Source organism: Aplidium turbinatum, chromosome 12 (genome assembly GCF_918807975.1).
Source record: "Aplidium turbinatum chromosome 12, kaAplTurb1.1, whole genome shotgun sequence".
In the NCBI taxonomy this organism is placed as follows: Eukaryota; Metazoa; Chordata; class Ascidiacea; order Aplousobranchia; family Polyclinidae; genus Aplidium; species Aplidium turbinatum.
The window spans coordinates 1,630,744-1,762,734 of record NC_137483.1 but is presented as its reverse complement, the minus strand read 5'-3'; the positions used below and the strand labels follow the sequence as shown (position 1 = coordinate 1,762,734).

The 131,991-nt window shown below is 40.3% G+C and overlaps 4 protein-coding genes across 7 annotated transcripts in view; all 4 read left to right on the top strand.

The window, feature by feature from the left end:
• Positions 1-16,721: 16,721 nt before the first annotated feature.
• LOC145780771 (uncharacterized) lies at positions 16,722-84,539 on the top strand. Its single transcript, XM_082592400.1, is given in 101 exon segments — positions 16,722-16,937; positions 19,191-19,318; positions 21,080-21,224; positions 21,349-21,503; positions 22,290-22,393; positions 22,614-22,805; positions 23,116-23,223; positions 23,556-23,677; positions 23,838-24,000; positions 24,479-24,681; positions 25,228-25,412; positions 25,688-25,874; positions 26,078-26,262; positions 26,581-26,800; positions 26,976-27,137; positions 27,704-27,875; positions 28,146-28,300; positions 30,397-30,549; positions 31,330-31,479; positions 31,654-31,787; positions 32,123-32,242; positions 32,668-32,914; positions 33,119-33,333; positions 33,751-33,907; positions 34,229-34,420; positions 34,830-35,039; positions 35,675-35,807; positions 36,653-36,772; positions 37,048-37,228; positions 37,644-37,857; positions 39,052-39,205; positions 39,467-39,592; positions 40,392-40,560; positions 40,832-41,285; positions 41,856-41,972; positions 42,667-42,783; positions 43,224-43,348; positions 43,641-43,711; positions 44,300-44,430; positions 44,904-45,068; positions 45,473-45,591; positions 45,789-45,967; positions 46,322-46,619; positions 47,356-47,519; positions 47,882-48,098; positions 48,563-48,706; positions 49,410-49,617; positions 50,049-50,219; positions 50,503-50,622; positions 50,945-51,082; positions 51,274-51,514; positions 51,958-52,773; positions 53,093-53,190; positions 53,775-53,914; positions 54,527-54,617; positions 55,431-55,649; positions 56,048-56,205; positions 56,564-56,687; positions 57,150-57,312; positions 57,688-57,907; positions 58,449-58,666; positions 59,073-59,349; positions 60,227-60,410; positions 61,280-61,357; positions 61,778-61,924; positions 62,777-62,965; positions 63,282-63,372; positions 63,479-63,583; positions 63,881-64,101; positions 64,637-64,838; positions 64,990-65,139; positions 65,336-65,607; positions 65,816-66,020; positions 66,238-66,400; positions 67,191-67,293; positions 67,520-67,726; positions 67,834-67,974; positions 68,168-68,366; positions 68,822-68,887; positions 69,510-69,684; positions 69,883-70,195; positions 70,594-70,743; positions 71,455-71,609; positions 72,643-72,771; positions 73,396-73,600; positions 73,677-73,751; positions 74,025-74,202; positions 74,626-74,690; positions 75,184-75,304; positions 75,590-75,745; positions 76,209-76,440; positions 77,652-77,819; positions 78,206-78,335; positions 78,852-79,068; positions 79,927-80,039; positions 80,733-80,988; positions 81,439-81,618; positions 81,734-81,780; positions 82,553-82,642; positions 83,511-83,569; positions 83,775-84,539. Coding segments are annotated over 101 exon segments (17,151 nt in total). The 3' UTR covers positions 83,809-84,539.
• Positions 84,540-86,418: 1,879 nt separating this feature from the next.
• On the top strand, positions 86,419-86,811 carry LOC145781261 (macrophage migration inhibitory factor-like). The gene has a single exon (XM_082593038.1). It carries the CDS (start codon positions 86,419-86,421, stop codon positions 86,809-86,811), a length of 393 nt encoding a protein of 130 aa, XP_082449164.1.
• Positions 86,812-105,252: 18,441 nt separating this feature from the next.
• On the top strand, positions 105,253-107,771 carry LOC145780862 (macrophage migration inhibitory factor homolog). The gene has a single exon (XM_082592511.1). The coding sequence runs from the start codon at positions 106,466-106,468 to the stop codon at positions 106,835-106,837; it is 372 nt and encodes a 123-aa protein (XP_082448637.1). The 5' UTR covers positions 105,253-106,465; the 3' UTR covers positions 106,838-107,771.
• A 9,122-nt stretch (positions 107,772-116,893) lies between these two features.
• LOC145780972 (junctional adhesion molecule C-like) overlaps positions 116,894-131,991 on the top strand; it is a 15,394-nt gene continuing 296 nt past the window's right edge. Inside the window, exons 1-11 of one of the 4 annotated variants that reach the window (XM_082592657.1) lie at positions 116,894-116,970; positions 120,442-120,577; positions 122,091-122,236; positions 122,551-122,622; positions 123,112-123,201; positions 124,072-124,199; positions 124,894-124,984; positions 125,547-125,654; positions 127,924-127,951; positions 128,506-128,599; positions 129,168-131,991. The exon at positions 129,168-131,991 is cut by the window's right edge and continues 296 nt beyond it. In XM_082592657.1, the coding sequence (XP_082448783.1) occupies positions 116,934-116,970; positions 120,442-120,577; positions 122,091-122,236; positions 122,551-122,622; positions 123,112-123,201; positions 124,072-124,199; positions 124,894-124,984; positions 125,547-125,654; positions 127,924-127,951; positions 128,506-128,599; positions 129,168-129,188 (951 nt within the window). In that variant the 5' untranslated portion in view covers positions 116,894-116,933 and the 3' untranslated portion in view covers positions 129,189-131,991. Of the gene's footprint in view, positions 116,971-120,441; positions 120,578-122,090; positions 122,237-122,550; positions 122,623-123,111; positions 123,202-124,071; positions 124,200-124,893; positions 124,985-125,546; positions 125,655-127,923; positions 127,952-128,505; positions 128,600-129,164 lie in introns of all 4 variants that reach the window. The other 3 variants (XM_082592656.1, XM_082592659.1, XM_082592658.1) reach the window with 3 other exon arrangements.

Sequence of the window (131,991 nt, the reverse complement as noted above, 5' to 3'; positions counted from 1 at the left end):
CGACGTTTCATCAACCAAGTGTCGATTAGTTTCGTCAAACCAACCCGGCCATCAAAACATCTTTTGCATCGGTTCGACGTCTACAGACACTTAATGAATGTAAAACGGTTGATTTGATAGATGAAGACACAGCAACATCTCCTCTCCCATGGCAATTCACCGAAGTCCCAGATTGGTCTTGCATAACATGGGTCAGACACCCAGACATGACAAGAGTGATTGTAAATATCCACTTCAATTATTTGTCGACTAAACAATAAATTATTTTGGATAAATTGGCTTTATAACGCTAAAAACATCAAATTTTCGTTAAACTTGACATTTTGTCACAAGCAAACTTCAAAATACCTCCCATACATGCAAAAACGTTTAAAATAAACAAACGAATGAAACAATTACGCCTTAAAATTTAAGAAGAAAAAAACAAAAATAAGATCTGGTGGTTCTATTTTAGATCATTTTGAGTGGGTTAGTATTGGAATGTAGGAGCCAAATCTCCAGATGATACCAGCAGACAATGGCCCTCTTATGTAAAGCCTCTCTGGTTTCCAGCATTAAGTTGTTCTCAGAGAACCAAAGAGTTAAGTAACAAAACGCCAGCGCTACAGGTCCAAAATCGTCAAGCAGGGGGTTAGCTACGGGATGGGGGACGAAGGGTAATTGCTAACAAAATATTTGTTGCCTACCAACTAATAAAATGTAATTGCGCCGACACAATCTTTCTTGGTATATCTCTTACTTGCTGTTGTCCCCTAAAATTGTCCTTGGGTGAGTCACTGAAGAAGAATTTCGTCGATCAAATTAGATTTAATGGAATAGATTAAATATAAATTGATAAACGCACAAGTTTAAAGGAAATAAAAAGTGAACAACGTTTTTTATTATGCAGTCGCTAAAGAGGAGAAAGGGAGTAGGTATAACCTACAGAAGCATTTCTAGAGTTAGTGTGCGTGGGATGTAGACCGGATATACATTTCGCACAAAATACGTCAGATCACGTTTGCACTTGGATTAAGTTTTCTTAGAGGATTAACTTTTCTGTTTAAACAAAGGATCTTCTTCTTACTGGGGCTTTGCTCAAACCACAATTTCTAGTAAAGAGAGAGAAAAGGGTTCGTGCCAAAAACAAGTTTAAAAGGCACTTTAGGCTTCACTACTCTCAAGGCATGCCAACAGTGATGCTTGGCTGCCACTAATTACCTTGGCAACCATCCGCGCCATGAAGACGTGATAAAAAACGAAATAAAAACACAAAAAGAAACCCCCTCTCTTAAATTACCAAAATTACCAGGGGGATACCCGTATCTCATCAAAGGTGTTTTTCATCAAGACAAGGCCGTGTGCTCACAACCGGATTGCAGAGCTGAACATATGGGAAGTAGTGGGATAGCTAGGGCTTCCAAAGTCCAGGAACAAACAAATTCTGCCTACCAAGAAGACAATGTGTGAGCCATTATTGTTACGCCCTGGGCATTGTGATGTAGAATGGAAGTCGATGTGGCGTCCACTGATGCTGCACTCGAGGGACAGTGCTGATTGAAAGCTGCAAAAATGTTACAAATCTTCCACGAGCAATATCGTTATCATGAATGTGCAATGAACCACGCATGGCCCATTGGTGAAACGTTGAAGATAACGTCAAACTTTACGCTAAATATCTTGTGGCATCTCAACCTACAACAGCTACTTTGAGAGTCAGTGAGAACAATTCGTCAGATTGTTACGTCTGCAGTTAGTCTTTTCAAATATTCAGATAGGCCTAGTCTACCATACGTTTATCATTGTTACAAAAGCTAGAATCATTAACCATGATGGAAGAGTCCAGGGTCAGGGTTAGAGCGTTTTTCTCATAGCTGTCCTAATTTTGATCCCAAGGATCTCATTGACACTTGGGCCAAATTATAATCTCAACCGGCCCTGGCTACAATATTGGTAGCTGGTAATATCTTGTGTTTTTAAGATGGAGCTCACACAAATGCAATTAATTAAGGAAATGCACAGGCTCATAATTCAAAAGTTAAAAATGCTGCGTGACCCAGTAGTCTTCTTGCTTATGATGCAACAATTCAGGCGACATCTCTCAACTGCTGCAATTGAATGCCAAGTGGTGAATCTACACGACACCCAAAAGTGTCGTCTGCTAGGAAACATACGGCCAGGGCCGTTGAAAGGATAATTTAGGCCCGGTACCCATGAGATCCTCGGACCCCAAAGCAAGACATTTTTAAGAAAAGGGCATCATAATCAAAGAATACGCGTTTTTTTCAAGTTTCCCGGCCCTGACATTATCCAGGGCCATGGTCCAAAAGTACTCTCTGGACCATCCTGTCAATGCCACTGCATAAGGCTGTGTCTCAGCAGCACTCTCACTCAATAAGGTAGGAGAAGCTCACTCGATTATTGAGTTGCATCATCTCTTGCATTGCATCGCTTGTTACAATGGGCGCAAAATAATTGTTACTATTCCAAGCGAACAAAAAGTTGTCAATGGAAAACTACTGTTAGCTAATTCGCACATTCTGTTCTAACAATATCCTACAAAGGTGTGTTTGTTGTTAATGTTTGAATTTAAACATCATTATTACATCACAGACCATCACAGAGCTCTCTTGTCAGAACAATCAGCCAATAAATGTTGTAACAAAGACACACGCAACAACAATTTCTTCGTACAGTCAAACCTCAAGCGATGCCGCAAAACAGCTCAGCTGCAGCTATTACACGAAGTAACATCTTTGCAAAACAAAAACGAGGCGACTTGAAACAAAAATGTATCTTCTTCAATAATTTCATTTTTACTTCAATGAAAACCACTGAAGACCAATCTATCAGTGCGGCTACCTGGGCGGACCACCAATGAAGCTCGGAGTGGAAGAAAAACTCCTCAAGACTCCAAAGTTTCATCTCCGACACAGGCCCCACCCAACCGGAATGCATTGCCAAGGAAGGCCTGGATGCGGCTCAACCGCCTGCGTACTTGCGTCGGACTATTCCGCTGCGACATGCACAAATGAGGGATGGCTCCATGCGCGATCTGTGAGTGTAGCAAGGAGGAATATACCGCAGACCACACCATCTGTAACTACGCCATCTACCATGCGCCAAATGGTATGCGTGAACAGAATGACGAATCAATTCAATGACTGCTCGACACTTGCCCAAACATCCAGACCGCGTCGCCGCCACTGCCCAAGGGTGGTAAAAGGCAGAGCCCCTCGACCCCTGGAGTGGCGAAGAAGGTTCAAACGAAGAAGAGGAAGATTTTTACTTCGTATCGGACAGTATAGAATTATCCCTAACAGCAAAATCCGTCATTTTTACATTGGTTCAACGTCTACACAAGTTAGTCTACAACGTCTACACAAGTTGAATTAATGTAAAAATGACAAATTTTGCTATTTAGGATAGCTACAAAAAGCGATAAACCAGCATGGCAATGTACAAGAAAAGGTGATGAAACCTTGTACGGTTTAAATTGTGCATGAGCAGCGCTGTTCGGGCAGTGAGATACATATTTGTAGAATGGGAGACCAGAAAACCCTAAAACAAGCAATTGAAATAAATAGGCAACTGCGTAAACAGAATCTGTTTTAATGAGTTTAATTCAACTAAGAATCAATCAATCATTTTATTTTTCGTCATTAACGCGTCCGGGACGAAAAAGATACTAACTACAAAAATCGATATAAACCTACCAGCACGTTAACGAACGGGAAAAGGTGGCAAAACCTTGAAAGGTTTAAAACGTGCCTGAATGAAAAATTATGTAGTAGGCTATATTATACAGTAGTTAGCACGGCCACAAAACCCAAAAAAGCAAATAGCAAAAAATAAAACAAAAACAGAGAGAAGCACACATGTAGTAACTAATGACAGCCTAATGAAAAGTGTTGTGGATTGGATTTGCCAGTTCCAATATTGATGTGGATGAGCAAGAATATCTGCAAAGCTCTGTCCTGAATACAATCGCAAGCTGGTAAACTGAAGCGTGTTAGGACAATGCATCTGCGTTTGCACAGCCAGCATTGGTTGGAGCAGCATGAAACAGCTTAATCAGCAAATTAATATTCTGCAAATATATGAAGCAACAAGGAATACGCAACCATGTCCTAAGGTTGCATCGTAAACTGATTGCTAAATCCAGTCACTACAAAAATATGAAAATTGTTTTTTTTGAAACGATTTCAACCTTCAACTAAGTTAAATTTAGTAAATAATAATGTAAGTCCCTTTCCTGTGTACCTGCAGTTGAAGTGAAAATCTAACTGCTTAAAATACTGCAAGAGAGGTGTGAATGCAAGTTCAGCTTAGACCTTTGTTTTGATTTTCACTGTCTGCCTGTTGCTACGTGGGGACTTTTCACTGAGATCTCATTTGCAAATTTGTTGCGACCAGCTTTATAGGAATTGTACGCGCGGTGCATTCCGTCAGGCTACAAAGCAATGGCGGCGGGTTTGGTTTACATAAGCTGAAAGTTCACAACGAATATCTGCACAGTTGGGAAACCGTTTGTTCTATAAAAAAATTCTGACTGACGTAAATTAACGTTGTTGTAATGTGACTAGAGCCTCCTAGAGAGAGAAAGAGAGCTTTTTTTAAAAAAAAAGAACATAAGCATACAGCCTATGTTTGCACAAAATGACGTTACCCGGGCAATGCAATAAAAACCAGAGAAGTCCTGATAAACCATGTCGGGCTACGCTCGACTGACAGGGTCCAAGCATCACACCACCCTGGCATTATTACAACTTCAAACGCAACAATATCACTTCAATGACTCACAAACGTTCGAACAATTGAATCGAGTTACGTAACAACACGAAAGCGAAAATAGCTTTCAACAATTGGGAAGTTTTCCAGACATGCCAGACATGTACTGGCCATTGAAGGTATTGAACAAGTACTTCTGTGTTCTAATCAGTATTTTAAAGACTTTAACTAAAATAAGTTTTGCTGTTTCTGTTTATAATCTTTATCGACCAGACTCAGATAGAATATATTCTCAGTCACGTTCCTCACCTATCAGTTGCAATAGTTTCTGTTAGGTAAATCATTGAACTTCCTTTGCTAGAAACTGTCTGGAATAGCGCAGCCTATTTCCTTTCCCCAGCCTTGACAAGTTGCACAAAGCTTCGGAAAGAATCAACCACTACCACTTGGAAAGGTTAGTCATCGCAGCAAAGACCAATAGCTGTTCATTGGTCTATGACGACTGACCCTACTAAAGCCTATCACAATCTTGGAGTGGCGAAATTGAATGGAATATCTTAGAGACGCCGTACACAAGAGACAAGAGCTATTTGATATCGAAGCAACGTTATTAAACATGTTTTCATCGCTGAAAGAGCTCGTCAACACAGATTTCTGCAAGCTGCTTACTTTATCGTCCTGACGTTGGCGAACGAAAACAAGTCTGAACGAATAACGCTGGCCACTCAGCTCCGACGTCAATCCTAGTCAGCAAATATCAGTCATTTTTACATTGATTTAACGTTTATAGATGTTGAATCTATGTAAAAATGACGGATTTTGTTGGCTGGAATGCAGTCATGGCGGCTCTTGCAACACTGTTGCAGACCAAGGCAGCAAAATTCGGTCTGCAGACGTTGAATCAATGTAAAAATAAAAATTATGCTGTCTAGGGATTGGTCATCAGCAACTAAGTGATCGGTCCTTCTTTGCGTTGGTTCAACGTCTGCAAATGCTGAATCAATGCGAAAAGAACTGAATTGCAAGCCGAGATTACTCATTTGTGCTTATTAATGGGTTTCTGTATGCCGACAAGCTTGCAGTTTTGGACTCTGCAATGTGCATTTTGATGATTCTGTTATAACCTAGCTGCCAAACCTGTCCTTTTTTGCATCAACTTGGTATCTGCACACGTCGAATCAATATAAATAAGATAGATTTTAGATAGCCACCTTTTCTATTCAGCCCTTAATCAATTCAAAATCAAACCTCATTCTATTATTCTACTTGTAATTCGAAGAGAAACCTTAGCCACCCAGATAGCAAATCAATCTTTTTACTTTGATTCAACGTCCAACCTAAAACGTTGAATCAATGTAAAAACGATTGGTTTTCTGTCTGGAAGGCCTGATCATCTTACTTTGACAACGAGACAAGCAGCAGCCGAAAAAAAAAATCAACAAAAGCGATTTCAAGATCTTAAAAATTGGCATTCCAAATTTGAAAATTTAAAGTTCTCCAAATCGAATATTTTACCTCGGAACAGTTGGAAAGCTTTGCAGGACAATTTCAATCAGCTCCTTTTACTTCCATAACAACTATTGCTGCTTTTGCACGATGCAGCAAAAACCACAATTAATTTTGTTTTTTCAACTTTCATCATTTTACTGCCACATTCAGCAACGACGCAATAATACAAATGCAGAGTTTCGATCAGAACTCTTCTTTCTGTAAATGATAATTCATTTCATTCAACGCAGTAAAAAAAGTTGACAAGAAACTTGCCGGCAAATACCAAAGTTGTCATTGAAGTCATTATGCAAATTGCCTTTCTTTTGGGAGAAATGTGAAAAGTCAATCGTAGTCAATTAATCCGAAAGTATTCTAAACTAAATTTCCGGCTATGAGCAAAGTAGCCCTAAAATCAAGGAACACTGGTTCAACTCTCGACGTAGGTGCTTGAGCAATGCAGTTCAAGAACAGCTTTCCATTCAATGGCAACTGGTGAACAGAATAACATGTAGATAATAATGCTTTGACTCAAAGCCGAAACGTCAAATTAGAGTTTTTGTCGGGGTTCTAAGCCAATGTTTCCTCTAAGCCAGTGGTTCTTAACCTTTACTAACCTGCCGAACCCTTACACCAATCTGCAAGCTTTCGTTGAACCCCAAATCTTCGCTGAGTCACAAAAACAAAAATCTACCATATTTAATAGTCGTAGTAGGTTACATTACTGTATCAATGACACTTCTGTTGTTGTTTTTCTGAGACCAATAGTGAGATTCGAGGCTTTGTCTCGGAAACACCAATTGTCATTTCATTTTCGCATGGAAGCCGGTTTCGTTTTTTGCATTAACATCAACCAGAATACTGTAGAAAACGCATCCTCGCATAAATAAGTGGTTACGAATAGCATGAGAACGACAAGGGCAACTTTTGTAATAAGAGGATAACTTTCCACTTGTTGGCATCAAAACGATTGAAGATTTGTTGTATTGAAGTTTCTTTTTTGCACCTCGTTTTCTTGAAGCTCGATAATGTCATCCAAGTATGGACTGTTTATATTTGCCGTTGAAGTATATTTTCCAAAAATATTCGCTTTTGTACCATTCAGTAGGCCGTGTGTTAATGTTTCAGAGGACGTTTGCGTCAAACCCCTCAAACAGTTTCGTCGAACCCCAGGGGTTCGATCGAACCCTGATTAAGAATCACTGCTCTAAGATGAGAAATTTTATTCTTGCGCACTTGCAGCGTTATAAATTAAAATTGAAAAAATTCATTCGCCACTCTGCAAACGTAACTTTAAAATGACAAAGCTTGGTAGAGAGTTTGCTTTAAACACTTTAGCGGGTTTAACAAACCTTTTTTACACACAAAAAATATAACATAATTAAAATAAACTCAAACGTTTTCGACACGTACTTGTGTTCTCATCAGGAATTAAATTTGCAATATACATAAAATGAAAAATCGTAAGATAAATTGACTTTACACTATACCTGTGACGACACTCTGGGCTGAAAAGCACAAACTGAAACAAATGGTACGAGAATGATTACAAGTAAATTATGTGGTGGGAAACAGATCACGTGAGGTGCAGACTACAGGCATTGGACAAACAATTAGAACACACACAAAAGGAACGATGAGCCACATGCGAATAACTGCCGGTTGTTGAGAGATGGATTGTTACGTTTGATTCTTAAGGCTTCCATGATCTTAGTCTGAAAATCCGATCTGCCTCGAGAGATGATTTTAAATTAGTCGATCGAGACATTGTCAGTGCACATTTCACAAGAGGCGATGTGCTCTTTAATTGCACGTTTAGTTGTTAGGTTTGGGTGTGCTCCCCGGCCCTTGTCAACAAATGTCTGGTTGACACACCAATGTATGTCTAATTTGCGTCACACAAGCAACCAAATTTATACACAACATTCGAAAAAAGAGCAAAGGGGGTAGGCGACTTCAGTTGAAAATATTGGTGCACTTTAAATGTTTTATAGACTATATAGGATGAATGTGACATGAAAATTTCTTTTTAAGTTTAGCTAGGTTTTTTGCAAAGCAATTTTATATTTCAAGACAGAAAAATTAAAACATAAAAGGAAATTGCAAATACGCATCGTACTAGCTTCGTGAACGACTTTTCTAAATATACCATTGCATAAAGTTGCATCAGAACAACGAAACTTTCGTTTGTTGCGTCACAAGCTTCATTATTTCATAATTGCCAATCTACTTCATTCATAAAACGAATTGACATGTGAAACTTTGTCACAGAAACTTTTTCTATAAAAGCGATCTCTTGCTCTAATGAGTCACATTTTCAATTCACGAGATTTGTTATCCAGCCAAAATTAATCAGTAAATGCTTCAGTCCAATACAAGCCGAATTATAATTTATACTTTAGATTCGATCATGGCTATCTAAGCTTGCGACAGAATTTGTCACATTTTGCCGGCAGCTTCTTAAAGTTTGAACGGAATTCTGAAAATCACATAACATCGTCTATGACTGCCTCTTCCTGGTGGTGGCTGTGCAGATTAAAGATAATGATTTTCAAGCGCTGTTTTATGCATATTTTAAACCTCTTGGTTTTGCCATCTTTTCTTTTTGTTGGTGCCAAATTCGTGTGTTCACTTTGAAGTTTTCTAGTTCGCGCCAGCAAAGAAACAATAAATTTAATTGAATTAAATTGTCATTTTCAAAAACATAGCCTATATAACGATGTAATTTCATATCAAATTAAATATTTAAGTAAGATAGTAGCCTATTCAAAATAAAATTTCTAAAATGTTATGTTTATGAGCAATATTTTCCATTAAATGTGTTGTTTATTTATCAAATGCAAAGACAGAGCAACGAATTCTAGAGTTAAGGTCTTAAACTCAAATTGCTCTGAGGACCAAAACATTTGTAAAATAATCCGAGGGCCGCAATGGGCCTTCACAATCAGAAGTCAATTAACAAACAAACACCTGTTTCGTATAGTCCAGTTGTAACTATTTTGTGAGTCGTGCAAGGCCTATGGTGCGTTGCGCTTGAAATGGCTTTGCCCGTGGTAGGATTTCTTTGTGGTTTTCTTTGCCTGCTTTGCTTTTCTTTGCTATGAGCTGAACGCATCAAGACGTGTTCCTTCACAACCATCCGCACTCTTGATAACGCACCATGGCCGATCTTCATACCAAATGCCTATTTATCCAAATCTTAGAAATATCAGCTAAAGCTATATGAGTTAATAAAGCTATCGCCTGAATATGTTTTTTTTTTTTTTAACTTTTGTTTGTAACATTTTCTTTTTTTCTTTCCCTTTCTATCTTAAATTTTTCTGAAGGTGTTGCGACCGTGCCAAATTTCTTTCATCTTGATAACTTACTTCGGTCACAAGCACGTTTTGACGTTCGCGTTTTGTCCCTTCTACCTTTTTCTCGACCTTTGCTAAGTTGACGTGTATTGTTTTTGCTGCGATGGACAGAAATAGAAACAAGTGAATTATTCTGGAGACGCCATAGTGCAAAATTTTTTACCTCTTTTTGGAGGATTTAGTAAATCAACGTTTTGAAGAAAGAAACTAGCTCTTTTTGTTTGTTTTATTATCTTTATCCTGCATTGTGGGAAAGCGGACTTGAGCGCTATGCATCGGTGCACGCTTTCCGACGTACACCTGACCCACGTTGCAGCCGACTGCAATGTCTGTTTCCGGTTGTCTACTCTACTCATGACTTCAATTTGGTACTACCCATTACTCGAAATCGATCACTAGGTAGAGGCAATTATCGTAAAGTTTCTTGCCCAGAGAAACAACAGCAAGTGCGGGTGGCTGGAGTCGAACATGCAGGCTCTCGACTGCGAGCCCAACGCGCTAACCACTCGGCCACTGCTGCCGCTCAAATTATTCCCTCATCATAATCAGTTTTTGTTTCGTTGCCAGACGAAACAAAACAAACAAAGAGGCAATTACATTAGGTATTTCAGAATTGACCGATGTTTTTGATATCACTTGAAGAAAAAATTTTCAATTGTGTCAAGCTGGTCACAGCGGTAAACCATAATTCTTCGTGGGAAAATTGTAACATAAAGTTCCCGGATCCGTTTGTCTGTACGTAATGACCGAAAAATAAACACACCTTCGAAACGTCTATTCAAAGTGTTTGTGATACTCAAAGGCACGCCAGCAGTAGCGCGACGCAACAACATGTCCAAACAGGTTTCAAACTGAAACAGGTCCAAACCGGTCTGACACGAGTCTTACGGACGATGGTGCAATTTTGGCTCATGTTTTAGGAATTTCCATGACGTAATATTCAGTAGACCCGAACGGTTTCTACATGACGTTTGACCAGGCGAACAACCGTCTGTAACACAAGCTGTTTCCGATCTTATTTCCTCTGTAACCCCCACTTTAGAGTTTAGACTTTCTGGTCGTGGTTTAAAGATTTGGAACTGAGAATCATTTTTTTTACCCCAGGGTTATCATTTATTCACCGTATGATACTGAGAGCGGCCAAACTTTGCTTTTATGAACCAAGGCAGTAGAATTTTGTGCTCCATTTGGTGGGCAAAGGATGATACAATTGTCAATGATATGGTTTGTCATCATTCTCATCACCAAATTTGCAGAAAGAGAAAGGTGCCGCCAAGGCCGTTGAGAAGATAAATTGGGTCCGTAGGCTACCAATGAGATCTTCGCCCCATGTCACGACACTTCTAAAGTTCTAAGAAAAAAAAAATAGGTTGAATACTTTGACATATTAACGTCCACCTTGTAGAGTACAAGTCAATTCAAAGAGAAGCAAGAATTTATTAGCTAAACTTCCATGTTTGATCAATTGCGCCATTAATAGTTTTCAAAGTTTTCATGTCCAGCTTGAAATTATCTTTGTTGCAGATCGCGATTTCGGGTAAACTATTTTTTTTCTTAAATTTTCGACGCATGAGTATCTGCTTTACGTGGATCCCTTAACAAACTTTACGTTTATTTAAGGTTAAATGTGTCAAACCCCTTTTTAATTACTTCTAAGAAAAACGCATTCATTTGAAGAAAAAATACGCGATAGTTTCTTCAAGTTCACGGGTTCCTGAAATTATCTCTTGGAGTCCAAAAGTACTCCCTGGACTCTCCCATCAAGATTACTGATTTTAGCTTTTGTAACAATGATAAAGGTAGGCCTATGGTAGACTACTCTGAATATTTATGGTGGTCTGAATATTTGAAAAGTCTAACTGTAGACGTAACAATGTGTCAAATTGTTCTCACTGACTTTCAAAGTAGCTGTTGTGGGCTGAGATGCAAAAAAATATTGAGAGTGAAGCTTAACTTTATCTTTAACGTTTCACCAACTGGGCATGCATGGTTAGAAATAATTGCTCTGGTTTAGCACGCAGCCACATTTTCTTGTTTACTTTGCTGCTGCCTACACTTCAATGCCAAGCAGTCACAATGCTGGTGTGTATCGCTTCTTAGTTTTTCATGACACTATCTGTGATATATATTTGCTGTCATTGTTGTTGAAACAGGTAATAAAATCAAATTAAAAACTTAATAGCCGGGCTATTAAGTTTTTATGATGCTATTATGGTCCACAATCGATTTTACAGATGACACATCTGCAATGAAAGTTGTTGGAACCGCGCGCGCCATCTAGACGCAATAGTTGTTGCTATGAGAAACAGGCGTTCAGTTGACGTGAAGGAACAATTGTAGAAATTGTAGGTCTATTCTTGTTTGTTTTATAAATGAAAAATGCCACAGAATCTCGTGCGGTAAATTGCTGCACCATGGTAAAATCTATAAAATTTGTTGTGCACCCATGAAACACGCTAATATGTTATTAAGATAGTGTTTTATGCAATTAAAGTACTGTTTTCAATATCTTACAGCCGATGGGGCACTTAGATAAAAATCTCAATCTTAGTGTATCAACCTATGCAGTGATAGTTTACTTCAACGGCCTGTTTTCGTTCCTGGTACTTTCACAAAAAAATTAATCCAGCTCATTAAAGCAGAGTGTTTGATTGTTTAGTGCATGAGATATATAACTGCTGTAGAATTAGTCTTCAGTTACTGTAATGCAGTGTTCCAAGGTGTTATTGAATTTTAGGAATCTTTATGCTTGGACTGAGAAAGCTTCTTTAACTTTAATCCTGACAGTGTAGCATCCTTGCAGCAATAATAATCATGTCTTGCATCTTACGACTACACACAGTTTACCGCGGTTGCAGATCCAACACAACAAACTGAAAGCAGCAAAGGGTTATGATGTCATGAGTCAACTGCTCCTATGTTTTGGCATGCCATCAAGTGCTTGTTGATATACACCAACATGCTCTGGAGTGGTGTCAACATAATTTTGAGTGTCGCACAGACTTTTTCACCACTTGACGATGTAGCTGACATAAGATGTTGACAGATTGCAATTTTTGCTGGTTGATGTGTCATTGCTTGTAAATTATTCGATCCACTTGGTGCCACTAAATGATAGGCAGTCCTTAAAATGTATTGCTTAAGCACACATTCTAAGAGCTGAATCATCAGTGTGGCTGGATCATGACATTTGTGAAACTTGTGCTGTATACTGGTGTGCCATGGCACGTAGGTTGACAGCAATAAGTGGATTTGGTCATTTTGTTTGCATTACTGTTAATTTTAAGTTCCTGATTCACATGTTTAAATGGCATTTATAGTTAGACTACTATAGGGACAGTGGAATACCGGGACGACTCACTTTACTGATTTTTCTTGAGAAATGGACAGCTGGAAGGTTACTAAGAAGTTCAACAATTAGAAGAACTGCAAAACGTTTACTTTGCTTTTAGGTAAATTCATTCTCATCAGATGAATTGCTATATTTGGTTAACATTTTGGGTGCTAGAAAATCTGCAAAACCTTGCTGCAGCAGTGTGAGGCTATCTACCATTACTGGTGTTGCGTGAAGTCTACTCCTGCATTATCATGACTTGAATACTATTAAATAAACATGATATCACATATTTCCTACATTTATTTTGGCGGTACACACTTTGTACACACATAAGCAGGTCATATAAACTGCTCCTGAATATGTGACATATGGCCAGTAGACCTCAAGCTGTAGGCTAATTGCATCAAATTTTGTCATAACATTATGACCCTCCAGTTGTCCACCTTACTTTTTAGTGAGCAATCCTCTACTTTTACCATCCCTAGACTACTACAGCATACATATATTTAACTTGTGAAATTGTAATTTGTGTATTTAACTATATTTAACTTATGTGTAAATATTATAACTTGTTGACAAATGACTAATTAGTTCATCAAATTTTTTTAAGGTCTGTTAATTTAGTTTATTTTGGCATAGCTCCATAATGATTTCAATGTACAAATAGCAGAAAATATAACATGAAAGCTACACCATGGAGGCACTGAAAAAACATGTGGTTATCTAAGTCAAGGTGCCTGAAGGGTGACAAAAAAGTGACAATATTGGAGATTATAATTTACTGGGAATGTAGACGTTAGTTAGAGATTTAATGCTGATCATGAGGGAGACTATAAATACACACATTTGCAATTAAACCATGCAATGCTTGGCATACCAATAATCAACGTCATAATTGAGAATCATAATAAAATGTTGTCTTTGTATTGTATAGTAATAACATAAATGAAAACAGAAATCATGATTTTATTCAAGATGTGATGAATATTTTGCAAAAAAGCGAATACTTTAATTCATCTTAACATCATTTTAACCTGGAGAAAAAGTATTAAAATGTTGCAAATGCTTTATTTGAAAATTATAAAGAAAATTGATGAAATATAAGCCGTGTTACTCAATGCAACAAATTTAGTACTTAAATTGATGAAATGATGAGTGTTTGATTTTCTGTGATGAAAACACTCACCTGTTCTCACTTCATAAAAAAAACTTTAAGACCTGCCAATTCTAACACTTGTTTTGACGAAATAGTCTTGCAACAAACGTATAACTTTATTGCAACCTCAACAAAACTGGAATAAAAGCTGTTTCATTGCTTGTAATTCTAAATTTAAAATCTCTACTCATAAAAATTGCATTCATTACATTTAACTTTTAATAATTTTTCCATTCTGCTAGAGATGCTGCAAAATATATTGCAGCAAAGAGTTTGCTGCAACTACAGCCCCCACCGAGTATTCGAGCAGCATTTTCTACAGCGCAAACAATACACGTTGAAACACTATTGAGTAAATAAAATTGTTTGATCAATTTACGATTTTATTTCTGAATGAGTTGAAACTAACTGTTTGTCGACTTTTCAATATTTGGTCTAGTTTAATATAGTCAAGCCAGCATGTTGTTCAAGAATTTGAGCACATCTTGTGATGCAACTCATGCATTGTATTAATGATCAAAGATTTTTATTGATGTAGATTTGAAGTCCAAAGTTACTTAATCTCTTCAACTTCATGACATCTTTACTTACTCTCATAATATTAACATAAAATAAAGATCTCCATTAGTATTGTTCTTTCAAACAGTAGCCTACTTACTGTTATGCTATCAGTACAGTAGGCTAAGTTAGTTCATTATCATCATCACCACCAACCAATTTTGATTATGCAGACCATGACTGAATATTGAATACTCTTGTTGAGGGTGTAACCTGCCTGTCTGTCAAGTCAATTAGTTTTGTTTCAATAACACCACATATAAACAAACAAGCACAGTAAATGAAACGTAAAAACAAAGCATTGTTACTGCTGTTGGTTAGATTATGGCTCAGTCAGGACAGTAGCGAAAGACCATAAGCAATCATCTAGCCACCTATAACAATAAATCTAACTACACATTTATAAATTTGTGTTGGTACTTTTGCTAACCTTGCCAAAGTGGTCATACACAGGTGAGCAGAGGCATGCACAGTTGCACACTACTTCAATTAACAAAAAGGGTTTAGCCACTGACGTATGGACCTCTCTTCAGGTCTGAACCAAACAAATAAATAAAAAAAATAAAAAAAAACAACTATTGAGAGCGAAGTCTTCCTCTCCACACCTCACAATCTTTTAATTTAGTAGTAGTATTATACAGTTTCCATTGAGTATCATCATCATAAGCCATCGTCGGTTTGTTCCCCACTAGTGGGGGTGGCCGATTGTTTCCGCGCAGCAATTGTTTTAATCCCTTTTCTCCATTTCACCCTGTCCCTTGCATCTTCCTCCTTCAGTCCGACTTTTTTAAATTCATCCTTCACTTGTTGTTTCCACGTTCTTCTTGGACGACCGCGTTTCCTCTTCCCATCCACCTTTAGATCTAGTGCCTTTCTAAGAAAACTTCCTTCCTCCCTCCTTATCACATGTCCATACCATCTTACTCCATTTGCCCTTGCCAGTTGGTCTATGATCTCTCTCATCTCTAGCATATCCAACAATTCTTCAGTCCTTTTTTCCCTTCTCGTTTTCACCCCACACATTGCTTTCACCATTGACCTTTCCGTTCTTCTCAGGATTGCCAGTTCACTCTCTCTCAATATCCATGTCTCGCTACCATATAGCATTGCAGGCCGCACACAGCTCCGATATACTTTCCCTTTCATCCTTAGTGAGAATTTTCTGCCATACAGCATTTCCCCACATTCCCTGAACTTTGCCCAGCCCAATCTTGCCCTTGTTGTCACCGCTGCTTCACATCCACCACTTCCATTTATCCGATCACCCAGATAACAGAAGTCTGTCACTGTTTCGATGCCATGGCAGAACTCATCATCATGGCCTTCCACTTCATTCCTTCCTTTACTGCATTTCCCACAAACAAAACACTTCGCCAATCTTGTTGCGGCTCTCTTGACATTAGCACATCTTGCATGTATCCACTTTCCACATTCCTTGCATTGCATTGAATTTCTCATCACTCTCTTGCCACATATTCCACAGGGATCTACTTTGCTCTCAACAACTGTTCCTTCTGCTCCACTCACCATCACTTTTGTTTTTTCGAGATTCACCTTCATACCCTTGGTTTCAAATGCTTCTTTCCATTTCTCAAACTTTCTCTCCAGTCCCTCCATACTATTACTTGTCAAGACCAGGTCGTCTGCATACAAAATTTCACTCAATAAGCCCTCCCTCACTCCTTCAGTTACAACGTCAACCACAATAGCAAATATCAGAGGTGACAAAACTGATCCTTGGTGTACACCAACCTTCACAAAAAACTCGATTGAATAATTTGATCCAACTCTCACTTTTGTTCTTGCATCCTCATACATAGACATCACAGCTCTCACTAATACCTCCGGTATACCTCTTTTCAACGTCTGGAGACGTTGAATCAATGTAAAAACGACGGCTCTTGCTGTATGGGTACATGTTTTCAACAGCCTTATTAAAATTCAATTGAATTTTCTATGCTACAAGAAAAAGTATTTTAGTTGGATTTTACTTCAAATTGACATGCCATGAGGTCTGTTTGTATGATTTTATGTTTATTTTTTCGTATAGGTACGATACCAGTAAGACAAAACTAACCCCTGTAATAAAAATGTTTTTGTGGATAGTTGAACAATAATGGATACAGAAGAAAGACTGAAATGGCTGGAGACAAGGATTTCATCTTCATTGAGGCCACGAGCAGATGAGATCAAATCACTTTTCATAAGGGACGAATCAAGAGCAACTTTACTTGATTTTCTGTCAAACGACGAAGCCCATCGCTTGTTTGTGTTCAATGTATCTGAAGATAGAGGTGGGGGGTTAAAAGTCACACTGAGAGCACCAAAACAGGTATGGGTTTTTATTGTTAACTATAACTTGAATAGACTAGAGAGGTTATTTTTTCAACCATAAACAGACCTAGCTCAGCAACAATACGACACTTAACATTGTAACACAAAAATAAAATTAAGCAATTTACGTTTTCGACTATATTATACATACATTCCTTTTCAAACCTATAAGAAAAATAATGGCTGTGGCTATATTTACACTATATTGTGTAATAATAGCCTTAATTGTGTTGCCAGACAAGGAATTCTGCCCTAATTTGAGAAAAGTTTAAAACTGTCTAAAAAAAAGTTGTATCATATTTTGGAAATTTTTTTAGCCCTGGGCAAAGATTAAAACCCTAATTTTATTCTTAACTCTAACCCTTCCTAACTTTAATCCTAACTCTGGCAACACCTGATTGTAACCATGGCATTAAGTGTTGAAAAATAGCCACTTCCAAAATAGTTATACAATGCATCTGAAAATACTACTAGAGAAACACAGCATAACATCAAAAATATTGTTCAATCTAAGCATTGGAAAACTGCCTATCCTGCTCACATACAAAGTGACTACACAGTACACAACGCAATGGGTCAAGTATCTGACAGAGTAAAATTAAATTCAGAAGAGAAGTATCCATGTAGATTGTGCAAGATGGACTAAAGCACAAAACGAGATAATTGCACAAAAACGAAGCACCAATGAGTGGAATACACACGTGACAATGTAATCAAACACGGTTAAGAAATAGGAGGCTCCGCCGGCAAACAATTGTCTTGTTCTGGATTGAAAGATTTAATAATTAATTAGTGTCTCGTGCATCTTGGTGTCGAACTCGGACAAACAATTTACGGACTATCAGTTTGGGTACTTTTCCTCTGAACTAAATTGATGGTGGATGTTGAAATGTGATCATTCCCAACGGAAAATGTCTTGAGAGATGGGATTCCAGCATTGATCCAGAATATATTTGTTTGCCCCGATACCTCAGTTAGTTTAATAGCTAAGCATAAGCACCGGACTTTCTGCACAAAAGAACCTCAAAATCAAGCGACAATGGTTCGGTTTTTGGGGTGTGCGCTTGAGCAAAGCATTTTAAAGACTGCTCTCCATTTGGATAGAATAGCTCACATACAGTGCAACAACACTTGAACAATCGAGAAGTTATACTCTACCAATCTCGGTAACCAAGCCTGCGTTAGTGGTTTAAAGCCTCTGCAAATATGCGGGGCTACTATATAGGAATTACCTTTCAAAGGCTTTCTCAGTCTGGAAATATAGATTCAAACCAACCACCCAGAACCATTTGATGAAGCCAACCCTGATGCAGACTTTAAGTGAGTATCATACAATGAGTCTAGTCAGTTGCTCACCTCAAGTAAACCTAGAGCGCAGCTATCATCAGATGAGAATGCTAAACTGCAGCTCTAAAACCCCGCAAGGAGCAGTCAGCCGTTGTGTGGCAGATAAGTAGCCGCAAGCGCACAGTTGCTTGTGACGGTGGATTGTTACGCATGATGTTTTGGGCTTCAGGAATATTCGTTTAAAACTCATACCTGCCTGTGGATATGATTTCAAATAGTTCGATTGAAATTCTACGTGGCAAGCCCGAAGCCGAACAAGAGGCAACATGATTAACCCTTTCCTACACCTCTGTATGTTTGGTACATATTGTATTTCGTTGTGAAGGTCAGATATAAAAACAAACTGAACTGATCTTTAAATGCGATTTTACTTGGAAGATTCAAGTTCTAGTGCTCCCAATTGTAGTTCATAAATGCTTGGTTGTCATCGCGGGGCTGTCATAAACTGAATTTTTTATAGACAACACAAGAAAAAGGCGCAAAGGGTGAAGGCGACTTCAGGTGAAAATATTGGCCCACTTTAAGCGTTCTACCACACACAGGATAACTATTGCACTAAAATTTAATTTTCAAGTTTATGTAGGTTGGTTCGTTGGTTGTAGATCTTTACTTCATGATTTGGGGTGGCGCAGCGGACGAGGCGCTGGCTTTCTAATTATGCAAACCTGGTTCGGCACCGGCTCAAACTGGTTGTTGATTTAATTAAACACATTCACTTCTACCCAAAGTGTAATAAATCGGGTTGGCGTAGTTGCTGAAGGAAAGATGACCGAGAAAAAGGAACTGGCCACCCTGCTATCGTTAGTGCCGAAGTCATAGAACAGTGAGAACCTTATCTTCTCCTTTCCCGAAGCTCAGTAACTGAATATGGAAACAGTTTATTAAATCTCGCTTTTTCTTCCAGATCATTGAAAAATGCATTTGTTTTGTGAAGACCGGGTCAGCTTCTCATCTTCACGCGGGGAACTTCGATGATGCCGTCACTTGCTTGGATTGGGCGCAAGTGCTCCCCCATGCGAACTTGTTTGTCAGGTAGGAAGTAAAATTGATGGCCACTAGTTCGCAGTGTCACAGCCTCGATAAAGTGGTGATTTTTTGAATTACATTTTTATAATTATTTCCATCAGATAAATCTGTTCATATACAAAACAACGTAAAAATACGCTGGTTGCAAAATCACAAAGACACCAAAAATCGCTTTTGATATCAGTGTAAGAGCTCAGATATCAGTGTAAAACCAGACAATATAAATTTCTCGGCCATGTAATAAGAAAGCAAAAACTGGAGCATCTCTCTTTAACTGGTAAAATTTTTGGAAAGCGGGCACCTGGCAGACAAAGACAAACACATCTGGAACAATTTAACGACAAGACAGAAACAATCATCCATGCAACATATAATAGGAATATTTGGTCTAATTATTCATCTGAGGCCGTCGATGCCTGGTTCAGGCAAGGCAATTGAAGAAGAAGTAAGAGCTCATCACTGAACATCTGCTGTTGCAAATGCAAAGAGCGTTGGCGGAATTGAAAGTATTTCAGAACGATACAAACAATCGGATGTCAACAGGTCTAATATAAAGCGATTTGAGGAATGAATGCTGCGGTTGATCAATGATCAAGATCAATGAAAATATGTTTTTTCCTAAAAAAGCGTCAAAATTTGTTATATTATACCTTATTTGATTTTACATTTGAAACACTGCTTGAAGTTAATGTTCTGAAATACGTCGTCGTCAAGGGAGAATTTGTCTATATTTATTTTCAATTCCTACTTTTCTTCTTCTGGTAAATGTACGGAAGACCACTACAAAACATATTTAAACAAACCACCAGTTCTTTCTCCGGGTATTAGTTTACACTTACTGTGCCCTGTGCCCTGTGCCCTGTGCGCACCGGTTCGCCCCCCCCCCCGAAATGCACTAGTGGGTCCCTGTTTTTAGTGACAGCGCTTAAAATGTTTTGCGACCGTGCTTCTCAGTCTGTGTGCCTGTACAAAAGTAGGGAACAGAAGCAAGAACCGTACCGTTTTAGTTAACTATTATATAAAAAACAAATATTAGAAGGCTTATTTCTGCTGTACACACATCAGGATCTTCCCGACTCAGCGGCCATGCTTTACACGATGCGTCCACTACAAAATGATAGACGGGTACACTATTGAGTTTTCAATTTCGCCTTTTTAGTCGTCAATGCATTGTACAGACTACAGACTCTGTGTTTTATTTGTTAGTCCGATGAAACGTTGACGTATGAAAGATCATATTTTTTCGAATTATGAACTTCAATGTTAAAAATGAGGAAATGTAGTACACAAATCAGTCTTAAACTAATTTTCTCAATATCTTCAAGATTTTTTGGTAACTTTTAGAAGACGTTCTGCAAGATGTGTTCACGCAACTTCACGAGATTGATTGGTCGGCCATGGTTTAAAAGAAATTTTAAAATCTAAGTCAACAATATCTGTGTCAAAGCGATATCTTGAAGATTTCATCGGCCGGTCTGCTCACTGCAGAAAAATGTTGTTCCTGAAATTCATCCCTCCAAAAACATGAATATAGGCATGCAGTGCTTCCATCTTCATTACAATCATTTTCCTTGTGTGACTAATTTCTATCGCTTTTGTGCTTTTTTGTTAGGACCCAAAAACTTAACCTTCAGAAAAGGATGTATCGTTAGAGATTTCCCTTTACGCTTTACCCCACTTAGTGGGTCGCACCATTTGCACTCTGGCTATTGTTTGCATTAGGGGTACACATGAACTGAGGAAATAAACTTCACTTTTCCTCCTCAGAGACATAATCCTTCCTCTTCTGTGTACGGACACAGACATCATGGACTCTTCTGAAGGGACAGGAATCTCCCCGGATAAGCTCATGGACATATTGCACCGGTTGCTAAGCAACGTCGAGGTGTCCATGGGGGTTTCAGAAGACAAGGTAAGGACCACCTGTTACATCACAAATACGTATCCGGTTACACCTGAAGCCTTATGACGACATTACTATAGATCGTTTGTGACGTCATTCTCATAAAGTCATTAACATTATGAATACCACGCAGGTGACGCTACCCCTTCCGTGCATCGCGGTGCTAGCAGAAGCAGCAGCCTTCCAGCCTCGGCAACCAGCGGTGGTTCATGTACTTGAGTCAGCAGTTGTTGGTTGGATACGTCAGATAAGAAATTTGCTGCGTCATGATTCCCTGGCTGCCACCAAGTAGGTCTTGAAATGCAAATCATGTTTTCATGCGACCTGTGTCTTAAACCTTAGTTCATTGTCATGGGATATTTTCTAAGTCATACAATTGTGTTCACTTTAAATGGTGAGCTGATATCACACACGTTTTAAACCTTTCAAGGTTTGAAACCTCTTCCCGTTCATTAACGTGCTGGTATATTTACCATTGTTGCTGGTACTATCTTTTTCGTGTAGGACACCTTAATATGGAAACATAAAGTTTTGTAATATGATACCAGTGAACATATATTTTGTCCTCCCAATCAGGCTTATGGTTGGTGGTATGAGGTTCTAATTAAAAGGAAAGGAAGGAATTCAGTCTTCCGCGAACTCATCTTGACCTGACACTTACGTAGAGCATGCAGCTGTGTCACTTCATGACACGCTTGAACGGTTGGCTATCTTGCCTTCCCGTCTACTCAACATGATATGAGGGCCGCTTTATGAGCTCACTATGGGCCGTCTGCACTCAGTATTTTCAAAGTGTTTTCTACTGAACGTAATTTGATTACAAATTTCTCTCTTCAAGCTGTCAGCAAAGTTTCAGCACTGACTCTCATGACAAGCGATTATTGTGACGCGGTGTGACGCCGTATTCGTCACACTGAAGCCTTGTTTGGGGGGTGGATGCTTCCACTCTGTTTAGTTGAAAGTATCTTCTGCTTATGGATTTAAATCTTCCCATCACGCACAAGTCTGGACTCCATTAGGATGCAAACGTGTTTCGCTGATGCTTGTTATCCTCAACTGATGTTGACTTTTCAGGAGCATCAGCACGGAGGAAGAGGAACCGATCCGACCTCATCATGAAGTTGCCATGTGGGAGAAGTACATAGAACACACGACATCCCTGTTGGAGCAACTTGATGGTAGGTGGCGCATAGTGTTGGCAGTGTTTATAAACATCAATTTTACTGGCTGTGCTGTGCAAGTAACTATCTTGAATTTTTTAATAAAAGTGAGTTTGGTGCTGTCTGACTATGGAAGATGCTTGTTTCTCAAAACCCCCAAACAATTTTTCTTTGTTCTTTTTAAAAATTTATTTGAATTCGTTTGTTTTTATAATTTTTTGTTTCGTCTTCCTTCTAGCTCCTGTTGCCACCGACATCCTTCTCAACCTGAACCACGCCAACAGCTCCTATGCTCAGTCCTTTGGTGAGGTCAGAACTGAGATTGAACAGGCGCTAGACAGCGCTAAAGCGCGACTCAGATGCTTCGTCACCGTGTTGCCATGGATACAAGACATGTACAGAACGCCATCAGTTGACAGAATGTTGAAAGGTGAAGCTGCAATGAAGTAATTGATTGAAAAGTACCATGAGATGTAATCGGTAGCTTTGTAATGAGATCAAACGCGTTGTGAAAGCTGCTCTGAAACTGTCTGCTTTGTAAATTGTTGGAAGTAGGTTAGCCTAGTGCGCGTTCCTATGAATACAATATAGCGCTGTGCTAGATCGTGCTTGTTATTTTTAGCTAATTTGCTTTTAATGGGAGTCGCTGTTACTTCTACGTGGTCAACAGCCACTGCTGGGGTGTCTACAAAGAAAAGTTTTATTGGATTTTTTTAACTGAAACCAAATTTTCATTTCAGTGTTTCCCCCGCTATTGCAAACTGTATTATTGATTTGGAAACACTCGGATTACTATCACGACCCTAAACCGTTTGCCAGCCTGCTGAAGATGCTGTCCAATGAGGTTGGTGATCCATGTTATGTCTGCTCCTTGAATGCTACTTGAAAGGAGGCCGGTTTGACACCGCTCGAGATCAGGTCTTGAGATTTGTGCCTTGACAAGGCATTGACAAGGCACTTTGCCTTGACAAGGCACTTTGCCTTGACAAGGCACTTTATACCTCGCGAATGTGAAAGGAGATGGCGAGGTGCCCATTGGTTTTAAGTCTTTCGCTGTTTTCAGCTGTTGTGTTGCATCGCACTGTATGTTGTCACAATGTTGCTATTCATGTTTACTTTTTGTCAACTCTAAACAATGTTGCGGCGCCTATCACGCCTCATTGCATTGTGACACAGATAGTCGCCCGAGCGCGTGGCTTGGTGGGTGACAATCCGTTTGAGGACACACAACGATCGTACACGGCGCTGAAAGACGCTTTGAGACTGTGTGCCGCTTTTAGAGGGACCTACTTGGACTTCAAAGTAAGTTCACAGTTTGGTTTTATTTTCTACAAACACACTTTGGTGGTTGGCGTTCCTCGGGACAAAAGACGATCGATTCGAAGATTCTTCGGTCGGGCTTGTTACGTTATCTTATGACGCCATAAGCGATTATAATCACTTGTTGCGTCATGTTCTCCAGGAGATAGCGAACGCCTTCAACGCGGACAAGGTTGAATCCACTGTCATCACGATGGCCCGGTTGAGGCCGAAAGACAAGAACGCTTTGTACCGGGCCCGGGTGTACGGACCGGCCGGGTACCAGAGGTGGCTGACCAAGTCCCAGCAACCCGATGCTGGCAACGGTGAGCAATTGTCTTAAAACCTTCGACTCTATGACGTCACAAGTGTTCTAAGGCAACAGTGCGGAATGGGCATCGCAGAGATTAAAAGGGCTTTTGTGTTTGATCGTCGTACTGTTGGTTGCCACGCACCATGACCAGATTTGCAACCATCGGTCGGCTTTGAGCTAAACACCCACGCATGAAAATCCGCTGCAGCGCTAATTGAATTATATGGTGTTGGTCCTTGCATGGTATCATTTTCCTTAAATCTTCCATCACAGTCGGTTAGATATACTTCGCGCCTATGATGACTGTGCATGACTATTGATTAGTTGTTGGCTGGTTGGTGTCCAGATTAACTTTAGCTTTGACAAACCCACCGAGCAACTCAATTGTATAAACCTTGGTTTGCAAAGTTAGATTGACAATGACACTAATGCCGTGACAATGCTTATTGCTACTGTACAGTGTACAGTGATGACGTTTGTTCTAACAACAGATGACGAGGACCAGTGGGTGGACTCCGCTTGGCCTCCCCGCAACAACAACTGCTTTGCTGGTCTGAGCAGGTTTGTTGAAAGATGCAACGATCTCCTGGATCTGGTGGAGACCACGAGGCATTTCCTCACCCTCCAGGAAGCCGCACAAGTGGGAGGGGCTGGATCGCGCGCCCTCGATGCCCTCATTACCGACATCCACCAGGTGGCGTAGTCGTTGCATAAAGCTTTTTAGAGTTTGTTTCACGGCCGAAGGGGCCAGTGAAGCGACCTTTGGCATAGGACCAGAACTTACCGTGATAGAAACACATGTTGACAAGTTAAAGCAATTTAGAATTTACATCAATTAGAATCAGACACTGATTTGGAGCAGTGCAGAGCTCTCTCTCTTTTTCCTGTTTTCCTTTAAAGAAGCCTAGTCCTCATCCCGTCCAGTTGCAGAACACACGTGTTTAGAGGAAATCTTTCGTGGGTGATTGGGAGAGAATACGCGTTTTTAGGATAGGAAAAAACTTGTGTGAAAGACTGTGCACTTCACGCTCGAAAAAGTGTTCCCTATTTGGTCAAGCAACACTGCCTTGCTGAGGGATCGAAGCAGCATAATGGAGAAGGGAATTGAAATTCTGTGCGAAACTGATTGAATTTTCTCGTCACATTTTTGTTTTTGCTGATTAGCCGCCTGACCGTTTGTCGCATTTTGTGTTTGGTTGCCACCACCACAACTGCACTGACCAGAACAATATTTGCTCAGATTTTCACCAGAACCATCCGGGACTTTACGAGTCACAATCGAGACGTGCTCACCATCGACCAGCGCCAGCACTTCGAGAGCGCTTTCTTCCGTTACAGATCGGTGATCAAGACTCTGGAGCACCGTCTAGCGGGCGTGCTGAGAACGTCATTACGACTTTGTCCTAACGCCATGTCGCATTTGAGGTAACGCACTTTATTCCTAACTCAACTTTAAGTCTTTCAAATGTTCAGATATGACAAGATTGCCATCTACTTTATACTTCATACAATTTCTTGGTTCTGCAACGCTGCATACAAATTATCATTGCCTATAGATTTATTACTCGGGTAGCCGAATCACTGCGTTGAAGTCTGAACTATAATTTCGTTTTTAACAATGAATTCCAAGAGTCCATCACTGTTTTATGACGCAACAATGTTTCGCGCAACTGATTGAAACTCTTCCCTCACCATCCCAGAGTCTTGAAGGTGTTCGAAGGCATCAGTGCACGCGAGCTACTGCAGCGAGAACTCCAAACAGAGAATCACGCCCTCATCCTATCACTGACGTCAGAATTCAAGTCGGTCAAGAAAATGTTTGAGAGTAATTTTCACAACGTTCCAAACCATTGCAATATGCCACCGACTGTGAGCAAGTTGGTCTGGGTGAGTTTGATTGTGGAGCCGAGTTGTCAGAAATGTTTGCTTCCCAGTATGGGTAGTCATTGTCATTGCGTATTGGAAATTTGGTTTATTAAACGCAAGTTTTTTGATTCCATTGCGATTAATTTTTAATTCTGGGCCATTGCTTTGGAAACGCGAAACTCGCTTGATGGGTTCAATTTCCAATTTTGATCCTTTTTGGTTAGGTGAGAGCATTGAAAAAAAGAGTAGGTGTCCCGATGTCAAAGGTCAGGGAGGTTTGTCCCCACGCCCTGGAAAGTGACGTAGGCTGGCAGCTTCGTGACGCATACACTGACGTCATGAATGACCTAGAGAAGTACGAAACGAAGCTTCTGACAGTTTGGTCGAGGAACGTGGACTCCGATCTGAGGTGAGCATCTGTGCCGGCATTGTGACGCAATACAGCACCAAGAGATCGTGACGATTATTATTATAATGTGATGCAATAACCACTTTGTGTGTGACGAAGTACATTTATTGTTTGTAAACACCCCGGTATATTATATCATTTGTTAGGAATATTTTGAGAACGTCTTTGTGTAATAATCTCTTCTCTGTTCGAACCTCGCTGTTAAACATAGTGTTTCCTTGTCATTTATTTATGAAAGATTGTAGAATTGTTACATTACTTTAACATGTAATAACAATGTTAATGCGTAAATCTCGTATCCTCATCCTTCCATCCCAGGGACAGGTTAAAGCAGACAGTCCTTGCCACCGAGCAGTTGGAATCCTCCAGAGAGCAAAGTGATTCTCGATTGTGGCGTCAGAATAGCTCCCGCGCCTCCACCTCGAACGACGGCCAAGAGGACAAAGGTCAACTCGTGTCGGGGTTGAAGGTCAACTTAGACACAAAACTTCTCGAAATGTTGCGCGATGTCCACCACCTGAAACGACCGCCACATGACGTGAGTCATCCTTATGACGTCATATTGCTGCATTGTCTTCCTGGAAACACGGAATTGCAGGCGGCATGTTTGAAATATTTGTAAAAAACATCCTCGGAAGCACTGGGAGCTTGAGGTGGAATTTAAACCTAAGACGACCTTTTACAATCCCCAGATTTAATGCTTTGTGACGCAGGTTCCGGTTCCCGGCCCAGTCCGGGCGTTGCTGCGCTCCACAGACAGCTCGACCCTCCAGTCACAATCCACCAGGATGAGGACCATTGTGACCAAACACAACCACATTGTACAGAAGATGCAGGAGTACGAGCAACTTCTCTTCGAGAACAAAATGACCAAGGTAGGTGGTTCGATCATCTCTCAATCATTGTCAGAAGTTTTCGTTGAGTTCGTGACCAAGTTGTGAGAATGTATCCAGGTTGAAGGGGTCACAGTTCGGCACCGCGCAAGAGCACGCGGATTTGTTTCTTTTCTTCCAATTCCCTTTGATCTTATTCTAAACCTTTAACCACCGTAAATGTGACAAAGGGTAACGAATGAATGCGCAGTCCATGCTCCCAGCAACGTGTCAGCCCACTTGGTGCTGACTTGATCTTGAAACAAGATCGGACTGCCACTGCTGTTGCCATGGTAACTTGTAATAGAATTCTAACTCTGAGGACAGATAAGATTTTGGCACAATATCAACACATATTGTAAAAACATGTCGGTAATAAATTATATAGTTGTTCGTGTTCTCTTCAGATGATTATCTTGTGTGTGACCAGTCTGCGTAACGCGATTCATTCGTCCCGATTGCTTTGCTATTATGACGTCATTACCACCCACAACCTACTTCCTTCTTAATCATGAAAGATTCTAGTTGTTCAAGTAGTCTGTGACTAACAATCCCCCATTGTCTTAAAGATCGATGAGCTGATCTCAGAGGGCACAGAAGTGATGACGTGGGGATCTGCAGATTTAGAGGATTACCTCGAAAAAGCTTCGTCAGTGATCTGTGATGATGTCTATGCTGTGCTTGCTAGAATTCACAACAACTGGGACAAAGTGAAGGAAATGTCCAAATCCTGGTCCGAAGGTGTGTGAAAATAATAGAGCGTCCACTTGTATGAAGCCATGTCCACTTGTCCAGCACATGCAATACATCTTTCAACAAATTGTCTGAAAAAATAAGAAGGTGGCGTCTTGGTGGTACGGAAGTATTTCTAAGCTTCTACAAGTTAAAAATTCAAATGCTAAAAACTTTCAATTCAAGTTTTAAGAAAATTGTTATTTGGTGAAATGCAAAATATTGAATGTTATTCTTGCTGACAAATAAAAATTCATTCAAGCCTTTGTTTCCACGCAGGGGCGCTAGACATATTCACGAGCTACATGCAAGAGAAGAATACAAAGACTTTGAAGGATTTGTTGACCGAACAAAAAGACAAGGACGACCAGTACCAGCGCAAACTGGTTCCAGCCGGATTTCAAATCCATCAGTTGCTTCAGGATTCTTTTGAGGTGCGATTTGTAACTATAAAAGTTATAAAAACGTAGAATCATTTCCACTTACAATAATTCTAAAAAGTGTAAATGTGAGTGCCATCAGTAACGGGCGAAAATTGTGGTTATAAGGAAACCATAAATCCCTTTCAATTAACGCGACAATGAGTAACTTCTGTCATTGGTGCTCGACGTTGGGTCCAACAATTGTGCGTTATCAGGGCTCATAAGAAGGGCCAACATGGGTATTGTGTCGGGCCACAAGACCACTGGATGGGGGAGTGTTGCGTATCTGGTTTCTAAACAACTTTGCAAGTATCAAAGCCCCAAGTAGGTTTCATACCTTGCAAGGCTCCATGTAGAGGCTATGTGCGTCATTTGCATTTGCATCACGTCTGATATTTGATGGCGTTACAATTTATACAGTGCACATAGTTTGTCTCATCTCCAATAGTTGAGAACCTGGGCTTGTCCCCGATAGCAGGGTCTGTCAGTTTATGTAGTTCCTTCGCCATGCGTGTTGTTGGGGTTGATTGTACCCAATTTTTCTTGCACCCAGCTTTAATTAAGGTTATTTCCCACTTTGAGGTAGTCTGTCATGTTCACGCTAAACCAACATATGCCATCTCTCATGGATCCTTGAAGAAAGCAGTTTGAAAAGGAATGCAGCGTCTGAAATGCATCTTGTTAACCCCCATGGCATACCATGCATCATCATATTTTTCAAGGCTTAACTTCATGTTGTTCTATAGCTGGTTCATCTAGGCGGCATCATGGCACGGATTAAGGTTTAAAGGTCCGTAAGTTGCCAGCACACCTAGCCTGTAGTTGAATAGCTTCACAACATTTGCATTAATTTGCACCATTTATAATTAAATGGCGTCGCATCTAATTGTAGTATGTTGTTGGTGATGTGACGTTTGTTGTAATGTGTCTTACGTGATGTTAGATCAAACATATTTTGGGAATGTAAACAAAGAATTTACATTTTTGCAAAGCAAACTGCACAAATGTATTTCTTGAAACTATTGCACAAATGCATTATAATACCTGCGCTCAAAAACAGTTTCCAAATGAAAGTCTTTTTCAACAAGTTTATATATTTTTTTCGTGGAAGACGAAAAAAATTCAAACTAATCGAAACTGACCATAAAGTTAACAGTTCAAGTTGTCACGTGGCTTTGCTAATTGTTGTTACATAACTGCCCAACATTCCTGTAACTTTACGTGATTCTTGAAGGGTTTATGACGATCATGTTGTGGGAGGTGCTGCTTTGCTACGCCTGTGATGAAGAATTAATTCTGTAGATATTTGTTTATGTGCACAGCGCCAAGACAAGTGCATGCGTGTTTATTTTGTAATTCTTGCCTATTTGTCAAAGCACTTTTACACACTCGTACTCTAGCATGACAGCAGCACACTTGTAATCTTGCACAGCTGTGTAAACTGTACTGCACTATTTAGCCGGGCTATGTATAAATAAGATGTCCTTTGATGATGTCACTTAGTTTTTGAATCGAAAATTTATTTGTGTACATTTACAACATCGTATCTTCATTTTTGCGAAAGTATTATTTATAGTAATTGTGACGTTTGTAAACTCAACAATTTGTTCAGGTGCTACGCATAGGCAACTCTCTGTGTCTGCATAGCTCATAAAATATACAATAATCCGCCCCGTTGGCTCAGTGGTTACGCGCCTGACTAACGATCGAGCGGCGCTGGTTCAGCTCTCGGGGTATGCGCTTGAGAAACGCAATCTAAGGACTACTCTCCATTCAGCGGCACCTAGTGGATGGAATTGCTCACAGACAGCAACACTTCAAACAACTATTGAAACTTCACTCTGTCAATCTCCGCAACGTCAGTGCTTCATAGCCTCTACAAGTATGCGAAACTACCAGGAATGGAATAACTTGTCAAAGACTTCGTCAGTCCGAAGATTCAAAACCAACCAACTAACCAAAACGTTAAGTTTTTGTAACTTTAAGCATTTCACTAGCAAGAAATAAACAGACCAATCACGATATAAGCGATTGGTTTGCAATTTACGGTTGATTGCACATATTTGCCTGTTTGTTGAATATGACCAATTGACCATGGTAACTCCCAGGCTGTGGAGATCAGCGCCGCCTCCCCCGCATGGCAGATGTACACCGCCCAGATGGATGCCATGGTCCTTATGTCCCTCAAAGCGAGCATACTGACAAGCTTGGACTCCATGTACACCACGGCCGCTGTGGAGGATAGCGGGCAGGTATGATGCGTCGGTGGTTATGTGGTGGGAGATCCTTAGCTTGATATTGGTGGTTGTGCAGGATTTCATTCTTATTTGCGCTCTACTTGCCTAATTTTCTAGCAATATTTCAACAAGTCACCAAACGTCAACTTTTTGGTTGCGGCATAGAATACGACATTCAATAAACTCAGTTTATATAAAAAAATCTCTTATTATCAAAACTGACCCAAGACAAATAAAATCAAGGAAGACCAGCAGAAACATTCATGCGAAGGGTTGGATCTCTCACAAAGCATAGCTTGGAAAACTGCGACAGTTGGCTGAAAATCTCCAGTAATATAGACTTTTTTATTGACGTTATTTTGCACCAAACTGGTGTGAAATAAATTCTTCTTATTATTATTACTTGCCTATGCTTTTGTACAAACAGTTGAGTCCCTGGCCATAATGCCGGAGAACTGAGAAACTTGACAATTCTGGAAACTTTTTATTAACGTTATTTTATAGAACGGTTAGTAATGAAACAAATCAGTAGTATTCTGACCCACCGCCGTGTCACTTTATCATGTTAGCATTGCAACTTGGTTGATTTGTATTTGAACAACGTTAACAGTTTTTAGTTTTATTTTGTTTTTCAAAAAAACTCTCCGGTTGTAATTCTGTAAATGCTTTATTGAATCACTCACAGCTTTCCCTAGCTGAGGATGCACCCTATTTGGTTGTTACGAAACTTAAGCCAAAGCAGCACGTCTCCACAATAGCTAATTCTATCTAACAGTACGTGGGTTGTGACTTTTGTTTCTTTAGATCTTGGAAGTACGATTGGAGCTTGTGGAACAAACCGTTTCCTTCTCGCCTCCTCTGGATCGATCTGCATCAGTAGATAACGTGGAAGATGCTATCTCCTCTTGGCTTTCATCTTTTTTGAACAGATCCACTCTCATCAAAAGACTTGCTGTGAGATGATCCTTGATAATGTTCCTTTTAAAAATTGTTATATTGATAAAGACTGTGATACTGTTTGTAAAAACGTATAAAACAAACAGAAATGGCGTCTGGTACTAAACATGGAGCATTGTTGTTGTGTATGTGCCTTATGACGTCATAATCACGATCATTCATCTCCTCCAGGATCCCACCAGCAGCTACCAAGACTTCCTGGCGAACGACAGTGACGTGTGGGAGGTGGTAGATGAGATACAGAGTGTTGTCCAGCAGAATGCCATGCAATGTAAAAAGCATCTTTCGATCTTTGATGACTACAAGTAAGGTTGTGATGGCACATTGTGATGATTGTGACAAGATAGTCGTGATGTAGTTGGTGTGCTGGTCAATCACTTGAATATCTCAGTCAACAAACTTTCAGCTTCACAAGGACAGACATGGCAAGATCAAGCAACGCTAGTTCGATTCTCGGGTTGTGCGTTTGAGCAACGCATTTCAAGAACAGATTCCTATTCAACGGCACCTAGTAGATCGAATTGATAACAAACAACAGCTTTTCAACCGCAGGATATACGAAATTTTAACTTTGTCAATCAATCAATTGCTAAGTGAGATTGTTAGTCGCCTGCAAGGTGTGAACATTGTTGTATATTAGGTTTCTGTGGGTCCAAGACGTTCAGCAATCCTTCACCGACTTCCTGAATGGCCGTCCTTCCCCGAACCCCCTTCGCACCCACAAGAAGAGCACGAGTAGGACTGTCACCACCGGGGGCAGGTAGGAGGTTTGGGTGAAAGCTTATTGGTTTAAGGAATCATTAATTGCAAGTTGTACAGTGACCTGCGTCGACGAATTATTCAAACTCATGTCTGCTGTAGACTTTAGAGGTAACTGGAAGACAAGAAGCACTATCTTCGTGCCCACCTTCAGGCATGTTATTAAGTGACTTAACAAGAAATAACCAAATGCTCTAGTTAGGTGTCTACTGTCTAGCCAGTATCCCTTTGCACGTTGAAGAGAGCAGTGCTGGGTTGTTTGTTATATTTATTTGTGGCATAACTTTCCTCCTGACAGCTCAGAAAAGTTGTAAAAGTTCTAACACGATTGACCTGACTCGATTATCTGGCCTGATTGCGTACATGTAGTGCTTGCATGACGTACATTTGATTGATGATGTCAGAGCCAATGACGTATGTTTGTAGATCGCGTATCTCGCTGCGCAGTCCTGACACAATCAACGAGGCAGAAAGAGCCTTTCTGACATCACACAATGACCCTCGGGGCAATCGACCGACCACGCGGTCCACTGATGACGTGGCGGTGGTCCCCGGCCTGGCAGACTTCGATGACGAGATCGGAATCTACAGGTTGGCTCGTGACAACATCAGTGGTCTTCCTGACCTACAACCGGTCGGATGGATCATGTTCAATTTTCAACCAATCAAACAGGTTTGTTTTTTGGGCGTGGCCATGGCTTGACCAATTGGAGCGCTTATATTCAAGGCGGGGGGTTAAGCGCCTTCCCTATATGACATAAAATAGAATATTCTGAAATTGACGTTTGGTAAATCGCGTATTGTAGCTGCTGGTACTGTAGATTTCACCTCTCATGGAAATGAAATCCTTCATGAACATTCATCTTCATCTTCTCAGGTGCTCACCACATACGCCAGTAAGTGGATGTGGACCTTCATTAAGTATCTGAGCGATCAAGTCACTAACTCTCTGGACACTCTTGCTGACTTTCTCGCTCGTACGGAGCCGGAGATTGAAAGCATTACTGGAGAAGAGAGAGACACTGCATCCTTCATGAAGATGATGAGGTTGTTTAATGAGGTCTCCGCTCAACAGCAAGACATGGACGGAAGGTGGTTTGAACATGAAACTAAAAACAAAATAAATAAATTATTGTTTGGACTACTTGCCAAGTATTCAATATTACAGCTTCCTTATGATCAATAGGTTTTGTTGAACTTCAAAAATTGCTTTGTCTAATGCGTTTCAATAATTTTCTGTAGAAACATAACTTTGCAGAGCAGTTACTTAATCTCAGAGAATTATTTTTTTGAGAAGAATGTAAGGAACTGGTTGGCACATTCTTGTCCTATTATAAGAAGTATCGTTATAAGAAGATATAATCATCTCTCAATCTCTTCACCTCTCATCCTTCAATAATAAAACGCTCAATAACATCCTAATCTCTATGAGCTTATCCACCATGCATTCTCTTCATCCTGCATACTTCACGAAACTCATCAAGGATCTAACGTGTCTCTTTCCACCAGGTTCTCAGTGATGCAGAGAACAGTTGATCTTCTGGAGAAGTACGACATGAGACTTCCCAGTGAAACGCAGGAGATGTTCAAGTCTGCTCCTGATCGCTGGAATCATCTCAAGACGAAAGTCTCCCTGGCCAAGCAGAGACTCGGACCTCGCATCCAGGTGAGAATAATAGGATACTGTCAATGGAATGCGGACAATGGAATGTTTATTTCTTGCTGAATCCTGCAAGAATTTTTAGTTTACTTGAAATATTTACACTTTTCATGGGTGATGAGGGCCACAAGGTAGTTTTGTAGCATTTGTTTCACTTGAACACATTAAATGTGTCACATTTTGTTCGATTCGAACTTGAGGAGTAGAAGTTGTTGGGGATTGTTACTATCTGCTTATTCTTCCGGTAAATAATTTAAAGTCATGGTACGTGTTTGCCTGTAAATAATGTACATTTACGTCATCTGGTTCAATTTGACGTCACTGCAGGAAGAGTCTGACCGCATCACGCGAGATTTGTTACGGTTCAGTGAACGCGTGGAGGGACTGGCATCTGAGCTCCGAGGATCCGAGGTCTTCTCCCGGGATTGTCTCATCCACTCTGCCCATGAGGACATTGATGACTTCGTGAGGAGGTTAAGGATGCTCCAGACGGAAGCTCAGGATCTGATCGAGCTTCAGGTTTGTGACGTCATTATGGTGACAAGCAGTGACCTAACAAGATGGTGCTGGGGGGAACAATGGGTTCGCGGAATATATTTTTACCACAAAGGGAATATATTTTGAGTAAAGTTTCTGTAAAAAACGCAATTTTTTATGTTAGTCAGAAGAAGAGATGCAGTCTGCATCCCACCTCCTGTCAGTTACGTCACTGTATGCAAGTTGGGTTCTCCTATCGAGGTGGAGTGAAATAGTTTGTAAAAACTGATTGTGAGTTTATCCACCTTTTGTTGTTGAAACTTTTCTATACATGCGTCTTAGTCCCCAGTTTTCGCTGCCGTGTCACAACTTGATAGTATCAATGATAATTATTTGATTGTGTGTCTATTGTGACAACACAATTGACACAAACGATATAATTCATATCCAGGAGCTACTAGAGACCGCGGTGGTCGACTTCGCAGTGTTGCCCCAGTACCAACGAGATTTGAAGAACCTCAAGCTGGTCTGGCAGCACGTTAAGATGGTACAAGATGAACAGAGAGACTGGAAACGGAAACACTGGCAGAGGATTGACACGCGGCATCTCCACAATGCGCTCGGGAAACAGAAAGATATCATCAAATCGCTCCCTCCAGAGGTGACACATTGCTGACTTTGGGATTGTTTCATTTTTCATTTTCCAAGTTCCATTTCCTCAGCAAAAACCCAAAGCAACATTTTAACAAACTTTTTAGAATCGCTTAGTTTTATTTTTCAAATAGAGAAATCTCTTTTGGCTTGTAGTAAAAATGAAACGTAATTTTGTTCACAATTTTGCGCTTTATTTATTAACGATGTGGTGGTGATGTCGGCTTACATTGTTACCTGCATATTTTATTCAAATCCCATGGCCATCATGAGTTGTGGCTGGTTATAAGCAACAACTCAGAGCAATGTTCCTATCAGAATGCCTCAATGAGCTTTTGACGATGCAGCCTCATAGTGACGCAATAATACACTTTACTCACTCACGCTACGATGCAGTTTTCGAAAAGCTGATAATAACCCACCAGCACGTTCGGCAAAGTTTGATCGAGAAACTGTTGGTTTAGCAATATTTCACTTTTGATACCGATATGTTTTATTATAATTGTCAACAATAACATACGTAGAGAATTTACCAATAACAAATGAGTTCCGTTTAGTATCGGCGGATTGAGCACGATACTTGTGAGACGATTTACTTGGAAAAAACATGACGAGTGACACAATGATGACTCTCCTTTCCTTCAGGTGACGGATTGGGATGTATACATGGGAATGATTGCCTCGGTGAACGTCATCGAACAGTGTCTTCCTCTTGTGGAGGATCTCAACCATCCCTCCATGAGGACTCGGCATTGGAAGCAACTGGTTCGAGTGACAGGTAAACGATAGAGAATCACCACACCACAGACATACGAACAATGCTTAGCTAGATTTAAAACTTGCCAAGTTGCCAGGAGTGACCGAAAGCGACGATTGTGTCAATGAGCTTCTGACAACCATTTTTTTGGAATAGCACGAAGTTTGTTAAGAGAAAATAGTTCCTTTAGAAATTTTAAAGTAAACTTTAAAGTTGTGGGTACCCTTCTCTTATTTTTTGTGTCAGAACACAACATTTGCATCAAAATTGTGGCCAATTAGCTTTCCCCGTGGTGTAAACTTTTAGTCACTTGATGCATGGTGCGGCCGATACTTGGTGCAACCGATGCATGGTGCGGCCGATACTTGGTGCAACCTATGCATGGTGCGGCCGTTACTTGGTGTAACCGATGCATGGTGCGGCCGATACTTGGTGTAACCGATGTATGGTGCGGTCGATACTTGGTGCAACCGATACTTGGTGCAACCGATGCATGGTGCGGCCGATACTTGGTGCAACCGATACTTGGTGCAACCGTTGCATGGTGCCACCGATGCATGGTGCGGCCGATACTTGGTGCAACCGATACTTGGTGCAATCGATGCATGGTGCAACCGATGCATGATGCTGCCGATACTTGGTGCAACCGATACTTGGTGCAACCGATGCATAGTGCGGCCGATGCATGGTGCGGCTGATACTTGGTGTAACCGATGCATGGTGCGGCCGATACTTGGTGCAACCTATGCATGGTGCGGCCGATACTTGGTGCAACCGATGCATAGTGCAACCGATGCATGATGCAAACGATACGTGGTGCGGCTATGGTAGGCTGACCTCTAACTACCGACATCGACCTTTGACAGGAGGGTTGCTGCAGACGGACACAGACAGCTTGAAGAAGATGGTGTTAGGGGATCTCCTGGAGCTTGGACTACAAAAGCATGCTGATGAAGTGAAGGCGATCGTGCAGAGGGCGGTGAAAGGTGAGATGAGACTGGATAGAAAATTAATCTTAATTCAAGCGTTTACCTAAATAGTCCATATGAAAACTTGGTTAAGTTTTTCCAGTAAAAAAGCAGTCATGCTGCCACATTAAACTTGGATCAGCACAACTTGCTGGTGTGATCCAAGTCGCCGAGAGAAGGCGAGTCAATTCCTTGATTGTTTCGTCATAAAGCACACAAGTCCTGACAACAATCACGCATTGTCTCTTGTGCCACTGGGGTTGTATGGACTCTCAACTTATCGTCGGTTGCAGACCTCACCATCGAAAGTTCCCTCAAAACTTGTGAGGAGGTTTGGTTGAGCAAAATATTCGAATTGAGGTCACACACTAGAGGACAGTCCAAGGCCGTGGGACCAGATTTAGAAGCCGGAAGTGAAATAACCGGAAGTGAGATGATGCCTCAAGCCCTGCTGCAAACATACGAGGGAAGCAGGTATGTGGCGTCTAAGGGTTGCAAGTTGTGGTGAGCTTGTTATGTTGTTTATTAAGATATTTTAGATATCATTATAATATTATTTCTTTGAATAGTGAAAAGTTTGTTTGTTCATCAGGATAATCATCGTTGCAACGTTCATCTTATTTTTCATTTCATCTTATCAAATGTTAATGTTTTCATTCACTTACTTGATGATTCATTGTGGAACGTCTTTGTAGTATTGTGATGTCACCATCACTACACTACACTTGAAGAACCTAGTCGTGTATTTTGAGGAAACGTTGAAATAAATGTCTTGGAATAGTTTAGCTTTTTTATGTTTTAAACTTTTTGTTGATGATGATTTTTGTTGATGTTTCTGTTGTTGATGGTGTTTCTATTGATGGTGTTAATGTTATTGCGTTCATTCTAGAACTGGAGGAACACGTACAAAGAGCATGAAGAGTGGGATCCACTCCCGATCTTCCGATAAAACTGGAGCAGGGTCAGTCTCCAGAGGAAGAGGAGGAGGAAGAGCTTCTGTCTTGTCTCTTCCTGTCAGTCTCCTTAACTTGGTGGATGATCCGAGTCCCATCTGTCTTCTGAAGAACGTAGAGAAGATCCTTTCAGATCTTGAGCACCACCAGGTAGCGATTCCCATCCTTAGACCTACATGTGGTGGGTCCTCATCCTCGTAGGTTGTTTAATGATGATTACTCTATTTATTCTATTTGAATAAGCTGAAGATACTGGTACAGCGGTATCAATCCCAACGCAAGCATTATATTGAGGGATTAGAATGCTATGCAATTGCCAGCATTCAGATTTTAGAATTTATGTGATGACTGGTGAATGAAAGATGACATGTTGCTCAACTAATTTTCATTTCAAAGATTTGAAACTCCATTCACGCTTCACTGGCTTGCAAGGATCGTATCCTAGAAATCTGTAAAGAATAACCTTGTTGAACACGGCATGATTTGTATTCTTTACTAGACAAAGACATAGTGCATCAAAGTCATTGCTGCGTTAGGAACTGTTCTCGACTGCACGTCGATCAAAATGAATTTATTGGGCCAGTTTTTATACTTTCGAACCAATACATTCTCATAATACTGTATGTGATTCCATGTCCCGTGATTTCATGATTCCATGTCTCATGATTCCATGTTTCATGATTCCATGATTCATGATTCCATTTCCCATGATTCCATGTCTCATGCTTCCATGTTTCATGATTCCATGCCTCATGATTCCATGTCTCATGGTTCCATGTTTCATGATTCCATGTCTCAAGATTCCATGTCTCATGATTTCATGTCTCATGGTTCCATGTCTCATGATTCCATGTCTCATGATTCCATGTTTCATGATTCCATGTCTCATGATTCCATGTCTCATGATTCCATGTCTCATTATTCCATGTCTCATGGTTCCATGTTTCATGATTTCATGTCAAATGATTCCATGCCTCATGGTTCCATGTCTCATGGTTCCATGTCTCATGATTCCATTTCTCATGATTCCATGTCTCATAATTCCATGTTTCATGATTCCATGTCTCATGATTCCACGTCTCATGATTCCATGTCTCATGGTTCCATGTTTCATGATTTCATGTCAAATGATTCCATGCCTCATGATTTCATGTCTCATGGTTCCATGTCTCATGATTCTATGTCTCATGATTCCATGTCTCATGGTTCCATGTCTCATGATTCCATGTTTCATGATTCCATGCCTCATGATTCCATGTCTCATGATTCCATGTCTCATGATTCCATGTCTCATGATTCCATGTGTCATGATTCCATGTCTCATGATTCCATGACTTGTTCCAGATGGAGCTGAACAGGATGCAGAGCAACAGCGCTATCGGCTCTTTCCTGGATGAAGTGACCAAGTGGCAGAAGAGGCTGCACCTGATAGAAGCGGTGCTCGATGCTTGGGTCACTGTGCAGACAAAATGGGTGCAACTGGATGAGGTCTACTCAGGTATTGCAGACCATGTTTTTATCTTTATGGTGCGTAGCGTTTTGTTTTCTCTAGCAGCTTTCCAGTGTAGTCAGTGTAGTCTGTGAATCTACAGTAGAGCGATAAAACGATAGATCCTCCGCCCCAGAGGTTCATACGACGACGAGGAAGAACCGTTTTGTGACGTCAGTTTGCTAGAAATATTAGGTAACCTGGCGAATTGATTTGGCTTTCTGGATTCGATAATTTATAAAAGAAACTTACTTTGTGGTGTTCGTTCAGGCGCTGATGTGAGGACTGCACTCGCCCATGAAGCAAATATGTTTGCGGTTATGAGCAAAGACTTTCGTCTCTTGATGAGAGCTACGGAGAAGAACACCAATGTTCTGCAGAGTTGCTCCAGGAAAGGTTAGTTAGTTATAGTTATGGTTGAATTATTCCAACTTTGCTTATGAAAGTTAAATGATGCAAGAATACTGTGTGTTGGATATTATGTCACTCAAAATCGTTTCCTGGCCAAATGTTGCTTCATCGTCGTCATCATCATCATCATTAAGTTCCTTCCTCTCGTCGAGGGTTGGAGGCAATGAGGCGCCAAGTTTCGCTGTTGTGAGATTTTTTTTTATCGCAGTTTTGTAAATAAGTCCCAACCAGTCTTCAATATCATTAGTCCAAATTCTTGGTGGTCTGCTCCTATTTCGTTTGCCGTTCATTTTTCCTTCTAGTAGTTGTCTTTGAATAGAATTATTGCGAATCATGTGCCAAAATATTTCAATTTCCTTGATTTAATTGTTTGTAGAACTTCCACGTTAGTTTGTATTCTGGATAGTACATCTTTGTTTGTGATTTTATCCTTCCATGAAATTTTAAGCATTCTTCTATAAATCCACATTTCAAATGCCTCAAGTCGTTTAACCATTTGTGATGATAGCGTCCATGTTTGCTCCAAAAGTTGAAGTTAGGTCTGACTTCCGCTTGTGTGTTGCACTGCACTTGCTACACGTTTGGATGTAAGCTATGATCCTCTCAGTGGCGTCCACTTCTGCTCTGAGTTGGTAAAAGAATCCCGATCGTGGCGACGACGCGCGCTCATTCTGCTGGGCATGTTGTAATCTTTGATGCGGTCACTCGCTCAATTCAAAGCGTCACAATGGGACGTGATGAATATTAGCGGTAATGACGTCATGAACGAATCGTATCGTTTCAGGGTTGCTCCCGATGCTCGAGAAGATGGACACTAAGATGGAACAGTGTCGTCACGCCTTGCTAGGCAACCTTGAGCGGCGCCGACAGCGTTTTCCGCGTTTTTACTTCCTCTCGCCCGATGACGTCATGAACATAGTTTGTTACGGCTACGACCTTGACGCCGTCAACAAGTAAGTCGGGAAGTAGATGTATCGTGTTTTGTTTTCAACGTTTATGTGATCCCATTCACAGTCCGATCATACCATATAGTTCTTGCCATAAAATGTCGAAACCTTGAAGTAGCGCCATAAACCTTGAGTTGGCGCCATTTACTTTGAATTGGCGCCATTAACCTTGAATTGGCGCCATTAACCTTGAATTGGCGCCATGGTTTAAATCGAACTCATGTCAAGAACCACTGCTCTAGATGATGCATTTGCTGATCTAAATTTTTGTTTTCAGGTATCTTTGCAAGGTTCTTCCTCATCTTGGAAGACTCGTCTTTGATGAAGAGCAATGCTGCAATCAGAACCTTTCACCCTCTCGTCACGCCTCCGCAGGAGTAAAGAAGAAATACAAAGTAAGAGGAGTGGCAAGTTCCTCAGGAGAGGTCACTCTTCTCAGCAAACCTCTCTACTATGAAGGTCCCATGTCGTTATGGTTACCGCAACTCTTGGCATCCATCCAATCCACGCTCCAAGAGCAGCTCCACGTTGCCCTGGGAAACGAGCCGCGGGAAGCGCAGGTGGAGCGTTCCTTGAAGAGCGCAGGAGCATCTCGAGTCCGCATTAGTCGCCCATCCAGCGCGGTCTCTCAAAGATCAGGAGGAGCTCACGATGTCCCCAAAGTCAGCATCAGTCCTCCTCAAACGGACACAGAGTCTTTAAGGGGAGCATTAGCTCCTCTTCATGAAAAGGTGTGTTTTTCATTGAATTTGTGTTTAAGCTTTCACCTTCATCATCAGGTTGCCATCATTTTTTGGTTTTGCAGAATCTAAAAATGAGAAATTGATTTGTGGGTACTTTCATGTATTTTTGTTTAGGTGCGAGCAAAATAAATAGTTAGGGAAAAATAGGGCTGTTATCCAATATTACTTTTTACATTTGACTATATTTTAACGATAAATTCCATCGAGTTCTGGTGTTAATAATAAGGTTGGGTTCTTTGTTCAATTATAATTTTTCGTTTTAAATTTTAAAAATTCCAAATTTTCAACTATTAATTTGTTTGGTAACAACTCTGCAATACGTTGCGTTTCTTCTGAGGCTCTCGAAGCTTTGGAAAGTTTCTTCAAAACTGTTTATAAAAAATAAAATAAAATAGGGTTTACGCTCCTTTGAAAACATGAAGATTTTTGCGACTTTCATCTTGTAACAAAATTTTTTCACTTTTTTAATGCCAACTATCCTAGTCTTAACATTTAATGGATCGTGGCTGGCATGCGACATGGGTTATGACGTCATAATGCGTGTCTTTAAACTTTCAGCCTTCAGAGATGACGGATCTCTTGAGCGCCACCTTGAGCACGTCAGTTCCTAAGCAGCAACTGTCATGGACGTTGGAGAATCCCACCCAAGTCATCCTCCTCTCAACCATGGTGCAGGTGAGTTGTCACGCTGGGAAGTTCTCCCATCAACAACCTCAGTTATCCACAATGGTGTCTTCATGGGATGCGTCATCGCGCGTATTCATTAATGCATGGTCATCATTATTGGTTGGTGTTGAATCTTTATCCTCGGACTGACAAAGCCTTGATTGGTTATTCCTGGTAGTTTCGCATACTTGTAGATGCTTTTGACGCAAGGCCGGTCCCCGAGATTGGCAGAGTGAAGTTTTCCGATTTTTGAAGTGTTGTTGCCGAGAAATTATTCCATCCACGCAGTGCCTCTGTATGGAGAGCAGTCCTAGAAATGCGTTGCTCAAGCGCACACCTCGAGAGTCGAACTTGCGCTGTGTGATCTTGAGCCGGGTGCGTAACCACTGAGCTAACAGGGCGGGCGTGACATTATCTAGGTCCACCGCCCAATGCCGTGGGATGTATGGTATGCAAGCTTCCCTACATTACACAATGATCTCATCTTTACAAGGTGGTGTGTGGGAATGTACATTTAATGTAACGTCTTCGAAATTACTTTGTAATTGCGGATTATATCACTTGCGCCACCTTTTGGTAGACCAACTTACTTTTTATATATATTTTTTTATACCAGGTGCCAAGTGAACAGTGGCATTCGTCATCTTGTATTGTTTGTCATAATGTTTATTTGTTCAATTTCCATCTTGGCTCTTATTTTCAGATGAACGTTCGACTTCAAGAAGCTTTGAAGGCGACGTCAAGTGGTGACCAGTCAGCCCTGAACAAAGTTATTGACGCAATTAGTGATAGTCTCCACGCAGCCGTGATCATGTTAAAGGTAAGATCATAGGTCACCATCAGTTACGAAAGCAGGTCGTCATCATCAGTAGCAGGTCGTCATCATCAGTAGCAGGTCGTCATCATCAGTAGCAGGTCGTCACCATCAATTGCAGGTCGTCATCATTAGCACCAAAGTGTTCATGACCTGGCGACCGATGATACGCGAATTCAACGTTGCAACACCGTAACACGATCCCACTAAACTAACACACTTATGAGAGGTAGAAGTGAATTGTGTTTTCTCCAATTAGTGTTTTTCTCTAGCTTCACTTTTTGGAAGTTACACCCACCGAAGTTAATTATTTCAACCACTCAACGGGCGTTGTCAAACAGGAAGTGCATTTAATTATTGATTCACTTGATACATTTGTGCACGCAAAGTATAGAACATACTTGAAATTTTGAGCAACTTTCTATTATCCTTGTGTCGTCACACAGGGCATTGAAGACGAAAGAGCGGTGAGATTAAAGAGTGCTCGAAGAAAAAGAAAGAAGAAAGAAAACAAAGAGGAGAGAGATGAAGATTTTAACCAATCAGAATCGATCGGTGCTCCCTCTACCAGGTTGGTACGCACTTTCTTTATCAAGCAGCTTCAGTTGCTAGCTAGGTTGGATAAACGCTTATGTTGATGATGTTTCGACGGAAGCTGTGTCTGGCTAGTTATTGTTGCTCCACTAACACAAACACTGTTGTCGATCGTTGGACGATTGGTGATTGCTATTGTCTAAAAAGATCACAGCGTGACAGAGTATCGAACCTCCTTCCCCTTGATTGTCTCAACGGGGTTTCGACAATGAGTGCAACGTTTGTGGCGGATTGTTATTGTTTCAATGAGGCAACTTATTCATCCGCAGATCTTCCTTGGATGACGATTTCTACGGCGATGACAACTACAATGATGACGGCGTTGGCGCGGTGGATTCCGGTGAGTCAGTGGAATAAACAATTCTACTCCAGGCAACAAGGAACGACTCCGTGTCTGGAATGCTAAAATTTCTCTTGTTCTTGCGTTTATGATGAAACAGTATGTGGATTTGTTTTGTCGTTGTTGACGGTTCGGATTAAGTGGATGGGTAGCAAGGCAAGGAAGCCAATCTTCTGGTTCACTTTTAGGTATGCTATGAAGGGCCCTGCCAAAGACACAAGGCATGCTCTTGAGCGGTGGCGAACCCGCACCTTGTCGAACGTTGAACCAGGACTTTCAGCGCTCGACTACGCAGCTGACAGTTGGAGTCGTGTCATACCACAGCCGTGTCCACTTTTGCGCATGCCATACGGTGTCTTACCGAGACATGGCCGCATGCTCTTGAGCGGCACCAAACCGGAGTTATTTCGAGCGTCATAGCATTGTTCCCACAACTCGACCATACATTTGAATGGGACATGCAGACAGGGATTTGAAGCTTAGATTTCTAACTTAAACTTCAAAACATTTTTTCACCCTGAAACTGGTAGCAAGCTGGCTGTGGATGACCCACCAAGGATGAGGATGACTAACTTCTCCTCATTTTAGGCAACCCTCCTGTTGAGACGATGCAGAGTCTCCTTTTCACTGACCAGGTGCGCTCTGGGAGCCGAGGAACAAGAGGAGAGCTTGATCAGCTGGAACAGAAGCAGGAAGTGAGTGACCGAGAGGGATTTATTGTTCATTCCTGCCACATCAACATAAATCTTGTTTGTGTTTATGTCAATGCTAACGTTTCGTACATTTTATCAACACATCTTCAGAGAAGGTAAGCGGAGACCATTTCATATCTCATCTTCGTTACATACTGGTCATTACTGTAACTGTTTCTTTAGATACTTGCATTGTAATTAAGACTATGCGCCTTGTTTCAAAAACGAGGTTTTCACTTTGGTTATTTTTAAATATCGCTCCTTCTCAACTGTTTTTGAATATTTCGTTTTTCTTGTTCTCCGAACAATTAGAAACACAACATGCGGGTCTACGATACGGTGCATGACATTTTTTTCATTGTGCGAGATATAAAACCACGACTGTACATGTCTATTGCGACTGCTTGTTATGTTTAAAATCAGTATCTATTCAGAAATGGATATCTGGTTGGTATTTGAACCGGTGACCTTTTGATCACGCATCCAAGTTTGTTTTGCAGGAAAGCGGTGATGCAGGATCATCCAACGACGGCAAACTTCTTCTCTTCCCTCCCCAAATCCAAAAGATCGGCTCCTTGATATCGATTCTGACGCAACAGAGGGACACGTGTCACGTGCTCCGTGACGTCATAGCAAAGGAAGGGGCTCAGTGCAATCCTGATGATGTGAGAATTATCTTCTTGTTTTTATGGTAACTTCAAAAGCGAAGCGAGAGATTAAAAACAAAATGGATGTTTGCTTTTATGGAGGTTACTTTTTTACATTCAGACATCGGTGCTTTGAATTGCTTTGATTTATCAGATTGGTCAGCGTGACATGTTTGTTCGACTATTTATATCGAAAAGCAATCTCGGTAGAAGCTTCGTTTACGTTTGTAAACCCGTTAACCATTCATCGTTGGTAACCCAGATAAGTGGAGTAGCCTGTATTCAAGGCATCCCACAACGTCACCTTGATATGTTTCAAACGTCTCATGTCCTGAGCTATCGCAACGTATCCGCATATAGAAGGCGTGTGATCTTGCACATGCACGCCACCCGTGACAAGCATGTTCCACCTCCCGTTTCAGTTGTTCGAGTGGGATGCGAGGTTGAAACACGTCTACGACCCACAAGAGATGAAGGTGAACGTTCACGCCCTGTCCTGGAGCTTCGACTACGGATACGAGTACCAGGGATCCTGTACCAGGTGATGACGTCATCGTGACGTATATTTATGGTGCTTGCCAACGCGTTATCACGTAAACCGTTGATATTCTACATCAGGTGGGTAAGAAGTATAAGAGCGGCCAGTCCCACGGTAGAGTTGCCATCGTTAATTTGACAAATGATTTCGCGTTGTTGCCTGACCATGAACTATCGGTTTGTGACGTTGCTATGACGCAGGTATGTCGTCAGTCCGTCGTGCGACCGCGTCATGCTGTCCATGTGCCAGGCACTGCAAACCAACGTTGGCGTGGCAACATCAACTTCCAACATCAACATCCTCCAGGAGTTGTCCTACCAACTGGGAAGAGCCATGTACTCCGTTCTCTGCTCCCAGGCTGTGGACCACTACATGCTAGGTACGGTCAGCGATCTCAACATCAACTGATGGAAGTTTCACAATTCTCAGACCTCTGTGAAGATTTTAATTTTTTTTAAACTTTTTGTTGCAATCTTAAGAACAGCAGCAATGAAAAATCACTAAACAGTTGGATCAGCATTTCCCGGTTTCCAACATCGCTCGTAGCGGGGTACGCACAAAGCTTTTCAAGCGATAAAAGTGATGGAAAAAAAAACGTTACATTCCAAAATTATCCGCGAGATAGCGAGCGGGAACACCTGGTTTAAGTGCGCTGGAAAGCTCCGTGGCACTCATAACAATGTACTATTGCTACGTAACAATGCGGCGATGAAACGTAGCTGTGTTGTTTCAGGCGACCTCTTCAAGGGCATAGCTGAGACCGGGTGCTGGGTTTGTCTCAGCAACGTGGACAACTTGAAACCTTCCGTCCTGTCCGTGGCTGGACAACTAGCTGCAGAGGTCCACCGGGCCCTGATGGGTGGACGGCCCTCTATCACCTTGATGAGCGAGGAGGTCACCCTCTCGAGCCACGCCGCCTGCTTTGTGACGTTTGATCAATCCCGGGGGAGTCTAGAGCGCGGGAGATTTCTAAACACCACTCCCCCGTCGACCGCCTACAAGATGCCTGAACAGTTCAGTGAAAACTTTAGGTAAGTTTTCTACCAGATGTCTGCACCTGGTCACTTTAGTTGCGATATGTTGCAGTTGGGTTTAGTGGTGAGGTAATGGCTGTGAAGAGATTGGATTCAACGTGATCGAACAGTAGCTTACCTGAAGAAAATAAGACTTTGTTTCTTAAGCGCCTTTTTCAATGATTTTAAGAGATTGGTATTTTTCTAAAAGAAAATACGTTTTTTTTTCACCAATTCTGGGTTATTTGCCTTCAACAATGTTGACGAAATACAAATCCTGGTGAAAGTTCAAACTTGCTTCCCACTCTCAAAGACATGTGAACATTGATTGAATTGTGCAGGCATTTGTAAACCTTTGAAAGTTACAACGTAGAGGGTAATGGCACCCCTAACAGTGTGTCTAATGGGTAAAAGTAAGAAAAATTAGGATTAGATACGTCTAGTCATACCATCGCTAACTAATCAATTTTACTAGTAGCAAATTGACGCTATGACACGTTATTGTGGTTTCGCGAGCACCGCGCTATCTATTGTTTGTGGTGTTCAGCTCACTCGTTGGGAGTTGATCCATGGTCGCCTCGTTTGCCAGTTTCCTCGTTTATTGACTAATCTCCCGGGTGGGACATGCTCTCTCCATTGTTCGTCTGCATGAGATAAATCACCTCCTCCTTAGAAAACACATCATGACACAGAATTGTTTATCCCGGTATGCCATCATCATGAGCTCTTCCTTCAGAACTCTTGTTTTCAACAGAATCATACGTCACGTGGCTCCAGACCGGCGGGCCACTCTGGAGATAGCTTTGCTTGCTCAGGGTTTCACAGTCGCGGAAGAAATTTCAAAGAAACTTTGTATTTTCGCGGATCTCTGTGGACCTATTCTGTCAACTCTACCTTTGTCAGGTATGGCGTCCAAAGGTTGCAACGATAAAAAGAAAAGCAAAGCTTTCATTGTTTTAACAGAATAATAACGTAAATTTCCCATTGCAATTGCCGCCAATAACTCTGCTTAAAAACTTAATTCAATGTTTCCATTTCATGAACTCAAAAATTAAAAAATAAACTACTGTTTTTCTTTACTATTCTCCTATCGAAAACTTGCCACATCTCCTTTATGACGTATGCTGGGTGTGATAATAGGTTTGTGTTTGTTTGTTACAATTGTATTTATGCAATGGGTTTGCTTACAGAAAAAACAAAACTGACCTGGCCAAGATTTCGACACTTATCTTGTTAAACTCTGTGATGACGCGTTGTTGAAATTAAACATATTGTTGTAGATAAGCTACATATGGGAGGGGCGACCGCTAGAGGCGTCATGCCCAACGTTGCTTATGGTGAGAACTTGACGATGTCACTTCCGCTTATTGATCACGTGATCAGCGGTGCGGGAGTTGTGTTGGACTCACTGATGCGTGACCAGCTTGAGCTGAAGCATGAGTACAGAGAGATGACTGCTGCCAAGACACAAAAGTTCGCAAATATCTGGATGCACCGGTAAGCGAAGGTGAACAAATGCAACTAAGTTCCCTGAATCTAAGCACAATCAGCTTAATGGTCTTCGACGCTTTAATCGGGTCAATTTGGCGAGACTGGTTGTGAGAACCAGAATGAAATGTTCATATTCGAAGCCCGATGTTTATCGCTGGTTTTTTCATTGGAAAATCTTGCAGATGTTTGATTGACCGTGGGGTTATATTAACTTGTGGGTTTCGTGTAAGTAACAACATATTCTGTTTGAATAAGCATTATTTGTCGGCTACATAGCTGATTCGACACCGCTCAAAAGCATGCGGCTCTGTCTTGGACAGGACACTTAAGGACATGCCTGAAGGTGGACACGAAGATTCGCTTTCTTGCCTTCCTAATAATTTAGTGGAAAATGTGAAGAAAATTATTTTATGTAGAAAGTTTTGTAATCACCAAACAACTTTCATCTTTCACAATTATTGTTCCTTCAGGTCAAGCATGATGTCAAGTTCTGGAGGGCTTAGCAACTCTCTCAATGATGACAGTGACAACGTGTTGGGAGGTGCTATGTCCGATCCCTCCGTGGCGCCATCTATCGACCCGGCCACACAAGAAGCCATACAAGTCAACAAGGAGTAAGTTGCTTTTCAGGTCGTTTCCTACGCCACCGTCGTGGGGTCTGTTTTCTATAATTTATATTTTAATAATAAAAATGTATTGTAATGGCATGAGTGATAATTATATAGCTAATAGCAATCTTCATGTGATTACATATCATGTGATTTGTTCCCCCCCTTATAATTTATTCGTAATCATTCTTGAATCACTTGTTCAGTTTGTGCTTTTCAGTCCAGAGTGTCGTTACAGTTATAGTTATAGCGCAAAGTCAAACTTATCTTACAATTTTTCATTTTATGTATATTGTGGATTTAATACCTGATTAGGACACACGTACGTGTCGAAAACGTTTGAGTTATTATGTTATATATTTTGTTTTGTGTGTGATACATTATGCTAAATCCGTTAAAGTTACTTTGTTTTGTCTGTCTAATGTCTATGGTTCAACAAAGCGAACTCTCTACAAAGCTTTATAATAACAATAACAAGCTAATAACAAAAACAACGATTTACTTTGGATTTTTGCAACATACAGTCCAGTGTAGTTGTACGTGGGTTCCAATCTCATCCTTTACATCCTCATCTGTTGCATTCTCATCTGTTGCATCCTCATCTGTTGCATCCTAATTTTTTGCATCCTCATCTGTTGCATCCTCATTTCTTGCATCCTCATCTTTTGCATCCTCATTTCTTGCATCCTCATCTTTTGCATCTTCACAGCCGGGAGGCGATCGAGTCCGACGTGGAGATGATGCGCAAGATGGAGGACGTTGCCATAGCGACCGCCCTCCGTAACGTCGTCTCACCGCGGCTCCCCCAAATGGAGGATCGTCGTGTGGTGGCCACGTTCGTGGATGACCTCTGGCCGACTGCTGAGGTGGATTTTGGTCTGGATGAAGAGGAAGAGCAAGATGACATGAACACAGAGGTGATTGTTTGACAACAATATGAAGACAAACATTATCACTCCCCATCAACTTTGCTTCCTCATAATGAGCGCCATGTTGGCATGAACGATCAGTTTTATAGTTTATCCGGTTATGGGCTATGGAGAAATTTGAAGCAGCGAAGTGAGATATAGTCTTCAAGTCAGCTGCTCCCCTTAGTTTAGCGTGCCATTAAGTGTCTTCGCCGAGACACAGCCGCATGCTCTGGAGCGGTGTCGAACCCACGTCCTTCCGAACGTTGCGCAGACGTTCTCATCACTCGGCTACGCAGCCGGCTGCATATCCTTCAAAGAGTGGCGTTTTCATAAATGCATGATCGGTAAAAGCGTGAAAATGTTGTCGGTCACTCCTCTAACTTATCGGATCTAATCCTTGCTGTCATGGGCGATGTTGAAGTTGTTGATATGTCCAGGTGGTCATCCCTGCTCGTCCTTACGACTCCGATTCCACCCCTTTTCAATCGACCAAACCGCCCGAGCCAGAAGCTATCAATGACGTGGAAGCCGCCGTTGCCATAGCTACCAAAGAGTGCCTTCTATCGCCCTCCAATGGATTCCAATCTCGTGTTGCTCAGTGCACTGAGGTTTGATTGATTGATGACGTTGCAATGCGGTTATACTTTTGTTGAGTGTTTGCGTCATAGAACAATCAAAATTCTATTGTAAAGCACAAAGAGTCACAATATTTTTGAAACGTTGATTGATATTTTTCAGGCCTTTTCAATTATTTTCATTCAGTGAAATATTTGTTTTTGTTTGAATAAACATGTAAAATATTTGCTGATGCTGTTTCATTTTAAAATCTTCACCAAAAAGCTTTTGCTAAACTTAACAAGTCACCCAACCAATCACCGTTGACCTTCACAGTTATTGGAAGCCATGCGTTCTGTGATCGTTTACGGCGACGCAGGATGCGGGAAGTCACGTTGCGTCGACGTGTACGCGCAGACGCAACGTCAACTCGGTTATAACGTCACAATGAAACGGGTAAGACACAACAAGAAACCAAATATTATCGCTTTGTTTGTTTTAAAGTTGGTTTCATTATTTAAACATCACGGATGAAGCTTGTATGGAAGTCGTCGGCCTTCTCATAAAAGCGAGCTCCACAGAAGACAGTTGTCATCGTGGCGACGATTGACACGAACAACTGGTGCTATGATTATGAAGTATTCTCGAAATAAACACTCGCTCAATACAGGAAGTGACTGAAAACTTTCATTAATGACTGACGTTTCATCATCATCGCATTGTTTTGATAATAATAATGATTGTTATGCATGAATGAAATCATTGTTTGCGGTTCAAGGTGTACGTGAACGCTATCGACTCCAGATGTAAGTTGTTTGGCTCTTTCGATTTGGAGTCCAGAGAGTGGAAGGATGGCCTCATCCAAGGACTCCTGAGACCTCACTGTCTTGGTCAGGACGTCGCAATCTCTTCTGAAGTAAGAAAAATCAAGATGTGTTCTCTAACCGTAAACACTTAATTGAACAGAATGTTTATTGCAGAGGAAAATCACTTCTCTACCAAAGTTAGGCCTATATCAGTTATCATTAGTAATATTAAAGAAAGAACCGCGTAATAAATCAAATTAATATCCATTTGCAAAAGTCAACTCGTCATCACTTTCTTTAGCATTCCCACCGACCCGAGATCTTTCTTCTCCACGTGGATGGAGTGATGCAAGGCAATGATGCGGACATCTTCCTCCAGCTTCTTCAAACAAAATCGTCAGTGCCTTCATGGCTCTCTCTTGCCAACAACGAGAGACTTTGCATTCCTCTTGATCTCAGAGTCGTCTGGGAGCTGGAAGACTTATCTTCTCTTACTCCAGCAGTTGTATCCCGTCTGGCATTGCTTGGATTCAACGGAACAGGTGAGGAATGAGGAGGGCTGCTTGTGAACCATGAGTTTTAAACCGAAATGAAGGGCATTTGTAACTGAGTGTTCAACCAAAAAGGTCATGATCGCGTCTCCCAACCTGTCCACGATCTTTGATGAACTAGTGTACACACCGATTTTACATATCTCGCCAGTGTTCCCAGTGTCTCAAGAGTGTTCTTGATGCTTCAAATTGCATCCATTTCTCCGCAGTCGATTGTAGCAAGAATTGACAGCAATAGGCAGGTGTTTCGTTAACTAAATTGGGCTCATCAGTATCGCACCACTCATTCATGCCATAGACTCTTTACCGCTGCTATATGTACCAAATACAGGAATACACCCATCAGTGGCAATTTCACCTTCCATTTCATGGATAAGCTCCTTGCTACTCTTACGATTTGCGGCTTTAAATTAACAACAATTTTCTTTTCGCAGAAGTATCGTGGAAGCTTCTTCTTGATCACTGGATGAATCATCTTCCTGATGTCCCACGCTCTTCCACACGTTCCATCACCATGAAGTATCTTCCTCCTCTTCTTCAATACTTCGACTCCCAGACCACTCCGCTGCATCTCGTCACGGGCGATAACGTCAGCGGGAGACTGCGTCAGATGACGCGCATCAGCCTGGAAACAATGACGTCGACCTTTTGCAAGTTAATGGACTGCCTCCTTCCTCAACAGGAAGTCATGTCATCGGAGCTGGAGCGTTACGTCGGCTACTCTGCGTTCTGGGCATTCGGAGGGACACTGGACGCCGATTCCAGGGAACATTTCTCCACTTGGTGGTGCGAAACGTGGCCCAGCTTTTTCCCCGAGGCCTCGGGCGACCCTTGGCGCCAGTTTGTAGACTCCGAAAGCAGGGGTCTGGTGCGTTGGGACGACCATCTGCCCCAGTTTTCTGGGTCAAGTGGGGCTGGGGGCGCGTTCGTTCACACTTCGGACGCCTGCCAGTTGACCCACTTGATAGGGGCACTCATGGATGCCGGCCACCCAGTCATGTTGGTCGGCCCTTCTGGTTGCGGGAAGAGTGCCATCTTGCGAGAGCGTGTAAACAATGTGAGCAGCGGCGAGGTGGCGGAAGTGCTGAGCCTGTTCGTCCATTGCAATCGGTTGACCGAAGCAGGCACGCTGTGGACCCGTTTGTCCGAACACTTAGAGTGGAAGCATGGCGTTACATTCACACCGCGTGGCAACAAAAAGCTTCTCTGCATGATTGACGACCTCAATCTAGCCAGACCTTTAGGAACCGGTACGTGTGAATTAAAATATTAGAGGTTTTGTAGACAGTTTAACTTGCTGTCGCACAAGTCTATAAGACTAAGTGGCAACACAGCAGAATTTAATATTGTTTTTGTTTAAGCACAAAAATATTTAAAGAAAGCCTGGTTGTTTTAACTTGTTTTTGTTTGAATGAAAATCAACTGAATCGTCAAAAACACAGTTTCATTATTTAAAACTTTGTGATTGTATTGAAAGAACTTTTAGCATCAAATAGTTAATTTCTCTGCCACACACAATCTTCATGCATTTCACAAAGTTGTCGTCAACGCGCTTCTATTGTGACGCAGGCGATGACGAATCTAATCTGCAATCGGCATGCGAGCTGATCCGTCAGCACTTGGACGTGGGTGGGGTCAGGAACCCCCGCACTTACAAATGGCAGCAGGTAGGTGACCGGGGTACGTGACGTAATCATTGTTTTCCAAAGACACAACTTGGTGTTTAACGAGCGGCATCGCTGCAGTTTAAACAGAGCAACCAAAGGGTTATGGCCAATAGCATTGGAAAGGGTTAGACTTGGGTCCAGGATTACTTCAGTGACCCAGAATATTCCCATGGGCTGAGAACGAATTAAGCGCCGCGTATTCTTTGAAGCCCTATTGTTGGTACCGGGCCTCTCATTAGTACCGGGAACAGATTATCTCCTCAACAGCTCTGGGAATGGTTGAAATTACATTGATACGATTTGTTGGGTTTATTATTACACTTTTGTTATCTCCACGTTGTGTAAATATTGCATTTGTGGTTGAATTGAATTTTGCCCAATTATTAAGTTATTGACAGAGCAACATAGGCCTTCTTGCAACAGCTATAGGATTTATAAACAGAACAATTACGCCGGGAAGTTGGTTTGTGGATGGTACCTTTGAGGTTATGACCTCATTCAACTAAAGCTGTACGAAAATTGAATCAACACCTTTGTATGCTCTCAAATTCGAATCAGTTATGGCATCATAATTATTTTGATAGGTCAGCAACACAACATACGTCACGACGGTGAATCCTTGTTCCACGAGCTTGTCATGCGCGATGACTCAGCGCATGACTCGGCACTTTTCAGTGTTCGCCTGTCCGTACCCACCCGTCTGTACTCAGCATGCCATATTCAGGTACGCAATGAACAGGAAGCCTTGTTTAATGTTTACGTTTGGAGCTTTTTAGTCAGTCTCAAGGTCGGTAGCGCCAATGGGCACTCGTGCCGTAATCGCATTTGCAGGTCACGCTTTTAGACACGACTGAGAGTGGTAAGTGTCGAACCAGCGAGCACCCACCACGACCAAGGCTGGTCAACATATACCACATATGTGCCTACAATAATATAATAATATACCACATATGTGCCTACAATAATATAATAATATACCACATATGTGCCTACAATAATATAATAATATACCACATATGTGCCGATAACCCTAACCCACAACCAAGACAATCAACATACATACAACAGTTACAACATATGTGAGGGTGGCAACCGACAGAAACAAGTATGTTGATGAAGTGGTCACACCGAAGGTACGCAGGGAGGATATCTTCTTTGGCTTTCAAACGGAAACTTTGATAAATTTATGTTTTTGGACAAATGTCAATTAAATCTGAAAGACTGACATTTCACTCTAGAATTATCTTGTCCGAGTCTGTGGTTTTTATTTGGCTGATGACGTGTGAGGTTATATTCACAAGTAATGACGTCATCTAACCATGTCACAATTAAACAGCGTGCTCCTGCAGAACCACTTCCTCCCCAACTTTGGATCAACATCCGGGACATCTAATGCTCCCGAGATTGAAAAGGAAAAGAAAATGGAGGTGAGGCCGCCCCGGGCTGGGATCGAACCAGTCCCACGTTAGTTTATTGGTTTGTGTGGGTTGACGCACAATATCCAACCAGCAGATGTTGCCATTATTACATTGTTCCAACATCAGCAAATGTAAAAAATACATGTAAATTTGGCAACTTTGCTGGCTGGTTGTGTACAAGGTTGCCAGGTGGCTTAAAATTAAGACACTAAACGATAAATCGGCCTAATTTTATAGGCAGAGTCATGGCCACCTGGAGATGCGGCCTGATTTGTCACATTTTGCAGATTTTGATTACAGTTACTGCTAGTGCTTGACTGACATTTTTTGAGATGTTTTTACTTTTTGCGGTTTCCTAATGACATAGAACTTTTTTGTTGCCTTGGAGAAGCAGTAGCAAATGAGAAAAAGTAAGTTGAAAAACGCAAAATCAGACTGTTATTGAAAATTAACAGTCTGACTAAAATCTTCGAAATCAAATTTTCTTTGTTTTTCAACATATGAGAATGTTAAAACCTATTGTGTCATCTGGGGAAAAGAATAAAAAAAGCGTAAAAATCTAATTTTTAGAAAAATTTGTTAAAACGTTCGCCTAAAGTTTGAAAAACCTGGAAATTTCTGCAAAATGTGACAAATCAGGCCGTATCTTTAGGTGGCCATGGCAGAGTCTACATTTACAAATTGAAAATAGCCTTCTTCTTTTTTCATAATATAATGTGAAATTGTTTTGTCAGTGACGTCATTTAGACCAAACTGATGAATGCAAATAACCAAACTTATTGTCGATTTCGTTTGCTCAATTTCTTTTTCTCCTTGTTTCAGCTTTTGCTCTCTCGGCTCACCATGGTCACGGTTGAGTTGCAAGATAGGTTACGTCACATGTACCTGGTCACACCTGAGCGGGCACATTACAGCTTCGCGCTTGGCGACCTCGAGCGGATCTTTCGAAACCTCATGCTGTCTTTAACCGCTGAGTGTCACCAGAGCGACCTGCTGTTGCTATGGCGACACGAGTGTGATTGGACATACGGACAACGAATGGTGAGTTCGCATTGAACATGACCCTTATGTTGTGTTGGCAGAATTTTGAATTATTTATTTAAGTTTGTAAGGAATGGAAGCCTCAAAGGCCACAAGACCAACTGGATAGGGTCGGGTTTCAGCATCCAGTCTGATCTATTTGAGTATTGAACACTAAACCTTCGATCCATACCAGGGCATCACCACCAACCCATGCATGTGGTCACGTTAAACTTTACTTCTAGTGATGATTTTATGCTTGTTCTCGCTCATGAAGACATTGCAGTGGAGGAAAATTAGGATTCGCAAATATAAACAAGTCTCTACAAAACCCACTTTCTTCCTCACACTCCATGTTGTCCGCAGCGCATTATTTCCTCAACACATTTCTGTTATGACGTCACAGTGATTGCTTTCAGGTGTCCACAGTGGACAGGGAGCGTTACCAACAAGCCTTGGATACCTTTGTCAGGAAATACCTGACGGAAAACAAATACTTGAACGTCATCCTAGCCTCGAAGCAGCCTCTCTTCAGCAACGTGCGAGAACTCGACAGTGGACTCGTCACCGCTGGAAGGTAACACTGGTTTGTCTGTTGTAAGGTGGTTCATAGGGGAAGCCTACAAGTCATTGATGATAATAAGTTGCAGAACTTCATTTTTTTTCCAACGGAGATGTTGTAGGCCGGAGCTTCTCAATTAGCAGTAAAATCATCTTCCGAGGGTTAATTGCATCTATCAATGAGACAAATTGCTTAAACCGGGAAACATGTAAAGATGTAAAACTTCTGTACAATAAGTTCATCCTTCAAGAAGAAGGTTTGCCACAGATTGGGCCATGTCTTGGGTACTCTAAGGTGTGAATAGCGTTAATGATGGTGTCGTGTTGCGCTGTGGAGGCTCGTTTGGTGAAATTCTTTGTCCTGTATTCAATAGACATGTCGGAAGAAACACATCAAGTACCACTAGGTCAGAGGTCAATACCGCTTACGTCACCGACTACTACAAGCCAGTAGCCAATCAGAGTGCGCTTCGAGATCTTCTGTTGGAAGCACTGAAGGTATTGTGATGAAATAATCATATTGGCAGTTTCAAAGTCAATAGAATCAAAAAGACGAATTCAAACTGTTTCGAAATTGATTATTTGTTTTACCTCATTGACGTTACTCCGCAAATATACATATCGTGACCGCTGGAGTTTGATGTAGTGAGGTTAGGTAAAAGAACCACATTTTTTTAAAATTATGTTTTATTTTGCGCCCATTGCCACAACATTGTCTGCTACGGTCATAGATACAAGAAGCAGCGAAGTGACGTATGGCCATCGAGTCGGCTGCTTCAATTGTTTAGCATTCCATTGAGTGTCTTTACCGAGACACACTCGCGTGCTCTGGAGCGGTGTCGAACCCACGTCCTTTCGAACATCGCGCAGACCTCTCACCACTCGGCCACACGGCCGGCAACGCTTTTGTACTGCGCAGTCTAAACTCGTGACAATGCATCAAGTGTTTTGTTTGACCAGGAATACAACAAGGTGAACGCCCAGATGCGCTTGAGCCTGTACGAGGAAACCATCTCGGTTACGTGTAGGTTGGCACGGACCTTACAGAGTCCCCACCACACTGCGCACACTCTCTTGTTTGGAGAGGGCTGCCCGGTGCTCGGTACTTTGATGGTCAGCTTGGGTAAGTTTGGTGCTGTACCACTAGAGGGAGCTTTTGTTCGAAACTAAATTGCTTTGCATTGTTACGTCGCAAACTTATTTCAAAATATGTTTTAAAAGAGAGAATATCGTCTTACTTCGTGTTATCTTGAATTCAAAGAATAAAGTTTGGCTTCCTTTTGACTGAAACAAATAGAGTCACTGAAAGAGAGCAAGTCATGTATTGATGTTTTGATAAGATTGATAAAAATAGTAAAAATACAAAGAAAAAATCACAAGTACCTTACTTGGCTGGTGTGTAGAGTAAAAAAAGCGAACAAAATGCTTTTTTGTTTTGCTTCTCTTTTGTTACTTGTTGCCTGTTGAACTTTTCTGCATATTTAATTTTCATTTCCAGCCGGCCACTTGGGAGGGTACAAGGTCTTCACCCTGCCCCCCATAATATCCTCCCCAGCAACCTCTGGGAGTGCCCACTCTTCCTCACCGGAGGGTGTTCCATCCTCCCTCTCCGAGAGCGAGAGAACAAAGTTGTCACACTTCAAAAAATACATCGTGGAGTTGTACAACCTAGCCGGAGTCAGAGGAGAGAAGATCATCTTCCTCCTCCACGACGACAAGTACATTGTTTCATCATTATTTAACTTTAACGTGTTAAACGTCACAATAGTCTATTATTGCGATGAAGATGGTTGTACTGATGATGTCCTTGCTTCCCCCAGCACCAAGCCGAGTGCTCACTATACCAGCGAGGTAACGATGTGATGCTATGTGCTTACGCTGGAAGTTATCAGTATGTCTTCACCTGCAACATGTTACGCTCCTTCACGTCTTTTTGGTGATGATTTGAGAGACTCGTATTCCTTCAAAGATTCCCAGGAGAACGCCACTTGGTGGCGCTAACAAACCGATATCTTTTCAATTGCTGCCAACCCTTTTTAGAGCAGGAATGACGTCATAAATTTGTTATCCCGACATGTTGTGTTATTGTCAACCGTCTCATTTTAGGCAACTTTGTGGAGGAGATGATGCAAGAGCTTTATGACCGCATCATGAGAAGTCTGTTGCGTCATCCACGCTCCGTGCAACGCGATCCCTCAGGCGAATTATAATAAAATCCATGTAAAAGTAGTGCGCGGAAACGTTTATTTGTATTTTCAGTAACTTAAGCGATGGATGTTTGACTGTGGTTGAGGAGATGGTGAGACATGGGGCAATCTCACACCTATTCACGCCCGATGAACAGACAACCATAGCCAACTCTGTACGAAGCGATGTCACTGCAGCGGGGCTGACTTACTCAAAGGAAGTAGCATGGAATTTCTTCCTATCTACAATCACCAAGAATCTCAGAGTCGTTCTCGTCTTCTCGCAGACTGGTGAGTTGTGTGGATTGTAATTTTAACAAGTAGTTTTACAAAATAAGACTCAAATTGAACCAAAACCGTAAGGTAGTTTTTTTTTCATACCGCGCAATCTTCTTACCACGTCGAGGAGTCTCTATCCCATATCATTTTTCTTACTTTAACTACCTGCTAGCAGAGTTTAGTCTTATTAATTATCGATTGTCTGTCTGCTGCACACTCCATTGTAACCAATACTTTGCTTTATTAGACAACAATGCAACATTCATGTGCAGACAAACAGTGCACGATGCGTGCCAGTGCTTCCCATTGAAATCATTTGTCATCATCCGGGACACTACAAAACCTTTTTTAGTCTTTCCGCATTCGCTAATCTCATTACTGACGTCACAATGCAAGTCTATTTTTTATTTTCGTCCAGGGCAACCCTTCATGGCGAAGAGTTTGGAATTTCCTTCCCTGTTTGGAAGGCTGAACAACATAAGCCTTTCCCATTGGAATCACGAGCAGCTTGTGTCCAACGCGCTCTACCAGTTCAGCCGCAACGCTGACGTCATCAACGATGACGTGTACTCGGCTGGCGCGAAAAGTGGGCGTGGTCGTTGGTTGATGGACAGGCGACGTCAGGAGAATGTCGCTCACTTATTGGCTAACCTCCACACGTCAATCAAAGCTAAAGATGACGAAAAGTTCTACAAGTTCGTGTCGTCATTCATTGTTTGTTACGGTTGAATAAGTTTCTAATAATTTTTAACTTAGATAAATCTTTCACTTTGACAGAAGCGGTACGTATTAGGAATGTATGTATACGGTTGCACGGCACACTTAAAATGAAAAATCGTTTTTAAAACTTATCTGGTGTACCGTGTATTGGTTGTGAAAGCTTCACATTTTCAATGTGATATTCAATTCTAAGAAAACTTATCATTAAGCGATTGAGTAAAGTGAAGGATGGGTCTGGTTGGTTGAGAGCTTCTGATGAAGCCCCTGGCAGCAGGCGCGGATTTATGGGGGGGGCCCAGGGGGCCCAGGGGGCCCCCCCCCCGAAATTTTGTGAAAAATTGTATGTTTCCGCATCAAATGGTTTGATATGCTTCTAAACAGCTGATATTAGTCCCTCGGCATCACATTTGATGAAAATGGTTGTTTTAATGTCTATTTTCTAGCATATCGTATATGTCGTAGTATCATTGTTCATATCTGTTTAGCTTTTTCTTTCTTTTTAATTGATTTTCAAATTTTCTGGCCCCCCCCGAAAAAAACTCTTAGATTCGCGCCTGCCTGACAGTCACTGCTTATCATCGAGGCTGATTGTGTTGTCTCCACTTGTAATGTAAGTGGACTGTTACAAACACGAGGCGCCTCTCTATAAATTCGCTTTGCCCGACTCAAGACTGGAACCACTGTCTCTTGCTTCCGCTCCTTCACAATAATTCTACACCAGAGCGAATGATAAACCTTCCTATGCTAGAAATCTTGCTGCACAGTCCGATAAACCCCATTCATTTTCCCCTGAATTGCCACTATTTTTTTTACGTTTTCACTGTACATCATTCTTTGTTCCTACTTTTCTAGAATACCAGGCCACATTTGCAACTACGCGTATGAGAAACTTGTCGAAAGGTTTCTCCATGTGTATCATGAGCGCCGCCAAGCGGTCAAAAAGAACAACGAAGACACCAGAGGAGCTCTACAAAACATTGACCGTGAGAATGCAATTGCGGAAGCTCTGCAGAAAGATTTGGACCGTGAGAAACAAGTAAATACGGAAGCGCTGAATAGAATTCGTTCTAAACTACTTTATTCATTACCACCATGAACCATTTATGCCGCTGCTGACAGATGGCCTCCACATCATTCTGTCTGTCGCTGTTTTGACACAAAACCTGCGATGGTCATTCAATCAGAAAGGACATAATCCGATATTAAATCACCAAAAGCTTTATTCTATCGCTGTAGCGACTTTCGACTGCGTCATCATCACATGATTGCTCAACAATAACAAGCTTTGTGACGTTTATTATTGCATCGAGATATGGAATGGCAGTGTTTGCATGTTATTGCTCTTCAACTGCTGTTTGAGCAACTGCAGCTTATGCGCTCGACCTTTGCGTCACGTTGATCACGTGACCACATTTTAGCCAGCCTGATCTTCACTAACGAGAAAGGAAGAACTTAGTGCCGTTTTTAAGTTTTTCTTGTGACCCGACATGGAATCGAGCCCAACTCCACTCGCTTCAGACTTTCAATTGAATGGAGTCTTTAGAAACTTATAATGAATCGATGGATGTGAATGGCTGGGCTCAAAAATGTTTGAACCAGGTGTCTGAGCCGAAATTCCATAGAGCCCAAGACAATCCCAGGGCATCCTTTTGTTAATGTATGACGTTGCTTGTGGCTTGTGACGTCGTTTGTGGCGAGGTGCATCAGGCGGGTATTGAACCTCGGATCTAACGGTTGTTCCCAGTTCGTTATCTTCTAACACCATCAACCAACAGCTTGTTTTCACAACGATTCACAACTTTAAATTGGCCTTGTTTGTCTAAGATTAATAAACCGTTATGAACATAAGCAAACTTGAAGACTAACTTATGAAACGAGCGATTTAAAGATATTTTTTCCTCCCAGGTCCTTGCCGAGCATAAAGCTGGCACACTGCAACTCTTGGCCCAGATCGGGCAGGACATGGTGATTACAGAGCAACAGGTGCGTTCAGTTTGATATCACAGTAATAACAAAGCAGCCGGCAAAGCGTGCGAAGGCTTAGCCGAGTCCATTGTTATCCTCAGTCCATTCCATTGCTGAGTACCAAGCAGAAATAAGATAGATCCAGTGCCACTTTTAAAAAGTCTTTAGTATGATCTAACAGGGCATCGAACCCATGTCTACCGATTCAGATGCGGACTTTTCATTGCTTTCAATGCGACATCGGTGTCTTAACAACCTTGCACGAAATAAATAACAATGTTCATGATTTTTTTATTTTTGCCTTCACACAAATCGATTGTTGAATGTTTGACATATCCGGCCTGGAATCAAACCCAGGTCCTTGAAGAGATAAAGGGTCCAATAATTATAACTGAATGCGTCGGTGAGCACTTAGCTCATCATTTTGCATTGACTCAGGTATCAGCTGTGCGCAGACAAGTCAAGAAGATCAAGCATTTGAAGAAGAGCCTTCCAGAGTACCAGCTAGCCCACGAGAAGGCTGTCTTCAAAGCCGCCGCTATTGTTGCAGACACGAAGAAAGTCGTCAAAGAAATCGACATCCACGTGAGTGGGACTTCGATGTTCTGGCGCTAACAATGTTGATTGTCTGAAGAGAAGACGTTCTACCAAATTTGTATAATAATTCACTCCGGCTCCGGACATGCCAAAATCCTTCCTCCACGGCTCTGACTCCATAGCTTTGTGATTATCTCAATTGAAGAGTCTTAACTAAACTTACAATGATCTATAACAAAAAGTTTTTTCATCTTGGAAATCACTGCGGCGAGTACTCGACGACTGTTTGACTTGCAAATACTGCCAAGTCAGAGCATAGCCAAGCCAATATTCTGTACCAAGGTTCCTATCATGGTTTCAATACTTCATGACAAGATGATTTGTTTTTCCCTCAAGCCATTGTCTGTGGTAGCGAGACTCAACTTAATAATGAAATCATGTTTTGTACAATTCACCCTGGCTGAGTGCTAGCGAGATGAGATTTGATCTTACCAACTACTACTGTGAAGTAGATATAAGACATCTACTTTCTATCATCATTGATCCTACGTAATCTAATGCTTGGGTAACTTAGAGAAGGTGCTGGTCTTAAAGAACCGCGTTTGTCAAGTTGCAAACCGATGTCGACGGATCTCTTAATCCAGGGGTGTGCAGCGTTTTTATAGTGCCGGGCCTGATATGCGTATCTGGGTTAGACCGCGGCCAAACTTACATTTCTCATCGACTAACATGTTTTATTTCAAAGTATTCCAGCCACAGACCAGACAAAAAGCCTGCTTCGGGTCAGATATTTTCGCTTTGCGGGTTGCATTTGGACAGCGGGCCGCACGCTGCACATCTCTGTCTTGATTCAACAAACCTCTCCTTCTATTGTGAAAACTTTAACAATTTCTCTCTCAGGACTTGGCCGAGTTGAGGTCGTTGCAGAAGCCGGATGCTGAGGTTGAAGATTTAATGGCTGCCATCATCATGATCTTGAAATCCCCGAACTCCGATGTCACTTGGAGCAAAGGAGCAAAGAGACAAATGGCGAATCTTGACCGATTCTTGGATGAATTGTCTAGTTTCGACGAGATCGCGCTCCCATTGGTTCGTTATGATGTGACGTCATAAAGCGTTGCAGATGACCTTATTTTCAAAGGAAATTAATTATGACCGTTAGATTAAAAAATGGTATCTTTCGACTGAGAAAACCTCTTTAAACACTTATTCCTGACAGTTTTGCATGCTTGTAGAGACTTTAAACCACTGACGCAGGCCCGATCACCGAGATTGAATAAGTGAAGTTTCTTTTGTTATTGAATGTGAATTATTCTATCTACCAAAAACTGCTTCCTATCTGTTCGACTTTGAAAGTTCGTGTTTATCGTTTTTAATTTTGTTTCTCATGATTTTGTACCCGCAGAGCACTTTGGACACTTTGGAGTCGTTTTGGGAAAAGGAATCCTTTACTCCAGAGAACGTGACAGCGAAAGCTGGGGGAAACACCGCTGCAGGTGAGGTCTCGGTTGGACCATTGTGACGTAACCTGTTCATTGGTTGTGTTGAAACGATGAATCTTCGCCTTAAGCCGCCGTTGTGATTTTGTTGTTGTTGTTTTAGGGTCTCTTTTGAAGTGGGTCCAGGGAGTGATGCGATACCACACGACGATGATAACCCGGGTCAAACCTCTCCACGCGAAAGTCCAGGAGACCTCGTCATCGATAGGTCAGTGTAGTGGTCATCTCAATTCAAATTACAGCCTAGTTGGCTTGTCTTGTCGATTTTGTGTGCTTAGACCACTCCAAACAATTTTGTTTGCAATTAAAGATAATTAAAAATTATAAAATCGAATTCGAGAGTGATGAAACATATCTATTTCTTATCTATTCTATACGATTTAACGTCCCTTGTTTTCTGAGGAATCATGTTTATAATTTGGTAGAATTCGCTACAGATGTTTAGATCTTGAGCGCAACGAATTCACTTTCTAAGTATACGGTTGATAATTTTCCCCGTTGCCAGGCGACGCTCAGCACAAGCTGCGTCAGTTGGAAAGCAAAAAGGAAGCATTGGAAACTCGCTTGCGCGATCTAGCGGATGGTTTTGAGCAAGCGACAGCCGACAAGAACTGGCAGGAGGAGAAGAGAAAGGAGATGCAGGAACACTTACGAGTGGCTGCAAAGTTCCGTCAAGTTCTTGCCGGCGAACACAGAAGATGCTGCGCTGTTCTCAACTCCTACGAGGTGATGACCTTGTGGTAGTTTGTTGTGCATACTGCCGATTGCCTGCGCTAATGTTGGTGAACAAAACGTACTACCAGCTACAGCAAGCGATATATTACCACGCTGATGGACGGTAAAGTGGGAAAATGCAAGAACTTTTGTGATATTTCAAACATGGATTCACACTGAGTAGTTGTTTATGTGCTAAGGTATATGTCTGATTGTCTGTATCTAGCATATTCTTGTTGCTTTTACATTGTTAAACTTTGATTTAAAGCAGAGGTTCTAGGAGTGCTTTCATCATTAAAGGGTACGAGGCCTGTTACTAAAGAATGTTTGGATACTGCGTCAATAGGAGTAGTCATAACATGGCGTGATAAGCGGTGATTTTTCAACGGCTTTCAACCGACAGTTTAGGTTGCAGATGTATATTGCAATTTCTTTGTCATTCTGGGGGACCTGCAAGAACTGATTGGTGGTTATAAAGTGTTAACAAGAAAAAACTTGAAGAATCACTAATTGAAAGTAAATCATCATTGTCCTTTTACTGTTCCAGGATCGTTTGGACTGGGTAGTTGGGGCTTCGACCATCGCTGCTGGGTTTGCCACATACCTGGCCCCATACCCCTTCATGTTCCGTAGAGTGATGCTCACGGTCGACTGGGCACACTGCCTGGTCGATAAGGGCATTCCCCTTGTGTTTGATTCCACTGACCCGGTCAAAGGTCACATCATCGAGTTCATGCTTGACGTCAACGGTGAGTAATTCTGTGCTTCACAAAGCAATGCGTTGCATTAAAGATTTCAAACGTTGCCTATGACATCACTATATGTATATGACTTTGCATTGTGTCTACATGACGTCATTGCTTATGCATGACGCCATAGTTACGCAGCAACCCCTTTCAGAGAACGTCCACGACACAAGTCCCCATAAAGTGAAAGAGGGTGACGCCATGTTGGATGCAGTGATGAAAGCAGGAAAGATCCAAGATGAGGAAGAGCATGAGGAAATGCAACAACCGAGCATCGACCAATCAATGGACGCCACGTCAGAGGGTAGGAAGGCGTTGTTGTTGCTGTTTAAATGATGCAGCAACGTTTGTTTTGGTATCAGAAAATGTTAAAATAAAGAAGTTACCAATGCTCTGCAGTTACGTTTCATACTCAGTTGTAAATCACGTCTTCAGAATATTCCTGTGGATCTCGATGTTGCTTTCAACAGAGCGCACCTGACCTCGTTATCTTCATACAGCACCTTCCAATCATAACGCTGGCCTTCCCCCACTGACCGAAGAAACTGATGCTGATGACGAAGATGATGACGTCAACGGCGAGGAAGTTCCAACACAACCTGAAGTGGAAACGACGATATCACAAAGTGTTGGCTTCCATCCTTACACCGTTGCCACGCTACCGTATCTAAGCAACGAGGAGTACTTGAATCTGGTCAACTCTCTCCTTAAGATTCTGGCAGGAGACAACGTCCTGCAGGAGTGGATCACAAAAGACTTCGCCCATCATCAGGTCAGGATGTTCATCTGTCGGCAGTCTAACGCTATTCCGCTAAGCCAACTTTGTGATTCCGCTTCTTCACTCAACGTCTGCATCTCAACTCGTAAGAGCATCATGTGATACCCAGTGGAGCCGCTGCTATCTTTGCTGAGGTGTCTCTGAGTTTCTTTGTCAAAGTTGCATTTTATGAAGTGAAGATGAAACGCATCGTTTGTTCCAGCTTCAAAACGCGGCGATTCTTTCGTCGTCATGGCAACGACCACCTCTCCTTCTGGATCCTTACTTGGCGGGTGCTGATTGGTGCGCCGTCCATCTCCGTAGCAACAAGGACAGGACTTCCCCGCAACATGGCGTCACCCCTGTCAACCTGACCAGTAAGATTGAGACAAGTCACGTGACCGCCATAGAGAAAGCCATCTTGGGAGGTAAAACTTGTTGGATTGTTTAACCGTAAAGTTATGTTGAAACAATGAACATATGAAAACTGTCAAAATAATCTAAAATCGAGATTTTTGTGCGAAGTTCCATCTTGATTGTGTTGAAATAAGTAATAAGCTACTGTGGACCGTTCATGGTTTGGCGCAGTGACATCACATAGCGATATTAACAATTTTAAGTTTTAGCTTTGAAGTATTCATTCAGGGCACACGCTGATGTTGATGGACTGCGACCATCAAGCTGGCGCCCTCCTGCTGCCACTAATCCACCACTCGAACACCGCTAAAGGGCGTTTCGGTCGCAGTTCCGATGAGAACCAGACAATCCGATTGCTCGGTCGGAGATTGATTTGTCCAGATACCTTCACGTAAGTCACCTGAGCTCATCTTCAATTCAATTGGTCACTTTTTTCCCTAAAGGTCCAGTTGGGCTCTTGATTGGTTGTTTCATTTTTATACGTAACATTTGCGTCTTCATTCAACTGTGTAGAGATGTTGTTTATTTTGTCAACTGACTAACATAAACTTTAAACCAACGATATCTTCGACTTGGCAAAATCCCACCATAAACAGCAAGAGAAAGCATTCGATTAGTTGACACTCCACCAATCGCCACCCAACCTTAACACTTATGTGGGACGAACTTGTGAAAGTATTTCGTCATTGATTGAAACACAGAAAGATTCATATCAACTTGATATTTTAGCGTTTAAAAGACAAATAAAAATACTTTGAGCTCGATAGATAGAAGATAGGTCACTCTATAATTGCATCGTGTTTTGTCAACTAAAATCTATATCTGGCTACTGCCACTGTGTTTCGGAACTGCAACCATTTTAATACTGCTGGAACTGTTCGGCATTTGTCTTTGCAGTTAAAATGCGTCGTGTGATGTTTTCAGTTGATAGATTAATGCAAGTCGATGCTTTGTGGTTCACTTTTCATCCCATAAGCTTTAAATCTATACCCTCGTCGTTCCGTCGATTACGGAGTGGCACCCCTTCGACTATAGCCCTTAATTTCCCTCATGATTAAGAACAGTAAGCTGTTATAGAGGGAAATGCCTACTGCCCTTATGGCTATGGCCTGCTGAACTGAACGGCTACAAGAGCATGAATGTCACTGCTTGGGTGTTGAACTCGCGTCCTCTGTTCGTAGATTGTACCTGACCACAACACAGACCACGGCGGCGAAACTCCATCCTGATATTGTAGCGGCCACTCAGCTGATAAGTTATGTTCCGAGCATGGAAACACTGCAGGTGTGATGTCACAACACAACTGTGTTACCTGAGAATTTATTGATATGACGTCATATTGGAACAAATTCAACTAAAAAAATATATAACAAAGTTGTTGCTTGTTTATTTTAATTATAATAAAACCCAATTCTTTCTTCAGCAAATAAATCTCGTGGCTTTTGTCACAACTTGACATTTCTTTCTTTTCTATTTTTATGTCAACCTTATAATATTTTTGAATTTGCAGGAAGACTTGCTGCTTCGTGCTCTGTCCAGAGTTCGTCCTGATATATATCGCGAGCGCCGACGCGTGGCGAAGATTGTCCGTCAAAATCGCCACACACTGGCGCAACTAGACTCCGTCTTGTGTGAGCGACTGGTCATTGAGGACGATCCCAAATCCATCGAGAACTCCACTAAGTTCCTTTCCAATGTCGTGGAATTGAAAACATCGGTGAGAAGTTTGTCAATTATTGTGTCCGCGTGGTGGCCCTCAGGAGGTGGATTTTCGACGTCATAATGGCATACGTGCCCAGTAAACGTCTGTTCAAACTTTTGCAGGTGTCTGCCAAATTACAAGAGTCCGAAGAAGCTCTGGCAACACTGAACCGACTGACTGAAGAGTTGTTCCCGGTAGCTCAGCGCGGCGCATTGTTGTATTCGATATGCCGCGCGATCCCAGTGTTGGACATGCATTACCAGGTGGGGATGGTGTTTTTAACGAAATTTCAACTCTTCTTTTCCTTGGTTTCTTTTACGTACACTGGGACCGAGGTCTATGTTTTCAAGTTGAAATGTGAGAACACTTTCCTTGAAAAAAGTAAACTTTTTTCCCACAGTTTGTTTTATTTTTGAAATAAATATTCGGCAACACTGACATTCACGTCATTTTCAGATTCCACTTCCGTTTTTCCTCCATCTCTTTGACTCTTCTGTTGGAAAGGAGTTTGAAGAAGATGAAGAAGGTGATAAAGGACTTCAAGATGTCAATGTGGTTCATCCTGCGGATGCCGAGGAGGAACAAAGGAGGTTGCTCCAAAAGAGGAAAGCCAGCTTGAGGATTGGCAGCGCGAAGAAGATCATCAAGAACTTAGGTAGACTTTAAAATTGCAACGTCAAAAAACATAGTTAGAATGTTGCCGTTCCCTTTTGATACAACGAATGCACCATCTTCATGCCACCTAACGTAGTGGAAGGTTTGCTCTTCCTGCATTATTATGAAATCAAAGTTTGGCTGCTCTAGTACCCTTTCAGTGTAAAGTAGTCCGGGAACTTCTTGAACCTGGGGTGGTAAAAGGATAGACCCTTGACCCCAGAGTCTCACACGACGGCGAGTGCTTTTGTCCCTCTTGGAAACTGATTGTGTTTTCATAATGAGCAATCGCACGGTTGAAGCGTTTTCAGTTACTATGGTGACAACATAATCTCCTCAGTTTCAAAGTTTTTGGGTGTTCGGATCTTTTGTGATCTTAACCGCTCTAACACTGCAATTGTTCCACGTAAATCACGTCATATATGGTGATTTTGACTAACATATTCTTGGTTCTAGTTGATGAGATGCCGCCCACAGCAGAGGAGGAGTTACCGGACACAATCCCCATCCAATCTATTGAAGGTGAGTTGCCTCTTCCATGAAGTTCACATCCTATAACACACTGATGATCCAAGTAATTACGTAGAGCAATTGTGACTGAATGGCCTCTTGTGCCCATAACGCATCCCTGCTCCTGGATGATGCGAGGAATTGACTCTTGGATCAATGAAGAGTATTTCATTCAACGAAGCCGAAGTGTCATTGTGTTTACTACTTCTTTGGTGTAAACTTTCATTACCTGTCCGAGCAAAGAGGCTTTTTCCCCGAACCTCGAGACAGTGATAGTGGCTTGGTTTGGAATAGATATCAGTGCAGTCATCGAGCGGTCATTGTTTGTAGCCTCAATGAACCTGACCTCGCTTAACTTGCTATAGATCTTTTACGAAACTTTGGCAAATGTTAAGAAACTGCGAAAGTACAACGTGGTTTGTCTATTTTAGGTTGAGAATGATACTGATACAGTTCAGTAACGTTAGTTTTGCGTTATGGTTATTGCCTTAATGCAAGTGCATTGCACCAAGTCACGCAGGTCTACTCAGGTCAAGACATCTCTTGAATTCCTTTACGTTTGTGGGTTTCTATAGCTATTTTGCAATACCTACAAGCGTAACAGATACCACTAACATGTAAACTTTGACCTCAGAACCTGATCCTGAAATTGATGATGATGATGATGAGAGCAGTGAAGCGAGAAGTCACGTGATCATACCAACCGTCGGAGAGTTGCCTGGCCAGGAATACGAGAGTTTTCCAGAAGAATCAGTAAAAGAAATCGTTCATGACTTGACTAGGCGGGTCTTCTCCAGCATCTATAGCAGGTAAACCCGATTGCTTGAACAGCCGATTTGTGGGATGCACAGTTTGTGGACTTGGCAACCCTGGTTTATCAAAGGTAAATATTTCTACTGTTATCTTTGCCAAGGAAAAGTTAGCTTTGCAAGCGTTTCTGCCGCAAGGCTTCAATGTCGGATGGCACATAGATGACTTTTTTTTTAATTCATTGTGTTTTTTGTCAGTGTGTATCCGGAACACCGGATGTCGATCACTGCTCTCTCCTTGCTCAACATCCAGTCTGAGGGAGCCGATGTCCCGTTCACTGATGAAGAGTTAGCTCTTCTTGTCCACGGCAATCCTGGCTTCGGGAGGCAGATGACAATCACCTTAAGTGACTTTGAATGCGAATCTCCCGCTCCAGATTGGCTCCCTGCGGACCGATGGGAAGATCTTCTGGCTTTCTCCATTCTTCCCGGGACACTAGAGGGCGTTTGTGTGCGAGTGGCAGAGGATAGCGACCGCTGGATGGCGTGGTTTCAAAACGAGCATCCGGAAGTAAGTATTACATTACAACGACAACAGTATGTTTAAATGCATCGACTGCGCCGTGGTAGCTTGAGGCTTCAATGAGCAGGCATAGCTGACATTAGCATTTTTATGTTTTAATACAATAGCATCTGGTCGACAAGGAATCTAACCCTAACGTTTGTTCCCAACTCATATTGTTTGATTCTTTCAATCCTAATTAATTAACGATCCTAAATTCCTTGCCACCCATGTAAAGGAACTTTTGCTTTCTCCGCATGTGCGCAGGGCAGTTGCCTTCAATTCAGTCCTGTGTAGCTAATTGACTATGTATACAATCTTTGTTATGTAACCATACTGCAATTGTTGCGTAATCATACCCTCATTGTTGCAAAACTATATATTAAGAATAATATGTTGTCGTGCAGCTGGAGCCGTTTCCTCAACCAGAAGATGGAAGTTTGGAGTTATCCGATCTTCAACGCTTCCTTCTGATAAGAACTATGCGTCCGGACCGCTATGAGCCAGCTCTGAAGATCTACGTTGATGCCAACATCCAAGGCACTCCTCTTGCAGAGGTTATGGAGATATTGTTTGTCTGTTGTAACGTATCTTCTTTAGTTCAAAATGTCACGGAAGCACAAGTTACTTATTCAGTCTGCACCTTCACTGGATGGGGCTCTGGCGTAATCCATGGAATTTATATTTATTTGTGTTTTCCATTGGATTGTAGTTGGGAATGTGATGTGTATAGCTTTGCATTTTTGTACCTAGCCATGTCAGTTGCATGGTCGGTCGGCGTTCGAAAGGGCACCGGTTTGACACCGGTCAAGTGCATGTGGCTATGTTTTTAGCAAGACACTTAAAGGCATGCCGTTGGTTGCAGGATAGCCCCCTCTTCGACTGCCCTTGATTTCTCTCATGATAATGAACAGTACGTTGTTCTAGAGAAAAATGATTGCGACCCTTCTTAGAGCTATGGCCTTCTGAACTGAACGTCGCAGTGGCATATTGTGTTAATTGCGACTGACTATTTGAAAACAAGATATAAACATTATTTTATCGTGTCCAAGCTTACACCGATTGTTGAAGATTTAGAGTAAGTGGACGGCAGGGCAAGGAGGTCAATCTTTGTGTCCACCTTCAGACATACTTTCAATTGTCCGATCAGAGATACGGCCGCGTGTTAAGAAAAGGTGTCGAACTGCGCCACTACTTACAAAACCAACACCATATTTGGCTCGTCCCGTCCGTTGCTGCCTTTTTTATTCCTCATTTTCATTCTCCAGGTGGTCTCAAAGAAGTCCTTCCTGGATCAGGAAACATTCTTCCGAGATGTTTCCAACACTTTGGGGATCCTTGTCTTCCTCCCCCACTCTGTGCATGACGTCATGTCGCAAGTCGCCCTGCATCCCACTGACGTCATAAAGCGGTTTGCTGACAAGTGAGCAATATTTGCTTAGCCTACGTAATATAATTGTAATTTGGTGACGAGAGTGGGAGAGCATTTGAATTTAGCTAATTTTAATAAAAACAGTGCAATTAAAGACCATATTAGAAACTGCCAATCGTGCTCTAACAATAAACCGTCTTTGCAGTCTTTCAAAATTGTTCGTAAGTGTTTGTCCGAATTCGACACCAAGATTCACGAGGCATTGATCATCAAATCTTTAAACCCAGGGCTCAACAGGCAATTATTTGCTTGCGGAGCTTCTTACCTTTTAGCAGTTTTTTGATTGAATTATCACGTCTTGTGTTTCTCGCATTTACTTTGTTTTGTACCACTATCTCTTGTGCTTCTGTCTTTCTTGCGTAATCTGCCTGAGTCCTTGTCTGAACAATCAATTAATTTTACCTCTGAAATACTTGACCCGTTGTGCTGTGTAATTTTCAGTTATCATTTTGTGTGAGCGAGGCAGTTTCTCAAATGTTTAGCTTTGACCATATTTTTGCTGTGATACTATATGATTCTTTAGCATTTCTTTTAATAATGTATTTTCTTATAGGCTTGAAAAGGGCTATATGACTAGCCGAAAACGTTCGCTTTTTGTTTTTTGTTTTTATAATGTTAAATGTAGTGTTGTTGCTGAGTTATGTCTGTTTATAATTGTAATAGTTACGTAATAATTATTATTACGTACTGATGAGCATTTAGAATTATTTTCTCAATTTTAAGTGTTTAATCCAGAAAAGTTTTAAAGCACATCAACCGTGAAGGAACCCAAACGGCAAATCGGTCGTTTTTCGTATTGATTTAACATCTGCAGACGTTGACTGCAATCCATGTTAACCAGGTTTTAATGCATGCGGTGGTTATTGGCATTTATCTCTATCAACTGCAATATTAATGCATTGTATGCCACACTAAACTACATCTTTGGAAACGGTGCATAACGAGATTATTGTGAATAACTAAGTAACAAAGAAACCTGGAATTCAAAGGTGGATGTGACTTTATGACTTGGCTTGTGGTTAAGGTTCAAGGAGACGGTGGAATGCGTCACCCTGGGCAACGGGTACAGACAAGAAGCTACCCGGTGTATAGACACAGCTTTAAGCCAGGACAGTTGGGCCCTCATACATGGCCTGCACCTCGCCCCAGACAAGTGAGTCACTCATCCCATGCATTGATTGAGTTAAACTTGCTGTTGTATATTTTTAAACAGGAAAACCTCTTTGTTGGAGACACATTTCTATCAGTTTAGCGCTCCTGTTGGACTTCTAAACCGCTTTCTTCAGATGCGCGTCTTGTATGTCAAATTCTGCTAACATATCATTTCTGAAATCATTTTATTCGGTCAATTATACATTTCTCTTAGATGGCCACCTAGCGTGGGCCACTCCTGCCATGACCGCTTGCTACCGTTTGATAACCCAGCAGGTTATTTACTATGATTGTTTCCTTCAAGTACAACTCAACTGAGTGGAGTCCTAGATTTTATTGTCGCTTCATGTGGCTCCATATATTAATAATGCTTGTTTTTATATTGTCAGCGCAGGATGCGTTGCTCTTCAGCGCTTTACAAAGTAGACAGTGCTAGTGCAGCCGTATAGGGGCGCAACTGAGTACATTATTACCCGAATACATTCCATTGCTCAGTGCCAAGCAGGAAGTAGATTCAGTACCATTTTTAAAAAGCCTATGGTATGATCCAACAGGGCATCGAATCCATGTCTACCGATTCAGAGGCGGACACACTATGAAGGCAACTACTGAACTTATTTTTCAGCTTTTTTGAAGATTTGCAAATCCAGCTGGCCAGGGTCGGCAACATGAGCAGACAAGATGACGCAAACAATGACGCATCTGTCACGTCACAAGGCGCTCACTTTCAAGTATGGATGACGTCAGCACCGCACGAGAACCTTCCGACTCTTCTCACACAATATCTCTACAAGATATCGTGGGATTCGCTTGTGAGGCTGGTCGCTGAGGTGAGTTGCGTCAGCATGACGTCATGCAAGGCAGATTACGTCATATAGACTTCAATCGTTTCTATTTGTTTCCCAGGACTCGCCCATTGCTGCAACCGACAGAGATTTCACGTCGTTGTTCCAATCTTGCATCATGACGACCATATCAAAGGTTAGCAATGTGTAATAATCCACTCATCCGCAGCTGCAATGTTAGCTGCAGCGAAATGACGCTAGTATTGTCAGCAACAACCTCCTCTAGGAACCCAAGTGGATACCGATGGCAACAGCTTTGCTCATTCAACTGTAGTGTTTTATTTAAAACATTCTTTCAGAAAGTATTTTCGCTTTACATCATATCTATGATCGCAATCACTAGGTGGCTCTTGGCGACCGTCACCAGTTGCTGTCTTCTATTCTAATGAACTGTTACGTCATTGCTTAGATTCCCGATCCGGTGATGACGCAATGGCAGGCGAGCGATGATCGCATCTTTACCTACGTCATTTGCCTGCTGCATGCCGTCATGCGAACACGTCACTGCTTGGGTTGGCATGGCAACAACAGGCTGTACGTCATACAAGAGTCGACGCTGACGCACGCGTTGGAGTACTGGCTCGCAGGTTTGCTTTGGAATAAATCATCCACAGGAAAAGTTTAACTGGCTTCAACAAGGCACACGTCGCATGAGGTGGTTTCGTGGAGGTGGCTATGTAGCATCATGGTCGTGTGGTACTTTCCCTGACATGTAGCCCAGGCCACTGTCTCGACGGTGGCACAAGTACTGGAAAATAAGGTGGCGCGTGCTGATCCAGAACAACGGCGTCCTTGCTCTGTTGTTTGTTGTAACAGAGAATAGAATATTGTATAATGGAGGAGGTTGCAGGATACGTTTGTTTCCTGTGTCTATGTGTGGATGAAAATTTACACATTTTGAAAAAGATTAAGTAACCTTACAAGGTTCTGGACCATTGTCGCTCGGCACAGAATCATTCTACTTACGATACCCAGGTAACCAATCGTTTACAAACTTTCAACATCCACAGGTGGAAAGAACCTCACTGTGCTGAAGAATATCTACACTGACGTCATAGAGGATGACATCGATCAGGTACAACAATAATTGGTTCTACAGTGGTCGGGCAAACTGAGAGTGGTCGTGCAAACATTTTAAGTCCTGAACAAGAGCAGCTCAAAGTTCGGAGAAATTGAGCTGAAAGTAGGGATCAAATTTTGTAGATCTTGCAGAATAGATCTGTATGACCCAGCGTTTTTGCCATTTGGTTATATTTCAAACGTTTAAGTTTTAGATTCGTTTCCGGCCTGAATAGTCTACTGGAGATCCGTCTTACAACTCTGTTGTTTTTATCATTAAATAATTATCACTGGGGAGCTCAAAGCGAAGTGGAGGTATGCTGCCTGTAGCTGTAATCTTACCAGTTTAAAATTTTGCTTTGTTTACTAAATTTGTCAAGTAAAGTCGTTGTTGCTTCTGCCTCGGCCGCTCGAGCAGAGTGTGCAATGCGAACTGGAATGAGGCGACGTTGCTTTGGAATCACAAGCCTGAAAGTTGCAGTGCTTCAAACAAACCATCACCATTGCAGGTCTACTTCGAAGATCTGTTTGATGACATCACAAAGCAGGCGCGAACGAAAGAAGGGCAGTCTTACGTCATCCTCAACAACACGAAGGTGCCTGTGCCTCCTGCTAGTGTGCCGGTGACAGGTGCTGTGTTCATGTTTGTGCTCGTATCTACCCATGTGTTGTAGTCCAGTTAGTTTTGTCACCTTTCCCGCCCATTGACGTGTAACTAGTAGGCTATATCGCTTGTTGTATCTGGTACTATCTTTTCCGTCCCTGGCGCTTTCCAAACGAGTTTGTCAAGTGGCTTTCTCTCGATCGGACTGATGCCGGATTATGAACTGAATGGTTACGTTACCATGGCAATTATAGACTGAGATCTTGTTGGGATAAATATGATTGTTACGTCATAAACAAATTTCGGTTTAGAATTCGCTTCCTGGGTTTGTGACAAGATGGATACCAGCTGTGCCACTAGTGACGTATTGATGTTGCCTTCTATCGCCACCCACTGGCAGGCGGCTCAACACAGCGTTGTCCGCTTGGAGGAGATGCAAAACTTGTTCAACGCTGTGCAACAGCCCGGTGAGTGTGAATGTGACACGATTGATTTTTAATCAAGAGGTTTCATGTTTGAATCCCTTGTATTTGCTTGTTGGTGACCCCGTTTGTCCTGAGAGTCGTCAATTCTTTCCTAAGTTCCCAATTTATTCTATGCCCAGTTGCCCACACGTCAAAGTATGTTTATTGTTTATTATATGACACAGCCAGTGCTGCCGCTATAAATTCCCATGACAATCATTGGAAAGGAAGGTCATCCCCCCACAACCCTTCCTGTCTCACAGCAATAGGATATGCTGCTGTCTGATCATACCCCGGCCTGACATGTAGTGCATCATGTTCTTCATGTGGAAGTCCATCATCTATTCGCTTGATTTTAGTAGAAATCAAAGCTTAAATGTGAAAGTGTTTACTTGAACTTACAAACCTTTTTCTACCTTTAACCAACAAGTCCTGTAGTAGTTATTGCATCCTGTGTTGCTCTCAGGTTACGAGTCAAATCTCCTCTCTCCCGGAAGCAAGTATGACGTCACAAAGACCATCTTGACCCTGACCGGTCTTCAGGGGGTGCTGGACATGTGTGTGGAGAGGATCCCCCCTCTGCTGGAACTGGATGAGAGTCAGAAGATGAGATTGAAGCACTTCAACTTTCCCTATCACCGGCCATCGATCCTGAGCTCTGCGCACCCAGAGACCTTGCACATGCCAGAGTCCATTGGGTAAGTGGCATCACACCAAGTGATATCAAATCTGAGTTGGCTAGTTCATGAATTGCCGGAACAACGTTAAAATTTGTTTCAATTCGTTTTAATTTAAATTCAATTTCATAATGTGCTTTGTTTATTATTCGTATTCTGTCGAATCAAACATTGTGGCAGCATTGTTGATGCAATCGTGGCTGCAACTATCGAGCACTCGTTGACCAAATAAAAGGGAAGGAAGCTACAGATTCCAACATTTCTTTGCTATTGTTGCTTATCATGTGTGGCCATGTACATGTAGTCTGGTCGGCATTCCATCGACATCGGTTCAACACCTACAGCATGCGGCGGTATCTTAGGCAAGACACTCAAAGACATGTCTGAAGGTGGACACGAAGATTAGCTTCCTTGCCTTCCCGTTCACTTAACCTAGAATCTCCTCCAGAACTAAGCCTGGACGCGACAAATAATGTCAAAGCGATACGTCGACCTAGCAGGGTCTCTTGTGTTATCATATAAAGCGAACCAACGCTTTGCTTGCGATGCTGGGATGTGATAACTAGGGCCTGATCAAGGTTCATGGGGGCCCGAGGCACAGCTAAGTTTAGGGGCCCCTATTAGCAATCGCTTCGATGCAGTGCAGCAGTGCTCAACTGAAGCCTAGCATGGCAAATAACTTTTCAAGTAGCAAATGTGCCCAAGACCATGCAAGCATTAATAAAAATATAATATCATGCCTCGGTGGGCATCTCTGTGTATGCTAGCATGAAATTCTACGTTAAAAGTAAAATAACAGAAATGTTATGTACAATGTACAACATTTAACACCATTATGGAAGAAATCAGGTAACTATACAATTAATTTGCTACAATATATACAAGGTTACAGTAGAATTCACAAAAAAAGTAATACAATATAACAATACACGCATTAACTAAATTTAAATAACTACACAACACTTGAAAGTAACTTGAAATGTAAAAAAAATTGGAAGCCCACAAAATCAGGGGGCCTGAGGCATGTGCTTCGTGTGCCTTATGGTTAATCGGGCCCTGGTGATAACGCTACAATTGGGGACACGGTTTAAAAAAAATTGTGTTTGTCACAACAGCAGATGCGTCGAAACGTTGCTTGGTTTATCTTTTGCTTAGTTTGTTTATAATTTAACAACTGTATGAAATTGTAAATAAACCGTGTAATTGATATGGTGTGTTTTCAATTCACACAGGTTCGTGTTGCTGCAAGAGTGTTTATGGTTCAACAAGTGTGTGTGTAACATCTACCAACAGCTCCACAGCTTACGCTCACACTTATTCGCAACATCGGATTACCAGCTGACCACCAAACTGCGTGAAACTGCGGTGGCACTGGCTGCAGAGGAAGTGCCCCAATCATGGTGAGAATATATATCACCGAGTCACCTCCGTGAGAGGGCGTGTTAGCGCCAGCTTGTTACCCCCCAAATTCTTCCGCCATAACTTCCTGACCATAGATTCAGCAGCTGCATGACATTCTCGGTAGATTCCCATGCCGACTCCCAACGAATTCACTTAATTTATTTTAATTAACATTCTTTCTTTTGGACGTACCGCACTGTCATTGACTACTGTCATTGACACTGCATTCAAATAACGAATGCAATTGAGCAGTGCTCTGAGATGACGTCAGTGAAATGACGTCATTCCATGATTTTATTCGTTTGGTTATGATAAACAAGTAATGGTTGTCAAGGAAACGACTTAAATTTTGTGATTCTAACGTCATCGTGTACATTGTTGCCAGGCAACATCCGCACGAGTTCCCAAACACCCACGTGTTGATGACGTGGCTCGATGACGTCAAGAAGCGCTACGCACAGATGAGGTCATGGGTGAAGTCAGGAATGGTGCCTCTGGAAGGCAGGACCCCAGTGGTGAGCTTGGAATGTTGATCGGGAACGGGCATGTTTCTTCTCTCGCATCAGCGGCCAATGCAGGCCAAACGTTGACTTTCAAACCAAGGGATCGGTGTTCGATTCCCAGACATTGCTTGTGTTGTTTAGCAAGCACTAACGCTATTTGCCTCCGATCGAGGGAAGACGACATACTGCAGCCTCCTCAGCTCGTTCTGTGGTTACTGTGATGCAGTGATGCAAAAGAAGAATCTTGGTCGAAACGAGATATTTTGTTGTTGTCCCTATCATTTCAATTTGCCGACAAACTCAAGATCCATCATCTTGAGTTCGACGCTTCACTAAAGAAAACAACTTTCAACCATTAGTCTCATCATGTTTCCATCCTATAAAATCAAAAATTCTAATTTTGTATCCGAAACTTTTGCAATAGTTGAACCCACAACGAAGCTTCCACCAAATGATCTGATCTCGCTGTGACTTCAAGACCACATCTTGACCTTGTTTAATCTTTCATTTTGTTTTTCCACCAATCAGGGCAATTTGTCGTCGATATGGTTGGGTGGTTTAGTCAATCCTGGATCTCTCTTGGTTGCACTTTGTCAAGAGAAGGCTGTGCTGCATGACGTCACGCTCGATCACGTCAGAATCAACTGCGTCATTCCTTCGGGCGACGAGAACGTCATGGAACAGGAAGCAGGGATTTACCTTGAAGACGTACACGTCATCAATACGTCACTGGATGCGGACAAAGGTAGCGGATGTTGATTGTTCTCAGCATCTGACATTGTTGTTGCACAGTGATCAAGCATTCACAGAAGGAATGTTCCAACTTACTCATGTTGCTGAAAAAGTCATTCGCGTCACGCCGGTCACTCAGCCAAGCGGACGAATTTAAGGACGAAAACAATTTTAACAGATATTTTCAATGACTTAAATAAAAGTCTAAGGGGTTGCATTTGTGTTTCAAAACTCTGTTTGGGGGAGTGGTGTTAAGAATTCTCTTTTTTTTCGGTCCATAGTATTTCAACAACTACGCAACTTCAACCATAAAAAAACAAAATAATAATGTTCCATGGCTACCTAAAGATACTTCCTGATTTGTCACATTTTGCAGAAATTTCCAGATTTTGCTAACTTTGGGCGAATGTTTAAATAAATTTTTCTAAAAATTATATTTTTACGCTTTCTTTACTGTTTTCCCCAGATGGCACAATAGGTTTTAACATCCTCACAGGTTGAAAAACAAAGTAAATTTGATTTGGAAGATTTTAGTCAGACTGTTAATTTTTCAATAACAGTCTGATTCAGCGTTTTTCAACTTACTTTTCTCATTTGCTACTGCTTCTCCAAGGCAACAAAAAGCTTTTATATCATTGGGAGACAGCAAAAAGTAAAAACATCTCAGAAAATGTCTGTCCAATACTAGCAGTAGCTGTAATCAAAATGCGCAAAATGTGACAAATCAGGCCACATCTCCAGGTGGCCATGAATGATACCAGCGCTGACGTAGTTTCAACTCCATACCGCGACCTATGCTTTGTACTGGGTGGCTGAACACCCAGCGCCAGAAATATTCGTGAGGAACTCTAAAAGCAACTTTTCATTGCAGGTCAACTCCATAAGGCCAGTGACGTGACAATCCTTCCTTTCCTGTATTTCTATCCCAGTCTCGCCTCAGAGCAGATATCCAGCGCCGTGGAATATCCTGTCTACATCAATATGGTAGGTTTCCATGTCGTTTAACCTGTTCTAATATTCACCCCGAGTCTTGAACCCTGAATCTTGGATCGTCCCCAGACACATCTGGCACTCTAATGCACCAGCCCACATCGTTCAATACAGGGTTGCCAGATGAACTCACCTTTGGAGTGACTAAACACTTTCGCGTCTGTCGTATAATGAGATCAACAACTGGCTGTTCTCTAGTAGCCTTTTAGTGCATTTTGAGAAACATCATCAATTTGAAGGAAATAGGACAGATCCTCTACTACGCAAATACAGTATACAAGATTGGTGTAAGAATACGTCTTTCATGTGTACCTCTTCTAACATACCTGCGCTGTTATTTTCCAATTGTAGATAGAACGGTGTGTCTGATGGTGAGGGTTTCATTGCGCATGACTGGGGAACTGTGTTCCGGCAGCTCATGAACCACAGCGAACCCGCAGCATTAGGCTAATTAGGCTCCCAGACAGCAAAATCCGTCATTTTTACATAGATTCAACGTCTGCAGACGTTGAATCAATGTAAAACTGGCGGATTTTGCTCTCTGGGTTAAAACAGGTCGTTTGTACTTACGTTTGCATAATAATTAACAATATGCTGCTAAAAGCGAAACTCAATTTATTACTTCACTGATATATCTCTGGTGCGATTCTGAATACTTTTCTTTCTTTAATAAACTTTTTACTTTAGTCTCGCCAACACATCGTTTGCCACTTTCCCATACCAAGCAGTGACGTCACTCGCTATCCCGCGCGATCGGACGGGTTGCCACGGGCAACCGACAGCTACGTCATACTGCAAACTGGACCAGACGTGGCCAGTCACGAGGCGTACAAGTCCCGCGCTTACCTGGCGCAAAAACGACGAGAAGATTGGTCACGTGTCTCACCAGCTGTCAGCGACATGATGTCACGGTCAGGGACCCGGATGTCATCAAGAATGTCAGGTTAATGTGAAGCTGATGTGGATGGAAAGATATAAATTAGTTCATTTCACTTTCTTGTTTGCTTCTGACCATCACAGCGAAAACGACACACACGCCCACATAGCAGAAACCTAGAAAAAGGTAGAAGCGACAAAGCGCGCATGTTAAAACGTGCGTGAAAGGGAAATAGAAAAATAATTTGAAAAGTTTGGCATGGTAGCAACACCTTATGCTGCAATTCCTTGTTCTGAACTCGAGAGAGCCATTCCTAAAGTTCGATATTTATAGTTTCAGAAACAAGCAGAATCGTTGATACGAATTAAAACTTCGTCTAAATTCAACACGTTTGCATCCAGTAGATTGCCTTTCATCAATGGCATTCTCTACCATGTAGATATTATTCTGGAAAACAACTAATTTCAACAAAAATTTTCCCAACACTTCGCTCATTGCAATTGTTTCATCTTCCAGGACCCCGCGCTTCCATTTGCTCCAGTCTGGGACAGAAAGGAGCAGGATCCGTCGCGAAGAGTCAGTCGCCTGGTGCCGGGTTCGGTTCTCAGCAACAACTATTTGTTGCTTCACAGAAGACGCCTAGCGAGAAGTCGCTATCAAGCCGGTTATCTGACCAGCCATCTGCTCTACCACAACGTAAGTTAGCTACCGGAGTGTACGGAGCCAGACCTGCTTCATTAAACAAGAACTTGGATTCTCTGTAGCCTACGCCTTGTTTGTTTTATTCTTCACATTTTTTTCCCACTCACAGATCCACCACCCCCCAAGCGAATTCCTAATGGTGACGTCAACCATGAGGTAAGTGTGACGTCATTTTTTGTCTTATCTTATGCTACATGGTTGAAGATTTAGATTGAACAGACGGAAGGCAAGGAAGCTAATCTTCGTGTGCGTATCAAGCGTGTGGTAAAGTGCATTGGCACAGACACAGCTGTGTGTATAATTGTCTGATGGATTGCTGGGATCTTTATCCTCGGACTTAGAAAGAATATTTGAACCTTTTAATTTAAGCGCCACACTACTGTGCGGTGGGCACGTTGCACACTTCCTCTGGTCATACGCACCCCGGGAGTGGTGTCCACAATATAATAGACTTGGATTGCTAACATATTTATACAGTGATCCAAGTCAATATAGCAGTTTGTCATGTCACATAAAGCTAAGGACGCACTAAGTCTGCAAAGGTAGATTGGGGCTACGACACGGGCCCAGTTGCATCATGACCATACTAGGTGGCCATGGTTGCATGTATCTGTGGCACCGAGCCCCAAACAGCGGACCACCTTCTTGTTTGCCCTCGGCTTGCCTCCCGGTGCAGTAGGTCACTAGGTGGGACCTGTCAGTGTATAACTCCGTTGCGGAAGAATGTGTCCATCTGTGGTGTATCAACGAACTTTAGAAGACTCGATAGAAGAAGAATGTCACATAAAACAGCTATAGTCAGCTATCTGCTCCAAGATGAGATGGTGGGAATATCACGTTTTGTCATATTTTCTCCAAGCAGCGATGAATATTATTCTTTGTGACGTTTAATGACGTCATGATTGGACTTGTGTGTTTTCTTTCTCAGAAAATTGTTCTTGACCAAAGCGATGACGCTGCAGCGACAACTGGTGGAAATAGTGCCGTTACTGAGCAACCGCTAGCTGACCCTGAAAAGGTTAGTAATGGCTTCTCTTGGTGCCTCACGTGACCGCACGGTTCCGACGTTTACTACATACACCTCGTATTACAGTAATATAACTATGCAACTAACTATCATCATAAGTCTTATATTTGTTATATTTTCTCCATTCTTAAAACTGAAAAGGATTATACAAAAAGATTGTTTACAGAAAAGTGGTACATAAACCAGAAAGCACAACATGCTCTTAACCAGAAAGATGGTCAGAATTTCCCCTCTGTGTACAAAAAATTACTTTAACTTTAGCTTTACCTTTTCCATTCTCAGTGCGTCTTCTCTATCATTGTTTTTGCCAATTTCCTTGGTTTCTGTCTTGTCTGATGTCTTTTCAATGTTTCTTGACGGTGGCCCAATAGATAGATAAATTTACGCTGTTGGAAAGTAGCCTACTGGTTTTAGGCATTCACTGCATTCAGTTTAACCTCTAGGTAACTTGTTGCGTGTTTTAATTCTGATTCTTGCTGCTTACTTTTTTCATTTTATCAGTATGTTTTTGTGTTGTGCCATCGTTGCTGAACAGGTTGTGTTAACCTGTTTTAGCCACCTTGATAAAGTCAGTCGTGCTGACTGACGAAACGTCGGAAATACAAAAGCTAGTTATCATCTTTAACATCAGGAGGTAACCTAGTAAATAGTCACCAGAAGAACGCAAATTACTTTTATTAGTCTTATATTTGTTGAGAGTAGAAGTTGACTAAACTCAGCACGATCTTTGCTTCTTGATCTGGATGGGGAGTAGAGGACATTGCATTCAATAAACGAGCACATCCAAAGAAGACTCGACGAGTAGTGAATAACTGATTGATTGTTAAATAATAATTCCTGCATTGTTACATCATTACAGAATGAAGACGGAGGATTACTCCAGACGATCCTAGGAGATGAGAGCGAAGAGGAAAGAAGGTTAGTTTATGCTCTTTGTTCTGCAAGATGTGTAGTTGGCTATATGCCGGTTTGCGTTACAGGTTGTATCCTAGAATCATTGTTTATATATGACGAATCCGCCTCTGGTTTTCAGTTTTAAGTTTTAGTTTTCAATAAACATTTCTTGGAAACTTATTCCACATTACAAGATATCTTGACCAAATGAAAACCTTTTCACTTTCAGATCAATAACTTCGTCAGCAGCTGGGACACAATGAGTGTCGCTATGACGTCACTACGTTCTTCAAACGACGTTTTAGAAAACCAGAAACATATTTGTTTCAACCATTATCAACGTGGAAGATTTTTTTTCCAACTGGTGTTTTGCATGTCTGTATCGCTGACCAAAGTTAGCTTCTAGCGTCGTTTTGGCATTTGGAGACATCACCTTGACGTTGCAAGAAATCGTGTTTGAATTTTTGTGTTTACTTTTCTGTATTTTCCATCACTGTGCCTGTCCTGTAGATTTTGATATCATGCTTGAGACTTTGTCATCGCTTCCTTGATTCTCAATCCGTTTCAACGAGACGTTTGTGTCTGGTCCTGTGGCAAACCACCGTAAGCGCGTCATGTATATTTACCTACCAACTGCTTTACCAACTCAATCCACCTTCTATGGTCATTCCTGGTCAACAGTAGGCTACTAGAAACTAATCAATCCATTGGCACGTCAGACTTTTTTTGTAATTTGCGAAGCTTTTAATAGGTTACAACAATTTATAACATGTCCCATTATCTTGCTGACAATTCTTCAGTGACAAGACAAACAGCCTGTCGACAGCACCCATGTTGCTGTGATCAATTGCAACGAGGCTTACAATAGCTACCTTCAACAAAGTTCACACGTGATTTGATTATTGAATTTTTACCTGTTTTTGTACCTTGCTTTTATTGTGCCTTCTCCTATTGAAGAGTGTTATAGATGAATAGGCTAATAAAGAACCTCTTTGTTAAATTGTGCCTTATGCAGTGCCTGGAGACGTAGTCAAAAAATGCAGCTTTCCTCAGACATCGATTAAAGTAAATACAGAGAAATATACGCATTACGCAACTTTTCTAGACAATTTTATCTTCCCATGGTGGACGATGCATCCAAGTTGACTGTCATAGAAGAAAGTTTCCAGCTCCTCAGCTTTTTTGTTTTCTGTGGCATTTTAGATCAGTTTTTTTGAGGAACTAAAAATAGTCATTCAGAAGAGAATGCCCTCGCCAAGTTTGATAATATAATTGTACTTTTGGATAGGCTTCCACCTAGTAGGCCCATACAATTTTCATGTTTTGGTCACATAACTTGTGAAGTAGGCCTACATCATTTCAACATATGAAGCAAATCGTCCGCCCCGATAGTTCAGTTGCTGGTTAGTGCGTGACTTCATGAACGAAGAAGAGTCAAGATCAAGCAACGTATTTTAAAGAGCTATCCATTCATCGGCAATTAATAGATGAAACAGCCTATTCTCCGGCAATAGCACTTCAACACAATCAGAAACTTCACTCTGCCAATCTCGGTAACCGGCCCTGTGTCAAGAGCCTCTACAAGTACCTATACGAAACTACTAAGGAATAACCAACCAAGGCTTTGTCAGTCCGAGGATAAAGATTCAAAAACAACAACGATGTTGGGTGAGAGCCCAACAGCTTTCTCTGACTTTTCGCGCTCTTGCTTCGCTTCAAACTACTAGAATTCATTTAATCTGTTCAACACCATAGGCCTATAGCACTGTCTCGTGCCTCGCTAGGGAGGTAAAATCACTAAATTTTTAAGAATGTCTAATCGCATTCTGCCTGTTACTGCATAGCCTACACGTAGTTTTACCGTTCTTCGTGTTTAGCGATTGTGATGCTCACAGTGGCGCGTCTCCAATCAAACCTAGGGTCATTTTTAAATAGCTGCAAATACTTCACTTTTAAAAAAAAGGAAGAAAATTTTCTATTCAATCGAATAACCGAGAACGGCAGGGCGTTGTTGCGGGATGTAGGCTATATTTATAGTCTCGGGGCTGTCAACCGTTCTGGTGTTTTTTGTTCTGTATTCTGTTGCTCAACATCATGCTTGCTGTGTTGAAATAAATCAATAAATGTAACATCGAAAACTACCGTGTCTTGATCACATCTCGCCACTGTCGTGCCCAACTGCCCAGAGGTCTTGTCCTGCTAACGACTGTTTTTGAGCGGGCATGTCAGTAAGCAACCCGCCGCTACATTAGAGTTAGTCAAAGAAATGCTGGGATGAGCCATCTGGCTTTTGGATGACACTAATAAAATATGATACTTGATAACATAAAAAAAATTGAGCGAGGTTATAAAGATCCGACAGTTGTGTAAACATATGATTCATGGAGTGACACAGACTCGGACACAACCGAACTTAAAGTTGTTTTTAGTTGTTGTCAGTTGTTTTTATTTCTGACCATCACAGCGTAAACAATACACGTCAACATAGCAAAGACCTAAAAAAATGTAGAGTCGGCAAAACGCGAACGTTAACGAATGGAACACTGCTCCACAGGTATTTTTTTGTAGCAGTTACGGGCAGTTGGGCACTCATAAAGTACAAAGAACTTTTGGCAACACTATGGGACAACTTTATATTTGCATTTCATTCAAAAATCAAAATGCAGATTGCAGACTTGGTATGTTGGTCACTGTGCTGCAAATTGTTGAGTCGTAGCCTACCGACGAAGAGCTGTTAATTATTCTGCTGAATTTTAGACATTTTGCTTGGCAGAGGAAAACACTTGCAGTAACAACTGTCGAAGGTAAAAGGTCTACTTGATCACTCTGTCAGTATTTTCTGTTTTGTTATTGCTGGCGAATTAAACAATTAAATGCCTGAGCTCACTGTGCAAACTAATGTCACAAAAGACAACATTAAGAACACAATACTGAAAGATTTGTCAAAAGTTGTGTCTGAGGTATTAGGTAAATCAGAGGAGTATGTTTCAATTTTGATCAAGCCGGGCTTGTGGATGAGTTTTGGAGGAACTAAAGAACCATGTGCTTTGTGTAGCATCACATCTGTAGATCAATTTGACTCAAAGCTTAACCAAAAGCTCTCCGCCATCCTCATGAAAGCAATATCTGATGCAACCGGTGTGCCAGATGATAGAATGTACCTTCAGTTTAACAGGCTAAAAATAGACTTTGTTGGATATCAATCGAACACTTTTTATGGTGCACTGCACCCTTCCAAACAACCAGAAAGTTCATTTTGTGGATAGTGTGACATGAATGTTGTTTCTTTGCACTTGATACCATACGTCCATACTATGTTTATAATACATCATGTTTAATTGTTTATGCAATACTGAATCAAAGAACAAATATAAATATTCTGATTTTCTTCTAATTTTTTTTATATTGCCATTGTTTCATATTTTTTCAAACCAACAGTGTGGTAGGTATTTAACATATGAAGTTAAGGTAAAGTTAATTTTCAAAACAAGATGACAGTGCAGTTTTACAGTAACTCTTCATTTGGGGATGTTAAAGAGTTACGGTATTTTTCTAAAAAAAATTGGGTGCAAGTATAGAATCCGCCACCCTAGTCAACATGACGTCACAAAACGGACGCAACTACTACATAAGGGGTGAAAAAAAGGATGCTGAAAAGCGGCGGAATGGATATGGATTTTTTGACAATTTTACTGTGTTTTTACAATTAAACACATTAAACCAACGTCGAGTGTTGAATATAACTACCTAGAATGACATAAAATTTACCAAATTGCATCAATTCAGCTAAAAATTTACCCAATTAAACTTTAAAAATAAAAATATGAAACGTTTGCAACTAAATGTGTTGTAGCTATCTAATTTCAGCTCGCATTTTAATTTTTACAATAAAAGTACCAATCTAACGCACCTGCAAAGAGTATGTCTTGCTTTATGCACCTGGAAAGTTTCAGGTTTATATCTTATCTACAAAACGGGCAATCGTCGTTCAAACGTAGCCGCTCGGCGAAGCTTTTTACCAATGCATTGTAAAGGCGAATCGATCCTTATTCAGTATAAGCCACCCCCTGTTTGCTGTGATCGGTAAATAGTGCTTCCACTAAACTTGCTGTAGTTTTCTAGTTTCTCCTCGGATTTTAACAATTTTGCCATCGTTGGAAAGCACGATCATACATCTACACGAATCAATTGGCTACAAATCCAAAACAAATACTATCTTTATCTTGTGATAACTTAAACTTCACCAACTTGTAACGATTCTCAGTAATTTAATTTTTGCAATAAAATCATTAAATCTTTGCAAACTAAAAGAATATGTCTTGCTTTATGCACATGAAAACTTTCAGGTTTATATATTATCCACAAAACTGGCAATCGTCGTTCAAACGTAGCCGCTCAGCGACACTTTTTTCCAATGCATTGTAAAGGCAAATCGATCCTTATTCAGTATACGCCACCCCCTGTTTGCAGTGATCGGTAAATAGTGCTTCCACTAAACTTGCTGTAGTTTTCTTGTTTCTGCTCGGATTTGAATAATTTTTCCATTGTTGGAAAGCACAATCATACATCTACCCGAATCAATTGGCTACAAATCCAAAACAAGTACTATATCTTGTGATAACTTAAACTTTACCAACTTGTACCGATTCTCAGCAATTTAATTTTTACAATAAAATTATTAATTTTTTACAAATTGAAAGAGTATGTCTTGCTTTATTCACCTAGAAAGTTTCACGTTCATATCTCATCTACCAAACGAGCAATCGTCGTTCAAACTTAACCACTCAGCAAAGCTTTTTTTCAATGCATTGTAAAGGCGAATCGATCCTTATTCAGTATACGCCACCCCCTGTTTGCTGTGATCGGTAAATAGTGCTTCCACTAAACTTACTGTAGTTTTCTCATTTCTGCTCGGATTTTAACAATTTTGCCATCGTTGGAAAGTACAATTAAATATCTACCCGAATCAATTAAACACAAGCACAAAGTACGTATTAATTTTATGTTGTGATAACTTAAACTTCACCAACTTGTACCGATTCTCAGCAATTTAATTTTTACAAGAAAATCATTAATCTTTTGCAAATGGAAAGAGTATGTCTTGCTTGATGCACCTGTAAAGTTTCAAATTTATATCTTATCTACCAAACGAGCAATCGTCGTTCAAACTTAACCGCCCAGCGAACCTTTTTTCAATGCATTGTAAAGGCAAATCGATCCTTATTCAGTATACGCCACCCCCTGTTTGCTGTGATCGGTAAATAGTGCTTCCACTAAACTTGCTGTAGTTTTCTCATTTCTGCTCGGATTTTAACAATTTTGCCATCGTTGGAAAGCACAATCATACATCTACCCGAATCAATTGGCTACAAATCCAAAACAAGTACTATCTTTATCTTGTGATAACTTAAACTTTACCAAATTCTACCGATTCTCAGCAATTTAATTTTTACCATAAAATCATTATCTTTTTACAAATTGAAAGAGTATGTCTTGCTTTATTCACCTAGAAAGTTTCACGTTCATATCTCATCTACCAAACGAGCAATCGTTGTTCAAACTTAACCGCCCAGCAAAGCTTTTTTTCAATGCATTGTAAAGGCGAATCGATCCTTATTCAGTATACGCCACCCCCTGTTTGCTGTGATCGGTAAATAGTGCTCCCACTAAAGTTGCTGTAGTTTTCTCATTTCTGCTCGGATTTTAACAATTTTGCCATCGTTGGAAAGTACAATTATATATCTCCTTGAATCAATTAAACACAAGCACAAAGTACGTATTAATTTTATCTTGTGATAACTTAAACTTCACCAACTTGTACCGATTCTCAGCAATTTAATTTTTACAATAAAATCATTAATCCTTTGCAAATGGAAAGAGTATGTCTTGCTTGATGCACCTGTAAAGTTTCAGATTTATATCTCATCTACCAAACGAGCAATCGTCGTTCAAACTTAACCGCCCAGCGAACGTTTTTTCAATGCATTGTAAAGGCAAATCGATCCTTATTCAGTATACGCCACCCCCTGTTTGCTGTGATCGGTAAATAGTGCTTCCACTAAACTTGCTGTAGTTTTCTCATTTCTGCTCGGATTTTAACAATTTTGCCATCGTTGGAAAGCACAATCATACATCTACCCGAATCAATTGGCTACAAATCCAAAACAAGTACTATTTTTATCTTGTAATAACTTAAACTTCACCAACTTGTACCGATTATCAGCAATTTAATTTTTACAATAAAATCATTAATCTTTCACAAATTGAAAGAGTATGTCTTGCTTTATTCACCTGAAAAGTTTCAAGTTTATATCTCATCTACAAAACTGGCAATCGTCGTTCAAACTTAACCACCCAGCAAAGCTTTTTTTCAATGCATTGTAAAGGCGAATCGATCCTTATTCAGTAGGCCTATACGCCACTCCCTGTTTGCTGTGATCGGTAAATAGTGCTTCCACTAAACTTGCTGTAGTTTTCTCGTTTCCGCTCGGATTTTAACAATTTTGCCATCGTTGGAAAGCACGATCATACATCTACACGAATCAATTAAACACAAGCACAAACTAAGTATTAGCTTCATCTTGTGATAACTTAAACTTCACCAAATTGTACCGATTCTCAGTAATTTACTTTATTCAATAAAATCATTAAACTTTAACATATTGAAAGGATATGTCTTGCTTTATGCACCTAGAAAGTTTCAAGTTAATATCTTATCTACACAACTGGCAATCGTTGTTCAAACGTAGCCGCTCAGCGACACTTTTTTCCAATGCGTTGTAAAGGCGAATCGATCCTTATTCAGTATACGCCACCCCCTGTTTGCTGTGATCGGTAAATAGTGCTTCCACTAAACTTGCTGTAGTTTTCTCATTTCTGCTCGGATTTTAACAATTTTGCCATCGTTGGAAAGTACAATTATATATCTAGTTGAATCAATTAAATACAAGCACAAAGTACGTATTAACTTTATCTTGTGATAACTTAAACTTCACCAACTTGTACCGATTCTCTGCAATTTAATTTTTACAATAAAATCATTAATCCTTTGCAAATGGAAAGAGTATGGCTTGCTTTATTCACCTGAAAAGTTTCAGATTTATATCTCATCTACCAAACGAGCAATCGTCGTTCAAACTTAACCGCCCAGCAAAGCTTTTTTTCAATGCATTGTAAAGGCGAATCGATCCTTATTCAGTATACGCCACCCCCTGTTTGCTGTGATCGGTAAATAGTGCTTCCACTAAACTTGCTGTAGTTTTCTTGTTTCTGCTCGGATTTTAACAATTTTGCCATCGTTGGAAAGCACAATCATACATCTACCCGAATCAATTGGCTACAAATCCAAAACAAGTACTATCTTTATCTTGTGATAACTTAAACTTCACCAACTTGTACCGATTCTCAGCAATTTAATTTCTACAATAAAATCATTAATATTTCACAAATTGAAAGAGTATGTCTTGCTTTATTCACCTAAAAAGTTTCAGATTTATATCTCATCCACAAAACTGGCAATCGTCGTTCAAACTTAACCACCCAGCAAAGCTTTTTTTCAATGCATTGTAAAGGCGAATCGATCCTTATTCAGTATACGCCACCCCATGTTTGCAGTGATCGGTAAATAGTGCTTCCACTAAACTCGCTGTAGTTTTCTCGTTTCTGCTCGGATTTTAACAATTTTACCATCGTTGGAAAGTACAATTATATATCTACCCGAATCAATTAAACACAAGCACAAAGTAAGTACTAACATTCTCTTGTGATAACTTAAACTTCACCAGCTTGTACTAATTCTCAGCAATTTAATTTTTACAACAAAGTCATCAATATTCTGCAAATGGAAAGAGTATGTCATGCTTTATTTACCTTAAAAGTTTCAGGTTTATATCTCATCTACCGAACGAGCAATCGTCGTTCAAACTTAACCGCCCAGCGAAGCTTTTTTTCAATGCATTGTAAAGGTAAATCGATCCTTATTCAGTATACGTCACCCCCTGTTTGCTGTGATCGGTAAATAGTGCTTCCACTAAACTTGCTGTAGTTTTCTCGTTTCTGCTCGGATTTTAACAATTTTGCAATTGTTGGAAAGCAAGATCATACATCTACACGAATCAATTGGCTACAAATCCAAAACAAGTACCATCTTTTTCTTGTAATAACTTAAATTTCACCAAATTGTACCGATTCTCAGCAGTTTAATTTTTACAACAAAGTCATTAGTATTTTGCAAATTGAAAGAGTATGTCTTGCTTTATGCATCTGAAAAGTTTCAGATTGATATCTCATCTACCAAACGAGCAATCGTCGTTCAAACTTAACCGCCCAGCGAAGCTTTTTTTCAATGCATTGTAAAGGCGAATCGATCCTTATTCAGTATACGCCACCCCCTGTTTGCTGTGATCGGTAAATAGTGCTTCCACTAAACTTGCTGTATTTTTCTCGTTTCTGCTCGGATTTTAACAATTTTACCATCGTTGGAAAGCACGTTCATACATCTACACGAATCAATTGGCTACAAATCCAAAACAAGTACCATCTTTTTCTTGTAATATTTTAAACTTCACCAACTTTTACTAATTCTCAGCAATTTACCTTATACAATAAAATTATTAAACTTTTGCAAATGGAAAGAGTATGTCTTACTTTATTCACCTGAAAAGTTTCAGGTTTATATCTTATCTACAAAACGAGCAATCGTTGTTTAAACTTAACCGCCCAGCGAAGCTTTTTTAATGCATTGTAAAGGCGAATCGATCTTTATTCAGTATACGCCACCCCCTGTTTGCAGTGATCGGTAAATAGTGTTTCCACTGAACGTGCGGTAGTTTTCTCGTTTCTGCTCAGATTGTAACAATTTTGCCATCGTTGGAAAGCAAGAGCATACATCTACACCAACGGTGTTCAACCTGCCGCCGTTAACACGTAATTTAATAAGCATGTGTTGGTGGCCGTGCCCTGTTTTTGAAATAAAAAAATTATTTCATTAATAAAAATGAAATGTATTTTAAATATTATACAGGGATATCTAGAACCACTGGATACCCTTGTAGCTTGTAATTATATATAATATTTCAAATTTTAAAACTTGAAAAACATTGTCATCATAAGTTTTTGTAGGCTAGGCTATATTGTTAAAATCGTTTTGAGACAAAACTTTTTCCTCAACCTAATTTCATTGTAACGATAGCCTACATTCAGTGCCGGTCTTTGGGGTGTGCAAATCGTGCGATCGCACAGTGCCCGAAAATTAGGGGGCCCCGCAATTTAGGCTACTCAAAAAATGCAGTAATTTTTGTCATTTCCAATGGAAAAAAATTCAATTCGATTCACAAGCAAGTACCGGTAGCCCATTCCTTGAAGTCATAGTTGCGGCTTTAGGGTGAGGCAAGTGCTGAGGGTGAGGGTGAGGCAAGCACCATTTTACAGTAATATTCATACCCAAATTTTTGTTGAACATGCTCTCAGAATGCACTAAATTCAAAGTAATTTTTCAAAAATTTCTGAAGCATTCCAGTCCAGACGCTGGGTGTCGCCTTCGGCGAACACGCCGTCAAAACCCCCTCCCCTTTCAAATACCTAGCTACGCTACTGAATTGGATCATTGTCATTAGGGCCCGCAAAGCATATTCCGCACAGGGCCCGAAATACCCTAAGACCGGCACTGCCTACATTGCATTATGTCCTTAAAAAGAAAAAGAACACTAGCAGAGGAGAAAAGGATATTCAATTCCAAATGGGAGTTGGGTTATTTCATGATGGAGACGGCAGCGCATACTATGATGTGTCTAATATGCAGTTAAGTGGTTAAAACTGTTAAAGGAAATAATGCAAAACAGCATTTTTGTCGTCATATGTCACACCATTATGCAACATTGGAAGGCGAGTCGAGGAAAATCTGTGTCGAAAATTTGAAGAAAAGTGTGAGTCTGCCTTTTCACGAATGAAGTACCTACAAAAACGAGTACCGAACAAATCAGGCTAACTGAGACTGGTGTCTTAACCGGTGCTCGTATGCAAAATCAAGGGAGTTGCAATGTCGCAGACTTTTATTGAATAAATTCATTTCAAAATGTTTGATATTTCATGGTACTATTAGGTATAGCCTAAGTATGATAAGTTTAGTAAATATTAACGAATAAATTCTTCTCTTAGATAACGCAAATTGAAAAAAAAAATCATTTAAAACTCACTGGCGGCCGTGCTTTATAGAATTAATCGGAATGCGGCCGGCAATAGCATAAAGGTTGTGCACCCCTGATCTACACGAATCAATTGGCTACAAATCCAAAACAAGTACCATCTTTTTCTTGTGATAACTTAAACTTCACCAACTTGTACCGATTCTCAGCAATTTACTTTATACAATAAAATTATTAAACTTTTGCAAATTGAAAGAGTATGTCTTACTTTATTCACATGAAAAGTTTCAAGTTTATATCTTATCTACAAAACTGGCAATCGTCGTTCAAACGTAACATTTTTTGGTAATAGAGGTAAGTCGCTATGTTTTCTTGTTGCGTATTCCTGGTTGAGATATTTGAATGTTTGGTATTGGCAAAACTCGCTCTTTTAATGCAGTTTCGTTTAAAATTAGGCAAACTTTGTTTTAGAGACGTAAAGACTGAAAGCATCATTTTCAATATTGTGACGTCACACGCGTGCTAAAGGGGGGTTGTAACCCCCAACCCCCACCCCCCCCCCCCCCCTTGGCTACAGGACTGGTAGGAAGGCTATGAGCAACCCTCTCAAACAATCCCAATTCAAAGGGTTTAAATTGTGTTGCGTGTTCTTTGAACTGGACGAATGACAAAAACGGCTAGCATCTTGCACTTTTCCTAGATGTGAGATGTATCAGTGTTGTCCAAATACGAAGGACGATTGCTCGCTTTATCGATAAAACATAAACCTGAACTTTTCAGTTGCATGAAGCAAGACATACCCTTTCAATTTGCTAAGGTTTAATGATTTTATTGTAAAAATTAAATTGCTGAGAATCGGTCCAAATTGGTGAAGTTTAAGTTATTACAAGATAAAGTTTCGTAGCCAATTGATTCGTGTAGATGTATGATCGTACTTTCCAACGATGGCAAAATTGTTAAAATCCGAGCAGAAATGAGAAAACTACAGCAAGTTTAGTGGAAGCACTATTTACCGATCACAGCAAACAGGGGGTGGCGTATACTGAATAAGGATTGATTCGCCTTTACAATGCATTGAAAAAAGCTTCGCTGGGCGGTTAAGTTTGAACGACGATTGCTCGTTTGGTAGATGAGATATCAATCTGAAACTTTTCAGGTGCATAAAGCAAGACATACTATTTCCATTTGCAAAAGTTTAATGATTTTATTGTAAAAATTAAATTGCTGAGAATCGGTACAAATTGGTGAAGTTTAAGTTATTACAAGATAAAGTTTCGTAGCCAATTGATTCGTGTAGATGTATGATCGTACTTTCCAACGATGGCAAAATTGTTCAAATCCGAGGAGAAACGAGAAAACTACAGCAAGTTTAGTGGAAGCACTGTTTACCGATCACTGCAAACAGGGGGTGGCGTATACTGAATAAGGATCGATTCGCCTTTACAATGCATTGAAAAAAGCTTTGCTGGGCGGTTAAGTTTGAACAACGATTGCTCGTTTGGTAGATGAGATATAAACCTGAAACTTTTCAGGTGCATAAAGCAAGATATACTCTTTCAATTTGTAAAAAATTAATGATTTTATTGTAAAAATTAAATTGCTGAGAATCGGTACAATTTGGTGAAGTTTAAGTTATCACAAGATAAAGTTAGTACGTACTTTGTGCTTGTGTTTAATTGATTCAAGTAGATATATAATTGTACTTTCCAACGATGGCAAAATTGTTAAAATCCGAGCAGAAATGAGAAAACTACAGCAAGTTTAGTGGAAGCACTATTTACCGATCACAGCAAACAGGGAGTGGCGTATAGGCCTACTGAATAAGGATCGATTCGCCTTTACAATGCATTGAAAAAAAGCTTCGCTGGGCGGTTAAGTTTGAACGACGATTGCTCGTTTGGTAGATGAGATATAAATTTGAAACTTTACAGATGCATAAAGCAAGACATACTCTTTCAATTTGCAAAGGATTAATGATTTTGTTGTAAAAATTAAATTGCTGAGAATCGGTACAAGTTGGTGAAGTTTAAGTTATTACAAGATAATGATGGTACTTGTTTTGGATTTGTAGCTAATTGATTCGGGTAGATGTATGATTGTGCTTTCCAACGATGGCAAAATTGTTCAAATCCGAGCAGAAACAAGAAAACTACAGCAAGTTTAGTGGAAGCACTATTTACCGATCACTGCAAACAGGGGGTGGCGTATACTGAATAAGAATCGATTCGCCTTTACAATGCATTGAAAAAAGCTTCGCTGGGCGGTTAAGTTTGAACAACGATTGCTCGTTTGGTAGATGAGATATAAACCTGAAACTTTTCAGGTGCATAAAGCAAGATATACTCTTTCAATTTGTAAAAAATTAATGATTTTATTGTAAAAATTAAATTGCTGAGAATCGGTACAATTTGGTGAGGTTTAAGTTATCACAAGATTAATCTGGTACTTAATTTGTGATTGCATTTAATTGATTCGGGTATATATATAATTGTACTTTCCAACGATGGCAAAATTGTTAAAATCCGAGGAGAAACGAGAAAACTACAGCAAGTTTAGTAGAAGCACTATTTACCGATCACAGCAAACAGGGGGTGGCGTATACTGAATAAGGATCGATTTGCCTTTACAATGCATTGGAAAAAGTGTCGCCGAGCGGCTACGTTTGAACGACCATTGCCAGTTTTGTAGATAAGATATAAACTTGAAACTTTCTAGGTGCATAAAGCAAGACAAACCCTTTCAATTTGCAAAGGATTAATGATTTTATTGTATAAAGTGAATTGCTGAGAATTGGTACAAGTTGGTGAAGTTTAAGTTATCACAAGGTAAAGCTTATACTAATTTTGTGCTTGTGTTTAATTGATTCGGGTAGATATATAATTGTACTTTCCAACGATGGCAAAATTGTTGAAATCCGAGCAGAAATGAGAAAACTACAGCACTTTCAGTGGAAGGACTATTTACCGATCACAGCAAACAGGGGGTGGCGTATACTGAATAAGGATCGATTCGCCTTTACAATGCATTGGAAAAAAGCTTTGCTGGGCGGTTAAGTTTGAACGACGATTGCTCGTTTGGTAGATGAGATATAAATCTGAAACTTTTCAGGAGAATAAAGCAAGACTTACTCTTTCCATTTGCAGAATATTGATGATTTTATTGTAAAAATTAAATTGCTGAGAATTAGTACAAGTTGGTGAAGTTTAAGTTATCACAAGATAAAGTTAGTACTTACTTTGTGCTTGTGTTTAATTGATTCGGGTAGATATATAATTGTACTTTCCAACGATGGTAAAATTGTTAAGATCCGAGCAGAAACGAGAAAACTACAGCAAGTTTAGTGGAAGCACTATTTACCGATCACTGCAAACAGGGGGTGGCGTATGCTGAATAAGGATCGATTAGCCTTTATAATGCATTGAAAAAAAGCTTTGCTGAGTGGTTAAGTTTGAACGACGATTGCCAGTTTTGTAGATGAGATATAAACCTGAAACTATTTAGGTGCATAAAGCAAGACATACTCTTTCAATTTGTGAAAGATTAATGATTTTATTGTAGAAATTAAATTACTGAGAATCGGTACAAGTTGGTGAAGTTTAAGTTATTACAAGATAAAGATAATACTTGTTTTGGATTGGTAGCCAATTGATTCGGGTAGATGTATGATTGTGCTTTCCAACGATGGCAAAATTGTTAAAATCCGAGGAGAAATGAGAAAACTACAGCAAGTTTAGTGGAAGCACTATTTACCGATCACTGCAAACAGGGTGTGGCGTTTACTGAATAAGGATCGATTCGCCTTTACAATGCACTGAAAAAAAGCTTTGCTGAGTGGTTAAGTTTGAACGACGATTGCCAGTTTTGTAGATGAGATATAAACCTGAAACTATTTAGGTGCATAAAGCAAGACATACTCTTTCAATTTGTGAAAGATTAATGATTTTATTGTAAAAATTAAATTGCTGAGAATCGGTACAAGTTGGTGAAGTGTAAGTTATTACAAGATAAAGATAATACTTGTTTTGGATTGGTAGCCAATTGATTCGGGTAGATGTATGATTGTGCTTTCCAACGATGGCAAAATTGTTAAAATCCGAGCAGAAACGAGAAAACTACAGCAAGTTTAGTGGAAGCACTATTTACCGATCACTGCAAACAGGGTGTGGCGTATAGGCCTACTGAATAAGGATCGATTCGCCTTTACAATGCATTGAAAAAACGTTCGCTGGGCGGTTAAGTTTGAACGACGATTGCTCGTTTGGTAGATAAGATATAAACCTGAAGCTATTTAGGTGCATAAAGCAAGACATACTCTTTCCATTTGCAAAAGATTAATGATTTTATTGTAAAAATTAAACTGCTGAGAATCGGTACAAGTTGGTAAAGTTTAAGTTATCACAAGATAAAATTAGTACGTACATTGTGCTTGTGTTTAATTGATTCAAGGAGATATATAATTGTAATTTCCAACGATGGCAAAATTGTTAAAATCCGAGCAGAAATGAGAAAACTACAGCAAGTTTAGTGGAAGCACTATTTACCGATCACAGCAAACAGGGGGTGGCGTATACTGAATAAGGATCGATTCGCCTTTACAATGCATTGAAAAAAAGCTTCGCTGGGCGGTTAAGTTTGAACGACGATTGCTCGTTTGGTAGATGAGATATCAATCTGAAACTTTTCAGATGCATAAAGCAAGACATACTCTTTCAATTTGCAAAGGATTAATGATTTTATTGTAAAAATTAAATTGCTGAAAATCGGTACAAGTTGGTGAAGTTTAAGTTATTACAAGATAAAGTTAGCACGTACTTTGTGCTTGTGTTTAATTGATTCGTGTAGATATATAATTGTACTTTCCAACGGTGGTAAAATTGTTAAAATCCGAGCAGAAACGAGAAAACTACAGCAAGTTTAGTGGAAGCACTATTTACCGATCACTGCAAACAGGGGGTGGCGTATACTGAATAAGGATCGATTCGCCTTTACAATGCATTGAAAAAAAGCTTCGCTGGGCGGTTAAGTTTGAACGACGATTGCTCGTTTGGTAGATGAGATATAAACCTGAAACTTTTAAGGTGAATAAAGCAAGACATACTCTTTCAATTTGTGAAAGATTAATGATTTTTTTGTAAAAATTAAATTGCTGAGAATCGGTACAAGTTGGTGAAATTTAAGTTATTACAAGATAAAGATAGTACTTGTTTTGGATTTGTAGCCAATTGATTCGTGTAGATGTATGATTGTGCTTTCCAACGATGGCAAAATTGTTCAAGTCCGAGCAGAAACGAGAAAACTACAGCAAGTTTAGTGGAAGCGCTATTTACCGATCACTGCAAACAGGGGGTGGCGTATACTGAGTATAGATCGATTTGTCTTTACAATGCATTGGAAAAAAGTGTCGCCAAGCGGCTACGTTTGAACGACGATTGCCAGTTTTGTGGATAAGATATAAACCTGAAACTTTTCATGTGCATAAAGCAAGACATATTCTTTTAGTTTGCAAAGATTAATGATTTTATTGCAAAAATTAAATTGCTGAGAATCGTTACAAGTTGGTGAAGTTTAAGTTATCACAAGATAAAGCTAGTACGTATTTTGTGCTACTGTTTAATTGATTCGTGTAGATGTATGATCGTGCTTTCCAACGATGGCAAAATTGTTAAAATCCGAGCAGAAACGAGAAAACTACAGCAAGTTTAGTGGAAGCACTATTTACCGATCACTGCAAACAGGGGTGGCTTATACTGAATAAGGATCGATTCGCCTTTACAATGCATTGGAAAAAAGTGTCGCCGAGCGGCTACGTTTGAACGACGATTGCTCGTTTTGTAGATAAGATATAAACCTGAAACTTTCCAGGTGCATAAAGCAAGACATACTCTTTGCAGTTGCGTTAGATTGGTACTTTTATTGTAAAAATTAAAAAGCGAGCTGAAATTAGATAGCTACAACACATTTAGTTGCAAACGTTTCATATTTTTATTTTTAAAGTTTAATTGGGTAAATTTTTAGCTGAATTGATGCAATTTGGTAAATTTTATGTCATCCTAGGTAGTTATATTCAACACTCGACGTTGGTTTAATGTTTTTATTGTAAAAACACAGTAAAATTGTCAAAAAATCCATATCCATTCCGCTTTATCACCTTCATTCCGCCGCTTTTCAGCATCCTTTTTTTCACCCTTTATGTAGTAGTTGCGTCCGTTTTGTGACGTCATGTTGACTAGGGTGGCGGATTCTATACTTGCACCAAAAATTGTTATTTCCACTGACATTGTTTTTTTTTCTTTGAAAAAGGATAAGTGGCCTAGCAAGTGCAAAAATGCATTACTAGGTTAACCATTATGTTGATCTGCAGGTATTTTTAAAATTTATTCTGGAAACTATTCACTTGTCAACGTCAAAAATTTAGAGGAAAGAGTTTTTTAAGTTTATGTTCAATAATGTTTCACTTGACACTTTGAGATCTTCAATCACTGTTTCTATACCGGTACACTGGGAATGCAAAACACATCATGAATGTGTCCAGCTTTGTTCTTTAGGGAAAGGTGTATAGGCTATAGAATAACATTTGTTCGGGTGAACATTTAAACAATCTTTCGCTCTTTATTGCCGCTAGACTTAGGGATTAAAGATAATGAAGTGTGCAATAACAAGAGAAGAATGACATTGAAGAAAAAGAATATCCTGGATAAAAGTATATGCAATGTTTAGTTAAAGGGGACTGAATCGAAACTGATCAACTGCAGACTCAAAAAGAACACAAGTGTGGGTTGATTGCTTATTTCTCTCAAGCAACCAGGACCTTTGAAGAAAGTATTTTATCAGCTTGGTTGTGTACTGTATTGACACATGCAATTCTTTGACTTGTTAAGAAACTTTATTTCTTACGTACATCACTAAAGGCAAAAAAATAATTTCAGTAAAATGTGGAAACCAATATGCTCAGATTGTGTTGTTCTTGTTAAATCATTTCAGGATTATCAAGAGATGCACTACACTTCCAGGTGGGAGATGAAAAGGTTTGCCCATTGAGGCTCCTAGCTGGTGGTGAGGGCTGTCCACCAAGAAAGCTGAACACCGAAGCTAGAGGTGTTCTGACAACACCTCATTTTTGCTACTTCTTTGTTGCTACATTATTGTAACTCTGTATTGTTTCTTTTTATATTAAATTTAAATTAAAGGTTGTTTAAATGGTTTTGGCATCAAACAACTTGACAATAATTGTGCTTCTGACATGCATCTGAGAGCATCATAAAATCACGTTTGTTCAATTTATTGATTTTGTTTGTATTTATAGAAAATATGTCTGATTTGTTGTACATTGATATGTAACACCTTTGAAATAAATCATTCTATGTGGAATCATAAATGGTAGGCTATGTTATGGACATCTAATCTCTGCTTATTTCTTGTAATTTATGTAACTATTATCTAAAATAAATGTTTGTTTTCCTGTTGGTGTGTAATGTGTATGTGTTGAAACATTGTATTTTTCTGTTACATTTTTTTGTGTGTCTGAAGTGACAAAATTATCATTTCTGTAGGGTGGCAATTGACTAGCAGACCGTATGGTCGTCAGGATGGGAACCTGTGCCACTTTTGTAGTGTATATAAGCTATATATACTACTTGCATATTTCGACCATGTACTGTTTCCAGAGGTGGGCACCCGCTACTTTTAAAGTAGCGCGCTACCCGCTACCGCTACTTGGGCCAAAGTAGCGCGCGCTACCGCTACCCGCTACCAATTTACAAAACTAGCGCGCTACCCGCAACCGCTACTCGGGCCGAAGTAGCGCGCGCTACTTTTTCTGCTACTTTTGTCTAAAATGACACTAGGAAACACTCAAGTCCCTAGAGATGCAAAAATGACCTTGAAAACGAATGTTATCATTCGTTTACACTGTCATTTTAACTTCGTTATAGAAAACACATTCTAAGGGAAATTTATTGTTACGCATCTTTCAAAAACAAGAGCATTTTAAAATGAGAGTCACTAAGTCCTGCGCGCTTTCGCTTAAGCACATCTTTTCCAACAGAGAAAAGTCTTTCCACCGCAGCACTGGAAGGAATGGGGGTTAGGGTGTTGCAGACGCCCCGACCCTCTCGGATTTTGCTTACCTTTTTTGTGGTACTGTGTTTAGATCAGTAGACCACAAATATGAAGTTTCATAAATTTTCATCGACGTTTACCTCCACCGCCGAGGCCATTTTGAGGCCCACTTTTTGAAATTTTTGATGTATTTTGCCACTAGAGGGCAGTGTATAAGTTTTGCAATATTGGGGTACATTTAAAAGATGCTCTATGATGTTCTGAATTGTTTAAAAAAAAAAATTGGGGAAATGGGATAAGTATATCCTAAAATATTCAAGTTTTGTCACTAATTTTTTGCACAATACTGCCCCTAGTGGTAAAAAGAAAAATTAAAATATCTTGAAAACTACTCATCATATTGTTATGGAACTTGCATGCACCCCCCCATTTTCATGGGTAAGGTCTAAGGAGTTTGATTTTAGCAATATTTTTGCAAAATATTACCACTAGAGGGCGGTAGTTCTAATTTTGAACTATTTTCCTGTGAAAAGACGATATTGTTGCATTTCTTGAGCTGTGTTTTTGAAGAATACAATTTCATGGTTTATGCACAACAAAATTTATTCAATTGTAAAGAAACTGCATGCATACCTGTATATACTATATCAATAAATCCGAACAGGCAATGTGAGTCTTAGTTAACACAATTTCCGCAAAGGCAGTTGTGCGTCTTCATTGTGTTGATAAATGACGTTTTCTAAGATTCGGTATCTTTCTTCGATTGTGTGAGTTTCTTTTTCTTGTTTTGCTAGATGAAGAAAGTCGGATACCATTTTTACCCTTCTCTCTGCTGAATCATTACAGACACTGAGTGCACTTATGATACCATTAGCAGAAGCATTGCCATCATCTATTTCCCACTTTTTTGGGTGTTTGATAAGAAAAGTTGTTGAAATGTGCAAAAGTTCAAATAACATTTTGCTGCTGACATTTGCATAGGAGCACAATGACAATGAGTTACCATTAACAATGTCTGGCAGCTCTGGCTTACCGTATCCATTACCAAACCTGTTTGTAACCTGGCCATGGAAACTTGCATTTAAACGCAGCAGAGTTCCAGTCAAAGCTTCCTTTTCATTCAATAGTGACTTGTTTGTCCCATAGAACTAAGGGGATCAGCTCCCCAGTTACATACCATGTGTGCCTACCTAAAGCTTTTAAAGCAGCAAGACTGATAATTTTGTCTACTGCAGCATAGCTTTTGATGTCACTTACCAGTTGCAAATCTTCTCGGGGTGCTGATGCAGCAATTGGACAGTTGAATCACCATCCATTAAATACAAACCTGCAAAGGTCAACAAATCACTCTATGTTTTGTATTTGTGACTTGGAAATGATTCCTTGCGGTAGAAAGTCTTGCAGCATTACTATCTCATAGCAATAGAGCTGCTTTCCCATCCACCTTGCTCGATGGACAGCAGAGAGAAATGCATGCAGCAGAGAAATGGCCTTAAAAAAAAGATAAATTTAAAACAACAACACCCAAAAACTGTTTTCAAGCCATCTCTCTGCTGCATGCATTTTTTTTCAAATAAAGCTAGACAAACCACTTCTCTGCCTAGCATGCAGAAAACATATTGGCGAAGTTATACTTTCTCATGTGTGGGAAGCCCTGAAAGTCGAAACGTCAAGATCTCCAGGCATTGAACTATTCGAAAGATTCCGGAACAAAGGATTCAATGCAACCCCACATGCTGCAGCTGTACTGCACACCAAAAATCCTCAAGAGTTGGGAGAATTTGTAACAACTCAAAGCAGAAAAGTCTAAGCACATAAAGTTTGAGAGAGATATGCAAAATTATCAGAGGGGTCAAGGGGTGATTACAAAGAACTTTTAGACCTGTTGACGGTGTAGATTGGAATCAAAAGTGGACAGTACAACTTCATAAAATGTGGTGCAGTCCATCGAGCAAGGTGGATGGGAAAGCAGCTCTATTGCTATACGATAGTTATGCTGTAAGACTGTCTACTGCAAGGAATCATTTTCAAGTCACAAATACAAAAATTAGAGTGATTTGTTGACCAATTGTACTTTTGTATTAATTTAATGGATGGTGGTTCAACTGTCCAATTGCTGCATCAGCACCCCGAGAAGATTTACAACTGGTAAGTGACATCAAAAGCTATGCTGCAGTAAACAAAACTATCAGTATTGCTGCTTTAAAAGCTTTAAGTAGGCACACATGGTATGTAACTGGGGAGCTGATCCCATTAGCTCTATGGGACAAACATTCGAACAAGTCACTATGAATGAAAAGGAAGCTTTGGCTAGAACTCTGCTGCATTTAAATGTAAGTTTCTATGGCCAGGTTACAAACAGGTTTGGTAATGGTATCATTAATTGCACATTTCAACAACTTTTCATGTCAAACACCCGAAAGAGTGGGGAATAGATGATGGCAATGCTTCTGCTAATGGTATCATAAGTGCACTCAGAGTCTGTAATGACTCAGCAGAGAGAAGGGTAAAACTGGTATCCGAGTGCCTACCAGCTGGGACATGGCCTCTCTAGACTTGCCTCATCAAGGCGTAACCGTTTGCTCACTGGTGTTGGACGCTATGGTGCAGACATGTTGCGCTGGGGCTTGGCAGAGAGTGCTGCTTGTGAGTGTGGCGAAATGCAGACGGCAGCCCACATTATCAAGGATTGCCGGCTATACAGACCACCCCATGGTATGGAAGGCCTAATTTCCATCGATGACGACACCAGGCAGTGGCTAACCAACGGATGCCCTGACATATAGCGACAACACGAGAGAAGAAGAAGGTATCCGACTTTCTTCATGTAGCGAAACAAGAAAAAACTCTACAAAACTATATTCAAGTGGTGGAGGAGGATTGAAGAAAGATACCAAATCTTAGAAAACGTCGTTTATCAACACAAAACTGACTTTGCGGAGATTGTGTTAACTAAGACTCACATTGCCTGTTTGGATTTATTGATATAGTACAGGTATGCATGCAGTTTCTTTACAATTGAATAAATTTTGTTGTGCAGAAGCCATGAAATTGTATTCTTCAGAAGCACAGCTCAAGAAATGCAACAATATCGCCTTTTTACAGGAAAATAGTTCAAAATTAGAACTACCGCCCTCTAGTGGTAATATTTTGCAAAAATATTGCTAAAATCAAATTCCTTACCCATGAAAATGTGGGGGTGCATGCAAGTTCCATAACAATATGATGAGTAGTTTTCAAGATATTTTAATTTTTCTTTTCACCACTAGGGGCAGTATTGTGCAAAAAATTAGTGACAAAACTTGAATATTTTAGGATATACTTATCCCATTTCCCCAATTTTTTTTTTAAACAATTCAGAACATCATAGGGCATCCTTTAAATATACCCCAATATTGCAAAACTTATACACTGCCCTCTAGTGGCAAAATACATCAAAAATTTCAAAAAGTGGGCCTCAAAATGGCCTCGGCGGTGGAGGTAAACGTCGATGAAAATTTATGAAACTTCATATTTGTGGTCTACTGATCTAAACACAGTACCACAAAAAAGGTAAGCATGATGAAACCAAGCTTTAAATTTCATGGGGCGCCTGCAACACCCTAATGGGGGTGTTGTATTTAAATGAACAGATATGTTTTAACTCGGTATTCGAAAAGCCCAAGGACTTGCTCTTGTCCGAAAAAAGGCGTCCACAATTGCTGCTTCCTTCTGCACCGACGTTTCACGGGATGGCGCAAACACTTCAAAAAATACATCCTCGGAGTCATGACTGGTGTTGGTGTCACTCTTCTAGGTATCAACCTGGCTTGGTGTCTCCCGCAACAGTCGAATTACATCTGTCTTGACTTTTTCTCGCAGTGCGTCAGCATCATCCGTGGAAACGTAGTGCAGAAATTGTAGCCACGACGTCTTGAAGGAGGGATGAAGACATGATGCCATAACTCATTTCATGTTGTTAAAGCACTTGTTGAATCGTTTCTTCACCCCTTCAAGGACTTTCACCTCTTCACAGGTCACAAGATCACTGATCTCGGTCAACTTCTTCGAGCAAATTGTGATGGTTGGAAGCAAGACTCCGTAATATGCCTTGGACTCGCCCTGAAGAATGTCTAAAGCCTGGCAGATAGGCTTCATCACACGGAGATATTCGCCGAAGAAGTTGACGTCTGCTAGAAAAAACCGAAACTTTGCAATCAAGCCGATTAGGCTATATAGCTGCTTGACCACGCCAGTATTGCAAAAAAAAAAAAAAAAGATTTTTTTTCAATTTAAATTGAAAAGTAGCGCGTGGCGGGAGTGAGACTGAAAAAAAGTAGCGCCTCTCCCGCTGCCGCTACTCCAGCTAAAAAGTAGCGCCGCTACTTTTACCAAAAAAGTAGCGCCGCTAGTAGCGCGCTACTGCCCACCTCTGACTGTTTCTGGCAAATAAACGATTGATTGATTGACCCTGGATCAGTGCATTGTGGTAGTGCTTTTTCTTGGAATGAGTAAAAGTATGTCAATTTTGACCTTGTAATATTAGTTCTCAGCTTGGAAACGTGAGCACATTTTGTCACTGAGTTTGAAAGTGGCAATTGCAATGCACACTATTTTAATTTCAGCGTTAGTTTTACTACAACTGCCAATACTCGGCATGGCTTAAACATTTTGTGTAACGCAAATTGTTCCAGATTGTTGATGCTGTTGAGGTGGTACGTAGTAGTTTCAACTTGTGACAATGCCTAACCTGGTGATTAAAACGAACGTGACAAAAGATAAGATTAGAAGCACTTTGTTACAAGATTTATCAAAGATTGTGTCTGAGATCCTTGGAAAATCAGAGAAGTACGTTTCAATTTTAGTGGAGCCGGGCTTGTGGATGAGTTTTGGAGGAACTGAAGAACCTTGTGCTTTATGTGCAATCGGCTCCGTTGGTCAGTTTGACACCGAAATGAACCAAAAGCTCTCCGCCGTCCTCATGAAAGAAATATCTGATGCAACCGGTGTGCCAGATGATAGAATGTACCTGCAATTCGACAGGCTTGAGAGGGACAATGTTGGGTTCAAATCTGATACTTTTTATGGTATTCTTGGTCCAGCCAAAAAGTAAAACAATATATATCTGTTTTTCCTAACTACCAGTATCAAGTATATACGTTTGCAAACTTGATACCTTAAAATATAAATTTGTAATTTTTAATTTTTTGTGTGGATTTAAACTTCGTCCATCACGGAAGAAGAATTTTGTCGGTATCAATATTGGATTCCAAAACAAGACTTCGTTGTTAAATCTTTCATTAAATCTTGAAATGATTTGATCATGATTTAACTGATGATCGAATAGGATGCATAGTGTGATAAAATACTTGAAACAAAGTAGACAGTATCGCACTACATCATAAAAATTGGTGTATTTATAGAGTTTTTGCCAAACAAGGGTGACTTCTTCAGCATAGTCTTATTCAAATTGAATCAATGTTGAAATTTTTAAATATTTTTCCGTTTGGTTTCAGTTATGTTCTTACACCGATGCTCGTGGTGGTAGTTTTGGGGCTGTCTATTGAAGACGTTCGCAGTCAGGTGGGAAGTGGGATTGAAAATTGTTGACTTTTCATTCACATAGTGCAGACATTTTGCGGGCATGGGAAGAGTTTTTTTTTGCAATTTTATTAGGACGTTTTATGGGCAGCCCCTAATACTGTTGTTTTTAAAATCACTGAATTCATGGCTGTTCGAATACCACGTTGTGATGTGAACGCTTCACTTCTTCCCCTTCATCACTTTCACAACATGGTGCTTCTGACAAACTTTCCCTCATGGGCGTCCTCTTCATAGCGATCGTGATCGGACTTTGTGCTTATCTTGCAAAAACACAACCTTCATTTCAAGGATAATTTGCAATAATTTGACATTATCCTGCTTGTGATTATAGTAGCCTACATTACTTGTTAATTACATTTTGCCGCGCCGTAGATTTTTTTTAATTTGTTCAAAATAAATTTAACTCTTACGTTACTTTTAATTTGTACGTCACTATGCTCTTCCGCAGCTGCTTGTGTTTGAATGTCATCAACTGAAGGCGGATGTGTGGGACAAGAGATTTTGCAACACGATATGGATAAGTCTGTCATCATTGATTGTTGAATTGTTTATCCACTGATTGAGGACTTAAGTTATTCCTTGGAAGTTTTGCATAGCCCACTCGTTGAGGCTTTGAACCACTGAACCACAGGCTTTGAACCACCGACACAAGCTCGCTCACCGAGATTGACAGAGTGAAAGTAAAATATTCCTCCATTGGATTCCGCTAAAGGAGAACTATCTTTGCGTTGCTCTGGCGCTAGGTCAGCAACCACCGGATCGCGAAAATATTGCTATCGGGTCGGGAGCACAGACGTCTCAGATGGTCATTAAGAGTGCACAGTTATTGAAAGAACGTTTTTAACCAAAAAATAAATTTATTACAGTGAAAACAATTACAGCCATGCACTAAATTCGTAAAAAGAATGTCTTGTATAGCTATCAAAGCAGTAACAGATCCAACTAGGGGTAACTTGGTCACTTACCTCCACCAAAATAAAACACGTAAATTGTCTACATTTTTGCGTAATTTTCTCGCTCGATTCCATGTCATAAACCACATTGTTCAGTTCAGTTGTTTTTATTTCTGACCATCAAAGCAAAAACAATACACGTTAACATAGCTGTTCCAGACAATTGTTCACCTAATCAAACGTCATATAAAAACCGTTCAAGTCTACTGAATATTACGTCATGGAAGTTGCTAGAAAATGTGCCAAAATTGCACCATCGTTCGTAAGACTTGTGTCAAACCTGTTTAAACCTGTTTCAGTTTGAAACCTGTTTAAACATGAAATATTGCGTCACACTAACTGCAGACGTGCCTTTGAGTTATCACAAATTTTTCTGATTCATTCTTGAAGTTGTTTGTTGGAAGTCGGTCGCACATTTAACTGGTTTATTTAGTGCTTGCTAGCTGGACAAATTCTCCGTCTTTTATCCAAGTAATCTGTTCTGTAGTGACAGTTTTAGAGGCGTACGGTGTTGCGTCCCATTTTCGATAGCCGCGGGCTAATTTTACAGGAATACACTTTTTGAATAGACGTTTCGAGGAGTGTTTCTTTTTCGGTCACTACATGCAGACAAACGGATCCGGGAACTTTATGTTACAATTTTCCCACAAAGAGATTATGGTTTACCGCTGTGACCAATAGCAAAGGTCGAGAAAAAGGTAGAAGCGACAAAACGCGAACGTTAAAACGTGCTTGTGACCGAAGTAGGCCTAATGATTTGAACATTGCGAACGCATGGTTTGAACAGTGAGTTTAAAAATAGTTGCAGTGAAGTTTTCGGCTAAGGGTTCTTTCAAGACTATGATACCAATGAAATATTCAAAAGTAAACACCTTGCTCACCAACTATCTAACAATTAAATTGACCTATCTCAGGTATGAAGTGAAATGTGCATTGTATAGGCTACGCTATATACAAAAGATGGGGGTAGGCTACCCCAGATGAATTTTGGAAATTTTACCTTAAGGTCATAGAATACTATATATTGATCTTCAACAAATAAAATGCAATTAAAATCAGGGATATCTAAAAAAAGGAGATCCGAAGGTTCACAGTGATTGCTTTATTTTTACGACACCTGCAGAAAGTTTTGTAGTGCAGCTGGTGCAGTCAGCTACAAAAAACAGTTAGCAAATGTCGTGTAGCCTAACGCTTAGGCTATTTAGAATACTTGTTTGAAAATTCAGTTGATAGGTTACCAGTAGGCCTAAGCTGTTTTTCTTAGCAAAGCCTTTGCATATGATTAGACTACGTGTAGGCCAAAACAAGTAGGTTACGGGTAGTTCAGATAACAAGTCATTATGAACATTCAGTGAATATTAATGCACCTGATGGTGATAGCGCAATGCTGGTTTTCAGGTTACAGGGTTTATTAAATTATCATGGGTGCCGATTGTCATCATTTTTTGACAGAGATTTTTTACGATAATCAGAAGCCCTGCGTACTACTACCAAAGTTCATCCGATTATTTCCAAAGAAAGATCTATTGGGTATTATGTGAGAAAGTACCTAAAAGAATTTGATGCAGACGTAACACGAAAATTGATTCCTTCTGGGAGCAGCCCAGGTAAGCTGTAGGGGAGACCCAGGAGAGTTGAGCCAATTTTTCTACTTTGGTAAATATCTATTGAAATTTTTAGGTTACACAAATAATTCGTTTGGTAAACTGAAGGGTAACCATTCACAAAAAAGGAAATTAATCTAACATCATTGCATATATGTGTATTTTGTCGATGAAATAAAAAAGTCAGTTGGCTCAACTCTCCCGCCGATCGAGGAGAGTTGATCATAGTCTCAAGGTGAGTTGAGCCATTGCCTACCAAAACCATATAAACACAAAAGATCTAGTACAAAATAAATTATCCAATATTATTCAGTACACAGTGTTACAATGTCACTTATTAGATTTATTTTTTTCACTATTTAATTCAAAGTGGTGGTGTTGCGGTAACATTATCCGCCATCAATGACGGGCCCCGATAGTTTTTTAGTCTAAAAAGTAGTTTAACCCATTTCAAATTACAACCCAAGCGCTTTTCCAGCCGTTTGCGGTCACTCCAAGCGATAGGCTAGTGTAGAAAAGGAAGTGCCCCTTTGGAAATTGTTTGACAGCAAAATAATTGAATCAATAATAATAATAAATACTGTTAGCAATAATATCCAATTATCATGACGTCACACACGTTTCAAAAGGGAAATTTTGAGTTCACAATTGCCCTCTGGCTCCCTGCTGTAAGCAAGTCTTTTGATCATTCACGTTGTTCTGGTCAATTGCAAGCTTTTAATAAATCTAATAACAAAAAACTGATTTTGATAATAAGTAAACCAATAGTATTGAGGAGAGTTGAGCCATTGCCTACCTAAACTACGTAAAAGCCATGGCTCAACTCTCCTAGACACCAATGGCTCAACTCTCCTTATGTCACCTTGTTCGGTAAAACTTGAAAGTTTTATTAAAACAGCGCTACAAAGTTGATAATACTTATCATGATAAAAAGGCATCACATTGACAATATATTACACATCTTAAAAGGAAACTATCTGCTGTTACTTTGTGGCTATAAGATGAAAGACTTGTAACTCAGCAATCCACTTTTAGATTTGATTTTCACATTGTGCTACTTCAACAAGCTATAGCCTACTAGATATAACTACAAAATTGATTGAGTCAAAATGGCAGTAATGTTGCATATGTCACGCAGAGGAACCCAAATATTAGATTTCAATACTATAAATTGCATTTTTTGGGGGTGGATCAACCCTCCTTGCGGCTCAACTCTCCCGGGTCTCCCCTACGGTCTTATCAAAGTTCATAAAAAATATAATCCCGCGCGTCCTGTTGTATCCATGATTTCTACCCCTGAGTACGGTTTGGCAAAGTTTTTGGACTCTATTATCAAACCTTATATACCGAATGATTACATGCTCAATTCTACTAACGATTTTTTGGAAAAACTCAATAAATTCCAGTGTGCTACCAATCAACTGATGGTTAGTTTCGATGTAAAGTCATTATTCACCAATGTTCCTTTAAAAGAAACTATAAACATTATCGCCAATTGTATTTTTTCGCAAGATCAACCCAACCAACCACCTATCAAAAAAGAAATTTTTATAAAACTGTTGCACATAGCCACCGAAGGTATGTTTTTATACAAAGACAAATTATATAAACAAATTGATGGTGTGGCAATGGGCTCGCCTCTGGGTCCAACGCTTGCTAATTTCTTTTTGGCACATATTGAACAAAAGATTTTTTCTGAAACTGATGTGAACTGCCATCCTAAATTGTATCTACGTTATGTTGACGACGTTTTTGCTATATTTAATGATGATAAATCTTGTATGCAGTTTCTCAACATTCTCAACTCGCAACATCCTAATATCACTTTCACGGTAGAAAAAGCCAACCAGACCATTCCCTTTCTCGATGTCGAAATTAAAATTAATAAAAACAAATTTGACACTTGGGTTTGGCGAAAACCAACCGATACCAACCTCCTTCTCAATTTTAATGCTGTATGTCCTTCAACCTACAAATCTGGATTAATTAAATGCCTGCTCAAGCGAGCACAAGATATTTGCTCTAATTTTGATAATTTTAATGTTGAAGTCAATCGTTTACGGTCTTATTTTATTGCGAACAACCACCCCACATGGTTTTTCAATAAGGTGCTGAGGGGGTTTTTGGATTCACGTTCTACACACTCTCAAGCGGACGAGCGTGAATGGAAAAACTGCCTTACAGTTCCCTTTGTGGGTAAAGCATCGAGACGCTTTGTCAGTAATATGTCAAGTTTCATCAAAATGAAGTTCAACGTGGATATTGTTCCTGTGTATAAAACGTTCAAAGTTGGTTATTATTTTCAGCTTAAATCTAGGACTCCCTCCTACTTGTGTTCAAATGTCGTGTACAAGTTCACTTGTTCGCATGACGCGAATTGTACATACATCGGTATGTCTACGCGGCATTTGGCCACGAGAGTGAGGGAGCACTTGGATTTAACTAATTTGAACAAGCAAAGTGCCATTAAAGATCACATATTCGATTGTCAAACATGTTCAAATAACAAACCATCCTTGGAGTCCTTTAGAATTATGCGTAAATGTTTCACCGAATTCGACACTAAAATCCACGAGGCTTTGCTAATAAAATCATACAATCCTCGCCTCAATACACAGTTGTTTGCCTCAGGTGCTTCTTATCTACTCAACGTCTTTTCTTGATATGTCATATGTTGCGTCTTTGCCTGGTGTAATTTAAACGCCACGTGATGTGCCTTTCTTCTATGTTCTGCCGTTTCATTTTGCATTTCGTTTTTCAATTCAGTGTTTAGATCAGTTATTCATTTTCATTGTAGATATGATAAGCAGTTATTTTTTGTTACTTGATAAGGGCTAACGTGTGTATGGCCGAAAACGTTTGTAGCTCATAGTTTATGTTCAATTTTAATCCATTATGTTAAATGCCGTGTGGTTGCTTGGTTGTATATGTCTATTTTATAAAGCTAGGTTAAAGTGTGTTTCCCAGATTGATTGATTGAATCTTTATCCTCGGACTAAGAAAGCTTCTTACAGAGCTTAATCCTGGCAGCTTCGCATACTTGTAGAGGCTTTAAATCAATGACGCAGGCTCGGACACCGAGATTGGCAGAGTGAATTTTCTGATTGTTGAAGTCTTGTTACCGGGGAATTATTCCATCCATTAGATTCCGTTGAATGGAGAGCAGACCTTAACGTGCGTTGCTCAAGCGCACACCCAGAGAGTCGAACCAGCGCCGCTTGATCTTGAAGCTTCTTCGTTCCAGAAGTGACGCGCTAACCAACCGCCCCTATAGCTCAATTGGCTAGCGCGTCACTTCTGGAACGAAGAAGCTTCAAGATCAAGCTGCACTGGTTCGACTCTCGGGGTGTGCGCTTGAGCAACGCACGTTAAGGACTGCTCTCCATTCAGCGGCATCTAATGGATGGAATAGTTCCTCAGCAACAAGACTTCAGCAATCGGAAACTTCACTCTGTCAATCTCGGTGACCGGGCCTGCGTCAGTGATTCAAAGCCTCTACAAGTATGCGAAACTGCCAGGATTAAGTTCTGCAAGAAGCTTTCCCAGTCCGAGGATAAAGATTCAATCAATCAATCTATCGGGACGTCTGCAGACGTTGAATCAATAGAAAAATGACTGGATTTGCTGTCTGGGTTACGCTTAAGACCACACTATAAAATAAGACCAAAGAAGTAGCATAAATGTCAAACGTTGTTTTTGTATCGCCGATCCGCGAGTTTATTTTCTTTTTAAACGGGTCCGTGAGAGAAAAGGTTGCGGACCGCTGCTTTAGCGCACACCCTAAGAGTTGAACTATCGCCTCTTGAAGACTTGAACTATCGCCTCTTCGTTATGTCTACACTACAAAAGTGGAAGCTAAACAAATTAATTAGCAAAATAAAAAAAATGTTTTGTGCGATAGTGTAGCCTATAGCCTACTGTTTGAACTGATGTTCCTATCAGAGGTGTAGGCCTAGGCCTACAGGAGCCGGAGTTTTGAAGTAATAAGGAACCGAAGTAGGCTATGAAGTTCTTGACAAAAATAGAAGCTGGAGTCTGATTTTTTTGCCAGTCTGATTTTCTGATTTGTTTGTAGCCTACTGTGGGTTTGATTTCCAACCAGTCATTAATATTTTGTTTTAAAATATGCTTTTCATAACAATAAAAGTTATGGTACGGTATAAAAAATCTGGATTGCGATATATGGTTGCGTTTGAAGTGGAGTTGGAGTCAATATTCCTAAAATATTTTGAGCAGGAGTGGAATGGAGTCACAGACTTTGGAGTGGGGAAGGAGTCCAGAAGACCTGACTTCGTAGTCTACACCTCTGGTCTCTCTGCTTTCCGGTCTCATCAATGTTCATAATTAGATCAGGAAAATGGTTCAATGTTTTGCAGAGATTCATAGAGGTGAGTCTTTTCAATAACAAATCTCTTCCAGCATCAGCTATTTGCTCACGTGTAGAATCTAATCTACCAAATACATCAGCAGATTGTAGAAATTCTTCCTTCTTCAGGTAATTGAACATCGTTAGCTTTCCTAAGCAACAAAACAGATGAAATAATTAATCATTGTCACCAAATAATGTGTACATACACTCCGTAGGCCTACATTGGCATTAAAAATAGAAGTAGGCTATTACAATATTAGAATAATATTTAGTGGATTTGGTAATGACTGCCACCTGAATTCTTGCATATCTTTTAAAAGCTGATCAGAAATGGTAAAAGTGTACTTTCAGACAAGCATGGTAAGCAGTTCAGGAATGAAGAGTGGGGAAAATCCAGAAAATATTGAAAGCAAGATTAAAATGTACTGCTACCACAGCTGATTAATTATATTGGTACCTTGTTGATATATTGCAGAAGTTGTATCACATCCACTCCAGTAGTAAAGTTTAAGTTAGCGCTAGATCAATATAATGCATACTTTAAACTTGCAACCAATTAAATCGGATAGATGCAGTATCGTGCTTTCCAACGATGGTAAAATTTCTCAAATCCGCGCAGAAATGAGAAAGCTACAACACATTTGGTGGAGGCAGTATTCACCGATCACATCAAACTGTGGGCGGCTCGTACTGAACCACGATCGAATCGCCTTGAAAAATGCATTGGAAAAAAGCTTCGTCGAGCGGTTACGTTTGAACAACGATTGCTCGTTTTGTGGATTAGATATAAATGTGAAAGTTAACATATGAATAAACCAAGACATACTCTTTTAATTTGTGTTGGTTTGGTATTTTTATTGTAAAAAATGAATTGCTGAGAATTGGTACAAAATAGTAAAGTTTAAGTTAGCGCTACATAAATGTAATGCCTACTTTAGACTGACAATTAATCCATTCGGGTAGATGAGGCATCATGCTTTCCAACGATAGGAAAATTGTTAAAATCCGAGCAGAAATGAGAAAGCTAGGAGGCACTATTCATTACAAATATTTAAAAATCAATAACTTTTCCGGTTTTACTTCTATTCCGCGTTTTTGCACCCTTCCTAAAAGTATTTGCGTTTTTTGCATGACGTCACACATTTTCATGATGTCACTAACCAAGGCGGCCGATGCTTAACCAGCACCCAACACTGTTGGTACGGTAGCTTACTTTTGAATGCAAACAGCTACAGCTAGCTTCATAGAAAAGGAAATACACCAGTTCTATATTTTGGATATGTCACATTTAGCATGTTACTCGTGGCATGTAAAAAAACAATACATACGTACCAACAAAATGAAGAAAATAGTATAAAGTGTAATTAAATCAAGATAGGTATTACTATCTAAACAGTTGACAGCCTGTTTCACCTAAAAGGAGGATCATCAGAAGGTCCTTATTCAAATAGAATCTACACTACACTGTAGATTCTATTTGAATAAGAACTTCTGATGATCCGTATAGGTGAAACAGGCTGTTAAGGATTCAAATAGTACCGTAATAACTATATTTGAGTTAATTCGCTCTGCTTTGCTTTTTTGCTTAGCATTGAGCACTTTTTGTAGTACCGTATTAATAGTTTTCATTGTTTTTGTACACTTTAATTATATATAGTATACAAAATGTCAGTCAATGTTTATTCAGCTTCATTCAAATCAAGAAGGTAGCGTTTAAACTTTCTTTTTAAAGAAGTTGAAGAAAGACCTGTGAATTCACCCGGAGTTCATGCCATACTTTAGGTCGAGGGTTGGAGGCAATGAGGCGCCAAGTTTCTCTGTTGTGAGATTTTGTAACTTTATTACTTACCGTACCCTTAAAATTAACATCTGCCTTTTACGCAATTCAGTTCGCACTCTTGAAACAAAATAGTTACTGCTGGGTGATTGTATTGTGTGAGTTTTAGTTTAGTTGTGAGTGGCAGTGTAATGTTGGGCAATCTAAGTTGTCTGTAGTATCTTTGTCCAATCTATTTCAATCGTTTTGTCACAAAAAAGTCATTTTTTCTTTGTCGAAAAACTTTAGAGCCAAACTATTTTCTCTTCAAGGTCTATGCTCCTTCGAACAAACACTCTTGACGACTGCAATCAAGGCGCCTATCTGTTCTAGCCACTCAACGTTTGCTTGCAGTGAAGCTGACAAATGCATCATTTCAATAACTAGTTTGAATATCAATCAAACTAAAGACAAAATACCATCAAGCTTCGTTCCATCACTCTTGCTTGACGCCAAAACTTGCAACACTAGTTTGACCCTACTGAGATAAGCTTGAGTGTGTTGATTTATCAACTGGGCTGCATGCAGGCTGCATAGCAGATCCAGTGCACAAATCTATTTTGCATCTTTAGGAATTTTGAAATATTGATGGCATTGTTTGGCTAACATTACAAGACAATCTTAACAGCCCTAAAACTTTTTAAATGGGTTATTATATTACCTGATAGGCTAATAAAAGATGCTTAGAGTTACATTATGCAGCTTATTCAATTAACATTCGTAGAATTAAGCATTGCATTATAATGAGATCAACTCAGTATTGATTTTAAGCTACACTTGTGTATGATGTTTTTACAACAATGTTTAGTTTTGATTTTTATTTAGCATCCTTTTTGCAGTGTTACTGACAATATATGTAAGGAATGTTTTCTTTGATTTTGTTATTTATATTTTTATCAGGTGAGTTGCTTTGTGTTTGATTATTTTTCTTTATAATCCAGTTTAACGTATCAATAAATACTCGGTTATTAAAATTGGTCCACGTCTTTTAGGTGCAGACCTTAGGTGCCTGCCAAATAGGTGTGTGCACTGTGACATAAGGAAATTACAGTGCTGCGCACTGTGATGCCTGGTCATCTAGGTGGCATTCGGTGAGATGGGCATGAGAGTTTATATTTCACCAACAGATAGCCTAGGCCCCCTTAAACCTTGGTCAGACTATAAATTAACATGATGTTACTCTTGATCAACAATGTCAAATAATATCAAATGCCCCCTTCCCTAGTAGGAAAATCCTGCATATGTCATTGAACATACCCCCAATACATGTGGTTCTCTGGGTTGAGTAATCCAATTACGTCGTCTGAGACGTAAATCTTTATATGTGAGACGTCAATAACTCAACAGTGTTGTATCATATTGTTTGTTTTAAATACAAAATCTATCCAAATGAGTAACCTAGCTGCCGCAAACTAACAAAATATCGTCAATGCAAGCTGAGTATGGTAGGCTAATCTTATACAATATGAGTTACTGGTTGTTATTAGCAAATGGGCGTTTTTTCAATTCGTTTTTGTTTTGAAAAGCATTTCGAATGCTCCCACCCCATCTAGAAAATCTTGTGCTTGATGGTAATACTCCAGTGTCTGCAGTATTACCATCAAGCACCTAATGAAATAGACTTTACTGGGAAAAGCGCTTAAATGACCTGGCGCCGCACCTAAATATCTCGACGCCATAGTGTGCGGAATAGCCCGTTTCGGCTAGTCCGATTCAGCTACTCCGATTCGACTATTTCCCTATTCAGCTACAGTCCGATTCGGCTAGTTCCCTATTCGGCTACAGTTTTGAATTGTATTTTGTATTTTATTCCACAATTTAATATCGTTTCTTTTGCATACCAACAAAGAAAAATAAATTGAAATGAAATTTAGCGCAAAATGTTTGAATTATTAAATTGAAATCTTTGCTCACGTAAAATCGGCATGTATCCTATGTCACCGTCTGTATGCAAACTTAGAATATATTAGAATCCTCAACTATTACAAAATTCCAAATCCAACGACGCCTTCCGTTTATTTAGAGAATGTTGTATTTTATTCTACAATATCTTTTCTTTTATAGTTGAAATTAACGAAGCTTTAGATGAGTGGGGTTTAGACCTAACCACTAATCAGGGGCAACAAAAGTGGTAATTACAAGTAGTGTTTCAAAGATAAAACACTTTGCGAAAGAGATTTAGATCATTTAAACGGACTTAAAGAGTGCTGAAAGCGAAAAATAGCCTACTTTGCTCTTGCCCGCGAAACAGCAGCTGATCGCATGGCTTTCTCATATGGTATAGAAATTTCAAAGTAAATGATAGAGTAACTTACGCTGCTGGAATAGTCATGTAACTATTCACTGCAATATTAAGTAAACCAGCGAAGTTGCCACCGGCTATTTTCAACGAGGTCTTCAGTCTTCACGCTGTGAGATCAATTAAGATTCAACAGAACGCATTGTAAAAACAGACTGAGACTGTTCACCAGGCATTTGATAATTAAAGTAACTTGCGTTCTTCTGGTGACTATTCACTAGGTTACCTCCTGATGTTAAAGAAAGCTAGTTATCATCTTTAACATCAGGAGGTAACCTAGTAAATAGTCACCAGAAGAACTCATTGTTTTGTTCGCAATGTGTGATAATTAAATTGAAAACCGATAAAAGAAAAGGTGTTTAATGGTCTTGGACGCAGATATTGCCTGCAATAACGACGTCTCTTACCGCTATTATCACCTAGCTAACCTGACATCATTGTTTAATGCGACCGCTTAAGTTTGACATCGACTGACTTCAACGTTTAGTCGATTATAGAATGTTAAGTAATAAGAACGATTATATCCTACATGCAAAAATAAAAAAATCGATTTCTTAAAACAGCTCTTTCTGTTTGTCTCGTCAGCTTTGCATATTGCTCAACAAGGGCATAAAGTTTAGAATTGACAAGAAATCATTAAATTTGAAACTCAAGTTCAAATCACTGGAAATAAACGTATTCATAACTTTTACTTTTCGACGCCGTTTCAAACTACGTAATCTACGTCAACAATGATTTTGCGGCAGTAAAAATGCATTCATTTTGAAAACTGCCAAGCTGGAGACAATAGCTTGTCCCGTGTATAGGTTGAACCTGTCTTTTTGAGGTGAAATTCACTTGCGAACATCTCAACATATACGGTATTCGATAAAAGACTGTAAAGACTTTCGATGAAAAACAGGAGAGAAAACACTTCGCCGTTGTTAACGCTTTGAAGGTAAGTAATTAGCAAAATGTGCGATACGAGGTTAATAAAACCGATAGCGGGTTTTCACTCTGCTTGAAATCATGATTTTTTGCGTTTTATTTCGATAACTTCACTGTCTTGATCATTGTTATTCACTTGCACGAAAAGGAAATGAGTCGGCTTGTTTTCCAACTGTTCCAATTATGATATAACGATATCAAAATTTTTACGACTAGGCGTACTGCATGCGTAAAACTAATCGTTTCAAGCAGTGGTTCTAATAAATTCGGTTTGTGACCTAGGTGTCAATATAAACAAGACACTAAGCTTAATCAAAGGCTGCTTTAATTGAGTAAAATAGCGTTATGGTTATGACATCATCACCTTTCTCGCCCCCTAAAGTTTTTTGAAAGGTCGGTGCCTATGATTGTGGAATAAAATACAATTCAAAACTGTAGCCGAATAGGGAACTAGCCGAATCGGACTAGCCGAATAGTAGCAGACCCGCGGCTGTGCGCACCTATTTAGCTGGCACCTAACTGTCTGCACTTAAGATTGCAAATTACGATTGCTGCTGTACTATTAAATATATTTCAAGGTCAATACATCAAAATTAGTTACCTAGTTCAAAGTTCACTAAAAATCTTAACAGCCTGTTTCACCTCAATAGATCATCAAAAGGAACTTATTCAAATAAAATGTATTTATATTGATTCTGTTACTAGTAACTACCGTAATTTTGATGTAATTCGCTCTGCTTGACTTTTTGCTTGGCATTGAGCACTTTTTGTAGTATGAATAATACAGTGGCATTTATTGTACAATACCGTACTGCATATGTAATTTAAAACAACAAACATATTATATATATATATAATATATTTTTTTTGTAATTTTGTTTCTATTTTTGTTAATTTTATTGTAATATGATTGTTCGCAATTTGTAATGATGCATGCACAATTGTGCATTGTTTTATGGCCAAAAAATTTCTTGTTTAAAATATCAGTACCAGTTATTCGTAAGGAAATTCCTAAATCTGATGTGGATCTTTCAGTTTGGAAACAAGAAAATTGTCTTTCTGCTATCGCTTCTTCTGTAGTCAACTTCAATTTTCTTATGATAATTCCAGCTTTGTTGTTACAATATTATCTTATTTGTTTACAGCACCTAGCACTTTCTGCACCCTTGTGACATTAGAAAATGGAATGAGAGGCACTGTCTATAAGGAAATAAGTATTAACCAGTTGTCTGTGTTAACTTGCAAATTTCGGAGGGAAACTGCAAGCAGCCAACCCGCAGAGTGAGTTGCCTCTAAGTTTGTCATGTTTCCTGTTGATTTGTTTTTGATCTTTTTTTAGCAATGTGAAGTACAAGTGAACATAGACACATTTTAGGAGATGTGGGCATGTGTAGAATTCATTGAGGCCACAATCGAACGAAAATGGAAGACGGCATCAAGCCTTAAAGCAGCCGGCGGCCATGGTCGCTAAGTAGTGCTTAAATGACCGCCGATGCTACCTCCTCAGCCAGGTTTCTTCTAGCCAATTGTTTAATTTCGCAATTAGAGTGATCGTGGATTAACTCTCAAAAATATCTAGTATCAAAGAGTGACGCAGAATTAGGTCTGCACATCATAATCACCACTGTTGTATTGTGTGGGAACATTTGCTATTGTATGTATGGAATATATCCAGCCGTGATCACCAGCGTTGTAAGTCTTGTTTGTAATTCCTGACGTTTATTTTAACAAAGTGTTAATCCGAAGTGTTAATTTACATGGGCTGGCAATATTGTCATTTCTATGTCGATTTAATGTTGTCGGACGTTGAATCGTTGTTAAAAAGGAGAGCTAGGTTAGTTGACATCCGAGGGGAAAACACGTGTAGTTGAGAAATGTTCCCGCTATGGCCTAGTGACTTCACACCCTCAATGGTGACATCATGACGGTATAAATGGTCAGGTTTTATGAAAGGCGGTATGCAGTTGAAACAATTTACTGAGCAGCGAATAATTGAAACAATTTAGTGTCGTTAGATGGTCCCGCAATACCGGATTACAATCCCGATAAAGCAGTTATTGCGTGGTACAACGATTCTATTGCAAGACGTCGCCCAGACTTCAACAACACTAAGTGATCAATTTAACATTGTTGCAAGTTTAATGCTATTTACTTGTGCTATCGTTATTGTATTTGGCCTCCAAGCACGCAGATTTGGCCGCCGAGAAGAAGCTCCCGGTAGGCCACGATGGCTGCGGGAAAAAAACACGAGTTTTAAGGCCTGCGACATAGTTTAGTTTCACTCTTTTTGAGATCGTCAGTGGTGCAGATTTCAGTTGTTCAATTCCCACTCAAGTCAAGGATATTCACAATTTTCATTACGTTGTAAGTTCGATTCCCGCTCAAGACACGTGTATGTATGTATAATTGTATATTTTATATGCATCACTGATGATCTCAAACAAGGATGAAACTCAAGTATGCCGACTTATTTTCAATCCAGTGTGGCCTTAATAAACACAGCCTCTTTGTCTGGGATAGTAGCAATTAAACCATTCAGTTTTGTTGTCATGTTATTTGTATTCTGTTAAATTATTTTTTTTTTACATGTAATTTACATCTCCAATATAAATAATCTATGCAGTGGAACTTACAGTATATAAATTGTTTGTTTGGCTTCAGTGTACCATGCCGGTTGCCGGTGTGAATGCTTTTGTAAGATGCAGATGCTGCTTTTGAAATATGCAGAATATTGTACCGTATCATTGTGCAGATTTTAAATTTTGTACATTCAAGTTTGTTTATTATTTTTCAGTATACAATGGCTTTACACTGGAGTGGGGCTTGTAAAACAAAGTATCATTGTGCATAATAATGGTCTACAAAAAAGGTACTCTGAAACATATACATTTCTTCCTCCATCGTCTTTACAGATTAATTCAGCAAAGGTTGAAAATGCAGGTACTGGTAGTACTGTTATTGTTCCAAATTGGTCTGCCACTGCGGCTATCTCTTCGGAGCGGCACTGTTTAACAGCAGAACTGTGGGGTTGGCTATTTTTCATTTCACCTTACAATTTTGTCATTATTTTTGATAGTTATAAGACGTGCCTTGAACACTCCATTGACAAGCACATACCAGTAACGTTTATGCAATGTGAACGATTGCGTAATTACTACCTCCAAACCACTATCGCCTGACATGTTGTTAGCATCAATTTCAATGACAAATGTTGATATTTAATTACTCAAAGCTGCAAATAAAATACATGACAGGTGTGTACGAATGCAGAGTACTGATTTCTGATGAGGATGTTGACCATGGTTTCTACAATCTCACAGTTTTAGGTAGGTAATAAAACGTGCCAGATTTGGTTGAAGCGAAGTCACACCATTAGAACAAACCACAATGGCACAATGACCTTGATCTGCTTGGCTTGTTACCAGCGCCCATGAACGTCTGCCGTGAGGAAGCGCCGATGATTCATTGTTGTTAAGCAATTGTTAAGTTACGTTGGGTGATTTTTAAACTGAAAACTGGTCTTATATTTTTAGAAAAATACACTTCCTAGAGGTCTTGCAAAGCCAAAGGTCTCTCTGTGCTTGCAAATATTTTCTCTGCACCAACTTAACCTTTGCAGCGACGGCGCGGCGCGCGTACAATATTTAGCTGGTCTTGTGACGTGTGATACCACAAGGTGGATTCCACAACTCACTATCGAGTCGGTCACTTATGAAAGTTGATTATTGACCGAGATTCATAATCTTTTATCTCACAAGATTGATTGTGATGGAATATTAGCACCAATGTCACATCACCGCTATTGTTGTTTGTAGTTCCACCTGCTGAACCAAAGTGCGAGTTTCCAACCGACTTTACGTTGACGATTGGCTTCAGTGCTGAGTTCAAATGCCATTCCGAAGAAGGTGATGAGTGTTTGAAACTTTAAACTGTTTATCAGAGTTTGCTGTTGAAGGTGTAACTGTGCGTATTTGCATGCCTGTCCGCTGTGGTGTGTCTACCTTTTCTCCATTTCTCACTTACGTTTTGAATGCAATATGTAATTGAAAGATTTTTGTTTCAACTGCAGAGACGCTGCTGCATCAGTTCTGCTTTTTTGGTAATTACGTCATTTGCAGCTCTTGTTTCCAAGAATCAGATTCAGTTTGTTAAACGATGTAAACTCATCTGCTCGAATGGATTTTCCAATTCATACCAACGCACTGTTGCTATCAATCAAAGCTTGTGTTTACAACATTGCGGCTTAGTTCTTTGGAGTTGTCTGCCTACTTTCCATTACTTTACTAGCGTTTAACTTGGCCTAACCCTATCGGGCTATCTCTTACTGTTCGCAACCCTACAACATTGGACAATGTACGTACAATGACGGATAGTGCCAAATATTTAGTCTTTATGTCAGAGGTTGGCATACTTTATGGCATATTTGGTTTAATATGCAAATAAATAGTGTATGACATTGAGTTTGTATACAACAACAAACAGCATATAACGTAGTAACTTCTAACATTATTATTGCAACAATAAGCGTTATGTACCGTAATGTGACGTGCAGAGGAAAAGAATCAAATCCCATCAGAATTGATCGAACTGCAAAAGTTCATTATTACTCTGAGTTGAGGTGCATTCATTTGCATCCTGTTGTGATGGCTGAAAAATATGTGCAACAGTTCGTGATGTATTATGTGCACTGATTGATCCACTTTGTGCATCAGTGATAATAATATTAACGGTTGTGAATGATCCGACTTGCCAACATGTAGTTATTTATACTCCAGGTATCCCGTCCCCAAACTACGAATGGCACAAGGATAAGATTCTTCTTCCCTTGGACAGCCAGCAGGACAAGCGGTACAAGAATGCAAGCTTCTCATACAGCACACACGTTGGGACTTTAAAGTTCTCCGTAAGTGTTTAAGTAGCTTGCTAAATGTTGGTTGTTCTCCTGCACGCTGCGTTAGCGTACTGGTTAACTGCCTCGTTGTCTGTGACAAATTTCTCTGATTTGGTGTTTCATTTCTTTTCGCAAATGTTCAAGGATGAGAAATTCATGGCGTTCATCCACATTGCACTTCTCTTTTTACCTTCTTCTGTCACCTCATTCAAACCTGGTTGTGTGGCAGACTGTACGGAAGAAGCTCATCACTGGATGTAGCTCAACGAACAGGAAGGCACCAGGACGTGACACGAAGACGTTATGGTCATCCTGCTGCATCTCATGCTTCACCCAATCGTCTCGACCATGTCTTGCCATTGGAGTCTGAAACCTGAGACGAGAGAGTGAGGTTTGAGTCCTGCGCAGCCCAACCCTCACTTAAAGCAAAATCACGCGCAAGTCATATTTCTGGATCTGACCATCTTCGGAAACGAAGGGCGAACATCACTTCTCTTCAGAGTGTGAACAGCTTTAAAGCTGGATCATAGCAGTTTTGCATTCTTGTAAACGTAGAGGCTTTGAACCACTGACGCCGGCCCGGTCACCAAGGTTGGCCGTAATGAAGTTTTTTTTTTTCGGAGTGTTACCCCTACCCGCGTAAAAGAGCTGGTTTCCACCATTTGCATCATTGAGCAACGTCTCTAAGGACCGCGTTTTCTTCCAGGAAGTGAAGCCCGCAGATGCTGGAACCTACTTTTGTCGTGCCAGGAACAAGGTCGGGAGCGAACAATGCCACGCTGTTGCCATAACGACGAGTATGAACATGAATGTGACGCATTATTAGTTGATATTAAAATAGATCATTTTAGTTTTTTTTACATTATTTTCAGCAATGATGACACATGCAGAAAGTCCAAGCTTTTCATTCCACCTGGCAACCAACCCATCCGCCGTGTGATTAATGGTCTCTTGTTTTGCATACAACTTCTTAAACTTGCAGTATAACATTAAAATATTAGTCAGCTTGCAAAGTTATTTAAGTAGCGAACATATATAGAAATATTAGTTTTAATTAGATCATATTCTTTGTTATATTATGTCATATCCAGGCCTACGCCCGGTAGGTGCAGATTTAGATTAAGTGGACGGGAAGGCAAGGAAGCCAATCTTCGTGTCCACCTTCAGGCATGCCTTTAAGTGACCTGCCAAAGACACAGCCGCATGCTCTTGAGCGGTGTCGAACCGGCGCCCTTTCAAGTACTGTACCAGGGTTCTCACCACTCGGCTATGCAGCCGATGTTCCTTAGTGATGGCATTTGCAAGACGTTAAACGGCGGTGTCGGCTGTTCAATACCATCATTATTGTTATCATTGCAGGTAGCCAAGACATCGGCAGAATTGTCGGCATCGCTTTTGGAGTGATCTTTGCTATCCTTCTCCTTGGCATCCTCCTCTGGTGGTCCTGGAAGGAAGGCTACTGGCAGGGTGAGTGCAATGACGTCAGTGGACGTGCATGACGTCATTTCGCAGCTAATTAAAAGCTGTACTGGTGCTGAGTCAATCCAACCAACTGTTCATGTTGAGTGGTCTGTAAAGTTATTGGCTGCATAGCTAAGTGGGGGGCCTTTGAGCGATGTCCAGAAGGGTTAGGGTTCGACACCGCTCAATAGCAAGCAGCTGTGTCTGGCAGGATACTTAAAGGCCTGAAGATAGACACCAAGATTAACTTTCTTGATCTTCCATCAGCTTAATCTAAATCTCTAACGACATGACGTAAGCCTGGCTACGACAAAATAAACAGAGTTATTGTATTTAAATCATGCAACGAATAGTTGGCCTCACAAGCAGCATGTGATTGGTAGTTTGGTGACAGGCATCTTTGACTTAGAAATCCACTCTTGAAGCTTGTATCTGATGCTTTGGCATACTTGTAGGAGCTTTCTACCACAGATGAGGTAGCTCTCGTATTTGGTGAACCACTCGAGAATGTGATCGTTGAATTGAGGAAGTGAATCCGATGAACGGTTCAATACCGAAGCAAATGTTGTTCTATGGATAATTTTGATTATTTGAAATCATAGAAACTCTGATTTTGGGCACCAATCAAATTTCAGTAAAGTACGAAGTTGTTGGACAAAGGAGAATATTTAGCTCCGCAACTCATCGAAAATTTATATGAAATCTTTATTGAGACATGCGTAAAGCCTGCTACGACTGCGATGAAGTTCTTCAACTAATGTAATCTGAAAAGAACAACCTGTTTAAATTATGTTAAGGTCATTAGTTATACTGTGATGACATGTACACAGCTGAAAAGTCAAATGGTATTTCTATAAATATATAGCTGCCATTTGTTTGAAGCCATGACTTTAAATCGGTGACTCATCTCTGCAACTGCATTTGTTTCAGGATTTTTATGAAATCACGTTTAGTTTATATTATTGTTATGACGTACACTGTCACTTACGTCATCGCAAGGTTGTTGTTTTTTGCAACTTTGGGTTGTTTCCGAGATGGGAAGCGTATGCAATTTGGCTTGTTGTGCGTACCCTTGGAGAAGCCAATCAATAACAACACCTTCAGAATTCTAACACTGTGAGCACCATCTTGCCCTCTTTCCTTCCCTTCGAAATTCGCTAGTGGGCCTCTACTTTTTAGTAAAGGTGCTTGAAATGTTTTTTAAACCATATTTGTGAATTCAAATCAAAAACATCAAACTGACTCCACAATCTGTTGGGACTCTATCTTGACCACATCACAATGCAAAGGGCTATAGATTTTAACTAAAATAACTAAAAAGATTATACAGTGCCGTTTTCACAGAACAATTTGGCAATGAGAAAGGCCGTCTCCAAAACATGTGACTGTATCACTCTCGAAATATAAAACCTAAAGAAAAGAATGACGCAGTGTTCGTCTTAAAATAAATAAGACGCTGGATTGAATGCAGAACAGCAGTCTACTTAAACAAGGTAGTTACAAACAATTTGGCGACGTGTAGTTTCCTTGCGTGTGCTAGCCCTCCCTCTTAAAATGTTTTTGTAATTAAAAAAAGAATTATTTTGAATGCAAAAGTATACGCTGGATAATCGCGATCAACGCTTCTGGATGCCATTATTGAACATCTTTGTCGTTTCATGAGCGTTTAATTTTGGACAAGTCTCATGTTATCAACCGTTGAAACACATTTTCCAACAAAGCAAGAGCGTAGTATTATTTCTTCTGTAAACTCCAACAAAATAGCATAAATTTTGTTTACCGATGGATGCAATCTAAGCTATAAAATGTCGAGTGGTGAGAACCCTGGTACAGTACTCGAAAGGCACTGGTTCGACACCGCTCAAGAGCATGTGACTGCATCTTGGCAAGACACTTGTTGGCATGTCTGAAGGTGGACACGAAGATTGGCTTCCTTGCCATCCCTAACACTTGTTATAAATCTTCGACTACCGGACATAAAATGTGGGTACGATGAAAGCGCTTACGACACTCTGTTAACGAGCATTCTTGTTCGGAAGAGTTCTTAAGATATCCACAACAGTCAACTTCGTTCAGGTGTTTGAAGCGGAGAGGAAGCAAATGAAACTTTCAGTTCCGGTGCTTCTGCATTCAAACACATCACCATCATTGGGAAGATTCAGTAGTAGAAAGCTTAGAATGCGAGTATGCGAAAGTGTCAGGATTAGCGTCATACGGTGCTTATTCAAGCGTGACATCCCTCAACCTGTCAATCAAACATTGTTGTTTATTGCAGATTGCTTCCGGACGGATGGGGCAAGCGGGTGAGTTCGTTGCGCGAAGGAATTATATTTTAGATATTTGCTTCCCAGACAGCAAAATCAGTCACATTGTCATCAACACCATCGATGCTGCGAAGAAATTTATCAAAAGTGTGAATGGGGAAGCTACTGCGACGACTTTAGGTCGCACCAAATAGTTTTTAACCTATTTGATTTAGCAGTGGCACTGCAGAGGAAGGCAATGAGAATACAAAAATGTTCTCATGTTTAAAAAGTGCTCGATGTCGTTCCAAGGGACACTTTAAAAACTAGATACAGTGTATACGCGTCTTAATGTTGCTGATTTTCTTAACTATTGACAATTTGAGTGAGCTACGCATCTACCAACCAAACATCACAACTTTTCGTAAACAGTGAGCAACCTACAGCGAAATCCGTCATTTTTTCATTGATTCAACGTATGCAGACTTTTTTGTATTCTCATTGCCTTCCTCTGCAGTGCCACTGCTAAATCAAATAGGTTAAAAACTATTTGGTGCGACCTAAAGTCGTCGCAGTAGCTTCCCCATTCAAACTTTTGATAAATTTCTTTGCAGCATCGATGGTGATGACGGCAATGACGTCATGTTGGATAGTCACGGTCCGATGGTCAACAAACCGACTGGTAGATACAACGGACCCAGAAGAAAGGTATGATGATAATTTGAGTTCACAGATATGCATGTATGTGTTGTCAACGATTTACAAAGTGGGTGGTGTCACTACAACCGTGTACATACAACTTTGTGTTTGCAACGTCAAAATTGCACTTTTGTACACTAACCCTTCACGAAAGAAGCAATATAGCACATGTCCAGTTGTTGCTGTCAGCTGCTGGAATTGTTCACCTATTTGTACAAAGGAAGCTGAAAATTTAAATAAAATCAAAATTCCCTTGAAAATATTTTATCTTACTCATCATTATTACTGAAAGTATCCTCATTGTCATGGGCAGCGCCCAGGATCATAGTATGCACTGTGGATGTTATGCTATAAAGATGTTGTTATTATTGCGTCACTCTTGGCATTGCAATCTATAGCGGGCGGTTGGCGCATGTGACTACCGTTCCTCGCACCTCAACTAGCTGACTCGTCAGTTTATTTCCAGTATTGTGTATGCCACTCTGTGGAACTACTCATGCATCGTTTGATTACTGTTATCCAACGTATAAGCAACGTAACATCTAACATGGATACTTTTGATTCTTCCTCGCAGCAGGAAGCGTCCATGATAATATGATGACGCAGGGGATCTCACCGGGATTGTTGCGTGGACAATGAACGACAATCGCAACTCCTTCTATTGCGTGACTTTTTCGTTGTCTAACCTTTTGTCGATGTGTGCGATCATGAAAGATGGAAATTCTTGTTCATTTTGCGGCCTCTCCAAACGGAACTTGGAATTTGGCTTTTTTGGTCAAAATGAAACGAAAACGAAATCAACGCAAATTCCTTTTTGTGTCGAATTCGTTTGTAATTATTGCTTCAAGCATCTCTACTTTGATCTTGCTGATTTTGTTGCAAACCCAGCAGAACACGTTGCAACTTGTCACCGACCCATCGTTTCAATTGATCACAACTTGCACGCACGTCACAATATGTGTGGCGTGTCCAATCTGCATCGGCTCCTACCTTTGTCCCGTTCCCTTCGCGCCCAAACATCGTCCTGTTACATCTTTGATCCTATTACATCTTTGATCATTTCCGCCAACGATCATCACAATATCTAGTTGTTTATTTCGTTTCAGTCGATTGCTAAGTTCTTTTTGATTGTTTTATGTGTTTTTTTATTATTACTTTTATATAGTTGTTTAGGAAGGTCGTATTATCGCGGATGAAGCTTTGGTGTTTGTAATGAATTTCCCAAAAAAGAGATTTCTTTTGTTTAGGAATAGTTCACACGACTTATTATGTTGTTGCTTGCATCATTATTAAATGTTTCGACTTTATGTGTATTCTGATACTAACTGTGATCTCATTAATTGCAGTTTCCACCAATCACAACGCTTGATGGCCGTGTTGGCTGCGGGCATGCTCAGGATGCTTGTTGTAATTTATTAAATTAATATGACATGACAACCAAGGCACAATCAACATTGTCTTGGAACAATTGGCACTCCAACCTTGCGACGCACCCGATGATGAGCGAGCGCTCACAGCCAGCACGGCTCTCAAACTATTTGTTCCATTTGTAAATATTTAGCCGAACACCGCTTACAAACGTACTAACCGCCGCTATAAGCTTGCCTAACCACGCAGTGTTCATTATTGAGGGTGAGCTTGGTACCTCACCTATCCCAGGCAGCAAAATCTGTCGTTTTTACATTGGTTCAACGTCTGCAGACGTTTTTACATTGGTTCAACGTCTGCAGACGTTGAATCAATGTAAAAAACGACAGATTTTTCTGCCTGGATAATGACGACCGTTGCTAATCTTGCCGTGCCCAGTTGAGCAAAGTGTGTTAACTCGTTACCTTTCTTCCATTCAACTATAAACCTACTTTGACCAAATGCTTCGATGTTGATTGGAGCTCCAACCTACTGCCAGTGTTAGTAGTTAGCGTCCTACCTTCCGTTGCTGTCGATATTGTCGAATTCCTGCTCGAAAGCTGTAACAACCAACGTCACTTCTACGTCATGAACTTCTTCACAATGATGTCATGTCATACATGTCAATGCGAGGTCATACATTCGTCAACTTCGTGTGTGTTTGTTTCGTCATGTTTTTGCGACGCTGCTTTATTGCGTCATAGCATAATCTATAAAATAACGCCCTTCTAAGTAATCGGATATATCTCCCCAGCAATGAGAGCCTTAAGTTGCAGGTGTCTGTTCCTCCATCAGCCTCGTTGACACCTCGAGCCAGCTTGATTGGCAGGCACACATGCTGTGTGAACCAACAATCGTGCTTAACACGCAACAGAACCCTCCATCGGGCAATGTTGCTTTATCTCAATACCTTATCAAACATGGGAACTATATCACAGAGGCAACAGTACAATGAGTTTATGTGAAAGGTTCCATTCCATTCATAGCCTAAATTTTGCAACAGTAGCATGCGTTAAATGCAAATTTGAGGTTGATTGGATGTTGCAAGTTTTATTTTTCTGTTCTTTCACCCGCAGTCAATCAATCATGACGTCATGATTCCAACCTCAGTTTGTTTATTGTCATTTACCCAGTGGTGGGATTTGACTGGTTTGCTAGAATCACTTCCTAAACACATAAAAGCTCCCAGAACCGGTTCCTGGCCATACCTAATATAATGGAAGCCACTTTAACAAGTCGAAATTCTGCCACTGAAATTGATTAGAATGCAACCGCCAACCAATCAGAACATGTTAAAAGAGGCTACCGTCCAATTGTGATCCATCTCGCACTCATCCAGAGAGTTAATGCTTGTTTTGAACTTTATTTGGTAATTACAGAAGAAAAAGAGCAATAGCAGTAGTGGGAATCGAACCCGCGTCAATGAAATGACTACTTTCTAGCCCTAACCTTAACCCCTAAGCCAACCAGCTGACAGAAAATCCATCACTTAATTTGCTTTCTATCATCTTCTTTTCGCCATTTTTTACGTCACTTAAACCGTAGCTTGTGATTGGTTGGCGGTTTCATTCTAATCAATTTCAGTGGCAGAATTTCGACTTGTTAAAGTGGCTACCTAATATAATCACCGTACGCAGGGCTGCCGGATGTGGCTAATTGTAGTCAAAGCTAACCATATTGAATCTCGCCACTGCATTTACCTAAAAAATACATGTTGCCATTGTTTTATGCAGCGCCTACTAGTGGAATATACTTGCGTGCTACATTTGTTGCTGTAAATTGCCTACATTCCGGTCAGAGGCTAAATATGATTTCATATGTTGTAGTTTATATTAAATGTCGATCTTAAATGATCATTTATTCATGCTGCTTCGTTTATATCACCCCATATGTGTGCTGCACTGTGTACAAAGTTTTGTGAGAAGTGTCGCTAATTCTGTAAATATTTTTCTCAAAAAGGTTTAGTTGCTGAATGTTTCTTCCCCGACCGCAAA

Bases quoted from the DNA above. Each gene is read 5' to 3' on its own strand.
- LOC145781261 (XM_082593038.1), top strand. From the start codon at position 86,419: ATGCCTGAGCTCACTGTGCAAACTAATGTCACAAAAGACAACATTAAG.
- LOC145780862 (XM_082592511.1), top strand. From the start codon at position 106,466: ATGCCTAACCTGGTGATTAAAACGAACGTGACAAAAGATAAGATTAGA.